General features: G+C 34.8%; 4 protein-coding genes and 1 pseudogene across 5 annotated transcripts; all 5 read left to right on the top strand.

Moving 5' to 3' along the window:
- The first annotated feature begins 7,616 nt into the window (after positions 1-7,616).
- LOC129922557 (fibrinogen C domain-containing protein 1-like) lies at positions 7,617-8,165 on the top strand. Its single transcript, XM_056009197.1, has 2 exons — positions 7,617-7,782; positions 7,961-8,165. The coding sequence occupies exons 1-2, from the start codon at positions 7,637-7,639 to the stop codon at positions 8,163-8,165; spliced, it is 351 nt and encodes a 116-aa protein (XP_055865172.1). The 5' UTR covers positions 7,617-7,636.
- A 22,491-nt stretch (positions 8,166-30,656) lies between these two features.
- Positions 30,657-39,232, top strand: LOC106073928 (fibroleukin-like). The gene is made up of 3 exons (XM_056009196.1): positions 30,657-30,687; positions 34,253-35,281; positions 38,634-39,232. The coding sequence occupies exons 1-3, from the start codon at positions 30,657-30,659 to the stop codon at positions 39,206-39,208; spliced, it is 1,635 nt and encodes a 544-aa protein (XP_055865171.1). The 3' UTR covers positions 39,209-39,232.
- A 9,572-nt stretch (positions 39,233-48,804) lies between these two features.
- LOC106073925 (angiopoietin-2-like) lies at positions 48,805-65,354 on the top strand. Its single transcript, XM_056008637.1, has 6 exons — positions 48,805-48,917; positions 52,565-53,032; positions 54,962-55,041; positions 55,363-55,420; positions 63,372-64,043; positions 64,513-65,354. Exons 1-6 carry the CDS (start codon positions 48,860-48,862, stop codon positions 65,160-65,162), a joined length of 1,986 nt encoding a protein of 661 aa, XP_055864612.1. The 5' UTR covers positions 48,805-48,859; the 3' UTR covers positions 65,163-65,354.
- Positions 65,355-75,356: 10,002 nt separating this feature from the next.
- On the top strand, positions 75,357-77,819 carry LOC129922583 (uncharacterized). Its single transcript, XM_056009248.1, has 2 exons — positions 75,357-75,861; positions 77,370-77,819. The coding sequence occupies exons 1-2, from the start codon at positions 75,472-75,474 to the stop codon at positions 77,757-77,759; spliced, it is 780 nt and encodes a 259-aa protein (XP_055865223.1). The 5' UTR covers positions 75,357-75,471; the 3' UTR covers positions 77,760-77,819.
- Positions 77,820-90,952: 13,133 nt separating this feature from the next.
- Positions 90,953-106,778, top strand: LOC106053939 (uncharacterized; annotated as a pseudogene). Its single transcript, XR_008774468.1, has 6 exons — positions 90,953-91,087; positions 91,555-92,019; positions 96,859-96,938; positions 97,799-97,856; positions 103,422-103,991; positions 105,967-106,778. The product of XR_008774468.1 is annotated as an uncharacterized LOC106053939 (transcript).
- Positions 106,779-132,692: the final 25,914 nt, after the last annotated feature.

The following is a 132,692-nucleotide window of genomic DNA, read 5'->3' as shown; positions in this document are numbered from 1 at the left end:
TTTTTATTTCTTGTATCTAAAAAAAAACCATCAAAAATCATTACAAAAAAAAGACGATTAGTTAATTAAGTATTGGTGATGGATTATTTTTATCGAACAAAAGGGAGCAATAGTATTAGACAGATCTGATTGCATTAATTGAATTAAACTCTTTTATACTTTGTGTAGATAATAAGGTTATGGTTTAAAACTAACATCAGATAACTATTGAACTTTCTATTTTCATAAGCACTTCGTTAGCAAATAGATTAGTGTATGTCAGTGGTGCCTAAAATACGTCCCAGGGGCCATTTCCGCCAGAGCAATAGTTCTAACAGTAATAGTCACAATATAACAACATGAGTCTCAGCTAACACTGGTATTTTATTAGACTCTACACTCCAGCATCTTGTTATCAATATGACCTCTTTTACACACGGTCCTGACTTGCACACTCTATGCTGTTCACTCAGCCATGCACAATAAAGATCAACTGGTCATTTCATACACGTGCACACACACACACTGCACTACTAGCCACTCAAAACACATACACTTACTATCACATCTCCCTCCTTGAAAGAAATTGAGACATTAATCGACTATACAAATGATTTATCTGCCTCAATTTTTAACATACATTAGTAAACTGAATACATGTTAAACAGAATAGAATGTTTAATTGATAATATTATCAATAGTAACAACACAAATTATAAAATAGCCAGATATAGTAGAAGATTTTTCACCTGTGCTATTCAATGTTTCTAAAGTTTCTATAATTTTTGAAAATTAAACCATAACCATCTTGACGACCATCTGGCGCTCCAGTGGGTTTTAACCAAACGCGTAAGGCTTAAGGCTATATTTCCCGTTATTTTGGGGAGAACCTCCTAGCGATGTTCTGAAACTGATAAAAAGGTTTGTAAACGGTACAGTGTACGTATTATTATTATTAAAATCTCATATGTAATTAATGTAGATTTTGTACAATAGTACGTAATAAGTGGCCAAAGAGGTTTCTTAAGATACTAATTTTATTTCATTTTCTGTAAAAAAAAAGCTCTAGTCAAGATGAAGGAAATGTTACAATGTGCCAGTCAAATGATAAACTTGATTATTTTAGGGGATTTGTCTTATTAGCGTGTGTCAATTTCACATCAATTAAGAAGGAATTTATACAACGCCAGTTGTCAAAAGAATGGTACTGATGCTTCCTAATAGGGACGATTCAGTTACTATTTGTTGTCAACTGTTTTTAACTTATTGTATAGAAATGAAATAGAAATGTGTAACTGAATTTAATGTGTGGTTAAAATAAAGTCCGAAATTTGAATATTAAAAGACGTATGAAGAAATTATTTGGATTGGAGAATTAGAAAACAAGAGCATCCGGCTACAAATACAAGTGACAATGAAATCGTTGCTATGATGTATGAAAAGAAGAAAAACAATGGAAGGAGATATTGCACAGATTGTTTCTATACAAGCAGAATATCTGACATTTTGTGACTACATTAACAAGATTCTTTATTGAATGAATAATTTCCATATGATGAGGAAATGTACAATTCATATATCCCAAAGCTGAAAGTACATCTGTTTATAAATGCTTTAGCGAACGACTCTAAAGGTACTAGAGCCATAAGGACCTTTGTAGTTTGTTTGACAACACACCTGACATAGCACACACTGATCAGATTAAGAAGTTATAAGATTTTAAGGGAGACAAAATAAACGCTGATGAGATCAACTTAATATCTTCAAGTGTTTATAAAAAGGTGATCACATTTTAAGCAAAGTAATGAAGCTATTTTTGACTCATAGAAAATGATGAAAATTCCAATGTTTCCTTAAATAATGTAAGTTTCTAAGCAAATGTTTTAGGTCAATTTCATTTCTCGTTTGTACATTTTCGGTCATGTGGCCCGCGACACAAGTATTGGAAATTAAAATGGCCCGCAGGTCGAATTAGGTTGGTCGTCAATGAAGTATTGGATTTAGGAGGCTTGAGTATTTTTATTGTATTTATAAAATGAATTAAAAGAAAAGATTACATAATAATTTCCCTAATTTCTCCTCCTTCCCATTTCCCAACTGGTCTAGAAAAATGATAGGATCGTCGCTCATTGAAAAAAAATATAATATTTCTTTTTCTTAAAACAATTCAGAGTATCGATTCTACGAATTAACCTACCTTAAAAGAAGGACAATCTATTCCGTATATAAAACATATATAGTATTAATATTAATAAAGACATGATATAAAAATAAACTAACAATCATACATATTTTTAATAGTATTTATATGTAAAACTAAAAAAAAAATCTAATTATTAAAATTAATAAAGCCATTTTATTTAAAACTAACAATGATACATATTATTAATATTAATTAACTATGTATATGTAACAATCCTACATATAATTAATATATGGGAAGCGTGGCTTGTCCTCGCTATGGCTACCTGGTCGTGCGGTTTGCGCGCTGGACTGTCGTTCAGATTTATCGATGGTACAGGGTTCAAACCCTGCCCGCTCCCATCCCCCGTCGTCCTGCCGGAGGTTTGGACTAGGAAGTAATTATCTTCAACTCTGAAGAAACATCCAAAACATGTAAAACATTTTACAAACAAACATTTTTACGTAGAAGTGGATCGAGACCCGACTCGGGCAGAGTTGCGTTTACTGAGCGCCTAAAGGCAGCACGAAAAACCAACTTCTAGAACCCCCCCCCACACACACACACACACCACTGGTCCACAAAAGAGATTGGACCAAAGCGCTCTGAGCATGCTATAAGCATGAAAGTAGCGCTATATAAAAGCCATAATAATAATAATAATAATAAAGCCTATATATTTAACAATACATGTATCGAATATTGCGATAGCTTCTCTTAAACACTTAAAAAAATCTAGATTAACTGTTATAATTGACAAAGTAAAGGCCTACAAGTAAATTGAAATTCCGCTAGAGAAATAGATAATATTATTCTTAAAAGAGATATAGGTCAAAAGGAATTCTCTTATGTCATATTAGAGTTTAACAAATGAATGTATAGGAACATTTTGCACATCTTGTTCTAGGTCAAGATCTAAAGATATATAATTAGAATGTTATAAAGTATAGTTGATTAAGACATTCGCTCAACCATGATTTTTTGTGTGTTTAATTTAATTTAGTTATTAAGAACAATTTAATCGCTCTAAGAGTTCATTAAAAGAACCATTGTCTTTTTTTTTTTTTTAAATCTCAATTGTTCTTTGTGTTTGATACATTAAATACGTCGGGTATTGGGAGAAGACGAAAATAAATGAAAATCTTTAACATTTTCAGATTGTTAATAGTCTTTCTTTTGGTGAAGCGGTTAAAGGAGCCCTAAAAGGCGAAAGCTCGTGTTTGCGATGCATACAGTACACTTCACATTTAATAGCTAAACTGTTTGGTAGAGAATAGTTTATTTCTTATATGGTGTTATCAACTAAAGTTAGTCTTTTATAAAACAAAAATAAAGACACATACTTTTTATAGTTTAATTAATATCCAGAAAGGGTAATGATCACTGCGGTCGTTAAAAAAAATTATTTGAATATCAAGAGGAGTTTACTCGAAATACATTTGTTATAGACATGTTTTTACACCGTTACCTCCCTTAGCACTACTACATTTGACCTAGGCCCTAGGTCTGCATAAAATATTAAACATAGAAATAGTGTGTATTTTATTTAGGGGCTCTATATTTAAGTGCATTCTCTAATAAAATCTAATAAAATTAATAAGAAGATCTCTGATAAAAATAATTTCGGGAATTTTATGATTTCATGTTTATGTATCTTTTTTTAAATGATTAATAAACGTGAATTTTAAGACTATAATGTGAATTATAGGAAAATAATTAAGATTCAAAGAGGGCGCGAGGCTTTTATTTAGTTACAGAGAATTAGAAGATCAAGCGATAAAAACAATTATGGTTACGATCAAAAGCAAAACAAATAAAAAAAATATAAGAAAATGGAAAAAAAATGAATAAGGAAAATTTTAAAGATATTTAGATTTTAGAAATATCAAAGACACCCATACGAAATATCACTGTTTTCATTAAATAATAAAAAGCATGCAATTTCTTTTGTCATTGGTGTCATTGCATATACAAAGAAAGGTCAACCTATCGTAACCGCGATGAAAGAAGTCTATTCTAAAAATGTTAAAGGTGAAATCTATCAGAATAAACTAAAAGATTCTTATCTTCAAGTGACATGGACAAATCTAAAATTGTCCGACTCAGGAAAATATGTTTGTGAATCTCATGTTCAATATTTAGAAGAAAGATCTGAGAAGTTCAATGAAATGCTGACAATTACAGTTCAAAGTCCAACACTTAATGACTTGGTGAATGTAATACAGAAATTAATAGCACAAGTTGATGAAGACAAGGAAAGTATTCAAGTTAACAAACAAAACATAGAAAACTTCAAGGAAGATGTGAATACACATCATCAAGATATCAAGACAATTAGAAAAGAAATACAATTAAATAAAGAAAATATTACAACCATAAAAGAAGTCATAGATACTATAACACAAAATATTATGAGCATAAGAGTAGATACAAATAACACTATTACAATGCTTAAAAAAGACATGAATACTAATGCAGGAAATATTAAAATCTTGAGAGAAGAAATAAATGAGAATATTACTAAGCTTAAAGAAGATTTGGATACAAACAAGCAATTACAAAATAATTTGCAAGAGAATCTCAGGATGGAGGTAGCAAATTTTTCAACGGATCTAACACAGCTGAAGAACAAAATGGATGAAGGTAGAGTATTCACTTTTATAGTTCCACTTTGATATCATTTTATATTTTATAATAGGAAGCGAGGTCGAGAGACTATGTACGCTTAAACTTGACTTGTCTTGGCTCCTATGAAGGGGGCTCGAGGTTCGACACAAGAATGAAATACCATCTCCCAGATACCCCCTCCCCACACAGGTCCACACATGAGATTGGACCACTGTGCTCTGAGCATGTTATAAAGCTTGAAAGTAACGCTATATTAAAGCTAAAATTGTTTAATTTATATTTTAAAGTCAAATAAAAACACATTTAAAATAATTGATAACATAGAGTTTAATGACATTTTGTTTGATATATAATTTATTTGTTATTTTAAACGTGGAGAAATATTAAATAAAAAAGATTATTTCAATCGCATGGCGTCTTACTTATCACAAAATCACTATTTATATATATCTTTTGAACTATAAATTGTTGCTTAAATATAAATGAATTATTTCGTTTATTTATATTATAAAAACGTTAAGATAGCTAAAATAAACATGATTTGATCTACATCTACATATGTTATTATTTAACAATCGTGTGCAATTGAATACAAAAAAAGTGAAAGTTAAAGAAACTTACAACTATGATTTAGATTCGCTGGTAGTAAACTTTTAAGTTCATAGAGTTTAACATTGTCAATGGTACGATAGTGTTTTAGAAATGTTGCACTAGACCACATAAGATCAATGGAGAACGTGCACGCCCATTTACGTGTATACTAGTGAGAGAGATCAGATTTAAATTAAATCAAAATGTATATTTAACAACAAAATTATTAAAAATTAAGGGAAAAAAGGAGCTTGCATTCAAGCAATGCTTTAAATAGTAGATTTAGCTTATGACTAAATGAATGTTTCTAAAATGCTTTAAATGTTTCAGATGTTCTTTCAGAGTTAATAATTTACATACTAGTTCAAACCTCTTACAAGACGACGGGGAATGGGGGCGGACAGGGTATCAAGCCTGGACCATCGAGAAAATCAAACGACAGTCCAGCGCGCATACAGCACGACCAGGCAGTCATGTTTGCATGTAGGACTTCACTTATTGGACATTAGCGAGTTAAAGTGTGTCTTTAAGACGTTGATTTATCTCGGTCTAAATGTTTTGTTGTAGACAATATATCTAGCTTGGATCATAAATATTGTTACAAATGAACAGTGACAAGTAGAGGTCAACGTGTGACCCCAGCGAGATGACACAGCAGCCAGTGTTCTCTGGAATCTATGCGTATAACACATGATGTGACGTGACCTCACGTGTTATTCCAGAGGACGAACAGATCTAAGAAGGGAGCACTGTTACGAATAAACAGTGACAGACAAAGGTCATTATGAGTGACCTCGGCGAGATGACACTGCAGCAGGTGTTCTCTGGAATCGACATGTATAAACAACGACAGGATGTGACGTTTCCTCACGTGTTATTTCAAAGGATACTAGCAGTGTTTGTGCAACGTTGGAGGAGCGATTAGGGACTCTATATAAGCCAGAGAGTTAATGTGAAAGTCAGTCGTATGGAGTCGTGAGTGAGCCGTGACAGTCGATACAGACAATGTAAGACGTGTGCGGTTCTAGTGGAAGTGAAATGTGTACGACTCGATGCAAGTTAACTAGGGTATAGTTAACTGGAGTGGACTACTGTCGTTAAAGTCTATACAGCGAACTACAGTGGACTTGAGCCGTTACAGTCGATACAGTCGATGTAAGACGTGTGCGGCTCTGATTCGGTAGACTTGAGTACGACTTGGTTTAGCTTAGGGAGACCTGGAGCGACACTGAGAAGTGTGTCGTTGGTCTGTTCTGTGGAATACGGCTCGATGCAAGTTGAGAAGAGATGAATTGCAACGAAGTATAGCTAACTGTAAACTGACAGATATTGTACAGTCTTCTACGCTACATGTTACATTGACGAATCGTTAGAGTTAATAGTCAATAAAGTTATATGAAACTGAAAGTTTAGTCGTCAAGTTCTTTGCTGTGTTTTTATTTGTGTGCCAACTAATACATCTAGCCAGAAGATTCACAAATACGTAACAATATACATTAGCCAACGACATAATAGCGCCGATTAAAAAGCTCAAAATTACTTGACTAAATAGTACTTCCCTCAATGGTATGGATTGGATGCATACAAATACCTTAAAGCTTAAATATGTAGTAAAATTTCGATAGCATTCTTAAATCAAACTTTAAAACAGTGATTCACAAATTGTGTTAAATAGACCACCAAGGGACTACAAAAACCTCAAACGATTTAAAAGAGTGCAACAATTAATTGAGGCTCTATGAGATGTAGATGGCGTCTTGCGATAGTTGATTTTATATTGGCAGTTCTTGACCATAATTTAATTTTAAAAAAATAGAGTTCTTCTTTCAAATCTTGCTGTGTTTACGTTAAATATCATTTGTTTCTGTTACCTACGGTTGGCATGTTGCCAACACAACGACCAACTGCCTTTACTTTACCCCGACTTATGTAAGGTTCCTATTACAGTTGGGTGGAAGCAGGCGCCCAAAGATCCCGAAATTAAGAAACCAAGGGCAGACCATAATTTGATTGCTCATTTAGAATTATCTAATAAAATTATATGAAAATGCGAGCCCATAATCGGTATATGTATGAAAATTGTTTATTTATGTGTAAAGGATATGTTAAGAAAACGGGTTAACTAAATTTACATTTTTTCTATTTTCTTTCTAACAAACAGTTGAAAAAAATATTTTACTTACGACTACGTCCTGTCTTCACGTACACAGTTTTCAAGCTCGTATCATTGTGATACTGTCATCGGGGTTAAAGGTCATGTGTGACACCAAGACAGACGGCGGTGGATGGATCATCTTTCAGAAAAGAATCAACGGTAAAGTAGATTTCTATAGAGGCTGGAAGGAGTATCGTAACGGCTTTGGAGATTTCAACATTGGAGAATTTTATCTGGGGAATGAAAATAACTTCTACTGGACAATATGATTTTAGAATAGATTTAGAATATAACAACAAGACATACTTTGAGCAGTACGAAAACTTTAAAGTATTGATTGAGACTGAGAAATGTAAACTAGAGATAGGGCACTATTCAGGAAATGCTGGTGATGGCTTATTTTATAATAAAAACATTCTCTTTAGTACTTTTGATAGAGATAATGACAAGAAGAGTTGGAACTGTGCACAACACTATTCAGGTGCTTGGTGGTACAATAATTGTCATCCTTACTCTCTTAACGGGAAATGGGGAAGTAAAACATTAGGCCAAGGATTGCACTGGTATAGTTTAACTGGACCTGAGAACAGTGTTTCATTTAGTGAGATGAAACTGAGAGAAAGAAAGTAAAACTCACACTTTGATGAATGTTTAAGTCTTTAAAAGTGAGGGTAAAAATGAAACAACAACTCAAATATTCTTATAAATAATGAGATTGTTTCACTAAAAACTGTTTTTACATTAGTACAACTCTTAAATTAGTCTAGAAAAGAGCAAAAATATGTCAAACTGTTTAAAATATTTATTTAGAGATTTAGTATGTTTGAAAAACTTACAAATACAACATATTATTTTATTTTTTTATTTTTTTATCTTTGGTTTGCAGTCGTCCTTTTTAAATAATAATGATTTACACAAGTCAGTTTTAATGATGAATAAAAACAACTTCCTTGTTGCAAAGCTTGCATTAACACATTCAGTCTGTCTGTCTGTCTGGTAAAATTCTTATTTCTCGACACATCCAAAATAAGATCAAGTTTTTTTTGGTTTTTTTTTTGCATTATTATTTCTTAAATCGAATTAAACAAAATTAATAAAATATAATTAACCAAATTGTTAATTAACATTATTTTTATCAAGTAAGGGAGAGAAAGAATACTAGACAGATCTGATTGCATTGGTTGAATTAGTCCCCTTTATATTTTATGTAGAGAAGTATGTCACGATTTAAAACTATCAATACATAATTATTAAACCTTCTATTTTCATAATCACTTTGCTTTCACAGGAATTACTGTATTGGATTGAGGGGCTAGTTTTTTTTATTTCTAAAATGCCATTTAAAAGCTATCACACAAAGTTCATAGAATAGGCAACAACATGGGCGTAGCCAGGATTTTTTTTCGGGAAGGGTTTTGGGGGGGGGGGGATTCCCCCCGCCCCCCGCCCCCCGCCCCCCCCCTCGGAAAAAATTATATATATATATATATATATATATATATATGTGTGTGTGTGTGTGTACATAATTAATCTTTATTACATTCTGACCCTACGAAAGACGTTTATTGTTTATTGTAGACTCCCCGCCCATGCTAGCTAGGGGGTCTGGGGGAGTTCGCAGCGCTCCCCCAGCGCGGGGCGAAGCCGGGCACTATTTCTGGTATTGAAAGCCAACAAAATGCATATTCTGAGGTATCTGCAGTGCATTATCTTGCTATTAAAAAGTTTTATTTCAAAAACCTAATGTGCTATTCTTACTGACTTTAGACCCTCTCGCGCCGTTCGGCGCATTTTCCGGCAAGCTGTTTCTTATTTTGCGTAGTTCATTTTGTGTGAGAACATGTCCCGCAAAACCTTATGCGACGATCTGTCACAACCTTACTAAGGATTCGACTCCCAGTTCGGCATATGATTTCTTTTATTTAGACCCGATCTCTATGACTGATTCCTAAAATCTGTCTTAGCCATCTTTGTTGAGATACATTTAATGATTTTTAATTTCGGCACAAGACTATTCACACTTTATTAATGGAGCCCAAGCCACTGGTAGATATTTGTAACCTTTCTTGACTACGCTCTTGGAATTACATGCATGTATTTCGCTTTAGATTTTATATCGAGAAGGAAAGTTTTTTCGTCAAATCATTTGTTGAGGGGTTTTAAACTAAGAAATCTCTGGAGTTTTTTGTTTTGTTTTTAATTCAAAACCCCATTTAGCTACGATTAAAGAATTCGGTCACTATAGTTTGCTTTAAAATAATATTAAAGAGAGAGGTTTTCAACTCTAAACGCTCTGTAGGGGAATTTCTAAACTCAAAACCATCTAGAGGGGTTTTAAACTTTAAAGAAAAAGCCATCTGGAGGAGGAAGATTTACACTCAAAACCCCTTTGGCTACGCTCATAGATTTTATAGTGTGTAATTTGCTTTTTTTTATATTGAAGAGGTACTTTTTAGCTTCAAACCCCAACTGGAGGGTTAGGGGGTTGAAACTCAAAACCCCTTTGGCTACGCTCATAGAATTTTGATTGTGTAATTTGCTTTTTTTATTTTGAAGATGGGGTTTATCGTAAATTTTGGAGGGGGTTTTAAAATCAAAATCTTCCTCAACTGTGCTGTTGGAATTTGGGAATTGTTGTTTGCATTTTTTTTGTTTTGTTTTATAGAAGAGGGGGATTTAACTGCAAAAACCTCTGGTAGGGGGTTTAAAATTCAAAACCCCCTGTAGTGGGTTTTAAACTCAAAGCCCCCTGGTAGAGGGATTTGTATCTCAAAACCCCCTGATAGGGGTTTTTTAAATCTCAAAACCCCCTGGTAGGGGGATTTGTATCTCAAAACCCCCTGATAGAGGGTTTTTAACTCAAAACTGCCTCGGCTGTGCTGTGGTAAGTGATGATTTAGTATTAAAATCTCACCTAAAATAAACAAAATGAAAGCAAAAATCATTCACCTAATTCCGTCCCTCCCCCCTGCGGGGAGGGGGATTTCATTTCGGGGGGGGGGTTGAACCCCAAGACCCCCCCCCCTGGCTACGCCCATGGGCAACAATCTAATTTCTCCACCTTTCCTATCCATAACTGGTCCACACAAGTGATAGGATTGTAGCTCATTAAAGCTAAAAGCTTCAAGATAGATCTGTTTGTATTGGTTGAATTAGTTCCCTTTATTTTTTGTACACAATTAGGCCATAGTTTAAAACTAACAATAGATAACTTTAAAATCTTCCATTTTCATAAGAACTTTGCTATCACATGCAATTACTTAACGTATTTCTTTTTAATTTATACAATGCATTTTAAAAAAAAAAGATCATTTCTTTTGGTCTATGCTAGTATAAATCAGTAGCATGGGTAGGTTTATGATCACGAGTACACGAGACTATCTATGTATGTGTATAATATGAATGTTTGTTGTAAAATGTGTTACATGTTTGAGATGTTCCTTCAGAGTTGCTTCGTCTTCTTCTCTTCTTTCTTCTCCCCTTCAGTCAACTTATTGTTCTACTAAAGAGTCCAATCGTTGATACACAGCTGCGTCATAGGTTGGGCATATGTAATCACCAGGCGCCTTTACTTTACCTTTCTTTTCCCCTGGTAACGTTAAAATAAATCGCCTCCTCAAATTCAGTAAGTAATATTTTCACGCGCTCCTTTCGTCAAAGTGGTATATGGGCATGTTCGTTTGGCCATTGCTTTTAACTCTTTCTGCTCCTAACCGTCGATATCATCGTTTATCTGACCTCATTAAATCAAATTAATGTTTTATCTTAAAAAATATACGTTATATAGGAGAAACATGCATTCCCCTTTAATTCTATACCAAATAAAACATATCTGATCACAAAGAACAAAACTTTTGAACCTTAATCATAATATGGTAGTGAAATGGTAGGGAAATGAGAAATTCCGATTGAATGTGCACCAAGAATTACGGAGGTAAAGAGTTAAAAGTGACCAATTCAAGACATGATTGGAAAAGAAAGTCATTTAACAAAAAAAGAAAGAGAAAGATGAACGTCAGGAGATAAGTTTTTATTCTACATCGTTCTTATCTTGCCTGAAAGGCGTTCTAGTTGACTGGGCTTTTGGCTTTCAAACCATTAGTGATGACAGGGATTTTGATCTGTTTCTTAGGACGTCTTTGAGGTCACCCAACTATTATAAAACCCTGATATTCTTTGCTGAAACATTAGCCGCCGGTCGTTACGCTGGCCACATGACATCCTTGTTAGCAGTTGGTCGTAGAAACAAAAACACTTGTACAGATGACCTTTGGATCGCCTGAAATATAGATATCTACGTCTAAAAAAGGACTTTAACTTACTTATTATGCTATCTACTTTTTTAGTTGAATTTATTATAGATCTCTCTTATAGGCTAAACTATAGAATCAATAGTAGAGAGGATACAAGACAAAATATGCCTGGGAAGTACATATTAATGTATTTATTTTTTAGAATAAGTACCTAAACAGTACACAATGGCTTAGAAAAACATGTAATTTGTTTATAATTTAAATGTCCCGGGTTGATGTGATCGGACATTTCGAAATGTAAATGATAAATTCTTACAACATTCTATTTAAAGACGATGGCAAGATTTATATTGTATATTGATTGTGTGTTCAGCCTTGAATTGCCCCAGCACTGAAACTATTTTGTTTTACCATGTATGGATTGTTAGAATTAAAGAATACGCCGCTATTTTGCAGGGCCGGGCTTAGGCCACTGCAACCTATGGAACCACAGTGGGAAACGTACTTTCATAGGACCCGCACTTTCATAGGACCCGCGCTAATTCAAGGTGTATATACTAATTTAAAAAAAAAAATAGGACCGCCCCCTTACTTAGAGGGCTAGTTTGGGAAGGAAATAGATGCAATCCCCCACCGTATTCCACCGAGTTGGCCAAGATCTCAGAAGGGGAGCGACATAATATAAAAATTATATTTTAATTCAAGTAATTTTGTTCACAAACTATGATTTCCCTCTACAATTTGGACCAACCCCCCCCCCCCATCAAAGGGCTTAGATGGGAAGGACAGTAGAAGTATTGCCCCCCCCCCCCCCCATGCCAATCAGCCAACATGGAAACGACATAATATAAAGATATGTTAAAACACCAAGGATGTAGATATGTAATTGAATCTGTTAGCAAGTTATGATTTCTACAAAACATTTCGACCGCCCCCTACTCGAATGCTTATGGAAAGGGTGGGGGGCGGTTGGATGCCACCACCCCTTTCCGACCCCAAAAAATCACCAAGATACTAGAAAATTGGGGGGGGGGGCGAAATAATATAAAAATAGGTTGAAATATAAATAATGACTACATATTTTTAATATAATTAATAAATTCGTATACAAATTGTGTGAATTCCATACTAAAATTCGTCCGCCCCCCCCCTTCGGAGGGAAGGGTGGGCCGAGTTGGGGGGAGGGGGCGATCGCTCCTACCCCAAACCGTAAATCCGCCATTGTCTAGATCTAGAATGCTTAGAGTACCAGTAAATTCTGATTATCTTACATTCTGTTTATACTATAATTATATCCTGGATATATATTTTAGAAGTAAATCTACACTGATTCTATAGTTACATTTGGAATTCAACGTGCATATTTATGATTATATAGATACAGATGATAAATAGATTTGATAGATTTATGATTATTATGACAAGGCCCATGGCATGTGTGAGATCAATTTTTTTAAAGCAACTATAATTAATGGACTTCATCTAAAACAAGTTCATTTATATATTTACATGCGATTTTTTTTTTATTTTATTAGTTTAGCATTAATTTGGACCAATGTCTCACCTTGACTGATAAGAGGAATCAGGTATAAAAGTCAGGAGAAAACACGATCCTTTAACTCAAGAAAACATTAAGAAAAAAAAAAAAACAGTCAAAAAAAGACAATAAGATTCATAAGAAACAAATATTCACAATTACAGTAACACCTTTTTAAAAACACTTTTTAAAAAAATCATTAAAAATTTTAAAATCACAATGTTTATGTTTACAATTATTTTTGTGTTTGAAATTGTGTATCGAAAATGCGGATAGTTTAAGTTAGCTAGTCCTAAAAAATACACAGATCTTGGGTAAAAGACTCATCAAATAAGTTACTGTAGATGTGTAGTTTTACGCGCTACTTTCAGGTCTTTTATTTGTATAACCTCTAGCGGGTTTTATCCCAACTACCCGTACTTTTGTGCAGATTTTTTTTCTTTATCAGGCACACTTAAAATTATAACATAATAATGTCAGTTTAATTTAAAAAGAGAACTGAAAATGCAAAGATATATAAGGAAAAAAGGCACTTCCGACCCAATTTAAGATTCTACTTTTCAATCAAAGAAACGAAACGCATTAGTCCAACATAGTCCATTGTTTATGTTTTGATTTAAGCTTTCTTTGCGCTATTGAAAGAAGGAGAAAAAAAGGGTGTATCTTGGTAAATGCATACAATATTTAACACCCTAATTCAACTTATACCAGCACATCTGTAGAGTACAATTTCTTACTCTTTGTTCCATTTACCAAACAAAATAATTAATTATCAATAGTTACTTACCTAAATTAGTTAATGTTTATTAATTTTGTGTTGTAAATATAGAAGTGAAGCTGGGTGCTGAAACAAATGATGATACATACATATTAAACATAAATTAATAGAAGCACCAGGGACCAAGTTTTTAAGAGAGAAAGTAGTGAATAAAATGCGACGAAAATAAGGGACTGCGCCGACCAAGGCTCGAACCAGTGACCCTGGAACAACACCGCCTAGCTATAACGCACTAAGCTAACTTAACCTCTAGACCATCGGAATATCCAAATAAACATACTTTTAATCCAGAGTCATTCCGCCCGTATGCAAATTACCACCCCAGTGGTCAATGGTCACATGCCCAAGCTAGCTCCTCCCCCACATCGCGACATCCGTTCACCAACAACTTCAATACAGCCGACACAGACAGCCGTTAGGCATGTATTAGACAGATACATCACATTTAAAAATGACTTTTTTAAGATCAGTCTTATTCCTTTTCGCTTGTCTCCATTTTTTATCAGGTCAATGTTAATAAAAAAAAAAGGAAAGTTCCCCTTTTAGACCTTGTGGTCAATATGGCAGATGATGTAAAGTTCATCTTTTTCTTTGGCCGACGGTTAACCGGCGTAGTTGGTAATGCTACAATTTTTATTTTAAAATAGATGAAAAGAAAAAGAAAATTATTAGAATATTTAAGAAAAAATAAGACATAAAGACATTAATATTCTTAATATTCATTAAGCTTTTATTGATAATTGATAACTTGTAATTTAATTAAATATTATTGTAAAATTTGCAATGACATTTGAATAAATGTAACAAACATTGTGATTTTATATTTGAGTAAAAATCAATTAAAGTAGGTAATAAGCTCACTGTATTGGTTCAACAAAAAAAAACTACCTAGCAATAGTGTTTATTGTAACATATTCAAGAAAGTTGATGGGGAGGGCCGACACCCTGAGCTACCGCAATAGGTGCGACACTATATCGGAAGGTTTCCATGCTGATTTAAGGTAGTCACTTAACGCTACTCTACTTATTCCAGAAGAGTCTTATCAAGGACGACGTTTTGCACTGTTTTCTTTTATGTGAAAAATAACATCAAATTTTTTTAATTTCTTTAAACGATCAAAACAAGACTATGGCTTGAATATATTTCTCGTCCATTGGTGAATTTGATGGGGGCCGCCTCTAAAATTCTCTTTGTTATCTTGTTTCTTCTTGATTGTTATCTAAACTTTTGTTATAGTATATTTCTTCATTGATTTGACTAGGATTTTATGGGTTGGGGGGTAGCATGGAGTAAATAATTTTCTTTCTTTACTTATTATTCATTGATTTTTAAGAGAAAACATATCGCTTTATAAGTTGTTTATAGTTTTTTTTTTTTTTTTTTTTTTTGGGGGGGGGGGGGTAGTTTAGTTTGTTTTTTTAAATATTTTTTTAACTGGTCTTTAGAATGTTTAAGTCCTTGTTCAAGACAAGCGATACGATAAGTTTCTGATGAGTACAGAGAAAAGTCATCTAATGAAAATCTCTGAAAAATGTTCGATTTGCTGATGCAGATGATTTGCTGATGCAATTAAGATAAGCCCCAGAATGCGACAGCTATGTTAGTAATAAATAAATTATCCTATATATATATATATGGTATAGCCGAAGCGTGTAATAAAGAATGATTTATTTCTTACCTGATGTTGTGAAGTAACAGTCTGTCTTTTATTACATGAACAATTTAATGACGTAGTTTTAGTGGAAATTAATAATACTAGTCGACCCGCGGCGTAGCATACGCCGCTATTTTTGCAGGGCCGGCCTTAGGCCAATGCAACCTATGCGACCGCAGTGGGCCCCGCAATTTCATAGAACCCGCACCTTAAAAGGGCCCGCTCTAATTAAAAGGTGTATAAATTATTAAATTAAAACATTTTATAACTTAAAACAGATTTCCCTCGCCCTACTGTCGATTAACCAGGTCCTCCTGGAAATCTCCCGAAATCGCAAAATATACGAAACAGTCCTTAAATTATACGGAAATATAGACACAAAAATTGTCATTTTGGGGTGTTATTTAATATGGAAAACGCCAATCTTACGCGCGGCATTGGGTATCAGCCTTAATTGTGTAATCTGGTGAGTTAATAATAAGTTACAGTCACCAAACACAGCAATTTTTAAATTAATACATAAATGAATGTCAAGAGGAGTTAAATCTAAACATATATTAATACAGTTTTGAAACGACAGAGTTATCTCCTTTTGTCCGACTATAAAAAGTGTGACGTGTTTTAATTGGCTGTCTAAATACAAGTTTTCTGCATTATGTAATAAAATTAAAAGAGGCGTTCTGTGATAACAATAACTTATTAAATTTCTCGGCTCCAGGCTTTTGTCCCTTTTCAAAATTGTATTAATAAACAAAAGTTGTAAGACCATGTAATACACTATAGGTAAACTATGTAAGATAAAGTATCAGAGCAAAATGTCCAGACACACGTTTAATATGTAATTAACAATTATCATATCAAACTCTTATTATATTTCATTTAACCAGTAAATGAATTACACTTTGACATTTGTTGTGAAGTCGCGAAAAAACATGGAAATTAACTCAACGGTGTAGTGTAATGAAAGGAGGCCAAGTGGCTGTGTGGTTAGGCCTTTAGATTCTGAACAGGAGGGTTAGGGTTGAAATTTGTTATGGATATATTAAAATAGAGAGTTGATCATCCTATTAATAATAGAGAAGCTCAAAATCTGCAATAGCTGTGCGGTTAAGTGCCTGATGAGTAAAGAGAAAAGAGATCTAATGAGCAGGGGCGTAACTAGGGATTTGGGGGCCCGGCGGATTGACCTCTTTTGGAGCCCCTTGCATTTTGACATCATTGAAAAAGCGACTTGCCATTTATTTCATCATACAAACAGGAAAAGTAGCACAGTTTGTCTTAAGCGTGTCTTCATCTAACAGGTGTCTTGGTTCAAGAAAAAAACCTAAAGGTATCCATTTTCTTTCCAGCTTTTGGAATCTGCCCTTCATCTCCATATGAAATCTGTCCAGCACTTCTGTCGCAACACGTTTGAATGGCAGTTCTATTGACAGTCCTACATTAGAACTCAACTTCCCATCAGTTCTTTTCTTTCTTCTGGTTGTTTTGATTACAGGGAATCCATAGTATTCACTACCCTCTTTTGCGTTTTTGATGGATTGAGTTTTTGTCAGTTTTTCATTATTTTGCAGAAAGCATGAAATTGTACGAATTTCTTTAGCAGCTTCCCGTATATGCAGTCCAGACTTTTGTAGTTTCTTCTGAACTATATTATTTGGTCGCAGAAGCTTGGACCAGAATTCCAGATAGGCAAAAATTATTAATTTTCCACTGCATGAAGAAGATTATGTGCTAATATTATATGATGGTACGTTATTGTTTGTGCGAAAGCAAAAGGATTAGATGGAAATAAAAAGAGAGTTTCCATTGGATTGAGGAAAGATGAATAGAGGGGTAATAACTCGAGTTTGAAGTTTAGTCCTGAAATTATAGACGCCAAACCCGAATAATGGACTATACTAGCATTATTAAGAATAACTTTTGGATCTGTTATACTCGATTCTGTACATTTTGCTTCAAGGTTAATTAGTGTAGCCATAAAATACTCGCCATTTAGATCTATTATTAGTAAAGATAACAAGATACCTGGAATTCGTTGTATATCATGCAGTTTTATTCGTGGCAACAAAGTTTAAAATGTAAAACCAACTTAAAAAAACAACAACTTTGATCTCTGTGGGAAAAAAATATTTTTAAAATGTCAACAAAGTCAACGTACTGATAGACCTAGATCTAGGTTTAGTCTTTGTTATAAATTTAATCCATAAATGTTGAAAAAAAAAAGATTCCCGTTGACACTATTTGTCAATCAAATATATTACTTTATGTATTTACAAAAAAAATTCGGACACCCATTTGGGGCCCACCCCAGGTGTCTTATTACATCATAATCTAGATTTGAAGAGAACAGAACAACTGTTGACCTTTGCGAGACTGTTGTTTAAATCTCTGGGCATTTACCTATCGTTGGACACTATGCTGTCCATGTAGATAATATGGTCAGCAGCATTAAGGTTTTGTAGAGCTGGGCTTCTGAAACAGACCTTTATTTGTATATCTACACTAGGAAATATTAACAAGCATTTATAAATAATCTTAGACATAATATATGATACAGGGAAATAATGTACAGTGTGATATAATGGTTATACATGGACAAACAGATTTGTAAAGTTTATCAAATTGAAACTTTTATTAGGTTTCGAATTGAAAGAGAGTGTATTATAAAAGTAGTAAAGTTTTTCGTACAATTAAATTTTGGCTATTAAAGTAGGTACGTTTTTATTATTAAAAAAAATAGAAATATATTTGTCTAGATTTCGTTTTCATAAAACAATACGATTGCTATTTTTCAGAACTTGTTATTGATGTCCAGCCAAACACCATATCACCAGAGATAACGCCCCAAATTGCGATCAACTGTTCTATAACCAACAATGAAGTACAAGATATCGATGTTATCAAATCTCTAACTCTAGCTCGTTATAACGAAACTTTCAAACAACTTCACCGATTCATATTTTCTCAAGTCAGTCTGGGAAATCTGTTTATAACCTTATCTCTACACAATCCAATTCAAATTGATGCTAAAGTGTATAGATGTAACGCCACTGGAGACAATTCAAAAGGGACGAATATTTCTAAGTTTGCTAAGAAGGCGGTAGAATTGGAAAAAAACTCGACCACTTTTATTGAAGAGATTCGACGTTTGAAGAAAAACAAAGACAACTGTCAATGTTCTGTAAAGAAAGACAAACGGACAGACACAAACCGAAGTAAGTTGGATCTCATAGAAAAACATATTAAGTTCTGACAAAGACAACATTGAGCGTTTTATTGTAAAGCGTTAGACTTACGAAGTGATGGGTTTTGGGTTATAATCTCGTTTAGGCTTGAGATTTTTAACCTACCGATTCCTAAGACACATAGGTATGCACTTAATTATCTGTTATAAAGTCGATTGCCCTTATTGTACTCTCCATAACTTTGACCAAAGAAACTATTCAATATTGCAACATCTATAAGACATTGAATTCTGAAAAGGTCACTATCTGTACCATCAGTGAAGAAAATGATATATTGGTAACTTTAAACAGTAATATAAAAGTAATGTATAAAGTCGATTGCACATATTTAACTCTCCATATCCCGGGCATGCTACCCTGCCTCACAGTGGCGCCGGGTGGAAACGAGCGTAGGAGGAAACGATTACACTAAAGGGTAGAAAAACAAGAGTCATGTGGGGTAGCCTAAGGGGGTGCGAGAGAATCCTAATTGCACTGTGCGGAGTTGTAAAAAAGATCCCACAACCTTGTCACAATCCAGGCGCCGTTCCTCAAGGGGCCGTTACATAATAAATGGCATGTCCCGCACATGTCTCCTCAATTGATCTCACAATCTAGATCTTTCCCTGTGGGTTGCAGTTTAGAGAATGATTTGCAATATTTTCTGGTGATTTTAACATAGCTATACCAATCCAAGCTCAAATGACTCTGTTGATTTGCCTCTTCAAGTGTTGTTGTTTTTTGATGGGCTGTTTACTATAGACGTTAGTGAGATATGTTTTGGCCACTTGGCACGTATCATGTGTCGCAACCATTTCTTGTTGAATGCCTTGACCTAGACTGCATTGCTATTGGTACTCTCCATGTCTGTGCGTGATGCGATTGCCCACGTCGCCTTCGACTTGCTCCGCTTCTGCGGTTTGCAAAATATGTCTAAAAATTACTTTTTTCTGGGACTTGGTTTAAAATCTTAACGTATTATTTTCTAACAGGTTATCAAGATAAACGCTTCTACTATTGAATAAGGCGCCGATCATTTTTAAGAAACCTCTAACTATCTCGTTCGTCAGCCGCCTCCATCAATTTGGTCTCTTGAATGTCATTTCTTGCAAGATGGCATCAATGCTGTTCTTAATAGCATGTTTTTAAGAGGCACTTTTATTACAATCAACTTTAAGCTTGCCATACACGTTTGTCCCTCTAAAAGAATATATAGCCTTACTAGCGTAAATGTAAAAAAATAAAAGCATCTTTTTTTACGAAACTGACAAAGAGAGAATGATTTTTTTCAACTCCGGTTCTATAAATAGCTTACACATGTCTATCTGAAATTGGTTTAACTTGGACAAAACTAATTGTTTGCAAGTCTACACAATTCTTTCTTTTATTAACTAAACATTTTAGAATGACATATACTTTATATAGAGACCCTAACTTTAAGATCAAATCTCTTTCTAAGTTGTTGTTTGAATATTTTCCATTTTATTTCTTTTAGTCTATATCGGGGTTTTTAAATATACCTTATTACAATCTTCGTTCCTAAGTGACCGGACTAGTAGAATTTCTAAAGTGATGTTTTAAAAAGATAGGTTATGGTTTCAACATTTGTATGGATTATGAGGCGTTTTAACCACTTAAAGCTATATAAAAAAGATATTCAATGTATTACTGGTATTTCACTGAGATGTACCAATTCAAAATTTTCTAAAATGAATTTTAAATAGTATATATCAAAAGAAATTTATTTTCTAAAGTTTATATAATAACAAATCGTAAACAAATTGTATATATATTATGCTATTCTAATTTTTTCTTTTCAATTACGAATTTTTCAGGACAAAAAATGCAAAAATTTGTTCATAAAAAGTCTAAAGAGTTCTCTTTGTCATTGTACTACAGAAATAAAAGACGGAAAGGTCAACGTCAAAGAACGATAACTACTACAAAAAAAATGAAATCTATTTTTAATTTACATCACTATTACTAGATTAACCAATTTAAAGATCATACTTATAAAAACATTAAATATTATCTTTTTGTTTTTTAAATACCTTACTAAATCATATAAATTGTTTTACTTCATATAAATTTTACAAGTTTAAAGAAATACTTGTAAAATAAAGCAAAAAACATTTTGTAGATTTATCATTTGATAAGCAAATTTAAGTGGTAAGTTTTTATAAACTTAATTGAATAGATTTGTATCAACTGTGTGGCATTTTCATAGAGTGTTGGCTTTTAGAGCTTAACGTACAGGGTTCTAATCTCACAGACAGCAATTTTTTTTTTTTTTTTACTTTTTCTTTTCTTTTTTTCCTCTAAATGAAAATTGAAAATATATACCAAGATAACCGAATAAATCGATAATTTTGTCTAAAAAATTGGTCATTTCACTGTTTTAAGTCGTTCATCTAGCTATCTTTGCAATTTCATACATTCTTCATCTTTAGTGATGATTTTGACAGTAAGACGTTTCTTGCAATGTAACCAAAACTAGCTCAGAATTTGTCTCTTTTTAATTATCATACATATGATTAAATGTAAACTGTCCATTTCTGTAAAAGCGAATTACAATGATCGAGAGTACCCTGTTCCTCCGTATAATTTGTTTCAAAATGTGATTGCATTTACTTGACTTACCTGACTTAATCCTTTAGACTACCTGTAAAACATATAGTCGCAACAGTACTTTGTCAATGTACATTGTTTTGGACAATTTTACCTTGGTCCATGTACACCCTGACATCTTTGGCTTTTGATTTGTTGATCTCCTCAATTGATCTCACAATCTAAATTTTCCCCTGTGGGTTGCAGTTTAGAGAATGATTTGCAATATTTTCTCGTGATTTTAACATAGCTATACCAATCCAAGCTCAATTGACTCTGTTGATTTGCCTCTTCAAGTGTTGTTGTTTTTTGATGGGCTGTTTACTATAGACGTTAGTGAGATATGTTTTGGCCACTTGGCACGTATCATGTGTCGCAACCATTTCTTGTTGAATGCCTTGACCTAGACTGCATTGCTATTGGTACTCTCCATGTCTGTGCGTGATGCGATTGCCCACGTCGCCTTCGACTTGCTCCGCTTCTGCGGTTTGCAAAATATGTCTAAAAATTACTTTTTTCTGGGACTTGGTTTAAAATCTTAACGTATTATTTTCTAACAGGTTATCAAGATAAACGCTTCTACTATTGAATAAGGCGCCGATCATTTTTAAGAAACCTCTAACTATCTCGTTCGTCAGCCGCCTCCATCAATTTGGTCTCTTGAATGTCATTTCTTGCAAGATGGCATCAATGCTGTTCTTAATAGCATGTTTTTAAGAGGCACTTTTATTACAATCAACTTTAAGCTTGCCATACACGTTTGTCCCTCTAGAAGAATATATAACCTTACTAGCGTAAATGTAAAAAAATAAAAGCATCTTTTTTTACGAAACTGACAAAGAGAGAATGATTTTTTTCAACTCCGGTTCTATAAATAGCTTACACATGTCTATCTGAAATTGGTTTAACTTGGACAAAACTAATTGTTTGCAAGTCTACACAATTCTTTCTTTTATTAACTAAACATTTTAGAATGACATATACTTTATATAGAGACCCTAACTTTAAGATCAAATCTCTTTCTAAGTTGTTGTTTGAATATTTTCCATTTTATTTCTTTTAGTCTATATCGGGGTTTTTAAATATACCTTATTACAATCTTCGTTCCTAAGTGACCGGACTAGTAGAATTTCTAAAGTGATGTTTTAAAAAGATAGGTTATGGTTTCGTATGCCATACCAGTGCTGTGGCGTTTTAACCTCTTAAAGCTATATAAAAAAGATATTCAATGTATTACTGGTATTTCACTGAAATGTACCAATTCAAAATTTTCTAAAATGAATTTTAAATAGTATATATCAAAAGAAATTTATTTTCTAAAGTTTATATAATAACAAATCGTAAACAAATTGTATATATATTATGCTATTCTAATTTTTTCTTTTCAATTACGAATTTTTCAGGACAAAAAATGCAAAAATTTGTTCATAAAAAGTCTAAAGAGTTCTCTTTGTCATTGTACTACAGAAATAAAAGACGGAAAGGTCAACGTCAAAGAACGATAACTACTAAAAAAATAATGAAATCTATTTTTAATTTACATCACTATTACTAGATTAACCAATTTAAAGATCATCCTTATAAAAACATAAAATATTATCTTTTTGTTTTTTAAATACCTTTCTAAATCATATAAATTGTTTTACTTCATATAAATTTTACAAGTTTAAAGAAATACTTGTAAAATAAAGCAAAAAACATTTTGTAGATTTATCATTTGAAAAGCAAATTTAAGTGGTAAGTTTTTATAAACTTTACTGAATAAATTTGTATCAGCTGTGTGGCATTTTCATAGAGTGTTGGCTTTTAGAGCTTAACGTACTGGGTTCTAATCTCACTGACAGCAATTTTTTTTTTTTTTTTACTTTTTCTTTTCTTTTTTTCCTCTAAATGAAAATTGAAAATATATACGTAGATAACCGAATAAATCGATAATTTTGTCTAAACAATTGGTCATTTCACTGTTTTAAGTCGTTCATCTAGCTATCTTTGCAATTTCATACATTCTTCATCTTTAGTGATGATTTTGACAGTAAGACGTTTCTTGCAATGTAACCAAAACTAGCTCAGAATTTGTCTCTTTTTAATTATCATACATATGATTAAATGTAAACTGTCCATTTCTGTAAAAGCGAATTACAATGATCGAGAGTACCCTGTTCCTCCGTATAATTTGTTTCAAAATGTGATTGCATTTACTTGACTTACCTGACTTAATCCTTTAGACTACCTGTAAAACATATAGTCGCAACAGTACTTTGTCAATGTACATTGTTTTGGACAATTTTACCTTGGTCCATGTACATCCTGACATCTTTGGCTTTTGATTTGTTGATCTCCTCAATTGATCTCACAATCTAAATCTTCCCCTGTGGGTTGCAGTTTAGAGAATGATTTGCAATATTTTCTCGTAATTTTAACATAGCTATACCAATCCAAGCTCAATTGACTCTGTTGATTTGCCTCTTCAAGTGTTGTTGTTTTTTGATGGGCTGTTTACTATAGACGTTAGTGAGATATGTTTTGGCCACTTGGCACGTATCATGTGTCGCAACCATTTTTTGTTGAATGCCTTGACCTAGACTGCATTGCTATTGGTACTCTCCATGTCTGTGCGTGATGCGATTGCCCACGTCGCCTTCGACTTGCTCCGCTTCTGCGGTTTGCAAAATATGTCTAAAAATTACTTTTTTCTGGGACTTGGTTTAAAATCTTAACGTATTATTTTCTAACAGGTTATCAAGATAAACGCTTCTACTATTGAATAAGGCGCCGATCATTTTTAAGAAACCTCTAACTATCTCGTTCGTCAGCCGCCTCCATCAATTTGGTCTCTTGAATGTCATTTCTTGCAAGATGGCATCAATGCTGTTCTTAATAGCATGTTTTTAAGAGGCACTTTTATTACAATCAACTTTAAGCTTGCCATACACGTTTGTCCCTCTAAAAGAATATATAGCCTTACTAGCGTAAATGTAAAAAAATAAAAGCATCTTTTTTTACGAAACTGACAAAGAGAGAATGATTTTTTTCAACTCCGGTTCTATAAATAGCTTACACATGTCTATCTGAAATTGGTTTAACTTGGACAAAACTAATTGTTTGCAAGTCTACACAATTCTTTCTTTTATTAACTAAACATTTTAGAATGACATATACTTTATATAGAGACCCTAACTTTAAGATCAAATCTCTTTCTAAGTTGTTGTTTGAATATTTTCCATTTTATTTCTTTTAGTCTATATCGGGGTTTTTAAATATACCTTATTACAATCTTCGTTCCTATGTGACCGGACTAGTAGAATTTCTAAAGTGATGTTTTAAAAAGATAGGTTATGGTTTCAACATTAGTGTACATTAAGAGGCGTTTTAACCTCTTAAAGCTATATAAAAAAGATATTCAATGTATTACTGGTATTTCACTGAAATGTACCAATTCAAAATTTTCTAAAATGAATTTTAAATAGTATATATCAAAAGAAATTTATTTTCTAAAGTTTATATAATAACAAATCGTAAACAAATTGTATATATATTATGCTATTCCAATTTTTTGTTTTCAATTACGAATTTTTCAGGACAAAAAATGCAAAAATTTGTTCATAAAAAGTCTAAAGAGTTCTCTTTGTCATTGTACTACAGAAATAAAAGACGGAAAGGTCAACGTCAAAGAACGATAACTACTAAAAAAAATAATGAAATCTATTTTTAATTTACATCACTATTACTAGATTAACCAATTTAAAGATCATACTTATAAAAACATAAAATATTATCTTTTTGTTTTTTAAATACCTTTCTAAATCATATAAATTGTTTTACTTCATATAAATTTTACAAGTTTAAAGAAATACTTGTAAAATAAAGCAAAAAACATTTTGTAGATTTATCATTTGAAAAGCAAATTTAAGTGGTAAGTTTTTATAAACTTTACTGAATAAATTTGTATCAGCTGTGTGGCATTTTCATAGAGTGTTGGCTTTTAGAGCTTAACGTACTGGGTTCTAATTTCACTGACAGCAATTTTTTTTTTTTTTTTTTACTTTTTCTTTTCTTTTTTTCCTCTAAATGAAAATTGAAAATATATACCAAGATAACCGAATAAATCGATAATTTTGTCTAAAAAATTGGTCATTTCACTGTTTTAAGTCGATCATCTAGCTATCTTTGCAATTTTATACATTCTTCATCTTTAGTGACGATTTTGACAGTAAGACGTTTCTTGCAATGTAACCAAAACTAGCTCAGAATTTGTCTCTTTTTAATTATCATACATATGATTAAATGTAAACTGTTCATTTCTGTAAAAGCGAATTACAATGATCGAGAGTACCCTGTTCCTCCGTATAATTTGTTTCAAAATGTGATTGCATTTACTTGACTTACCTGACTTAATCCTTTAGACTACCTGTAAAACATATAGTCGCAACAGTACTTTGTCAATGTACATTGTTTTGGACAATTTTACCTTGATCCATGTACATCCTGACATCTTTGGCTTTTGATTTGTTGATCTCCTCAATTGATCTCACAATCTAAATTTTCCCCTGTGGGTTGCAGTTTAGAGAATGATTTGCAATATTTTCTCGTGATTTTAACATAGCTATACCAATCCAAGCTCAATTGACTCTGTTGATTTGCCTCTTCAAGTGTTGTTGTTTTTTGATGGGCTGTTTACTATAGACGTTAGTGAGATATGTTTTGGCCACTTGGCACGTATCATGTGTCGCAACCATTTCTTGTTGAATGCCTTGACCTAGACTGCATTGCTATTGGTACTCTCCATGTCTGTGCGTGATGCGATTGCCCAAGTCGCCTTCGACTTGCTCCCCTTCTGCGGTTTGCAAAATATGTCTAAAAATTACTTTTTTCTGGGACTTGGTTTAAAATCTTAACGTATTATTTTCTAACAGGTTATCAAGATAAACGCTTCTACTATTGAATAAGGCGCCGATCATTTTTAAGAAACCTCTAACTATCTCGTTCGTCAGCCGCCTCCATCAATTTGGTCTCTTGAATGTCATTTCTTGCAAGATGGCATCAATGCTGTTCTTAATAGCATGTTTTTAAGAGGCACTTTTATTACAATCAACTTTAAGTTTGCCATACACGTTTGTCCCTCTAATAGAATATATAGCCTTACTAGCATAAATGTAAAAAAATAAAAGCATCTTTTTTTACGAAACTGACAAGGAGAGAATGATTTTTTTCAACTCCGGTTCTATAAATAGCTTACACATGTCTATCTGAAATTGGTTTAACTTGGACAAAACTAATTGTTTGCAAGTCTACACAATTCTTTCTTTTATTAACTAAACATTTTAGAATGACATATACTTTATATAGAGACCCTAACTTTAAGATCAAATCTCTTTCTAAGTTGTTGTTTGAATATTTTCCATTTTATTTCTTTTAGTCTATATCGGGGTTTTTAAATATACCTTATTACAATCTTCGTTCCTAAGTGACCGGACTAGTAGAATTTCTAAAGTGATGTTTTAAAAAGATAGGTTATGGTTTCAACATTTGTATGGATTATGAGGCGTTTTAACCACTTAAAGCTATATAAAAAAGATATTCAATGTATTACTTGTATTTCACTTAAATGTACCAATTCAAAATTTTCTAAAATAAATTTTAAATTGTATATATCAAAAGAAATTTATTTTCTAAAGTTTATATAATAACAAATCGTAAACAAATTGTATATATATTATGCTATTCTAATTTTTTCTTTTCAATTACGAATTTTTCAGGACAAAAAATGCAAAAATTTGTTCATAAAAAGTCTAAAGAGTTCTCTTTGTCATTGTACTACAGAAATACAAGACGGAAAGGTCAACGTCAAAGAACGATAACTACTAAAAAACTAATGAAATCTATTTTTAATTTACATCACTATTACTAGATTAACCAATTTAAAGATCATCCTTATAAAAACATTAAATATTATCTTTTTGTTTTTTAAATACCTTACTAAATCATATAAATTGTTTTACTTCATATAAATTTTACAAGTTTAAAGAAATACTTGTAAAATAAAGCAAAAAACATTTTGTATTTTTATCATTTGAAAAGCAAATTTAAGTGGTAAGTTTTTATAAACTTAATTGAATAGATTTGTATCAACTGTGTGGCATTTTCATAGAGTGTTGGCTTTTAGAGCTTAACGTACAGGGTTCTAATCTCACTGACAGCAATTTTTTTTTTTTTTTTACTTTTTCTTTTCTTTTTTTCCTCTAAATGAAAATTGAAAATATATACCAAGATAACCGAATAAATCGATAATTTTGTCTAAAAAATTGGTCATTTCACTGTTTTAAGTCGTTCATCTAGCTATCTTTGCAATTTCATACATTCTTTATCTTTAGTGATGATTTTGACAGTAAGACGTTTCTTGCAATGTAACCAAAACTAGCTCAGAATTTGTCTCTTTTTAATTATCATACATATGATTAAATGTGAACTGTCCATTTCTGTAAAAGCGAATTACAATGATCGAGAGTACCCTGTTCCTCCGTATAATTTGTTTCAAAATGTGATTGCATTTACTTGACTTACCTGACTTAATCCTTTAGACTACCTGTAAAACATATAGTCGCAACAGTACTTTGTCAATGTACATTGTTTTGGACAATTTTACCTTGGTCCATGTACATCCTGACATCTTTGGCTTTTGATTTGTTGATCTCCTCAATTGATCTCACAATCTAAATTTTCCCCTGTGGGTTGCAGTTTAGAGAATGATTTGCAATATTTTCTCGTGATTTTAACATAGCTATACCAATCCAAGCTCAATTGACTCTGTTGATTTGCCTCTTCAAGTGTTGTTGTTTTTTGATGGGCTGTTTACTATAGACGTTAGTGAGATATGTTTTGGCCACTTGGCACGTATCATGTGTCACAACCATTTCTTGTTGAATGCCTTGACCTAGACTGCATTGCTATTGGTACTCTCCATGTCTGTGCGTGATGCGATTGCCCACGTCACCTTCGACTTGCTCCGCTTCTGCGGTTTGCAAAATATGTCTAAAAATTACTTTTTTCTGGGACTTGGTTTAAAATCTTAACGTATTATTTTCTAACAGGTTATCAAGATAAACGCTTCTACTATTGAATAAGGCGCCGATCATTTTTAAGAAACCTCTAACTATCTCGTTCGTCAGCCGCCTCCATCAATTTGGTCACTTGAATGTCATTTCTTGCAAGATGGCATCAATGCTGTTCATAATAGCATGTTTTTAAGAGGCACTTTTATTACAATCAACTTTAAGCTTGCCATACACGTTTGTCCCTCTAAAAGAATATATAACCTTACTAGCGTAAATGTAAAAAAATAAAAGCATCTTTTTTTACGAAACTGACAAGGAGAGAATGATTTTTTTCAACTCCGGTTCTATAAATAGCTTACACATGTCTATCTGAAATTGGTTTAACTTGGACAAAACTAATTGTTTGCAAGTCTACACAATTCTTTCTTTTATTAATTAAACATTTTAGAATGACATATACTTTATATAGAGACCCTAACTTTAAGATCAAATCTCTTTCTAAGTTGTTGTTTGAATATTTTCCATTTTATTTCTTTTAGTCTATATCGGGGTTTTTAAATATACCTTATTACAATCTTCGTTCCTAAGTGACCGGACTAGTAGAATTTCTAAAGTGATGTTTTAAAAAGATAGGTTATGGTTTCGAAATCTGTATAGATTAGGTGGCGTTTTAACCACTTAAAGCTATATAAAAAAAAATTCAATGTATTACTTGTATTTCACTGAAATGTACCAATTCAAAATTTTCTAAAATGAATTTTAAATAGTATATATCAAAAGAAATTTATTTTCTAAAGTTTATATAATAACAAATCGTAAACAAATTGTATATATATTATGCTATTCTAATTTTTTCTTTAGTGATGATTTTGACAGTAAGACGTTTCTTGCAATGTAACCAAAACTAGCTCAGAATTTAGTCTCTTTATAATTATCATACATATGATTAAATGTAAACTGACCATTTGTGTAAAAGCGAATTACAATGATCGAGAGTACCCTGTTCCTCCGTATAATTTGTTTCAAAATGTGATTGCATTTACTTGACTTACCTGACTTAATCCTTTAGACTACCAGTAAAACATGTAGTCGCAACAGTACTTTGTCAATGTACATTGTTTGGGACAATTTTACCTTGGTCCATGTACATCCTGACATCTATGGCTTTTGATTTGTTGATCTCCTCAATTGATCTCACAATCTAAATCTTTCCCTGTGGGTTGCAGTTTAGAGAATGATTTGCAATATTTTCTCGTAATTTTAACATAGTTATACCAATCCAAGCTCAATTGACTCTGTTGATTTGCCTCTTCAAGTGTTGTTGTTTTTTGATGGGCTGTTTACTATAGACGTTAGTGAGATATGTTTTGGCCACTTGGCACGTATTATGTGTCGCAACCATTTCTTGTGTAATGCCTTGACCTAGACTGCATTGCTATTGGTACTTTTCAATGATTTGGTAATTATAATCAGTAATGTATTAAAATAATATATATTGAAATAAACTTAGTTTGACAGTAAACAAAAGCACCGCAGGCACACAGGTAAATTAACTCCACAATATTTAACGGCTGTAATCAATTATAATTTCTACTTTGTACTAGGCTATTATATATATATAGCACTCTTCTCCATTATGAAAACTATAGATCTTAGATTCATTTTCTTTTCAGGATCTAAAGTTCAATTTTACAGAAGTTCGGAAATATTTCAAGAACTGATTGAGCCTTTAATATTAAATTGTTTATTTAAGGTAAGGTCTTGACTAAAAGTTTACACATGTTGCCTGTTGATTAGATCTACTATTTTGTCGAGTTAGGTATATATTTTATTAAAATGTACACTAATCAAGTATAAGACTTTTATCATTTTACTACACAGTTTAAATAAAAAAAATGATCCAATCTTGAAAATGATGTATTTGTCCCCAAAAAGAAAAACTTATACAAAACATTAACCTTTTAGTTTGTAATGTTCATCTTGCTCGGCATCAATATCCAGGGTCTTGTGATGACATGCTTCTAGCACAGCCTAGTCTTAAGAGAGGTAACTCTAAGATATACAGTTGTTTATTTACAAGAGGACAAACATATAGTTACAATGTCTGCTTTGAGCAAAGCCTCTTTATGAGTTCTAGACTTAGGCGAAACTCCTTAATCTTCTTTATTGTCTAATAATTGTCATTATTCATCTGTAGTCTAGTTCTTAGCAGTGCATCTTTCACAGAACGAGATGTCATGTGTGCATCACAGAGTTACATATCAGAGTTACAACAATATGGTTTATTATATTTTCCCTTTTATTTTTTACATCACAACCCACAACCTTTGAACTCTAGTGATGATATAATATGCAAACTGTCATGTTTAGTCATCAATGGTGTCAACTCCAGTTTCAATCAAGTTATTTCATTTGTTAAATAATTACCTTTAATGAAGCTACCGAAGTGGCATGCGTCAAAGTCTTTCTGTTGTTTTGTTGTTTAGTTAGATAGATAGATAGATAGACAGACAGACAGACAGACAGACAGACAGACAGACAGACAGATAGATAGATAGATAGATAGATAGATAGATAGATAGATAGATAGATAGATAGATAGATAGTGGTTAGCGTGGTCGAGAGGCCAAGTACGCTTGAACTTATCTTGGCTTGGCTACCTAGAAGGGGGCTCGAGGTTCGACACCCGACTCGGGCAGAGTTGTGTTTACTGACCGCCTAAAGGCAGCACGGAAAACCAACTCCTAGATACCCCCTCCCGCCCCCCCCCCCCACTGGTCCACAAATGAGTTTGGACCAAAGTGCTCTGAGCATGCTATAAGCATGAAAGTAGCGCTATATAAAAGCTATAATAATAATACTATAATAATAATAGAGAGAGAAAGTAATAAAATTAAATAAAGGATATTTTATAGTCATCAGAATTAGACTGCACTACCGGGATCTAATTTCAAGGCGTCTTATTTTCTCCCAAACTTATATATAGTCTTTTTTTAAACTCATAGGTTTTCCCTATTGATTATTGCACTGGAAAGCAGACATTTTAGCTCTCTTATATTTTCTAGAGTGGCTATTTCTTAACGGAAGAAGTAAATTCTAAAAGTCCAACCAAGATTTAATAGCATTTAGTTTTAGGTTCTTGATTTATTGGTTGATGTTTGTTAACATAGACCCTAGTGCTTCATTTCATTGCTGCCCTTTTCTTGCTAAGAGACATATTACTTTGTTCGAACTATTATTATGATTATTTATTTTTGTTCTCTACAGTATTTAAATTACGATCAAAAAGAAGATTACACGTTAAAGTCTTTGTTCTTACTTCATGGTAATGTATATTTTTGTTAACTATAAAATATAACTTTATCCAGATTTGTAATATTGATATGTAATCGCTAATAATGATAATGCGATTCTTTACGTTTTGTAATGGCAGATTTAGGGAAACGATTTATTTGGAGGCCCGAGTAGTTTAATTATTAATGATGTTTTACGGCAATATCAAGTCTAGCTTCACGTCGTCCTTCAATGTATCTACCTCTCAAAGCCGAGTCTTACTCAGTGCTGCTATGTCTATGTTGTAACCTTTGAGCTCCCTTGCTATTAGTGCAGTGTTAAGGCTTCCGCGCGGTGTTGATTCTTGGAAATAGAACTAGTGTAGATCTACGTCTGACTGGAAGTAACACTGAACTCAAACTACTTCAGCAACACCGGCGAAAAGCCGAAACAATCAAAATATGTAGTCGACGCTAATGTTGGTCTACAAATGTATTTAGTAACCAAGAAGGGAATCGTCCGATGTACAGCTATGTCCGTAAATGCGTATCTCTATTCTACTGCTCTACACGAAGCGTCTTCTTTGTAGCGTCACTTTGAGCGTTCTTGTTTTTAAAGATCTGTCACGTCACTTGTCGCTAAGTAAAACTTTCTCCTTATTCCCGAAACAAATAACTAAATCCTAATCATGTAATTATTGGCCCGAATAGCACAGTCCACAGCAGCCCTTTCAAAACTTAAAATAATATGGAAAGATAAGGGCTTAGCCCTCGGCACCAAAATCAGACTGATGCGCTCTCTGGTCATGGCCACATTTTTATATGCTTGTGAGTCGTGGACGTTGAATGCAGAGCTTGAGAGGAGGATCCTAGCAATGGAATTGAGATGCTACAGAAGGATCCTAGGCATCACATTCAAAGACCGTATCACGAACCAAGAAATCAGAGACAGGGTTACTGTAGCGATCGGAGCTCATGACGACCTGCTTACTATTGTGAAAAAAACGAAAGCTTAAAACCTTTGGCCACATTACGAGATCTACGGGGCTCGCAAAGACCTTTCTTCAGGGAACAGTGCCAGGAAAAAGAAGAAGAGGCAGACAGAAAAAGCGATGGGAGGACAACATTAAAGAATGGACAGGCCTGCCATTGAGAGAGGTTCTGAACAAGGCAAAAAAAAGGGAGGAATGGAGAAAGACGGTCGACAAATCTTGCCTGGTGCCCCAACGGTCCAACAGACTAAGGGATAGGTAAAGGTAAAGGTAAATCATGTAATAACAGCAGTACGTCTTTCTGGTCTTTCAGATGCATTATTATTAAGTTAAATGTGCAAAATACATCCACTTATGATAAGAAGAACTATATAAGTCTTTTTATTTGAGTTTCCAACGTTTATTTAAGGTTCATCACAGACGTGGTAGGCTGGCTATGGAAATTTTAGAGAAGGACATTCTCTTGGCCAAGTTTTTATAGCCCTTTCCCCATGCTATGAAGATGAGAAGTGTTGCTCAACCCTTAGTTTGCCTGCTATTTGGTTTCTTTGGGGAACGACAATATGACCTTTACTACCTTTGTGTAGGGTTGAAGCTACGGCTTCCGAATTGCCCACACCCTACCTCTTCACAGCTTGCCTTGAGAGGGGTGAAGTGGGAGGAAGACTAATTGACTTGCGGTAAAAACAATTGATTTAAGTGAGGAGGATTCGCTCAATGGTACTCTTATGTGCTAAAGACCATTCTTTTCCAGAAACAAGATAGTATAAAGATGCCCAGTTACGAGTTTGGTTGAAGTGGTTTGCCCTAGAATTAATATATGTCTAGTTCTGCTCTAATAGGCTTCAAAGTGCTGTACTATTCTTTTGCCTTTCTTTTCCGGTTAGACTAGTTCTATTGGCATTTCTCACAGGCCGCCAAGTCCAAACTTCAAATGCAAGGTTTAAGAGAAGTACAGTTTACCCTCTTTCTGGGAAAGACCGAGACCAAGACGGCCAGTTAAAACCTTTTCCGGGGTGCGGCAGCATATCAGAAGAAGACGATACGACTTCGTGTCAATCAGTGTTGCTACCTCTCCTTGATACCTCTTACACCCTATGTAAAGATTACTGCTAGGACTGCATGATCAATGGAAAAATATACACTTTCTTTATCTTCTGAATGAAAGAAACCCTTATGTAATTGTAGAAGTTTAAGAAATATATTTAATTCTGTTATGTTACAAAAATGATCAATTTTTTGGGGAACTATTTCAATTGAATAAAAAAAAGTATACTCGGCAATATCAGATAAATTTCTAGATAGACATTATTGTTTGCCCTAAATCATTAATATTTTTCTTCACAGAGTCTAATGGTGTCATAGCGTATATAAATAAAGGTCAGACTGTTGTTACTGCAATTAAGGAAATTACTTCACTAAATGTTACAGGTGAAATCTATGACAACAAACTAAGAGATTCCTATCTTCAAGTCAAATGGAAAAACATTAAAATCTCAGATTCAGGAAAATATGTTTGTGAAGCTCATGTTCAATATGCAGAAGGAAAATCTGAGAAGGTCAATGAAATGCTGACCATTACAGTTCTAAGACCAACACTGGATGACTTGGTGAATGTAATACAGAAATTAATAGCACAAGCTGATGAAGACAAAGAAAATTTACAAGCTAGTAAACAAAAGATGGAAAACATTGAGGTAGATTTGAATACAAATAATCAAAAGATCCAAAGGATTAGAGAAGAAGTAGATACAAATAAACAAAATATTACAAGTATTAAAGAAGACATAAATACAAATACACAAAATGTCAAAAGTATAAAAGTAAATATTGATAGAAATATTACAATGCTTAGAGAAGAGATATTGACAAATATTCATGACATTAATGAAGACTTGAATACTTGCAAGCGAAATATTGGAAATATACGAATAGATATGGATATGTATGCCTCGATGCTTAAAGACAAATTAGACATTAATACACGAAATATCAAAAACTTAGAAGTGGTTATGGATACAAATAATACTCAAATTAAAAAAGACATAAATATAAATATACAAACAATCAAACAAATTAGAGTAGATATGGATACTAACATTACTAGCTTAAAAAAAACATTGGACACAAATACTTTAGATATCCAAAACATAAAAGTAGATTCGGATACTAATATTACAAGGCTTCAAAAAAACATGGATACAAATACAGGAAAGATTAAAATCATAAAAGTGGATATGGATGCAAATATTACAAAGCTTAAAGACAATTTGGAGACATACAAACAAATGATAAACAATGTTCAAGAGAATCTGAGGGCAATGCTGTCTAACTATTCAAGTGATCTAGAAGAGTTAAAAAAACAAATTCTTGAAGGTACAGTATTCATTTTTTTTTCAAACATTCTCTTTCTAATATGAAATAAAACATTTTTTAAATGTCTTCAATATACAGTTTTACTAGATAAATATTTTGTTTATCAAAAGTTAAACGAGAAGAAATATTAAATTAGAAATATGTTTTACTACATTTTTTTTAAAGAAATATTTTAGTCTACCTTTAGAACTAAAGATTGCCGCTGAATTTAAAATTAATTAATCTCAGACCGCAACTGACAAATTTAAGTGATATCACAAACATTTTTAAGAGGATCGTGTCATGCGTGTCAGCTGTCTATGTAGGTCAAACCCTTACGTCTAAAAACGTAACATCTGTTTCCTTAGAGAGCAAGCTGGTAGAGGAAGATGCCATTTTTTTTCACTAATCAAAAGTCGTGGGTAATCAACCTAAGCGAGACTTAAGCTACTTATGACGATTATGAAAATATAGAAATATATGTCTGCAGTGCTCTTTTCTCATTAACAAGGGAATTTACTATAAGTAAAACTAATATTAGAAGAGATCACTGAGGAACTGAGGACAGTCGAAGACAAAAATCTAAAAGGGAGAGGTGGAGTCAGATGTGATATCAAGAGACATATCCCTAATAACACCCAAGGAAGGGAGGGAGTATAAAAGTGGAAACTTAAGTAAGACGGCTTGACGGAAGGAGTGTCTGAGTAATGAAGGAGCGGCTAAGTTATTTCTATCAACAGGTCCAGTCTTTTGACTTTATCTTTAATTGGTTCAAAAGGAAACTAGGGTTGAGGTGTGAGAGAGTGTAGGGCTTAACTTCTAAGTGATAGTCATTAAGTCGGAAGTCGGAAGTTTTTTAGAAAAAAAATAGAGAGTGGGCATTTACAGTCATTTTTAATGCTTGGAAAATCTGTATGCTGCCATGAACCATGCTATCAAGACAGCAACATTTTGTCTGTGCATTTTTCCGAATCAATTTGATCGTCTGCTTTTCATATCCATGCGAATGGTGCCGTATCAATTAATATTTGTGCATTAATCAAATGAGAGATTCGAAAAATTAAAAGGATACTCTCGATGTACAAACTAGCTAGAAAAGTGAACAAAGTTTAACGTTTTTGTGGAGTCTGAAAGTAAGTTAACATCTCCGATTTGTATATAGAGCTCTTTGTGTCTGTTTTTAGTATAACAGAACGATAAAAAGAATTATACAATAAAAAATATAATTTTGCATTCCTAGTTTGAACAGCAAAGATAAGATCACAAACTTGCGTGCAGATATTAGAGAATAGACGAGAATATTTACCAAGAAACGGCACTCTGTCAACTAGGCGGTAACAAAATGCCGTGGTGTTGCTTATGTTTTAAAAAAATTAAATGAAGCCAGATTGTACGTCGAAAACGTAAATAAGTGTTGAACACAAATCTAATGCAAAATATTAATTCAAACAAAAAAGATCATTTTACAATAAGTACGAAGTTTATATTTTGGAAATGTTAATCACTTTTATAAAATATAACAAAGACTGTACAATAAAATTAAACAAGTTAACTCACTTTGTTATATCTCATAAGTACAACTGACTTAGCCCGTTCTTTTCTAAACTTATAATGATCTACCTCATTCTATATTTAGCAACAACCAACATGTAACAAAAATCTCGCTCCTATTATGGAGCTATATTTTCCTCTTCTGTTGCAAGATAGCATGCTTGATTCCAGAACCTATCAACGTCAACTATTAACTTTGACGTTGCTCTAGTGCTGGTTTCAGAAAACCAAAAATAAACTTTACCATTAAAACAACAACTGCTTAATGCGACCTGACTATATATATATAAAAAAAAAGTTTCTATGTCTGTTTATCGTTGCTATCGGTGTCTTGTATCTCTTGTGATAGTAAAACACAATCCTGACGCAAAGGAGGATTTTTAGCGGCTCCCGTAAGGAGAAAAGCCGCTATTAGGTTTGTGCAAAATGTCCGTCTGTCCATCTATTCGTCTGTACGTCTGTCACACTCAGATCTTGAAGACAAGGAGAGAAATTAAAAATATTATTTCACCATACCATGAGGCTTGAAATGATTAGGTGCAAAGGCTACTTTTGGTTTTCTAAAAACAAACCGTTTACTTGCAAGCGATTTTTTCATAAAAATACACCAATTCTAAAAGAATTACGTAAATATAAGGGAGGCAACGTTACAATATGCTAACAAAGAAGGATTATATTTTTGTATCTTCAGAATTACTATGTCAAATATATTTACAAAATGTACAAGAAATGTTTACAACAAACATAAATAATAGTTAAAGATGTTTTTTCTGGTCAACTATCTTCTAAAATTAAAAGAAAACATTTATGTTTGTTTATAAAGGCTAAGAATGCACTTTGTATGTAAATATCACGAACATTTTTTAAATTGGACTTTTGTGCAGCGACTTTCGTGCTGTAGCCTAACGCCGCTGCGTGGTACTGCCAAACTAATTCCTTAAAAATTTTTTTAGAGCCCCCTGTGCATTTTGTCTATTGGTCGGTCTGACCGTAACGTTTAGATTTAAAAAATATAACATTAAAAGCAATTGAAAATCTGATTTATCCTTTAAAAACATCTCTATAGTTTTAAATATCTATAATAGATTGTTCCGGTTGGTTTTGTGAAAAAAAAATTAATGTCAACGAATGTCTGTTACTCTTCTAATTTATATTATATTTATAAATCCGAACGACAGTTGTAGCACGTAAACGTCACGACCAGGCAGGGTTCATACCCTGCTCGATACATCCTCCATCGTCCATCAAGAAGTTAATTACTTTCAATTTAGAAGAACATCCGAAACATGTAAAACATAAAAAAAAACATATTTTTTTACAACGGCTAATGAGTCTTTGAAACATTATTACTTTTGACCATCAAAATTAAATCACGTCTTGACTATTCCTTGCGAATAGGCGAATCCGACAGGGATCCGACTCCAACAGGGGCCGCCTCTGAGTTTTTGTGAAAACACAAACTCTCTTTGTAATCTTGATTATTTCTAGATTTTTTTACCTTTTTTAAGGATGCCCACATGGGTTTTGTTTTTTTCCAATGACTTTACCAACAGCATTTAGGATTCTCTGGGGTTTAGTCTTATTTTTATTGCTAAGATTGCCATACTAGGCAGTGATATTAAAATTTAAAATATTGCCGATGTGAGCGTGATAAAACACAGACAAGGCCTTTTCGCTAACAATAAAAGAGGACAGTTTTCTCAGTAATCGTAATCTTTCCTGCCCTTTTTTCTGATATAATCATTATTTGCAGTAAAATTTAGTTTATTGTCTAGGATACCAAAGTATTTAAAAGTTTACATTATTCCAATACTCTCTCTAGCCCGAGTAATTGAAACTTTAGCTTCCGGGTTAAAGGTCATGTGTGACACCAAGACAGACGGCGGTGGATGGATCATCTTTCAAAGAAGAATCAACGGAAAAGTAGATTTCTATAGAGGCTGGAAGGAGTATCGTGACGGCTTTGGAGATTACAACATTGGGGAATTTTATCTGGGAAATGAAAATATTTTTAACTTAACTTCTACTGGACAATATGATTTAAGAATAGATTTAGAATTTAACAACAAGACATACTTTGCGCAGTACGAAAACTTTAAAATATTAAGTGAGACTGAGAAATATAAACTACAGATAGGAAAATATTCAGGAAATGCTGGTGATAGTTTATCAGATCATAAGAACATGTTCTTTAGTACTTTTGATAGAGATAATGACATAGACAGTAGAAACTGTGCAGTAGAAAGATCAGGCGCCTGGTGGTACAATCATTGCACTTCTTCCAATCTAAACGGGAAATGGGAAAATGATACGCATGCTAAAAGACTGCACTGGTATAGTCTACCTGGATCTCACAGAATTTCATTAAGCGAGATGAAAATAAGAGAAAGAAAATAAAACTCACATTTTAATAAATGCCTAAGTCTTGTCCTAGAGTGTAAAAAAAGGAAAACATATATTCTTTCATAATAATTGAGATGAAACTGTTCAGTAGAAGGATTGGGTGCGTGGTGGTACTCTGATTGTTCTAAATCCAACCTTAACGGGAATTGGGGAAATGATAAATATCTCAAAAGACTGTTCTGGTATAATTTACCTGGATTTAAGAGAATTTCCTTTAATGATTTGAGAATAAGAGAAAGTGAATAAAACTCAGATTTAATAAATGTCAAAGTCTTAACAACCTACATTGTAAAAGAGAAGCGATAATATTTACTTTCATAAATATTGAGAATAAGTGTTTTGCTGAAAACTGCAGTAGCTATTACATAGCACTTAAGTTTATGTTTAAAAGAAATAAATTTTTATGTTACATTGTAAATGTTTTTATTCTGTTGTGTACTGTTAGACACCTTATTTATATAGATTAGTTATTTAGCGACGCACCATAGAAGACGCATATTGAACGGGACTAGTGACGTTTGGGATATGTTGGGTTAGAGACCGGAAAATCAGTTAGCGATAGAATACTCCAGGGTAACGACGTGTTTAGTGACAGAGACTTCTACTGTGGCCTTTTATTAGAATAAATATATGTGAAGTTGTTCATCAGTGTTGACTACATCTCTTCACTAGTTAAAACAGATGTTTATTGTTCATCTGGCTTGTTTGTTCAACTACACGGAATACACCCGAACAATTACACCCAAACGCTTGCAGAGTAATTGGTTGAAATTCAACAGTCATCCATAGTTGACTTCAGGACAGTCTGAACAAGCAACATCACAGTACACAACTTGAGGAAGAGTAATTGTCTTCTAATTTTATTTTTTTTTTATTTTTATATAATTAATATTTTTTTAGGTATAGGGTTAAAAACGTTAAAAAATAAATATTATATAAGAAATGTTGTTAGTTGATTTTTTACTTTAATTAGCTAATACACTTAAACCGATGTGGACATGTTAATGTGAAATAAAGAACTTCAAAATATTTTTTAAAGAGATAATAGTACACTTCGAATAAATATATGCTGATATTTTTATCTGGCTCGGCAGATTTAATTTTATAAGAGGTATCGATCCATCCATTCCAGTGGCGCTACAGCCCATGGAGGGCTCTGGTCTGCTTCAATACATCCTTAAATTTAGATTTCTCCTGGGCCTTTCGTCTCCATTAAAAGAGGTGTAGTAACACCAAGATAAGAATGTCATATGAAATATGTCTCAGAAGAAAACTTGTTTATTGTTGTGTGGCTCTGATTTGTTTTCTTTTCAACTCCCACTCACCGCCGACCGGACATTATCACAATTACGACAGACCTACTGGTAGTTTTTTTTTCTACATCTCTTAACGTTAATGGCTACACTTTACCCCTTGCTACAGTGGAAACACTCACATACACTCTATAAAAGTAAAACACTTTTTAAGTCATTACCAGCTTTAAATAGAGTAGAGGAGAACAAAACACTTTTTTATTTAAAACGTTTTAAATACAAATACTTCAGTTAATATCATAAGCTAATTACCGATTTCAGGTTACCTCGTTACAGCCATGGAATAAAATAAAAGATATGAATCCCATTTTATCAAAGGATTAAATAACTACTTCTACCTTATACACTCTGTGGAGATATGAGGTGGGACAAGACCATATTAGTTAATTTATAACAATTTATTTCACTTCTGTTGATGAAGAACATCCTTAATTAACAGAGATTTAACTTCTTCTTCCCATAACTGACGATACCAGCGTTGATTCCACCAGAATGTGGTAAATAATTACGGAGTGATTACGGAGAGAAAGAGTTAAAAAATCAACAACACTTGCGTTTTCATTTGAAAGTCCTGCTAACTTTCCTTACAGCTACTATTTATATTATTCTTTCTTTTGATACACATTTCATAAATTGATTGCTAGACTGTTAGGGGTGCTAAGGCAGACGAGCCACGGCTAAATTAAAACCCCGACAGAAAGTTAATAACCATCGTTGGGGTGGGGAACCCTGCATAAATCATTCCCTAGACATGTGAAACCCACCCTGACATTAATTAATAGAATTACTTTGAAAGTACGGTCGCAAAGGTTGCATTGGCCGGCCCTGCAAAACAACGGCGTAAGCTACGCCGTGGGTCGACTAGTTAATATAGATAAATGTTTCATAGAAGAAGAAAGTTTTTACTCACTTAAGGTCTGTAAGGTTGTTTTTTTTTCCCTTGAGCTTTATTTAGGAAAATGTATAAACAAGACTAGAACTAATAAAATGTTATATTAATATCTATATATCTTTGCTTTATAGCCTCAATCTTTGTTTGGCATCTAAAAATCGATGCCGGTAAGTCAACTTGTGGAGGTTTCTCTACCAATGATTTGGAAAAAGCGGTCAAAGACTCATAGTCATGGGCGTAGCCGGGTGGTTTGGGGGTTTCCCCTCCACACAAACTCACATGAAATAACATTTTAAGACTGATTTGTTTTTGCTTTGATTTTTAAAATTTCTAGGTTAGATTTTAATATTAAACCATCACTCGTCACAGCACAGTCCAAAGGTGGATTTTGACTTTATAATCCTCTTTTAGAGGCCAATTTTGGTTGCCTCTCTGTCTAGGCTCTCCGTCATTTCATGTATGCTTTTATTTGTAGCCCCAAGTAGTGTAACGTTATTGGCAAAATCCAAGTCCGTCTTTCAGTTTTGTTCACGCCATGGAATTGGGACATGACTGCAAACGCTTGATCCAAATTTGTGTATTTATAGAGAATTTTTTCGCTTTATCTCTAATTAATAAGCTCAATAAACTATTTTTGTCTCCTAAACATCTTGGACTTTGACTTTCTTTGGATTTCGGCAAGTGTAAATGGGATATTAAGAAGAGTTGGAAAGTTTGATAAAATTGTGTCCGCAAAAGTATCCTTTTATTCGTTTGACAGGTTTAATTTCATATTCCTCACAAAGAGCAGATAAGATCAATAACACGTATACATTATTCTGTTTGTCAATTTGATATTCATTTGAAATGTTTGGATTTTTTTTTTCAGACTCGAGGTAAATGTGTGATCTTTACAGTAACGTTTTTTTTTTATTGCTTCTTCTTATTTTAGTAGAATTGTCTTTGATATTAATATATGAGATGAATCACAAACTGAGTTCCGAAAATTTTTGGAAACTCATTCTGTACCAAATGTTGAATTTCAGATCAAAATACTAACATACTTGAAGCACCATCTGTGTAGACACCACTAATATTTTTCAAAGATATTGTATACTTTCCCAAAAATGAACCTATATTCTAAAAAAACACTCACAGTATGTGTTAGCCGTTTCAAACGGATTTAAAAACAAACAAAAAAAGCTCTTATCATAACTTATACAGTACAGTCGTTACTTCAAAATAGATGATTACGTCATCATCTTGAAATCGACAACATTTATATGCAAAACCATTTTCCTAAAATACTGGGTATCCATGACGACAAAGTTAGATATCAAAATGCCATTAAAGTTGTTTTGGCTTCGTATATTCCAGTAAAGCACTACTGTTACGTGCGCATGTTAGTGTAAATGTAAAATGCTGCGAATGCGTGTTGAAAGAAGGAGATAATTTAAAATGGAGGAATAGAAACTAGATTGTGTTTACAGTGTTAATGAAGATTAAATTAATTATAAAATATGACGTTGTCTTTATATGTTGATGTATTGTTAAAGAGTCTCTTCGTATAACAAACGTAACAACTACCTAGATCGGCCCGCGGGCCATTTTAATTTCTGACACTCACATCGACAGCCATATCAACGAAAGAAAAAAAAATGAATTAACTTTTCTGATAACTCTTGCTTCCAGTCCACTGTGACATTTAAATCTCATCCAACCACATTCCCTGAAAGTTTTACATTCAGCTTACTTTTTGTTTTCTTCGATTCTCTCATTTCATTAACTCATACAAGTTAAATGGTACAGCACCACTTGCGTTGATACCAAAATCAAGATCTGTAATGATGCCCTGGGGTGCACACACAAGGTGTCCATTACAAGGGTAGCTCAAGACAGCAGCGGATATTTCGAAGAATTAAAGTACCAGCAGTTCTCAACCTTTTATGCTCGGCGACCCCTTTTTACAATCCCCCACTCTGCCGCGACCCCCCCCCCCACCCACCCCCACACACACACATACAGCAATAGAAGAATAGACAATAACAATCCCTATAGGTTGAAAACCCCTGAATTAAACGAAGATTATATGTACAGGAAAACATCAAGGAATGAAATCGATGAAACAAAGAGTTAGTTCAATTAAATTGGGACGGATACATTTTCAACCACTTTTTTTGTGATTTTCTAGATTTGATCCGATGTGTTTATATTAAAGCTGGGTGCAAGTCAATTTGTAAACTTTATATATTTAAACACGTTCTAATGTAAAAGAACATTAATTTTGTAATGTTAAACTAATTAATGATTTTTTTTTTCACTTTGGAAATTTCAACTATATTGTTATGACCCTATTGGCGGCGCAAAAGGGTTAACTACAGGCTCAGCTGACACACACGTGAATCACTCAGGTCAGCGGGGCCATGGACAAGGGACAGTACTACGATTACACGATTACACGCAAATATGACCAATGTTATGGTCATGTGATCGAAAGCCTGCGTGTAAGAGAGACACAGTGTGTAGGAAAGCGGCAGTTCAAGACCGGAGAGCGTCGAGACCGGGACTGTTAGTCGGCTATGAAGTCGGTCCTGGTCGAGTCCTCAGGTGTGGATGTACAAGTCCAGAAAGAGAGACAGTAGAGTTTTGTACGGTGATGTACAGAATGACATTTTTGTTGTTGATGTGTTTGATGCCAATTGTCTAGTATTGGCTGTTATCTACTTATTCACTCATTATTAAAGTACCCGATATTGTGGAGCTCTTGTTGTCAAGTTCTTGATGTGTTGTGTTGTGTTTAGCACTGTTTACAGAAGGCCTGATTAGGAGAGAATCGTAACAATATATATACCTAGAAAATTTGTTTTGCTTCTAAAATATAATTTTACTATTTTTCAGAACTTGTGATTGATGTCCAACCAAGCGTTATATCACCAGAGATAACACCTCAACTTGTGATCAATTGTTCAATAACAAACAACCAAGCTCAACATCTTGTTATCAAATCTTTAACTCTTTCTCGTTATAATGAAACAATCAGAGAATTTGAGGATCTTGTTGCTTTGGATAATTCAACACTAAACCTTAATAAACTAATGCCATTTAAATATTCACATATCAGTTTTGGAAATATGTATATAACTTCGACCTCTAAATATTCCATCTCAGTTTGACGCTAAAGGTCAGCCCTATAAGGCGACAGCTAGTGGCTGTGATAAGTAAAATGCACCACATATCAAATTGTAAAACCGTGTGTTACAGACTATTTACTTTGAAGTCTGAAGTTGTGGACTAACAGATAGTTTTTCATTAAATGAACAATTTATAGCTTTTAGTTTTATTAACTATAATTTATGGTCATTATCACTGTGGTTGTTAACAATAAAAAAAAAAATGTTAAATGACTGTCAAGAGGACTTAACTCGAAATATAACATGTTTAAATATGTAATGACAGAGTTATCTCCTTCTGTGACACAGCGTATATTTGAAAACAGAAAATGTGAAATGTGTGTATTTCGATTTTCGGGGACAAGTTTAAGTTTGGTGCCTCCTCTAATAAAATGAATGGAGGGAATTTGTAAAAATTGACCAGAGTGAATGACAAGAGTGAATCACAAGAGTGACATCTAGGAAAACAATGTGACATAGAGGGCTCAATAAAAATGTATGCTGCGGGTTATTCTTTTTCTTATTTATTATTGTGTTTGTTATTTCGCTTTTATTACAAAAAAAATGTCGTTAAAAATAAATACATTGAATACACTTGAAGATATTTCTTTTATTATTATCAACAATAAAAACTGTGTATGGTGGTGAAAGTATATTGGCATGTAATTAGCCCATATTAAATGACAACTATAGTCTTGAATGATATTCATGACTGTCTTTTGGTCTCCGACTTTAATGATGTAATAACCTTGCAAGCGTGTGAGGGGGGAGGGGTATGATTTTTTTTTACAGGGGGGTGCAAGCTGCAACCTATGTCTAAAAGTCGTAGCTTCTTCAACCCTCTTGTTACGGAGATTATTAAATAAAAGAACTGGTGTCCCAATCCCAAAGCGATATTAAGTGGTCTGTTGTCTTTGTTTCTAACTAATAAAGTTATTTGACACGTGAACCAACTATTTATTATATATACTATATTGTTTATCATATCGAAAGACAGTTGCAAGGATTTCTCCTTCAAGGCTAAAAGCAAACTAATAACATTTATTCTAGGCCGAAACTAGATATAGTAATAAGTACTAGTTGACCCAAGGCTTAGCATACTATTAGCCGCTATTATGCAGGGCCGAATTTAGGCATTGATAGGACCCGCGCTAGGACGAGGAATTGGCTCTTCATCGTCCCCTGTGTCTGGAGTCCCCTTGCGACAAGGTAATAATTTAATCACATTCGTTTGGTCATGGGACAAAGTTCCTTATGCCAGCGCAAAGGGTTCTCTGACCCATGCCCATGTTTTGGTTGTTCCTTTTAAGTTAAGGATAATCAACTTCGTAGTCCAAACCTCCCGCTGGACAACGGGGATGGCAGGGAACAGCTTTGAGCCCTGGGCAATCGAGATAATTAGTCTAGTCGCTAACCGCACGACCATGCATTGATGTTAACTTAATGACAATCTAATAGACTATTATTGAGAAAAAAAAAGATATATTGCACATTTCGGCATGACAACTACCAAATATGTACAATATGTCAGACGAGCGATTTTAGATAATAATTGAAAAAAAAAATAACATAGCATCGGGCTTGTACTTCGGCAACGTCTGCTCGATGTTCTAGCACAGTTTCCAACAGAGCTATTGGCCTTTTCATTTAAATGGAACTAGATTAAGGATGTAGATCTACCTAGGTCTACCTAAACTAAACTTTTAGTTTAGCACTCTTCAGATCTATATCTTCTAGATCAAGATCTAAAATCTAAATATGGAATAATTTAGATATAGTTTACATAAGATTTACATTTGAAAAAAAGCCTAGATAATCTATCAATATACTGAAAGCAATATTAAATTTAAAAATAGTAGATTAGTTATAATATTTTTTTAACAGTGCAATATAGATCTAGACATTTATAAATCAAAATCTATAAATTCTAGATCTTTATCTAGTCTATATAATAATAAACTAGACCTAGAAATTGTTCTCAAAACGAGAACAAGTTTCAGTGGCTGATGATGAGAAATTCGCCAACGAACTAAATTATGTTTATTCTTGTTTTGACAAAGAGGATTTAGTTGATATACACAAAGAACTTTTCAACACTCTGTCCAAAGGAAAACAATAGCCCTACGTAAATTTTGAAACTGAGGATGAAGTGACCTTGTTATTTAAAAGAGTACAAATAACAAAAGCTTCTGGACCAGACAAAATTAGTGGCAAGCTGATCAAGCTATGTGCGGAACAAATCTCTTCTATCTTCTGTCACATCTTTAACCACTCATTGCAAACTTGCGTAATTCCACACATCTGGAAAACTTCAAAGTTCATACCAGTGTCAAAGAAACCAAAAATAGATTGCTTAAATGATTTCCGCCCAGTAGCACTAACATCTATTGTTATGAAATGTTTTAAAAATATATGCTTAAACAACTTGTAGCAAAAGTCAATAACAGCCTAGACCCTCACCAATTTGCATACAAAGCAGTTAGAGAAACTGAGGATGCCATTCTATTGCTTTTGAACCAGCTTTATAAGCATCTCGATATACCCAAAACATATGCACGAGTCCACTTCGTAGATTTATCATCGGCTTTTAATACCATACAGACACATGTAATGATAAACAAACTGAGTAACCTAAATGTAAGCCCTTATGTACAAGCATGGGTTCTAAACTTTTTAATACAACGTCCTCAGTATGTTAAAGTCAACAACACCAAATCGTCAACTCGAGTACTATGTACGGGTGCTCCACAAGGTTGTGTACTTTCTCCTGTACTATACACTCGTTACACTAATGGCATAAGAAGCATCTATGACACAGTTAAACTCATTAAATTTGCTGATGATACTGCCATAGTCTGTCTTATTTCAAGAGACGAAACTCAGTATCGAAGCTCGATAGTAGAGTTTACAAACTGGTGCACCGACAACTTTCTAGAACTGAATGTCACAAAAACTAAAGAACTTATAATAGATTCTAGAAAGAAAAAACAAAATATACGTGAACTGCAAATAAACACTACATCTATAGAACAAGTAAACGCATATAAATATCTAGGCGTTATCATCAACAACAAGCTTTCATGGGAATACCACCTTGGAACTCTGACAAAGAAAACAGCCCAGCGACTCTTTTTTCTATACAAACTCAATAGCTTTAAACTAAACAAGAAGATCTTTGAGACATTTTACGGCGCGACTGTACAAAATCTGCCACCCGCTCCATCAGAACTACGCCAGGTCGTCGCGAAGTGGGCTACTGCTGTCAATCAAAACAAGAACGGAGCGGTACAAAAACTCGTTCGTACCTCACTCGGTCAGACTCTATCACCGCCACTCATTGATCAGGGAACATGAAATGCACCAAGATACCTGTGTGTAGTCGCTTAATTCTTTATGTTGTCTGTTGTATTTATGTGTATTTTTCTGTTGTGTTGTCTTTATATGAGAAACGAGTCCTTGTAATCACAACAAATTTCCGTTAGGAGCAATAAAGCAGTCTTAGTCTTAGTCTTGTTAAATGTTTGTTTTACATGTTTCATATGTTCCGTCAGAGCCGAAGATAATTTACTTCCTATTATAAACCTCCCACAGGACGACGGGGGAAGGGAGTGGCAGGGTTTTGAACCCAGGACAATTATTAAGCCGAACGATAGTTCATCGCGCAAACCGCACGACCAGGCAGCCATCTAGATCTAGAATCTACAATTATTTTAATTGCGAAAAAAAAATCTAGATCTAGTGTAAAAAATCTAGATCTAGTGTAAAAAAAATTAGGTTAGATCTAAATATAGCGTGTATTAATTTTTTTAATATGAGAAACTTGGCGAGTTATAGTAGCATTTTCTTTTAAATAATTTATTCCATATATTATATTAAAAGACGAAACTAAATATATTCTGTTTATTACTGAGCTACATTTTGTTTATTTTCGCAAATATGAAAGTTTTGTTCATATGACCGTAATCAGTTCAACTCCATATGGCATTGTGTTAGGATTGCTTTTGTGACTGTCACGTTATTTCATTTAAAGTCTTCCTTTCTTTTATCTCTCTCTCTTCTATCTCAACTCATTACACTACAGACTATAACATTTCTTGATAATTGTTCAAGTCACACTGGTCAAGGATTTCTCTCTGGTCACGTTTGTCATATTAGATACCAGGACGTTATGTTGACTTAGAGATGTTGTTGTAACCTGAACTGATAAGAAAGTCCCCTGCAGTCTGAGACACTGCTCATCACTTGACCATATAAACAGGACATTGTCTCCCTTGTTGTCACTTGTGCTACGATGGCCTTTTTTGGACATCTCGTCCTTTGTTCGATCCTAGCTACTTTGTCTACTTCAGGTCTGTTGATTTATTTCTTAATATAAGTATAAGGGGGGGGCGTGGTGGTTGAATGGTGAACTATTTTGCTTCCAAAACGAGAGAGTTCATGCTGAAATTACGGTGAAAGCAATAGATTTCAAATTTCTTTTTTTAGGATACTACACAACTTTAATTTGGTAATTGACTTTTATAAAGGAATTAAAGGTAATTAGTCAATGTTGTGGCCACAGTTAACCGTTGGTAATAGAAACAGACGATATTTACATCATCTGCTTTATATGACTTAAAGATCAGATAATATTAAGATATAATTTTTTTTTTTTTTAGTTGTATAATTAACATTTTTTTCAATACATCTTGTAAAAGTATACAAGTACTACAGTTTCAGAGACAAAAATTCCCCCCTCCCCCCAAAAAAAATGTGTTATAAGAAATTAAAACTTTTGACGTTGTTTTTTAGAGGACCCCTAAAGGTGAAAAGACGCTATTAGTTTTGAGTAGCCTTTCCATTCGTCCGTCCGTCTGTCCTTCCGTCCCTTTTTAGATCTCAGAAACTAGACGAGAAAATGAAAATCATACATTATGATATTTAAGATCATTCAAAGTTCTGATGCAACAGCTACCTTATCTTTTCCGAAAGTGAACCATCTATTTTTTTAAAATTATCTATGCAAGCAGATTTTTCAAAAAAAAAAAAAATACACCACTTTAAAAAAACAAATTAAGGGGAGGTAAGATTTTTTTTTTAAAAAAGGTAACAGACTTCTTCATTATTAAATCATGCTTCATTCATAGATTCGCGCATTGGTACAAACAATTTTCATCTAATGTCACAGAGGAATAAGTATCAATGGATCATTTTTTTTAAATATTTTTTTACTGTTAAACTAACTCATGGAATAGAATACTGATTCAAATGTTGTTGTTGCTTTTTTTATAATTTTAAAACGAACTTCGTTTTAGTTGAGAATTAAAAAAAGAAAAAAAAACTTTTATAGCGCGTAGTTTTGACGTATCCTCATTATAGGCCTACACTTGACAACAGTCTAAATTAGACTCAATCAAAGCCAGATGTAGATCTAGATTTAGATTTAAACGTAGTGAACTATTTGGACAAAATTTACATCGATAAATTATTAAGGAAATAGTTTATCTTTAGCAGATTTATTTATTATGTAGACAGTAGTATCATATTAAGAAGTGAAGTTTATGCGAACAGCATAGCAGTGCATTATTATCCAATAGTAGGCCTACTAATCCTGATCATAATATTGGCTTTGTAGTGAGTTTCAGATTAAACGTGATTTTAGATCTAAGCCTAGTCTATTTTTAGATCTAGACCTACTCTAGTTTCTAGCTCTTGATCTAGTCTAAATTCTAGACCTAGTCTAGACTCTAGATCGGGACCTAGTCTAGATTCTAGGTTTATTTAGATATTTAGACTACATCTAGAACTAGTCTAGAAATCTAGATCTAGTCTAGCTCTAGTCTAGATCTATAAATTAGAGTGATTACGATCAGAATTACTAGGCCTACTTGTGGGAAATAGTGCACTATACGCATGGGAAACCAGTAAGTTGTGCGGGGTATTTTTATTATTTATTTTGTATCCCGTCTTCTCCAATATATTAATCGAAATTGTTGTGGAGATGTACGTATCTGGAAGCAGTAGCGTCTCTAGGGGGTGCAAAGGGTGCGATCGCACCGAGTGAAACCATTTTAGGGATGATAACTAAGTTGAAAAAAAATTATCTTGGCAAAAGCAGACACATTAAATAAGATAATTTTATTTAAATCTCTAGATATATGCCAAAACATTCTATTAGAGACAAGTCTAGATGGTAGTTAGAGTTTAAATGACAAAGCACAACGTTATACCATTTCTGTCTTACAGTATAACATAGTAAACCTGTTCAGGTGATCTTAAGTCTGTTTCTAATTTTAACTGAATATCAATATTGTAAAATTTGCAATAACATTTGAATAAATGAAATAAACAGTGGGATTTTATAATAGAATTGACACTCATATTACATTTGAGTAAATATCAATAATAGTAGTTAATCAGCTCACTGTATTTGTTTAAAAACGGAATTAACTAGCAATAGTGTTTATTGGAACATATTTGAAGAAAGTTGATGTGGAGGGCTGACACTATGAGCTACCGCACCAGGTATCATTGACACTGTCTGTGAGGTTTCCATTCTGTTTTTTTTTTGTTTTTTTTTTTTGCTGCCTGGTCGTGCGGTTTGCGCGCTGGACTGTCGTTCAGATTTATCGATGGTCCAGGATTCAAACCCTGCCCGCTCCCATCCCCCGTCGTCATGCGGGAGGTTTGGACTAGGAAGTAATTATCTTCAACTTTGAAGGAACATCCGAAACATGTCAAACATTTTACAAAACGTTTAGGTAATCTGTAAAGACGAAATGTTGTCCTGTTTTGTTTTAAGTGAAAAAAAACAAACGCCAAATGATTTTTTTTATAATTTTATTACTTTAAACGATGAAAACAAGACTGTGGCTTAAATATTCCTGGTCCATTGGTGACTTTGATGGAGGCCGTTTTTGAAATTGTGTGATAACACAAACTGTCTTTGTAATCTTGTTTTTTTTCGAAAGATAGTGTTGAGTCGAAGAAAACTCCAAGATTTCGCACTACATGGACATAAGGAACCTGGCAGTTCGTGATAAAAAGAGAATCTGTGCTTTCAACTTTTGAGACATTGTTCCGAGTGCCAATCTTAATTATTTCTGTCTTGTTTTCGTTCATCTTGAGTTTATTCTCAACCATCCAATCGCTCACACTTGCAACGGTACCACTGATTTTCTCTGCCAGATGCGACAACTCTGAGGGTAACTATGGAATCGTATAACTGTGAGTCATCGGCAAAGAAATGGTATAAGATGCCGGTTGGCCGTATGACACCGCTGAGTGGCTATGTATACATAGTGAACAGTACTGGGCCTAGAACTGATCCTTGGGGTACTCAGTACTTCAAGAGTAAGCTTGAGTACCACTGATTTGCACAATACATTCAAGTTGAAAAAAACAACAACCGTATATTTCTGAATGCTTTTATATTGTGTTTATCCTAATTTGCTACATTGTACAATCGTAACAATTTCTGCCTTTAACACGGAGGTCGACTATGTTTGTATGCTTCTTTTACTGAAACATTTATTAATTTAGGAGAAAAATATGGGATGAAATTACCTCTACTAGCATGCATACGCATTAAAATATCTAAGGATATATAATTTATTTTGTAAGACAGATTTGATTTCTATCAAGTCTTGTAAATTTGAAATTGGAACTATTCAAAAGTGTTATTTAAATTTACTAGATCTAAATAATTATGTAACACTCCAAAATGAAATATAAACAGGCATAGTAATAAAATTTAATTTTAAATAACGGCGAATAATATACTACTTCGAAATAAACCTAATTGTATATTTTTAGATAAAAGAAAGGCCAATTAGTGTGCAAAATTTAAACATTTAAAGAAGTTCTAAACTAAAAGTGCATCAAGTTTGTAATACAAAGATTTAGAAAACTATTTATGTTTGGATATAACGTAATGTTCTTCATTTCGATAATGTAATTTACACTTAGAAACGGAATTTATTTATTGTTTCATAAATATACTTTTACTATTTTTCAGACCTTGTTATTGATGTAAAACCTAACGTGATTTCACCAGAGATAACACCCCAACTTGTGATCAACTGTTCTATAACCAACAATCAAGTTCAACATCTTCGTGTTCTTAAATCTTTAACTCTTTCTCGTTATAATGAAAATACTAAAGAATTTAATGACCTTTTTACATTAAACTCTTCGACACTAGATCTTAAACAACAACTGCAATTAAAATATTCACAAGTCAGTTTTGGAAACCTGTATATAACTTTATCTCTACCTAATCCAACTCAGTTTGATGCTAAAATATACAGATGCAATGCCACTGGAGACAATGCAGACGGGGCGAATATTTCTTTGTTTGCTAAGAAGGCAGTAGAATATGAAACAAACTCGACCGCATTAATTGAAGAGATTCGACATTGTAAGAAAAACGAGAACATTTGTAAATGTTCTTTGAAGAAAGTCGACCATGTTGAAATCACTCAAAGTAAGTTACAACAAATAAAATAGCTACATATATTGGCAACTAATTCAAATCCATTGCGAAATTTTGTTAGACTTATTTCTTCCATCAACTTAAGGATTGTGAGCACTTCTTGTTAGTGGAGTTTCGCGCTCTTGTCAAGGTGTATGCTTTTCTTATTATATATTTTAAAATTCAGACGTTACTCTGAAAAAAGAATATGATTAAGTCCTACGCGTCATGCATCTAGTCATACTGGCTCTGGCAACCCAATATCCGGTATTTAAAACAAAAAAATGCATACTCTGCTATTCTTACCTACTAGAACTTTGATCCTCCAGCGCCGTTCGGGGCATTGAACGGCAAACTGTCTTCATAAAGATCTGTCACTGGCAATGTCTAAGTCTTATCTCTCCTTGTGTCCACTGCTCTGAGGGCTTTCATGAAAGTGTGGTTCCAAGTTATACCATGAAGTCCCTATTGCGTTTTCCTCGTAATGACCTCGATGTAACTGCAACACTTGGTTCGTCCCGCAAACATCATGCCACACTGTCACTACCTCACTAAATGGTTGACTCCTAGTTCGGCATATGATTTTTTTGTTTGAGTCTCGATCTCAGTAACTGACTCCTAAACTCCGTCTTAGCCATTTAGTGTTTTCTCAGTTTTGGCAGATGACATCCATGCTATTAACAGCACTTTATTAATGGAGCCCAATGGCTGGTAGAAATGTGTAACATCTCTTGAATACACTCTTGGAATTTGATGACTTGTTTGCTTTAGATTTTATATCGAAAAGGAAAGTTTTATAGTCAAAATCATCTGTATTAACTAAAAAAATATCTGGAAGGTTTTTTTTTATTCTTTAAAACAAACTAAAAAAAACCCTTAGCTACGCTCATAAAATTTGTGACTGTAGTTTGCTTTAGAATAATATTAAAGAAGTTTTTCTTTTACCCTAAAACTATCATTAGGGAGAATTTAAACTCAAAACCAGCTGAATGGGGTTTTAATCTTAAAGCCCTCTGTAGGGGGTTTCAACTCAAAAAAACCCTGTAGAAGGGGTTTAATATTTTTACTTTGGACAATCAAAGCAATAAAATACTCAGATCGATAGCGATACGACAGAGGTCGCCTCTGAGTTTGTGTGATAACACAAACTCTATTTGTAATCTTATGTTTATTAAAATAATGCAAGAAGAATATTTAGTTGCATAGAGCTTGATATAGTTATAACTACGTCACCAATGGATGTGCGGTGGCTGAGCGGTAAAGCGTTTGGTTTCTGAACAGGGGGTCCCGGGTTCGAATCCTGGTGAAGACTCGGATTTTTATTTCGGGATCCTTGGGCGCCTCTGAGTCCACCCACCTCTAATGAGTACCTGACATTAGTTGGGGAAAAGTAAAGGCGGTTGGTCGTTGTGCTGGCCACATGGCACCCTCGTCAACCGTAGGTCACAGAATCAGATGACCTTTACATCATCTGCCTTATAGACCACAAGGTCTGAAAGGGGAACTTTTTAGGACACCAATGTTATCTTTGTATCTCATAAGGGAGAGAAATTAGTACGGTTTATGAATATAAAACTGGACTATAAAAAAGGTCTGAAAAACTGAGAAAAAAAAAACTCATAACTATGTAGCTATGATAGCTGACAGCTAGGAGTTTGGGATAGTTATATTTCATTATATGCTTTCCAAATTCATTGCTTTGTAAAGAAATAAAACAATGTGAAGAACTAGAACATGTGGTTAAATAATAATTCTATAACATTAGTAACACTGATGCCTCTAAAACGATGTCTAGATCTAAACTTTATGTAGTCTTGTCTATATAGATCCATATATATATATATTAATATATATATTAAGATCCATATATATACAAGAAATGCTTGCTTAAGAATATAGGATTAGAATAGGAAGTTAAAGTCTTACATATGTTATTTCCAGAATCAAGATTTCAATTTTACGCAAGTTCTGAAATTATTCAAGAACTAATTGAGCCTTTGACTTTGAAGTGTTTATTTAAGGTAATTTTCCAATAACATTTTGTTCCATGTTGTCTGATAAATGTTTAGTACATGTTGCATACTGCAACAGCAATACATTACGATAGATGATATTGAGAGAAAGAGGTGAAGAATATATATATTAAGATTACGATATAATAAGTAAGCTAAATATATTCAATATCTGTAAGTGTTGAGTATCATTAACAAACATCTTTCTAGATAATAATAAGTTTAACATTTTGTCTTACTTCTCTTGGCATTATTTGTAAAATATATAATTGTTCTTTTTATGTATTTATAAACAAAACACAGTATTGAATGGCTTTCATTCTTCCACAGACTTTAATTCAAGGTCAGAAGGAAACTTCTACTCTTCAATCGTTGTACATAATTCATGGTAAATAACATTCAAATGTATATGCAATTTTGTTAGGCCTTTGCTTATGGAAAACAAATTCAATTATTTCTGCGAACTATTAAAATGGCGTCTGCCAATTGTTATTTTTTTTACTAGAGCGTTTTTAATAACAAGGATTTACATGCATTTAAATAGATAGATAGATAGATAGATAGATAGATAGATAGATAGATAGATAGATAGATAGATAGATAGATTGATAGATAGATAGATAGATAGATAGATAGATAGATAGATAGATAGATAGATAGATAGATAGATAGATAGATAGATAGATAGATTGATAGATAGATAGATAGATAGATAGATAGATAGATAGATAGATAGATAGATAGATTGATTGATAGATAGATAGATAGATAGATAGATAGATAGATAGATAGATAGATAGATAGATAGATAGATAGATACATACATACATACATACATACATACATACACACATACATACATACATACATACATACATACATACATACATACATACATACATACATACGCATACATACATACATACATACATACATACATACATACATACATACATAGGTGATTTTTCAATAGGAGTTCATCTCAGATCACTGGCAATGTCTGAAGCCTCTGCTTGCTCTGAGGTTCTCCATAAAAGTGTGGCGCAAAGTTATACAAAGACGTCCCTGTTTGCACTTTCCTCGTAATGGCCTCTATGTCATCGCAACTCTTAGTATGCGTAATTCATTTTGTCGGAGAACATGTCCCTTAAACCTTATGCGACGCTCTGTCACAACCTTACTAAGTTGTCGATTCCCCATTCGTCATAAGATTTCCTTGATTGAGACCTGATCTGTATGACTCCTTAAATCCGTCTTAGCCATCTTTGTTGAGCCACAAAGGCCGCTTGTGTTTACGTAATAAATGGAGTTCCTAATATGTCTTCCATTAAAAAACACTAGTTTGTTATTTGTATAAACACATTATTTATTCTACAAGGGGTTCAGACAATGGTTTTAATTAATCTAATAATGGCTTCTTTTTATTTTTTAGCAATCAATCTTGAATTAGAATGTAAAAGATCTGTAGCATGAGTTTTTAACCCAATAACGCGCTATGTTGCAGCAATACAGGACAGAGTAATCAGGACAAAAAATTACGAGAAACATATCCTAAAACTTACTATTGTTGACAAATAACGAAAAGTTGGAAATGTGAGTGAGTCAATTGAACACATAAAGGCAGGATGTTCAGCCTTATCGGAATCTGCCTAACTAGGTCGCCATAACCAAGTTGCAAAGCTAATACACCAGCAAACAATTTGATGGGTAAGGATACTCCTCCATATTACAAATACTCACCACAAGAGATTCTCGAGTCTACTGATCATCTACTGTACTGGGATAGGCCTATTTTGACTGACAAAACGGTACATTTTAATCGCCCTGATCTGCTGCTCATCGATAAAAAAGAAAAAGCGGCTACCATTTTTGACATCGCCGTACCACTATCTCATAATTTTAAAAAAATTAGCTTGAAAAACAACGCAAATTTGGGAACCTTGGCTAGGAGATTAAGCGTTTATAGAAATAATCAAGAACAATATACCCCATTGTTATATCAACCGAGGGGATAATAACAACTGACCTCACAGATACCTTCAAGGCCCTTGGCATTCCTAGGAACATCCTCGTTGCCTGTCAGAGGGCGGTACTGCTGCAGACCTGCCACATCACCAGAAAATTCCTTGGTGGACCCTGATAAAGGGACTACGATGAATTTTGTTTCCTTTTAACGAAACTCGACCCTGGCAGAGCAAGAGAATAAACACTCGTTAGTTTCTAACATAATAATAACCATTATTATTCATAAGGAAATTTGTCTTACAATATGTGCATGGTAAACTTACAAACATTAAATAGAAAAATCTTCCAAGTTATCGTCATTTTTGATGTCCTTGTTTTGCTGAAAGAATCAGTATTTGCATTAAAATGAAATTTATTGTCAAGTTATTTTAACAGATTGTAGTTTGCGAATAAAATGTGCTTGATTTAGTTTTTTTGGACTGATACAACAGGTGAGATTCTTTTCATTCTCATTTAATACTAAAATTAAACATCATTGTGAAAAATATTTCTATAATTTAATTATTTTATATTAGCTATATTATTTAAAGATGTAAATGTGCTACTTGGTGCACAAAGAGTCAACTAGTTTTTAATACATTACCTTCAATAGTAGATACAAGCAGATACACGTGTTTCATTTGGAAACCTTGTTTTATTTTATTATCTGATTATTTGAGTACATTGAGTACAGATAATAGTGAACAAATAGATGCTATCTTACTAGATTTTTCTTGTATCTTATTAGATTTTTCCAAGGCTTTTGACAAAGTTCACCACCATAGTTTGCTTAAAAAATTAAAATATTTCAGCATTAATGGTCCACTGCATCAGTGGATTAAAGATTTTCTGATAGGGAGAGAACAAACTGTAATAATAAATGGCTCTAAATCAACACCGATAACAGTAAACTCAGGAGTACCTCAAGCAACAGTCTTGGGTCAACTACTATTTTTAATTTACATAAATGATTTACCAAATTGCATTAGTTCAGGAACAAAAGTCAGATTATTTGCAGACGATTGCATAATATATTGAACAATAAAAACAACACAAGACACAGATATTTTACAAAGAGAATTAGATGAATTACAGAAATGGGAACCAAATTGGAGCATGTCTTTCCACCCAGAAAAATGTCAGTTATTAAGAGTAACAAAAAAACTAAAACAAATTAATTCCACTTATCTTATTCATGGCAAAACCAGTAACACAGACTAAAAACGCAAAATACCTAGGTGTTATAATAAATGAAAAACTGTCATGGAATCCACATATTGATGAAACTATAAAAAAATCAAACAAAGCATTAGGATTTATTAAAAGAAATTTCTATAAATCAAATAAGAACATAAAACTAAAATGTTATTTAACCTTGGTTAGGCCAATAATAGAACTCAGGAAAACATTAAGAAACTGGAACAAACACAAAATAGAGCAGTGAGATTCATAACAAACGAATATTCACATTTGACTAGAGTAACACCATTAGTAAAATCACTAAATTTAGAAAGCCTTCTGGATAGAAGACTCAAAAGTAAAGTAACAATTATACATAAAACACTGAACCATAATCTTCAAATACAAAAACAAAATTTTATAAAATACTCTGAAAGACACAAAGATAAAGGCACATTCCTCGTCCCATATGCTAGGACAAATTTGTACAAATACTCCTTCTTCCCTAGTGCTATTAGAGCATGGAATGGGTTGCCTGAGCTAGCCAGGAAAACCAGTGACTTGGCAGAATTTAAGTCATTGGTTAATATGCATGACTAAATGCATGACGCGTAGGACGTAATCATCTTCTTTTTTTGAAGTAACGTCTGTATTATATAAGATAAGATAAGATTTAGCTTTAAAATGAATTTAAAAATTGTCTTAGATCATTTCCCTGCACATTGTTGATCTAAAAGATATAGATCTTTTTTTTTTATTTTAGAGAATCTATAATCATATTTTCAAACTATAGGCCTTATAGATCTAATCAATATTTTTACATTTTTTATTTTCAGATCTAATGATTGTCACATGGTTCCCTGTATCCCAAAACCTATGTTTAATGGAAGTGAAATCAATAATTTAGCTTCTAGATGAATATTAAAAGCGTGATATGACAGCGAGCTCTCCAATTGTGTTGAAGATGCAGGCATTATAGATAATGAAGATCACTCGCGTGATATAAAATATTGAATAAAGAACAAAGATAGACATATTTTGACATTAATGATTATTTAATAACTAACTAAAGGAATTATCATCGACATTGTTTTTAAATTTCATATTTCTATTGTAGGTGAATTCAAATGAATCGTTCGCTGATGTAGATGAGCCATCATGGCCTACCTATCGATAAAAGAGATCTTTGGAGAGAGAACACAGACATAAAAATAAAAGAAACAAATGATGGAAGCCTGGTCATGGCATATGTGCTTCGGAGTGCCTTTGCGATGGTGCTAGTTTGAACCAGCCCATCAATATCCTCTGTCGATCTGCTGAAAGTTTGAGCTTGATGGAATAATAATTTTAAAGACACTTCAGAACTAAGCTCATAAAACAGAAAAAGATTTTACACTGAAAATCAAGCAGGCAACTAAGATCTGGATGTAACCACTAAAGTTCCGGGTTCAACGATATTCTCAGTACTTGATGCTAAGTCAGGGTTTATGCAAATAAAGCTTGAAAGAGAATCCTCTTTTCTCTTACTAAACACACCACTAGGCGATATAGTTGGTTGCGGTTAGTATCTGGAACAAAATCAGCGCAACAGATTTATCAGACAATTATGGATGAATTGCTTTAAAATATTGAAGGTACATAGACTACATTCTAGAAGATGGTAGAGATATTGAGCATCATGACCTCATTTTTGAAATAATTCAAAGAGCTACAGAGTATGATCTAAAGCTGAACTATGACAAGAGCGGTTTGCGCGCTGAACTGTCGTTCAGATTTATCAATGGTCTCGGGTTCAAACCCTGCCCGCTCCGATCCCCCGTCGTCCTACGGGAGGTTTGGACTAGGAAGTAAACTATCTTCCAACTCTGAGGGAACATCCGAAATATGTAAACCATTTTACCTTTGTCAGAGAAAGGTTTAGAACCAGATCCAGCAAATATAAAAGCAATTATTGACATGCCAGCCCTTCAAGACAAAGATGGAATTAGATTTCTAGGTTTAACTCAGTATCTAGAAAAATGTTTTTCTAATCTAAGTCAATCAGATGTTTCATACCAAAGCTTATAAAACATGAAGTAGAATTTCAATTATTAAAAAAACAACAGTTTCGAAGAATTGAAACATGACTGTACAAACCCTCCAGTTTTAGCATATAATGATGTCAACAGGAACGTAGAGATAGAATGTGATGCAAGTAAAGATGGACTGGGAGCAGTATTACTCCAGGAAGGTCGTATAATTGCATACGCATCAAGAGATCTAACAGATGCAAAAACAAGATATTTTCAAATTGAGAAGGAAATGCTTTCAATTGTGCATAGTGCATGTGTCACGTAGCAGACTAGCTAATTCTATTCTAACCGGCGGTCTCCTATCAGCTAACCCCGCCTTTGATCTTGTAATTATGGTCAACGATAGTACTGTCAACCAAAGAAGGAAGCGACGTGCTAACAACAGTGACTTAATTGATTTGATGGGCGTGGCTTATAGACGGGAGCAAAAGTTTTGCAGCAGAGACCAGCAGCTGTGTAGAAATTCTCTTTAAGGAAAAAGTGAAATTTTGAGTTGTAGAATCAGCACTATTGTTATACCTATTTTTTTACTACGAGCTTCAACGAAGATATAATTTATGTAATTTTATTTGCATATTGTGCATATTATTCGAGTGATTCCTAGTTCCAGAAATGAAGCTTGTTATTTATTGTTGAATGATTTTAATTGTTTGAATTACTAAACCTAATTTGTATTTGAATCCACGGCATGAAGGTCTTGCTTGAGCGTCTAGTCAATGTTTGAAATATAAATCCTCACTAAATCATATCAAAAGTGCACTGTATGATCCACACAATCCTATAGTAACGTCAAGTCACTTTCACATCTAGCACACAAAAGAAAACAGCCTGTCACTTTCTAGCACTCAAATAAGGTAGCCTTCACACCAACCAAATTTAAATGCTACCTATTTGGTACAGAAATTACAGTATATAATGACCACAAACCTCTGGAACTTTTGTTTATAAAAATTATTTGTCAGCACCAATGAGAATACAGAAGATGCTAATGAGACTTCAATGATATGATCTGAAAGTGTGTTACAGAAATGGCGAAGAAAATTGTATATCTGATATACTTACTAGTGCACATCTTCTAAATGGAAATTTAATGATGATTCAGTGCTTATGATCTCTGTAAGTGATTCGAAATTTAAGACTATATCAGCAAAGGACTTTAAAAACTTGGGAAAGTAGGTATTACTGGTTGGCTAGATACAAGAAGCGAGACTCCAACTGAAGTCAAGCATTATTGGGATTCAAGAGACTAGTTATAAACTTTAGATGGAATTATATAAAAAGGTCTGAGAATGGTCACACAACCAATCTTGCGTTCATACATTCTAAAGCTGATACACAAATCTCACTTAGGAAGGCCGAGGGCACCGGGAGCCTCCGCCATTTTCCTTCGCTATACCAAGCTAACCGTGGGGGAACTCGCCGCGTATGTAACTGTCCCTTGAGGAACAGCGCATGGATGTGTGGCAGGTTTATGGGGACTCTTTTACAACTCCGCTCCGTGCAATGGGTGGACTATCGTCTACCCGTGGTCACCCTCACGGGAGTTTTGTTTTGCTACCCTTATAGCCTAGCCACTTCCTCTAATGACCGTTTCCACACGAGCGCCAAGATGAGGCAGAGTACCGTACTCGCGACCGCTAATTCCTGCCAAGACGCCAGACCTTTAATACAGCATGGTTGGTTTCGATTTGTTTGAACCAATACTAATAGCATCAATAAGATACATCTGGAGGTCAAGAGACTTTTTTAAGAGAGAGAGAGAGAGAGAGCAAGTAATTGTACTTTGTAACACTGTAAAAAAACATTTTTAAAAAGTCTTAATTCTACTAAATCTAGATCTATTGTCATTTCGTTACATTCCAATGGGGTCAAATCAACGATTACGATTATATCAGCGAATCGATATTGCTTTTTATTTAGAGAACAAAACTAACAAGATAAATGCAGAACTATGAACGGGATTCTTTACAAAGGGCTAACTTTTTGTTGCTTGCAGGTTGGGGGATGTGGATAAGTAAAAAAGCTATTAAAATTAACTGATACAAAATGTGACAGCGTCTATGTGACGGGTCTTTTTATATCAAGTCTAAGATTATGTGGGAGAAATGACGATGCGCAAATTAAAAAAAAAACGGGAGTTTCAGAGAGAGAGCGGGGGCGAGAAATTTCATTGTAATAGTTACACTAATTCACTGGTAAAAAGTATCTAAAGTTAATCATTACAACATGGCCCGATTCATTTAAAAAAGTGTGTTTAAGAACGAGAGATTGGGACGCTAAATATCATTGTAAGAGATACAAACATTCACGGGCTATGTTAGGTTGATCGTTACAATGAGTTCCGTTTATTAAAGTGTTCCGGACATATAAGATATATTCTTAACTAACAGACCTGTATTATGTTTTATGAAAAATTAAGGCCTTGAAACAAATCAATGGGTTTAGCCGGCGTGCACTGATAGTAGTAATATATATTAACAAGAATATATATATATATAACAAAGTACTTTTTAACAAAATTAAACTTATATTAGGAGTACTTGTATCAATCATTTGGATCACTCATGTAAATACATTTGCAATAGATCTATACTGAAAATAAAAAAGCATTTATGACTATAATAAAAGGAGAAAAATCTAAATTCGAACTCATGGCTCAAGCCTTATCAGGCTTCTCAAGCCAACACGATAACCACTCTGCTAGTGGAGAGCTTATGAACATGGAAGATTTCTATTGTCTCGTCTTATTTTTCAGGTCTGTGTTTACTAAGACTCAGACGACGACCTATAAATGGGACGATATCAGCTTATACCACCCTTTCAATCAATTACAATTTATTTCCTTTGTTCGAGATAACAAACAAAATAATTTATTACCTATAGTTAATTAACTTATTGGTGATTTTTTTTAGCGATTCTTGTGTTGTCAGGTAGAAGAAATAATTGTGCAAAATTACAGCTTCTTCCGACATTGGGTGTTGGAGAAATAACGTTTTCAAAATTTTTATCAGACAGACAGACAGACAGACAAACAGAGTGAGTTGTTATAAGCTTTGTAAAAATGATTTACATTTTTTTTTACAGAGATCAACGGTGTCATTGCATTTATAAATAAACAACAACCCGTTGTTACACCAATAATAGATGGTCATTTAAAAAATGTGGAAGGTGAAATCTTTGACAACGAATCAAAAGATTCCTATCTTCAAGTCACGTGGAACAATTTGAAACATTCAGAATCTGGAAAATATTTTTGTGAAGCTCATGTCAACTGTTCAGATGGAAGATTTGATAAGCTCATTGACATTGTAACAATAATAGTACGAGGTTCAACACTAGAGGATTTGGTGAAAGTAATACAGAAATTACAAAGACAGGCTGAAGTAGACCAAGAAAGCCTACAAAATAATGAACAAAAAATAAAGGCCATTAAAGAAGATGTGGATACTAACAAACAAAGTATAATAAGTGTTAAAGAGGATTTGAATACTAAACAAGAAAGTATTCTAAGAATTGACAAAGATTTGGATGCTAAGCAACAAGATATTATCAGTCTTAAAGACAATATGAATACTACCGAGAAAGATATTATACGCATTAAGGAAGATGTGTATACTAATCAAGAAAATATTTTGAGCATTACAGAAAATATTGATACGAATAAACACAACATGAGCAGCTTGCTAGAGAATCTGACCATGGTGGTAGCTAATGTTTCGACAGCATTTCTAGAAGTACAAAACCAGATTGACGAAGGTACAGTATTTCCTGTTTTTGTTTGTTTGTTTTTTAATGTTTCGGATGTTCCTTCGGAGTTGAAGATAATTTAAATCTTAGTCAAACCTCACTCAGGACGACGGGGGATGCCAGCGGGCAGGGTATGCGTAACACCTCTTCTGGTGCTTATAAAAGTATCTGCTATATATTAACTAAATAGGTTTTTAGAAAATCATAAGGGCGATTTTAACGCATGCTATTTGAACAGGGAAATTGTCGAATTGTTCACGTAGAACCTAGACTACAGGCTAAACATTGTTTTTTCTCGACTTATATCCAAAGTCAGAAAAGAGAATTATTGATTAATGAATATACATATAAATAAGTAGATATTTATATTTTTTTGAATGCATGTACTTTTGTGTTGTTTTTATTATTTTTTATTTAATCTATAACCTTCGTATTTATACTGTAATTAATTACAATTTTTCTCTTTCTTATGAAACAGTTAATAAATTACCTCAGCGTTACTTTGTGCCACCCACGTCTTGTCGTAACGTCACCAGTCCTAAAGCCCGTGTTATTGTGACATTAGCTTCCGGGTTAAAGGTCATGTGTGACACCAAGACAGACGGTGGTGGATGGATCATCATTCAGAGAAGAATCAACGGAAAAGTAGATTTCTTTAGAGGCTGGAAGGAGTATCGTGACGGCTTTGGAGATTACAACATTGGCGAATTTTATCTGGGAAATGAAAATATTTTTAAGTTAACTTCTGATGGACTATACGATTTAAGAATAGATTTAGAATTTAAAAACAAGACATACTTTGTACAGTACAACGACTTTAATGTATTTAGTGAGACTGATAAATATAAACTGCATATAGTAGGAAAACATTTTGGAAACGCTGGTGATAGTTTATCATATAATAATTTCATGTTCTTTAGTACATTTGATAGAGATAATGACAAAAGAAGTGATATAAACTGTGCGCAATACTATGTAGGTGCCTGGTGGCACAATGGATGTCATTATTCCAATCTTAACGGCAAATGGGGAAGTAAATTGAGAGGTGAGGGCCTGATGTGGTACGCGGTAACTGGATATCATGACGGTGTTTCCTTTAGTGAGATGAAAATAAGAGAAAGAACATAAGAGACATCATGTTTTGATGAGGATCCTACGGTGTAGTGTCGAACAAAACGATACACGTAGTCTTTATTTATAAAGGCATTAATTATTTCTCTTATGGTGTGAACAGCCTAGCATAACTCTTATTATTTTTGTGGAAAAGAAAACAAATTATTGTTACAATTCTATTGCTTGAATAAAGTGGTTTGCATTTTATTGTCCTTTTCTCTTTTTTTTTCTCTTTAAATTGTTAATGTCTTTAAAGATTTAAGATTTAATTTTTAACATTCATTGATAGAAACTTTCTCTTTTTGAAAATTATTCTTTTCACCATCGGGTTATCAAAAAAAAAATGGTGGACAAAACTCTTGAAATTTAGTATAGAAATTTCACTTCGTTGTAATTCTATGGAAAATTAAATACTAGCTAACTAGCCACGTTGATAAAATCTCATTTGACAGTTACAATTTTTCAAAGTATATTTTTAGCAGCCCCCGAAAGAGGAATAGCTGCTATTACTTTCGTGTGCTCTGTATGTCTGTCAGTTCGTCCATCTTTTGAGATCACAGAAACTAGAAAAGTAAATGAAAGTAGAACATCACGATTTTTAACACCACTTAAAGTTTGAATGCTACGGTTCCTTTTTTCATTTTTGAAAGTGAACCAATTAATTTTTAAATTAATTATGCAGGCATATTTTTCATAAAAATACAACATGTTCAAATGAAAAACTTCATAGGAGGTAAACTTTGTAAAAGGTTACCGAGGGACTAAAAAGAAGCGAATGTCATTCCCTTATTTAAAAAAGGTAAAAAGTTGTTCCTGTAAACTAAAGATTATTATCATTCAACATCATTACATGTAAATTACTTGAACAATAATATTTAGCAACATCATAAATCACTAAGATAATGTCCTCACTCCAAACCAACATAACTTTAGTCAAAATAGATCATGTCAAACTCAACATATTGGATTAGTTAATCATTTCTCAACGGATTACATGCATTTTATTAGACTTTTCTATGGCACTTGACCTAGTTCACCACCACAACTAAAAAAACAACTAAAAATATTTGGCATCATGGTTCAATATATCGGTCATATCCTTGTTGATATTTCATCTTTCCCAAAATATAAGACAGTTTATTTAAACTCAAATTAGGTCACGTTCTCACACTTGGAAAAGAAAAAAAATCCTATAGTTGCATGTTGTACAGCTACCGGATGGTACTCTGTATTACCTCTTTACTAATTGTTGTTTTAAATATATATATACTCATATAAATTCGATTTAAATATGGTATGTTGATATATCCCCTACTACATAGCCTCCCGTGTTTGTTACTATTAATAGTGAATAGTTGTAAAATTGGTGTATTTTTATGAAAAAACAATTTTTGCATAAAGGATTTTAAAAATTAGAATTTTCGCTTTCAGAAAAGAAAAAAGTAGCCTTTACATCAGAACTACGAATGGTCTAAAATATTATGATGCAGATTTTCACTATCTTTTCTAGTTTACAAGATCTATACGGGACGGACGACGGACGGACGGACAGACATTCCACACAAAACTAGTAGCGTCTTTTCACCTTTCGGTGGCCGCTAAAAAATGCCACAAAGATTTTTTACGGTCGTAGCGCAGGATGGTGTAAATGACTAATGGTGCTAATGATGTTATTGAATGGAAGGAATGTTAAAAGATAGCGTGACGGAATGTATGTGCGTAAACAAAGGTTCCAATATTACGATAAATTTCTTGATAAGAATACTAAAATGTTCTTCAAAAAGAACATGAGAGTGTCTGTTTATTTTGAAGAATTTTGTGTCTTTATAAGTGGCGCCCAATGAAAAAAAAAACTACGTTTTATAAGTACTAAACTCTAGTCTACTGACAGTCGAGTGATTAGTTCTATTACTAACAAAAATGACTAGATCTCTGAACTAAGTGTGAGCTTCATCTAGAGCTACGTGATGCACTCATTGACTCACCTAGACGTTTTGAAAGTTAACTTCTAATTGTTTAAACAGACAATTGGTTTGAGTTGACTACTCGGCTTAACAGAAAAAATCTGGATTTAAACAGTTGAGTGCTCACTTGCAATGAAGGCAAGATCAAAATACCTTTACATTCAATAATGTCAATAACCCCTCAACTCAAGAAAACATTAAGAAACTGGAACAGACACAAAATAGAGAAGTGAGATTTATAACAAACGAATATTCACATTTGACTAGAGTAACACCTTTAGTAAAATCACTAAATTTAGAGAGCCTTCAGGACAGAAGACTCAAAAGTAAAGTAGCAATTATACATAAAACACTGAACCATAATCTTCAAACACAAAAACAAAATTTAATAAATTACTCAGAAAGACACAAAGATAAAGGTACATTCCTCGTTCCATATGCTAGGACAAATTTGTACAAATACTCCTTCTTCCCTAGTGCTATTAGAGCAGGGAATGGGTAGCCTGAGCTAACCAGGAAAACCAGTGACTTTAATTTAAGTCATTGGTTAATATGTATGACTAAATGCATGACGCAAAGGACGTAATCATCTTCTTTTTTGAAATAGCGTATGTATTATATAAGATAAGATAAGATAATTTAATGGCTTTTGTTTCTGTCGAGTGTATGTTAATATAATCTTTGTCAATTATAAAGAATCCTATCACTAATGAATGAACTAACATGCTCAATGTCCGAAATGCTAGCTAGTCCTAATTCTCAACATTAGCCTTCAACATCCTAAATCTTATGAAAAAGTTCACAATTATTCAGACTACTATGGGTAACAATATGGGTTGTAGACTCTTAAAGGAGAAACAGCCCACACTCTATGGCTCACATGAGGTCAGATAATACCATAAAGAACGTATACACATGGCGGATAAAGTTTAGATAGTGGCTTTGAAGAAAGAAGAGAGGCAATTGTAATTAGAAGGATCAGAACTGACATAAAGAAAACGTCGTAAATATCATCACATGCCCAAGGATCCTTACATTATGTGGTTTAACTGTGGGAGAATGGGACATATTGGTAGACAATGTGGTCAGTTGGTCAGAGGTAAAGATTTATATCACAGTGGTGGTGTGTTTTATAAGAGAGAAGAAATGGAAACAAAAAACTAGTCAACCGGTGGCGTAGCATACGCCACTATTTTGCAGGGCCGGCCTTAGGCCACTGCAGCCTATGCGACCGCAGTGGGCGCGAACTTTCATAGGGCCCGCGCTAATTCAAGGTGTATAAATTATAAAATTAAACCATTTTATAACTTAAATAATTCCCATCTGTCGATTTACCAAGAGCTCCTGGAAATCTTCCGAAGTTGCAAAATATACGAAAAAGTCCTTAAAATATATGGAGTTATATAGAAAATATTGTCTTTTTAAGGTGTCATTCAATATGGAAAACGCCAATCCAAGGCGCGATAAATAAAAACGGCATTATGCATTAGCCCTAAACGTGTAATCTGGCGAAAGAAGCTTGACTTGAGGTCAACAATTCTCAAAGATAGATTGAAACATTTGGTAATTCTTGCTATTGAGCGGGATCTATGTAGGAAACAGAGTTATTATGATATTATGTATGACTTCGTTAGACGCAAGGCTCGTAAAGTAATTCTTTACGTAGTGAATAATGAATAAAATGCATTGACGAATTTATTTTCTAATACAAACTCTTAAATTTGACATATTATCCGCTTCCCTACCCAAACTTGGCCCCGAGAAATCCGTTTAGCATTGGACCTCACAATGGTTAAGTCTGGCCATGATATTTAGTGTTTGTAAATGTTTGTTTGTAAAATGTTTTATATGTTTCGGATGTTCCTTCAGAGTTTACGATAGTTTATTTCATAGTCCAAATCTCCGGCAGGACAAAGAGGCATGGGGGCGGGCAGGGTTTATACCCGGAACTATCGATAAATGCAAAGGACAGTCCAGCGCTCAAACTGCACGACCAGACAGCCATCCGTAGTGACGGGTGAATACTACTTGTTCTCCCCCCTCTTGTTTTATCATGGGGTAACTATCCGCAGAAATAAAAGAGTGATCTTTCATTTACTTCTTCTTGCGTGTCCAGACTCTTAAGCCATGAAAAGAATTATATATATATATATATATATATATATATATAGATAGATAGATAGATAGATAGATAGATAGATAGATAGATAGATAGATAGATAGATAGATAGATAGATAGATAGATAGATAGATAGAGGTAAGGGTAGTAGAATAGAAGGCCAATTTTTGACCAGAAAAATGAGATATATAGAAAGTAGGAAACTGAGAAGGAGCTGTAAAATTATTAAAGTTCTAGACTCTAGAGAGATATGTCGTTACAGAAGGAATACATTGAAAAGTTGCTAATTAGTATGGTAGGGTTAGGGTTAGTCATAGTCATGAGGTGTCATGGTTCTAGATGTAAACGGGTCAAGGGTGTTGAGGTGTCATGGTTCTAGATGGAAAAGGGTCAAGGGTATTGAGGTGTCATGGTTCTAGATGTAAAAGGGTCAAGGGTATTGAGGCGTCATGGTTCTAGATGTAAAAGGGTCAAGGGTATTGAGGTGTCATGGTTATAGATGTAAAAGGGTTAAGGGTATTGAGGTGTCATGGTTCTAGATGTAAAAGGGTCAAGGGTATTGAGGTGTCATGGTTCTAGATGTAAAAGGTTCAAGGTATTGAGGTGTCATGGTTCTAGATGTAAAAGGGTCAAGGGTATTGAGGTGTCATGGTTCTAGATGGAAAAGGGTCAAGGGTATTGAGGTGTCATGGTTCTAGATGTAAAATGGTCAAGGGTATTGAGGTGTCATGGTTCTAGATGTAAAAGTGTCAAGGGTATTGAGGTGTCATGGTTCATTAGTATGGTAGGGTTAGTTCTAGACTCTAGAGAGATATGTCGTTACAGAAGGAATACATTGAGGAGTCGCTAATTAGTATGGTAGGGTTAGGGTTAGTCATAGTCATGAGGTGTCATGGTTCTAGATGTAAACGGGTCAAGGGTGTTGAGGTGTCATGGTTCTAGATGGAAAGGGGTCAAGGGTATTGAGGTGTCATGGTTCTAGATGTAAAAGGGTCAAGGGTATTGAGGCGTCATGGTTCTAGATGTAAAAGGGTCAAGGGTATTGAGGTGTCATGGTTATAGATGTAAAAGGGTTAAGGGTATTGAGGTGTCATGGTTCTAGATGTAAAAGGGTCAAGGGTATTGAGGTGTCATGGTTCTAGATGTAAAAGGTTCAAGGGTATTGAGGTGTCATGGTTCTAGATGTAAAAGGGTCAAGGGTATTGAGGTGTCATGGTTCTATATGGAAAAGGGTCAAGGGTATTGAGGTGTCATGGTTCTAGATGGAAAAGGGTCAAGGGTATTGAGGTGTCATGGTTCATTAGTATGGTAGGGTTAGTTCTAGACTCTAGAGAGATATGTCGTTACAGAAGGAATACATTGAGGAGTTGCCAATTAGTATGGTAGTGTGTTTGTAGTGAAATAATACAATTGGAAGTGATATAGAAAGAATCATTAGGGTTACCATATTGTGAAAATGAATATATAGAATTGTTGAACTACAGAGGGTTAAATAAGTAATCATTAGGTTTAAGTAATGTTTTATTATTACGGGTTAATGTATAGGTCGTATGTGATAGTTCAGATAAAAGGAAATAGTGAAATATGGTAAGGTTACAGTCGTCTAATTACGGATTGAAATTTAAATAATTATCTTAGTTTATGTTTTGCAATTTTTCATTTTAATTGTGATTTGCGAGTTAAGATTATTACTATTTCTAAACAAATATTTTGTAAGTTTATAACGTAATGCATAATTATGAAGGATACTATTGCTTTTATAAAGATAGTTATAATTATTGAGAGCGAAGGAAAATAAAAAAAACATTGAAATATTAATGAAACTGTTAATTATTAATTGCTAAGAAATTATATTTATTGATTGGTCTTTATGTGATTGTCCATATGAGGTAATGAAAATTTATTCAGTTCATGCCATATATCGCTCGAAAGGTTAAAGCGATATATAATGTGGGTTCGATATACTTCAAAGAGTTCAAACATGAAAGGTGTTACGGTCGTATCGCTGCATTGCATGAATAACAAATGATGCGAATGTGGTTATTGAATGGAAACAAATGTTAAAAATTAGAATGCCGGAATATATGAATATGAACAGAGGTGCCAATATTAGGATAGCACTATTATAACGAGGCGCGATGGCTGAGCGGTAATGCGCTTGGCTTCCGAACCGGTGTCCGGGTTCGAATCCTGGTAAAGACTGAGATTTTTCATTCCGGGATTTTCGGGCGCCTCTGAGTCTACCCAGCTCTAATGGGTACCTGACATTAGTTGGGGAAAAGTAAAGGAGGTTGGTCGTTGTGCTGGCCACATGACACCCTCGTTAACCGTAGGCCACAGAAACAGATGATCTTTACGTCATCTGCCCTAAAGACCGCAAGGTCTGAAAGGGGGAACTTTACATTTTTGTACTATTATAAGAATATTAAAGTGTTCATAAAATAAAATCTAGGAGCGTCCTGCGTCTTAACACAATCGATAAAAAAAAATGTTCAATGCAGCACAAGTAAATATAATTTAATGTAGGTTAAATAAAGTAAGGAAAACAAATGTAAAAGGGTCTAAAGTTTTGAGGTGTCATGGTTCTAGATGTAAAAGGGTCAAGGGTATTGAAGTGTCATGGTTCTAGATGTAAAATGGTCTAGGGTATTGAGGTGTCATTGTTCTAGATGTAAAATGGTCAAGGGTATTGAGGTGTCATGGTTCTAGATGCAAAAGTGTCAAGGGTGTTGAGGTGTCATGGTTCATTAGTATGGTAGGGTTAGTTCTAAACTCTAGAGAGATATGTCGTTACAGAAGGAATACATTGCGGAGTTGCTAATTAGTATGGTAGTGTGTTTGTAGTGAAATAATACAATTGGAAGTGATATAGAAAGAATCATTAGGGTTACCATATTGTGAAAATGAATATATAGACTTGTTGAACTACAGAGGGTTAAATAAGTAATCAAGGGTATTGAGGTGTCATGGTTCTAGATGTAAAAAGGTCAAGAGTGTTGAGGTGTCATGGTTCTAGATGTAAAATGGTCAAGGGTGTTGAGGTGTCATGGTTCTAGATGTAAAATGGTCAAGGGTGTTGAGGTGTCATGCTTCTAGTTGTAAAAGGGTCAAGGTTGTTGAGGTGTCATGGTTCTAGATGTAAAAGGGTCAAGGGTATTGAGTTGTCATGGTTCTAGATGTAAAAGGGTCAAGGGTGTTGAGGTGTCATGGTTCTAGATGTAAAATGGTCAAGGGTATTGAGGTGTCATTGTTCTAGATGTAAAATGGTCAAGGGTATTGAGGTGTCATGGTTCTAGATGTAAAATGGTCAAGGGTATTGAGGTGTCATGGTTCTTGATGTAAAAGGGTCAAGGGTATTGAGGTGGCATGGTTCTAGATGTAAAAGGGTCAAGGGTATAGAGGTGTCATGGTTCTAGATGTAAAAGGGTCAAGGGTATTGAGGTGTCATGGTTCTAGATGTAAAAGGGTCAAGGGTATTGAGGTGTCATGGTTCTAGGTGTAAAAGGGTCAAGGTTATTGAGATGGCATGTTTCTAGATGTAAAAGGGTCAAGGTTATTGAGATGGCATGTTTCTAGATGTAAAAGGGTCAAGGTTATTGAGATGGCATGTTTCTAGATGTAAAAGGGTCAAGGTTATTGAGATGGCATGGTTCTAGCGTATTCTAATAAAAGATATAAAAAGAGGAGTAGTAGCCTGGGACTATCGAGACCTAGAAAGTTAGATCTTTAGAAGTGGCTAGTTTGAAAGTAAATAGTTACTTATTGTATTGATCATTATTATTGAATCCTGTTTCTACTTTCTATTTCTACTGTACATATATATGTTGTTTCAAGTTTGAGTTTAAAAAGATTTAAACTCTAGAAAAAAAATATCAGCAATTTGTCTCTTCATTGTTTGTTAAAGTGTTTTAATTACCAAGTCCAAGTATGCTATACTATGGTATAAACAATACAAGACTCTCTAAAATACCACATATGTGTGTGTGTCTGATGATGTCGGTGGCAACATAAATCTTTTTATCTCTAAGCATATATCTTATGATGAAATAGACAGTATAGACAAAACAAAGCTCTCTCAAACTACCCATATCGCATATCCCATATGTCATATGATAAAGGATACAATATAAAAAATAACTCTCAAAATTCCTCTGTTTTATGATATTTTATACAATACAAAATTTTCTATAACGCTATGTATGCCTTAGGAGTGCGGAGAAAAAGGTCAAACCCCACGAGCCCCCAAGTCCTTAGCTACGCCCCTGTCATCTTGTCATTCCATGTATTTTTACAAGCTAAAAAATTAAATTTTCCAATAGACAGTTAAGAACTGGAACTCTTAACAGAAATAGCCTTCATTATTTTTAACTCCCTTGGATAGTTTTTATTATGTAGAGAGCTTACAGATGTTTCTTGTAATAATTCTTTAAAAAAAATATACGACTATTTATCCAATCTATATGATACCATAGTCCCAAAAGACCCAATTTGATCTAGACCAAACTGTATCAGATCATAGTCCTGAAAGATCCTATTTAATCGAGTCCAAATTTGTATCTGGTTCTAATCCTAAATATCGAATTTGACATTGACATTAAAGTCGTCGTTATCCAAAGAGATTTTATCTGATCTAATCAAATCTGTATCCGATTCCAATAGTACTCGTTCTGACTGCATCAGATTCGATCTAATCAGATCCTATTTGAAAAGTTAAGCTTTTCAGATATGGAAATCTAAATGTCAGAAAATGTAAAGGACATCCGTTTCTGTGGCCCACGGTTAAAGAGTGTGGTTTATGGCCACCACATCATCAGCCGACCTTTTTTTTTAACCAACTAATTTCAGGTACCGATACATAAATATCCAGAAATTGAAAACCTTACTTTTCAGATATTCGAATCCTGGATCGCGAGGATTAGTGAGAGGGGGCGAAGGGGCACGATGCCCCGGGCGATAGACTCAGCTGGGCGCCACAAGCAGCATATATTTCCATGTGATATTTATGGGAAATGGGGCACCATTAAAGTATTAGACTCCGGGCGTACGATTTACTCACTACGCCTTTGTCGGGACCTTTTAAGGCCAAAAGCTCAACTAATCTGTCACTACGCACCAGAATTTGAAGAGAAATGAAACTTTAAAGACAAGCTTGAGGTTCAAAAAGATTTGATTTTGGAAAAAGATTTTTTGTTTTAATTCTTATTTATAACCCAAAACATAACAGTAATCGTTATATCTGAAAAAAGAATACATGACTATCTATCTATCTATCTATCTATCTATCTATCTATCTATCTATCTATCTATCTATCTATCTATATATCTATCTATATATCTATCTATATATCTATCTATATATCTATCTATCTATATATCTATCTATATATCTATCTATCTATCTATCTATCTATCTATCTATCTATCTATCTATCTATCCATCCATCTATTCATATATCTATCTATCTATCATATATATATATATATATATATATATATATATTGTTGTAAATCTCTAGGTTAGGCACTCAACGAAAAGGCAGGCAACTCAACACAGTTTAACAGGAAATAAATAGTTGTGTTTATTCACTAGAGTAAACACATAATCTCCTTCAGCTTCCTCAAAGTCTTACTGCTAAGTATACCAGTTTCTTTAGATAGCAACCTGAATGTGGACCAACGACAGCCTTTCCCGTTTCGCTCCAGGTCCCTTCTACAACCTTCAGTCAGCACAAAAGCTGGCTTCTTAGTCTCCAAACATTCAGACTCTTCACAATCCCTCATGCACTGTTATTCTCTCTCTCCTAGTGTCTTCCTGTTTACGTTCAACAGTGCGCTAGTGCGCATCTAGAGAACTGGTGCAAGGCAGGGTTACAACAATATATATATATATGGCTCCTTCTGTCTTTCTTTGGTTTCGAGTCAGAGTCTGGAGTAAAATATTTATGAGCGGCAGGGTTTGCCACAGACGTGCATGTATATGCAGCTATCCTAGGTCTAGCTGACAGAGCAGTTTCTTTTTGTCTTTTTCTATAATATTTATGATGGTTTGTATCAACTCAAAGGTATTGACTTTAATTTACATTCATGTGACCGCCTTTGTGCAGCTCAATTATGCATGTCTAAAACATTAAAGTGTTCACTTGATGAATGTGAGTGTCAAAGGAATCGATCTACAGCAGTTCATTGAGAGACAAACTTAAATCTTTCAGCAAACAGCTCTCCTACGTTCTAGACAAGAAACATGTATACCCTCTATATCCAGGTTTTTATAACGCATTATCTTTACTATTCAGCGGTCAGTCAAAATTTATGTGACCAGAACTGTACTGCTAACTTTGTTCTGTTCTCAAACATTCAGTTGGACGGCTGTCAATCTGGTCAATTTTCAGCGATGACAATCTCAACCTTGAACTGTCTGAACAACATTAAATGCGGGGCTCTGGTTTGTGACAAGAACATCTCGTGCTCAACATGCTACTCGCATTCTATTAAAAGACTTGTTTTTCCAGAGGTTGAAACTCCAGTCTACTTAAGAAGAAGGCTTGTGAGACTTAACATCCTGATAAATCTTGTCACAATGGTCACAGATGAAACAGTGGCTATTCCATCTGGATTAATGCCAGGAGATGTGGTAAAGTAGTCCTACTAACATGTGCTTATTTTTATTTCGCATGTCAAGCAAGTTCGCGAGAACGTTTTTCCAACATATTTTGCTTTTTATGAGATAATACAATTTTATGAGATGTGATATATATTTAGTGGGTGTTAGGCAGGAAAGAAAAATATTGAATATAATAGATCAGAAATTTTAATTTAAATTATTAAATATTCATAATAAGTGTAGTACTGTAAAGAACAATGGAAACAAAATTGATATTTGTTCATGTAAATATCAATAGATTGATATTATCAATTAAAGTTGAATTCATCGTCATGTTTTTATTCCGTTATATTTTTTTGTTACCTGTCGTTGACCTGTAGCACCAAACTGTAGGTAACCAGCTAAACCGCTGTTAACTAATAAACCTGAAATTAATTGATTGAATTTCTTCTGTGCAGTACTAAATATTTATTTATAATATAGACAAACATTTCGTTAAAATAATTAAATATTAATATTTCTTAACAAACTCTAATTCACTACAATAACAAAAAACAATCAGTCTGACGTTGTGGAGTCGTCTGTCCTTGCAAAGACCAAATAATGACAATCCTACCTATGCATCATTCACAACCAATCGCTAACCTCTTCCCAGCGTCACCATAGAAACACGCAAATACACACACGCCATAACTGAAACGAACTAGTATTATATAAACCTTTTATTGAAACCTTGTTCTGACTAGACGCACTAATATACAGCAATACACGTGTGTCTAAAATATCATTGACCAATTCTTACCTCTATATGTTTTCAAGAGATTTCTAAATGGAGATCATGAAACTTTATACACGGTCATGCGCAGTGTCTGCTGTAATAATGTGAATTGATTTGTATATTCATTTAGTTTTATTGCAATGGTTATAATAACTTGAAGCACTTAAGTATATAAATTTCACAAAGATAGATAGATAGATAGATAGATAGATAAATAGATAGATAGATAGATAGATAGATAGATAGATAGATAGATAAATAGATAGATAGATAGATAGATAGATAGATAGATAGGTAGATGATAGATAGATAGATAGATAGATAGGTAGATGATAGATAGATAGATAGATAGATAGATAGATAGATAAAGATAAATAGATAGATAGATAGATAGATAGATAGATAGATAGATAGATAGATAGATAAATAGATAGATAAATAGATAAATAGATAGATAGATAGATAGATAGATAGATAGATAGATAGATAGATAAATAGATAGATAGATAGATAGATAGATAGATAAGATAGATAAATAGATAGATAGATAGATAGATAGATAGATAGATAGATAGATAGATAGATAGATAGATAGATAGATAGAAAGATAGATAGATAGATAGATAGAAAGATAGATAGATAGATAGATAGATAGATAGATAGATAGATAGATAGATAGATAGATAGATAGATAGATAGACAGAGAAGCCGGCAGATAAATCATAAGTAGATCTGTAGATGTTTCCATATTTTATTTCAGATTTACCTTAGAGTAACATTCTTGAAGTACGACAACCTGTACATTGAACTCACTGAGGATACTTCTAACGTCAATTACGAATTTAGAGCACGATGTAATCCTGACCAATGCTCTTCTACAGGCACGTGCTCAGGCTCCGAATGTAACCTTAAATATGTGACCATAAATTCTAAAACCAATGGGCAGTGGTCAAATGCGCCGTACACATCCCAAGAATACCCGTTCATTCTGAATGAGGAGTTTAAGATTTACTTCCTTGTGAAACAAGACTCAGTGGATGTTTTTGTCAAGGAACAATTATTCTGTAGTTACAAAACACAAAGACAGCCTGAGAACATTCGTGAGATTAGTGTTAGAGGCACAGTTTTAGTTCACGAGTTAAGCTTATAGTATGACTTGTACAAATTATTTAACAACCTTCTTGACTAAACCTTTATTAGGAGTTTATGAACAGGGCTAAACCAAATCAAATGTAATCTTTAAAAAAAATCAAATTAGAATCATATAACAAAGTGTTATTTATTGAAAATAAATATACTTTACTTCTAAAAAGCTGTTGTTTTTTTGTTTATTTAAATACCAAGTTCTAACACATACAACCATAACTATTTTTTATGACTTTTACAAGTTTTTATAAAAAATTGTCTTTAAAGAATCAATATTGATATATCAATGAAACGCCCCGCGCTGGGGGAGCTCTCAGTGCTCCCCCAGACCCCTTGCTAGCAAGGGCGAGGAGTCTACAATTTTTTCACTCCAGCTATTCTTGGGCACAATAAACGTCTTCCAAAAGAATGAAGGGTCACAATGTAATAGAAATGAATTATGTACACACACACTCACACACATCCATATATGTATATATATTTTTTTTTCGTGGGGGGGGGAGCGGATTTTTTTCTTCCCCTCCGACCCACCCACCCACCCACCCCGGCGAGAAACAAAATATTTGTATGTATGTGCGTGTAAAATCTTTATTACATTCTGTCCCTTCATTCTTTTGGAATGACTTTATTGTGCCTCGAATAGGTTCTTCCTGGTGTTAGTGGAAAAATTGTAAACTCCCGGCAATTGTCAGCAAGGGAGTCTGGGGGAGCACCAAGCACTATTTCTGGTATTGAAAGCCAACTAAATGCATATTCTGAGGTACCTTCAGTGCATTATTTGCCATTAAAAAGTTTTATTTCTAAAACCTAATGTGCTATTCTTACTGACTTAGACCTTCCTGCGCCGTTCGGCGCATTTGCTGGCAAGCTGTTTCCAAAAAAATCTGTCACTGGCAATGTCCGAAGCCTCTTCCCACCTGCTCTGAGGACCTCCATGATAGTGTGGCGCCAAGTTGTACTAGGATTTCTTCGCAACTCTTATTATGCGTAATTCATTTTGTTGGAGTACATGTCCCGCAAACCTCTGGCGTCGCTCTCTCACAACCTTACTAAGGTGTCGACTCCCATTTCGGCATAGCATTTCCTTAATTTAGACCCGATCTCTATAATTGACTCCTAAAATCCGTCTTAGCCATCTTTGTAGAGCCACATTTAGTGCTTTTCAATTTCATTGCACTTTATTAATGGAGCCCAGCCACTAGTAGACATGTGTATTTCTCTTGACTACGATTTTGGAATTAGATGATTATTTTGCTTTAGATGTTATATCGAAAAGGGAAATTTTATCGTCAAAATCATCTGTTTGGGGGGTTTAAACTAAAATATATCTGAAGTAGTTTTTTTTTTTAAATTCAAAACCACATTTAGCTACGGTCATAGAATTTGGTAAATGTAGTTAGCTTTATAAATAATATTGAAGAGAGAGGCTTTCAACCTTAAAACGCTCTGTAGGGGGATTTTAAGCTCAAAACTATCTTGAAGGGCTTTAAACTTTTAAAAAAGCCATCAGAAGGAGAGGGGTTGAAACTCAAAACCCCCCATTGGCTTGGCTACGCTCTTAGCATTTTGATTGCGAAATTTGATTTTTTTTTTATTTTGAAGATTTATTTTTAGCTTCAAACCCCGCTGGCGGGGTGTTTAAAATGAAAACCCCTTTGGCTATGCTCATGGCATTTTGAGTGCGTAATTTGCTTTTTTTTATATTGATAAGGTATTTTTAGCTTCAAACCCAGCTGAAGAGGGGTTTAAAAACAAAACCCCTTTGGCTACGCTCATAAAATTTTGAGTGTGTAATTTGCTTTTGTATGTTGAAGAGGGGTTTATCGTAAATTTTAGAGAGGGGTTAGGGGGTTTTAAACTTAAAACGCCTGGTAGGGGTTTTCAAAATTAAAACCCCCTGATAAAGAGTTTTAAATAAAAGCGGACACATGGGAAAAGATAATGCTAAAATCTCGAGATATATGCCCTAATATCCTTTGACACATCTAGATGGTAGTGTAAGTGTAAACGATACAGCACCAGGTTATACCATTTAAAGTACAACAAAAGAAACCTGTTCATGTGATGTTAAGTCTGTTTATAATTTTAATTAAATATTATTGTAAAATGTGTAATAACATTTGAATAAATTTAATTAATATCGGGATTTCACATTTGAGTAAAAATCAATGAAAGTAGGTAATCAACACACCGTAATTGTTCAACAAAAAAAAAAAAAAAAAACTAGCAATAATATTTATTGCAACATATTTCAAGAAAGTTGATGGGGAGGGGGTGACATACTGATCTACCGCACTAGGTATCGGGAGGTTTCCATGCTGATCTTTGGTGATCACTTAACCGCTACTCTACTTATTCCAGAAGAGTTAGAAGAGTCTTATCAAAGACGACGTGCTGCACTGTTTGCTGTTATGTGCAAAATAACGTCAAAGTTCTTGAAAACGATCAAAACATTGGGGAATCAGATGCTGGTCGCCTATGTGTTTTTTTCTCCTTATTTTCATATTTCTAGACTTTAAAAAAAACTTGTTGATTTCTAGTTTTAAACAGTTTAATAGTTTAAGCTGATATTTGTATATTGTAAACAAAACAAGCAGGAATAGTAGGCCTATACTGTTACGAATCTCCCTATCCAGGCTCGCTGCAAATGGCACCAAACGACACCACCAACTGTAAGAACTTGACAACTCAGGGCTTGAAAATAACGTAATAGTTTAATGTCAATAAATAACAGCCAATACTGTACAATTGGCAGCACGTAACACAAGACTGTACAAATATCTCTCCCCCGTATCAACTCTTGCACTGGTCTCTCTGTCTCGTCTCGGACTTGTACTGAGCCGTTGTAACGAACTGTAGATCGGGAAGTTGTGACTGACTCGTCTCTGATACCTTCGCTCTTTATATAGGTCCCTGCTGGCCTTCTAGAACCGTCATGTTGAAACTCGTCTTGGCTGACCGTCGTAACTCGTCACGCTCGACCGCTCGTCTAGCGCTGGCCTGGGGCGATTGGCGTTGGCTGACTACACACACAGACACCACCCCCATCTGTGCCACCACCAGGTTTATAACAATACCTTTTGAAAACAGAAACAGAATACAACTTTTATTTTTACAAAGATTCAAGTTGATATGAGGTATAGTTGTAACACAAATAAAATAATAATATGAAATCTGCCTCTCAAGAAATAAACATGTTTAATGTCTCGCGTCTCTGATTCGTCTGTTTCATTAACTCCCTAACAGGAGACTTATATTAACAAAATTTAGGACAGACTTGCTCGAATTTTATCATTCTACATTTACTCATAAATCAATCACTACATGTTCCTCCTTGTTACCTTGGAAACGCACATTAATAAATAGATACCTGATTAATTCCTATCTTTAAATAGAGTGTAGAGAGGCAGAAAACTTTTTGAAACGGTTTAAAATTTGTTAGAAAATGAAAGTTAGCTACATATATATATTCCAAATAATATCATGATAATAATAATTATTTTATGTTAGAACTTCGCTACCATAAAACAAAATAAAAGATATAAAAATAAACGCAGCATGTCTCTTCACCGTTGAGTTTACCCCGCTACCACTGCGTTCCTCACACTTCGAGAACACACAACAGCTGCCGGAGCATTCAGGCCTCAACAGAAGTTTTCAGCTGGAGTTGGCACTTACCTACAGTGGTACTCACGCTTACGGACTGGAACAATCTACAGCACCAAGGCAAATGGATAAGCATTCCTTTAAGTGGAAAATAGCTAAACGATGGTTTAACGTTAGAATTTTTCCAAGTAAAAACAAAAATTCGGCACATCTTGAACTCCATAAAATTCCTCAAGAGACATTGAAATCACAGAAATCACGGAATACTCTTACTTAAATGAAATTAAATTGTTGATCATGATGAGTGTCAAATACGAATGCCGCCTGCGTAAAACCGCTTGGTCTGCACGAGATGTTGTAAAATTTTGCAGGACACAACTGGGTTTTCGTAGTCAATTGAAACACTGTACTCATCTTTAATCTTTGGAATCGACGACGTTGCGATTATTATTATATCAAGTGAAAAACACTGTTAGGACGATGTCGAAAGTATATTGCAGTTAATCTTCCCATTTATATTAAATTACAAGAGAAAAAAAACGAATCAAAAGGGGAAGAAATCCGTTCTTAAAAATAAATCTACCATTGGACGACAAGCTGTTCATGCCTGTTGTCTTCCAGTGGAAGGTTTGGACTAGGAAGGATTTTATTTTCATATTTGAAGGAAACAAATTATAATATTTTACAAAACAACATTTCACAACTCCAAATGAATGTTTGAAATATTATTATTTTGGACAATCAAAGCAATCAAATTACTCAGATCCGATAGCGATACGATTTGTAATCTTATGTTTATTAAAATGTGCAAGAAAAATATCTAGTTGCATAGAGCTTGAAATAGGTATAACTACGACACCAACGTTATCTTTTTATGTAATATATATCACTCCTTTGAGTTCCTCATGGAACATAGGGCCTCGACAAAAACACGCCACTCTCCACGGTCTCTAGCTAGCTTTTTGATGGTGTCCCAGCTCTTCCCGGTCTTCTCTGCTTCTTCAAGTACACTGCGTCGCCATGTTCTTTTTGGTCTTCCTCTGCGTCTTGTTCCCTGGGGGTTCCACTCTAAGGCCTGACTAGCTCTGTTGCTGGTATCTTTTCTAAGGGCGTGACCAATCCATCTCCACTTCCTCTCTAAGATCTGCACTTCTATATTTTTCTGTCCATTCGTCTCCCACAGTTTGGTGTTTTCTACTTTGTCGTACTAGTGTATTTTTAGGATATTTCTCAGGCATCTGTTGATGAAGGTCTGTATTTTTTTTGTTGTGGCTTCAGTTGTTCTCCATGTTTCAGAACCATACAGTAGGACAGCCTTGACATTAGAGTTAAAGATTCTTAGTTTAGTCTTGTTTGAGATGTAAGGAGATTTCCAGGTTGGTTTTAGCTGTGTAAATGTCTGACGTGCTAGATTTATACGGCGTTTAATGTCTTCAACTGTTCCACCTGATATACTGACTACACTCCCAAGGTATATAAAATTTTCTACTTGGTCTATTGTCAGAGAATCCAATACTATGTCTCCACTTTGTTTATTGTTTACTTTAAGTACTTTAGTTTTTTAGTGGTTTATTTTGAGGCCTACTCTTTTTCCTACTTCGCTTAAAGCTGTGACCTTTTCTTGCATATCCTGTAGTCTGTGTGATAATAGGGCTATGTCATCAGCGAATTCCAGATCTTCTAGCTTTTGTGTGAGAGTCCATTGGATTGGATTTTATGTCATAATGAAGAGAAATTAGTGCGGTTTATAAATATAAAACTGGATTATAAAAATGTCAGAAAAATTGAGATCTAAAAACTGTGAAGTTAATTCATCATAACTATGTAACTATGATAGATAACATCTTAGAGTAAAAAGGTCAAATCGAATGGTTACCTTCATGTTAGAAGAAACATCTTGTAAGATTGTTTTTATGTCAGTAGATCCCCCCCCCCCAAAAAAAAAACAAAAAAAAAAAAAACACACAAGATCCACATCCTTAAATACAATCAATGTCTTCACGTCTACGCAAGCTTGTGAAACTAAAGTAAAAATAAAATTCCGACCTTGTGATCTATGGGGCAGATTATTTAAAGGTCACCTGCTCCTATGGAACATGGTTAACAAGGATGTCAAGCTACCAGCATATCGACCAGCCGCGGTTACTTTTTCTTAAACTAACGTCAGGTACCTTTTAGATCTGGGTGGATTCAGAGGCCCCAAAAGATTCCGTAAATAATAATCTCAGTCTTTACAAGGATTCGAACCCGGGACCCTCGTTTCGGCAGTCAAGAGATTTAATGCTAAGCCACCAAGTGAAAATACGACCCAGTAACCAATGATGGCTGTGAAGGTTCCTGGGAATAGATATGTGAGATAAATGAATGAGATATGTGAGATAAATGATATAAGTGAGATAAGTGAGATAAATTGTAAAAAAAATAACAACAACAAAAGTGTTGTTTTTTTTAATAAGTACGTGAATGTGTCTAGCCGGACTGCAACGGCACTCATTAAAAAAACATCTATTTAATTTTTTTTTCAAATTCTATTAGTTATTTCCCTTTCCATTTTCAATCACGAGACACTAAAATTCGCATTCTCACGTATACTTCCCGTTCATCAAATTAAGTTCAAACATGGAGGACTAACCACCTTTTTTAAGTTGATTAACTCCAAATATTTTACCAAGGTTAAATACCCCTTATTATAGTCGGCAGTAAAATAGCAAAAGGCAATATAAGCCTCGATTTCAATACATGAGAATACCAAAAGAAGATGACACTTTAAGTCGGAAAATGCATTTTCTATAATGTAACATTTAAAAACAAAAGTTACTCACAGTTTAGCTTAAACATGTCCCCAACCCTCCTAATTTAACTCCATTCGACTTGAAATCTTTCTATTATGAGAAATATAATACGCTCTAGACGCCAGGGCAAAACATTTCTGAAGTTAAGAAATATAGAAAAAACGCTTGGCGCAACTCTTAGTGGGCTTAAGAAACATCCTATCTGATCTTTCTTCTTTTCGGCTTTCATGTTAAGTCTGACTTTGGTAAACGTGTTTCGTCTTGTCTAATGATATGTCTCACAAATCTCACTCGATGTTCAGTCGCCTCTTCCAGTACACGGCGAAACTACAGTCACCAAATTCTATGATCGTAGCTAAATGGGGTTTTGAATTAAAAACAAAACAAAAAAAACCCAGAGATTTTTTAGTTTAAAAACCCCACAGAGCGTCGCATGAGGTTTTGAGGGACATGTTTTCCGACAAAATGAATTACGCAAAATAAGAGTTGCGGAAACAGCTTGCCGGAAAATGCGCCGAACGGCGCGAGAGGGTCTAAGTCAATAAAAATAGCACATTAGGTTTTTCAAATAAAACTTTTTAATAGCAAGATAATGCACTGTAGATACCTCAGAATATGCATTTTGTTGGCTTTCAATACCAGAAATAGTGCTCGGCAGCGGGGCTTCGCCCCGCGCTGGGGGGAGCGCTGCGAACTCCCCCAGACCCCCTTGCTAGCAAGGGCGGGGAGTCTACAATAAACAATAAACGTCTTCCGAAAGGGTCAGAATGTAATAAAGATTAATTATGTACACACACACACACACACATATATATATATATATATATATATATATATATATATATATATATATATATATATATATATATTTCGCGGGGGGGGTCGGGGGGGGGGGGGTTCTCCCCCCCCCCCCAAAACCCTCTCCGAAAAAAAATCCTGGCTACGCCCATGATATATATATATATATATATATATATATATATATATATATAATGTAAAATGTACATTTAGTACCTACAAGCGATCCATGGAGTATGAGAATTTAAATACTATATTTAAACAAATGAAACTTAAAATAAGAGGATAGAAAGACTGAATAGAGGAAGAATGGAATAATTTTTTTTTTTATCATACATGTCAGTAAAGAAAAAAAAACTACATATAAGGAAGGTAACTCAGGTCTCCTAACCCAACGAGAGCGTTTCGAGAATTGCTTCCCTTGGAACTAAAGCAAAACTAAATCAGCCAGGAGATGGACAAACCTAACAAACCTAACAAACTAGAGCTGCAAAAGGAGCAAAGGAAATAGATTTCTCAACCGATTAATTGGAAAGGCAAGGCCAATCAGAGAGGAACAAGACAACAATATGAAACGAAACACGTTTTGGAGCCTGAGAATAGACTATAAACAAAACTACCGAAACCAAAATAATCCAAAGGAATATAGACAAGAACAGACAATTGGAAGTCAAGAATATTTAACAAGGATTACGTACTATTAAAAGACACATTAACTGTATTAAAATTGTATTTTCTATGAAATAGTTTGAAATAAAATAAAATATATAAGTGTAAGATTATTACTAATGTTAGAATAAGAAAAGGTTTTATGAGAATTTGTTTTGTTCTTTGGTAAATATAAAATTCAAGAACTGGTCAAGGGTCAAGGTCTAATAAATAAAATTTAAAAAAAGGTAGAACGTTGTCTTCTATCGTTATGTAAATACTACAGGTGTACCGCTGACTGTATCGAAACCTCTTGTAATGAGCTGAAAGACAGGAGGATTTGAGAGAATATGACTCTTTTTCTCCTGAAATATATTACAAACGACTCTAACAGAACCATGTACAATTTTTATACGGAGAAAAGGTTTAACCTAAAAACGAATTTAAGAGAACCCTGTAAAATTAGTGATACAGAGGAACTGTGAAAGACTGCACTAAAACGACTCAAACAGAATCAAATGCTTAAAGCGCTCACACGTTATTATAAATTCTTTTTTTTTTTATTTTTTAGTCTACATTTATTTCAAATTTAATTACATGACTGATCTTAACTAACGGACTTTAGTGACTGATTTTTTGCTTTGATTTTGTTTATTTTAGGTGAGATTTTAATACTACAACATCACTTGCCCCAGCGTAGCCAAGGGGATTTTGATTTGAAAACCCCTTCCAGGAGGTTTTGCAGTTAAAGTCCTTTCTTCTATAAAACTAAATAATGCAAATGACAATCCCCAAATTCCCAGAGATAACTAAGGAAGATTTTGATTTTAAAACCCCCTCTTCAATATAAAAAAAGCTAATTACACACTGAAAATGCTATGAGTGTAGCCAGAGGGGGTTTTGAGTTTTGAGTTCAAACCACCCCTCCAATGGAGTTTGAAGCTAAAAAAATACCTCTTCAATATAAAAAAAAGCAAATTACACACTCAAAAATCTTTGAGAGTAAACAAAAGGGTTTTAAGTTTAAACCCCCTATCATCGTAGTTTGATGCTAAAAAATACCTCTTCATAAAAAAAAATAAATTAAATTACTCACTAAAATTCTTTGAGCTTAGCCAAGCCAAATGGGGGTTTTGAGTTTAAGCACCCCTCCTCCAGTTGGCGTTTTTTTTTAGTTTAAAACAACTCCAGATGTTTTTGAGTTTAAAATCCCCTTACAGAGAGTTTTGAGGTTGAAACCCCCCTCTTCAATATTATTATAAAGCAAACTACACTCACCAAATTCTATCAGAGTAGCTAAATGGGGTTTTGAATTTGTTAAAAAAAAAAGCGAACTACAGTCACCTAGTTCACATAGTTCCAAGAGCGTAGCCAAGAGAGGTTACAAAATTTCTACCAGTGGCTGGACTCCATTAATAAAGTGCAGTTGATAGTTTTCTGCCGAAATTGAAAAAGACTAAATGTGGCTCAACAAAGATGGCTAAGACAGATTTTAGGAGTCAGTTAAAGAGATCGGGTCTTAATCAAGGAAATGCTATGCCGAACATGCATTCAACATTTTTTTTTTTATGTTTATATCTGAAAAACAAAATGAAAGAGAGATTTGACCTAGTTGTTATAGCTCCAAGTTGTAGGCTGTTTCTATGAAACATCAATCATTTAACAAATGTATATGTCAAGACAAAGTTGTTAACGATCAATACCAGGGAATGGATAAAACAAAGATAAGCGACCTTGAGGCTACGATATAGTCAAACATTACGTAACACACACACAGTTCAACTTTTAATAGTACTGGAGTTGTAAATGATAAAGGGGGTCACTGTCAGTACCTTTAACGGTGGGACTTAGAAACACTTGGACTTCGATCATTTCAGATCGATTATGCACACTAATTAACTTTCGGTTGATGAACTAAAACACAATTTTAACAATATATATATATATATATATATATATATATATATATATATATATATATATATATATTCGTTGCTTACTGCAGATGATCGTCTGCCTTATTGTGCGGTATGCACGATAGACTCTCGTTCGGATTTGTCGAAGGTCCCGGGTTCATACCCTGACAGCTGACATCCCCCCGTCGTCGTGCATAAGACTGGGATTAGGAAGTAAATTATCTTCAACTCTAAAGGAACATCTGAAACATGTAAAACAGTTCTACAAACAATATAATCGTTAAGGGAATTGTAGAAAAAGTACTTCTTAATAATAAATTTATTACCAAAATTATGTTTACCAAATATTACTCTAGGGTTACCTGACAACTACACTTACAGAGCAGTGCAAAAAGACAAATCTTTAAAAGGAGGACAAAAAAAAAATCAAAATTTAGTTTTAAAATGCCTATTCCAATATCAATAAATGTCCATTTTATCCCTAAATAAATTAAGCCGTTGGGGAACCACTTCTGATCTGTCGACCGGCTTCGTCCCTTCCTCTTTGTCTTTTGCCTTCACTAGATTTTTTTTTGCCACATCCCGTCGCTTACTTAGTCCATCCTTTTTTTTCTGGTACTGTTTACTGAAGGAAGTTGTAAAACTAAGAAAGTTTATAACAAAGATTATATCAGGTCACTCTGTGTGTCTGTCTGTGTGTCTGTCTGTGTATCTGTCTGTCTGGCCAAAGGTTTGTACACGTTATTTCTCCGACGACCAATCTCGGATCAAGCTAAAATTGTGCCTGACAACACAAGAATAAAAAAAAAAAAACCAATTAGTTAATTAACTATTGGTAATAAATTAATTTGTTTGGATTCTCAAACAAGGGAAAGAAATTGTACTTGAATTAAGTGGTGATTTAAGCTGAATTAGTTCCCTTTACATTAGGCTGCCTGTCCAAGGCTTAGTGAACACAAACATGAAATAGAAAAAAAATTATAACTATACAATCTTTCAAGTTTTAAGACTCTTCGCGAGCGATTTGGTTACTGCGTTGGCTTCAGAAGCCTGCGAACAATTTGGCCCACAAGTTCGAATATAGGTCGTTTCCTTTTTTTTTTTAATACCCAGATACTCCACTCTTTCTCTACTTTTCCAACTGGTCAAAACAAGCAATGGGATCATAAAATTGCAATACATAAAAGATAACAATTAGAAAAAAACAATATAACTAATCACACAGATGTATTATTGTTAGTCTAGATCAAGTTAATCGTTTGCTAAAACAGATTTAACGGATCATTACCCTAGCCACGTCACTGGCCCTTTTCCTGTTTGTCAAGACTTCGCGCCTTCATTGATAGGAAGCTGCGACCCACAATTTGAGAAATGCTGACATAAGAGATCAAATGATTTACTTTGACGACCTAGTACCAGGTTGATACCAGCCACTTCTGATATACATTTTTTTACGTTTTTTTTTTTTTTTATTGGTTTTGGTTTGAAACAGAAACCAATTCAATAAATTCAATAAATTCAAATTTTGTTTTCATTATTTTGTCGTAAAAGAAAAGAAAAAAATATATTTAAAGAATGGTGGCTTTCTTTGTTGTACCAAAATAAAAACATTAATATCACAATATAACTTGATTCCATCTCCTTTCGTACTCATAGCACACCACATACATCAGAATAAAGACCTTTAATTGTATTTTATTTCCCCAATCCACAATAAATAAGAATTACGACCTTACAGCACCCCTGTAGCCTCGTGAATTAGGTCATTCCCAGTAATCATGTCATTAGAAAATGTAAGGTGTAGATGTCTATAACTGTATTCCCAGTTAGTAATTACGTAATTCAAAGATGACTATAAATTAGCTTAACAACACATAGAATGAAATGGATACTTTTAGATTTGGAAAGATTTTTTACCACATTGGAGCATGTTTAAATAATAAGAAAAAAGAACGTAGCAAGTTTGTGATAATTTGTTCATTGTATAATTTCTTTTTAAAAAAATGATGTGTTTTGTATTTTTTGTGTTCAAAAGTATTATTTATGTAGATACTTTTGTACTTATTTTCATACTTAATTTTTGTTGTTTAATTATTGTATAATCACTTACATTATAAGTTCAGCGTAGGTTTTAATATAATCTACTGCAAAATAAATGATAGAAAATAAATTTTTAGTGGAAACAAAAAATAATTGTTCAATTTATTGTATACCTCCAATCAAACTGAAAAGGAAAAAGATGAAAAGCTTCTGAATGCCATTCTATGCATTTTGCACCCTCTACCTTTTTAATTAATGGGGCAGGGGGAAGCGTGTAAATATCATGGTTCAATGGATCTGATCTTTCATGGCAAGTATATATGTTTCCTTGGCTGACATAGAAGAGAGCACCTTGATTGCATGCAGCCTCAGAACGAGACAGCGGTAGGTCACTCACGAAGGCCGCGGGATACACATTTGAGACCAAAAGAAAATCCGCTGCCGAGGACAAACGCAGACGGCGAAAAGAAAATCTAAATCGACCACCTGAAGACAATGGTAAAGCTTGCCTTGGATGTGGCAAAATATGTAGGTCACATGGGGTTGCGCAGTCACCGGAATTGCTGCTTTCCTCACTTTATCTTCGGACACGAAGACAAGCTTTATTATTATTATATATGTTAAACAAGTTTCGAATGTTCCTTCAGACTTAAGGATTATAACATCTTACCATGTGGAGGCGCTGTGGCTGAGTGGTAAGGCGCTTGGTTTCCGAACCGGGAGGGGGGAATCCTGGGTACCTGACGTTAGTTGGGATAAAGTAAAGGCGGTTGGTCGTAGTACAGGCCACATATAATCCGCGTTAATACAGCATGCTATTTTATGTAAGACACACACTACAAAAAGCATCTGAATTTTTTTTTTAATTCTGAAAATTTTGCAATTATAAAATCCTGTTTAATTGTTTCACTTTAATACTTACGTGCAGGAAACCAGGCATTGGTCTTCAGAGACCTCAGCCTCTCTGTTCAGTAGACAAACAGAAAGTTTCAACTATTGTTTTTTTCTAGTAAGAAAAAGTAGATGATAAATATTTAACTCATGAGATATCTGTACTGAAAAAAAAGATAATTTCATTTCATTACTAAAGTACAAAACTTTTTTTAAAAACCTTGTAAGTTTTGTTTGTTTTTTTGGTTGATATCAAGTGACCTACTTAAAAAGTTAGTTGACCGAGATAGTTGCTTTTTTTTTTACAAGTGTTTTCATTCTTTGTCTTTCTATTTCATTCCGTCTTTCTTCTATCTCAACTCATTACGTTACAGACTATTACATTTCTTGATAATTGTTCGAGTCACACTGGTCAAGGATTTCTCTCTGGTCACGCTTGTCAGGACGTTATGTAGACTTAGAGATGTTGATGTAACTTGAACTGATTAGAAGGTTTCCTGCACTCTGAGACATGAACTTATCACTTTTTTTTTAAACTATATAAACCAGTCTGTCTCTCATTCTTGTACTCATTTGTGCCACGATGGCCTTATTTCTACACCTCATTCTCTGCGGGTCTTTAGTTTTTTTGTCGACTTCAGGTCAGTTGATTTTTTATTCTGCTTCCTGTTGGTATCATCTTCAGGTCTTTCAATGCATTTTGAGTAACGCAAAAGAAATAAATTGTTTTCGCCTTGATTTGTGTATGTGTGTGTGCGTAAATAAACCTTGAACAGCATATAGCAATAAAAAAATTTAAACGCGTGCATTTCAGATAGGTCGTCTTAGGTTGTACTAATCTAAAGCATTTAGAAATTTCTTCCATTAATAATAGAAGGTTTTATGCCTTTAACACGCATGCATTTAATTATCAGATGCTCTTTTTACTCAGAATGGATTGGCTGAGTGTTAGGCTTCGAAATGGAAGGGTCCCTGGTTTAAAAGGCTTGGATTCAGACATGGTCGCATACAGGGTTACAACTCTAATGGAAACCTAACAGTAGAAGGGGAAAGTAAAACCGGGTTGGTCGTTTTTCGCTTCATAAAACAATTTTTTTTTATTTTTCAGAACTGATCATTGATGTTGTACCGCGTGTGATATCAGAACTAACAGCGCAACTTGTGATCAACTGTTCTATAACCAACAACCAAGTCCAACAACTAGACCTGATCAAATCTCTATCTCTTTCTCGTTACAATGAAACTATCAAAGAATTTGAGGATCTTTTTGTATTAAACTCCTCAACCCTAAACCTGAACCAACTTGATCAATCCCAATATTTACAACTCAGTTTCGGCAGTCTGTTTATAACTTTAACTCTACTTAATCCAACTCAGCTTGATGCTAAAGTCTACAGATGTACTGTCACTGGAGACAACGCCAATGTAGCAAATGTTTCCTTGTTCGCTTATAAGGAGGTAGAGTATGAAAGAAACTCGACCGCTTTGATTGAAGAGATTCGACGTTTGAAGAAAGACGAGAATGTCTGTCAATGCTGTTTAAAGAAAGATGATCGCTCAGACACCAGTCAAAGTAAGTTGCTTTTCAGATATATTTGGAGTTACCAGGAACTTCACCAACTTGATAAGCTTAACCCTCCCTAATCCCGAGTAATATTTCTCAGCCTCACCTTGGCGCTCGGGTGGAAACGGTCGTTAGAGAAGATGAAACCAATAGGGAAACAAATGAGAAACCCCTTTAAGGTGACTAATGACCAAGTCCATATCTCTTGCGGGAAACGAAGAAAGCCCTAACAGACATGTCACTATCCACACACTGTTCCCCCATGGGCCGTTTTTTTTTTTACGGCGTACACCTGGGCGGCTGATGTTGTACAGAGAAGGAACATGGGTGAGGTTTCCCGTTGTGCTCGGCCTTTTGCCTCGCTTGTAATCCTAGCGTACTCGGATATGAGTCATCGGTAATAGGGATGTGATAATCAGCTTGTATCTTTCCTAGTCAGAAGTTTGTTTAGACAGGCAGATTCAAGCTTCAATGAGCTTAGAGTTCCAAAAGTTTTAGACTCAACTCTATGACAATTACGAAGAGGAAAAAGAAGCCTCCCTAACTATAAAAAAAAATTAAAAATCATAATAAACTATTTTAAAAAATAGCCAAATTATGCTACAAAAGATCATGCTTGCAAATACTGATATAAATGTATAAGAATTTTTGTGTGTCCGTTAACTCTTTGACTCTGAAAAAAAAACGTACTCGCCGTTGATTTTCCTCGGCAAAAAGGTCGGATCAACGCTGAAATCATCGGTAATTTAAAATGTATTTTTTTCGTTCTTAAATAATTTTCAGACAAGTGTGACAAGTCAAAAACTCGCTGTCAGAGTCACTCAAATTTATCACAGCATTAATTATTATTTTTCATTATTTATTTATTTTATTTTAATTATTTCCCCATCCAACCCCTAAATCATTCACCCGCCACACCTTTTTCGCTCCAGGCTAGACTTAGTTGACCACCTTGGAGATAGCTAAGGCGCGTCCTTTCATTTATCTGCCCTTGATCGGGGAAAGGTAAACACACAATCTCTTTTGTCTTACCCGCCGGATGTCTGAAGGACGGTCGCGGTTTACACCACCTTGGTTTGAATGCAAGCTAATCCTTCCCCCCCCCCCCTTCTCTGACGTCTCTCATTGATCTAAGAGATTACCCTGGTCAACACACCGCGTGATATTCCAAGGTGCGGCTCCCACCTCGAGTCAAATCCACCCACGTGTAAGATAAATCTTAGCCTAGGGCATTCCTGTGTCCGCCCGCACTTTTCAGGCTTATATAAAGTAAACCAACTCAAATCAGACTCTCTTTCGTTCTCATTCGAGCTGAGCTATCGAGTCTGGACTATATCACTTATTCTCCCTCCTAGAGGAATACCTGGTGGTAAGCCGAACTTAATCACAAGTCCATCTCAATTACTTTTGTGCTATTTCCATTGGATATTATCATGTGTATTTTATTACTTCATTTATATTTAATTAGTGCATTGTGTATTTCTCACTGGCGTAAGTAGAGAACATAAACATGTCCTATGTATGTATTTATGAATTGCATTAATCTATTAATGCTACGTTGCTCAATTGACCGTTGATGCAACCATGTATATATTTGTACACCTTATTTTATTTCCTTTATCTCGGTTGATCGCCTTGATGATTTTACTATCGCACTAATACTGCGCTTAGAAAGGAGATATGAGTTATCTCCCCTGTATTGAATAATCTCCCCTTTACTCATTTTACCCTAATGAGAGTTGCGCCGCTTGAACGGACACACCATTCAAGCGCGCTCCATTGTTCTCGACCCACGGTCATATGTAAACAATCATCTGGGTCGCTGACCACCGCCCAATTCAACCCCCCCCCCCTTTTCTTTCTCTATCCACCTGTGTTGTTTATTTGAGACTATTATTTCCCCTTCTATGTACATTCTTGTATTATTAGTTCCCCTTTTATGTACTTTTCTATATTGCCACTATCTGCCATCTATTTTCCAAATCCCATTTGTCATCATCTCCCCTTTATGCTCTAAAGCAATTTTACCAATCTGACGAATGCACCTCAGTCGAGGGCATCGATAAGATGCATAAGAGACATGTCCTAACTTGTCTTTATTTATCCGCAGCCTCCCTCAGGTGTCTGCCTATTTGTTTGATATCAAGAATCACCTACTATCTTTGTGCTTAGTGCTATTCAGCACTGCACTAGCTCACTGACCTGCCTATTTATCGGATTACTTACCTGCCTATTTGCCTACTGGCCTATCTATGTGCTTAGTGCTTATCAGCGCTGCACTTGCCTAGTTGCTATCAAGAATCACCTATTGCCTAGTTACTGGATCAACGATCCATTTACCTGCAGTTGTGCTTAGTGCTATTCTGCGCTGCTTTTGCCTACTGAGATCTACCCAACTCTACTACTTGGCGCTATCGGCATTGCCCGCCTATTCGACAGCCCACCTGTCAAGCTATTAGGCGCGACGTCCCTATAGAGTCAGATCTGTGCGAGACGTCATAGCTACGCCAACCCTCTGCAACTCACTGGACATATCCTGTTACTCACACTGCCCACGGCAGATCAGCTCTGCCCGCAGTAACCTTGTGCCCACGGTATCCGGCCACCCGCCATACTGTGCCCACTACAGATACTAGAACTTGGGACTGAGACTCCACAAGAACTATATCGCCGGCGTCCCTCTATTCGCTAGAGCGCCACCTCCAGCTGCAGAACCTCAAGCCAGGACCCAGCCAGCTGCGACATCAACAGGACAACCAGCTAAGTCAGAGGACAAAGTGACATACTCTCGTATTATGTGCAAGAGTGATGATTAAACATAGAATGTACTAGAGATAGATGCAAACCCTCCCCCTTTTATTATTATATGTATATTTATGTAAATAAATTTCCTTTATTTTAACTTTTGTATCTATCTTTCATTGCTTTGTCTCGTTGCGTGTCTGCTCCCGATTCACATGCTGATAAGTGGGGGTGTGATAGCATTAAAAATAATCATCCCCTAGACATAAAACGTGCCAAACACACGTCACATTTCCCCACCTGTCACAACAAGTGTAAGTCGACTCTTGAGTCTCTACTTTTGAATTTCGTGATACAACTTAGAACTGAGTCTCACTTCTATCAATGCAAAGAAACACAAAAGACAATAAAAAAAAATTACTTAACTCTTTCTCTCCGTAATTATTTACCACATTCTGGTTGAATCAACGTTGGTATCGTCAGTTAGGAGAGAAAGAGTTAATATAGTGGTGACTCATCATAAATATCCAATCCACTTCTCAGTTTAGGGACACTTTTTTTTTAGACACTAAAGATATAAATTTTTTCAGCGGTAAATTTTTGTAACATAAAAAAATAATTTAGGTAAAACAGGGTTTTCTTTCTTTTTTTAAAATATAAAACTGTAATTAATTATATATAAAAAAAGTATGAGTATTTAACAAGTCAGCTAATGGAAATAAATATCCCGATATGTCCAGATATGTTTGTTTTACTTGTTTTGGATGTCCCTTTAGATTTTTGAAGATAGTTACATTTTAGCCCAAACTTCCCACAGGAGAATGGGGATGCCAGCGAGCAGGGTTCAAACTCGGACAGTGGAGACCAGTAACGACAGTTCATAGAGCATACCACACGACCAGAAGCCATCCATGAAACAGTTTAATACATGTTAAAGGTGGCCCGACAAAATAGCGCCGACAAAATAGCGCGGACAAAATAGCGCGAAAATTTTCGGACAAAATATCGCAAGACAAAATAGCGCGGAATGATGTGTAAAAACGTTCGGATTTTAGTAAGTGAAAGTCCAGGATAGAATTTTTTTGTTGATGTCTTTATCTTCTTCAATCTCAATACATGTAATGGTATGCCTTATTTGCAGAGAAAGAGAGTTCTTCTTATATCACATATGTTTCTTTATTCTCATTTGTTCCACCTGCCGATGTAAATACTGCCTTCGAGGAACTAAATGATGGTTAGCCAGATTTAGGGATTTTTCTGACTATTGGGAGGACAACTTTATTGGTCGCTAGTCACGAAACCGTAGAGTGAGTCCAAGATTTCCTATAGCATTATGGAATGTTAGAGATCGTGTACATGACAGTCTATCACAAAGAAACAATTCAGTGGAGGGGTGGCACCATGTATTTCAACTGTCTATTGACGGTCATCACCCTAATGTGTACAAGTTAATCTCTCACTTCCTCAGAGAACAGGAGAACATTGAGAACAAGATTCTGAGCTACAATGCTGGAGAACGAAGTAAAGCTGCAAGCAAGACAAAGTACCTCCAACTTGACAGATGTCTTGCAGCTATATTGCCAATGTACGGAAACAAGCCACTGATTAGTTTCTATGTGACAATGCATACAATTTAACTTTGTGAAAATCTTATATTATATGTGTGGGTCTGAATAGGATTGAAGTTTAGTTGCGTGTTTTCAAGTGCATTTTTGGATTAGGCTATAAATAAATGCTATATTTTGAAAGTATTCATTTAAGATTATTATAACTCTGGCATAATATTTGCATATTTTTATTTTTAGACATCTAAAGTGTTTTGTTTTTGTTTTTTGTTTATTCGCAAAATTACTAAAAATAATTATAACATAAAATTTTTTAAAAATCTAAAGTATTTCTGGCAAAATGATTTTAAAAAATGTTTTTCTGCGCTATTTTGTCGGCGCTATTTTGTTCGCGCTACTTTGTCGGCGCTACTTTGTCCGTGCTATTTTGTCAGGGAAACCATGTTAAGTTGAAGGTCAAATTTCGAAATACTGCATTATTTAAAAACTTGTGATTTAAAGACAAATGTAAAAATAAAGACGAAAATATTTCTTTGTCCAGGTTCAAAAATTCAATTCTCTGGAAGCTCTGAAATTATTACAGAACTAATTGAGCCATTGACATTAAAATGTGTATTTAAGGTAAAGTTGTTGTGTATCTTTTATTTTCCTCTTTCCCTACGTCTTTAATTATACAAAAGTCAAATGCTATAACATTTTTATGTTGACTTACAAATTTAATGTTCATATACAGTATACACAATTGTATATTAATAGCACCTTCACTTTCACTTATTCATTAGTCTGTTCTACTGGTGGGGCACCACATATGAGCTGTCTACAGTTCTTCTGCACTCCTCTCTATGTTTCTCTCTGATTAGAATCTACTTCATTGGCATGCCCATTCATTCTTAGGTGTTTTCTTCTTATTACTTTCTCTGTCTTCGTCTGGTACTGTACCCTGAAGGAAGGTCTTCACGAGCCAGGAGGATTTTGTGATATGGAAATGCGGTTTAAGTTTGCCTTTTCTGACTGGGTTCAGCAGGTCATCGTGTGGCCTTCTGACTGGGTTCAGCAGGTCATCGTGTGGCCACTACATCATGTTTTAAATTCCCTCATTTGAGTTGTATTTGTAAGTAATACCTAAAAGCTCCTTGAGATCCATAGGGCAGATGATGTTAAGGTCATCTGTTTTTTTGGCCAATGATTGACGAGCAGGATGTCAAGTGGCAAGCACAACGACCTACACCTTTACATTCCCCATCTTAAGTCTGGTACTCATCAGAGTTGGGTGAACTCAGGGACGCCCTGAGGATCCCGCTATTCACAATCCGAGTCTTCACCAAGATTTGATCGCACGTTAGGAAGCCAAGCGCTTCACTCAGCCACCGTGCCCCCCCCCCCAATACCTATGAATTGTGTAAATATACTCTAATCTCTATTCTTTTTATAGAATCCTCCTGTCTAGTTCTGAAGTTAATTGTATTAATTTTATTCTTTAGGTACCAAATCAGGATCCAAAAGAAACTTCCACACTCCAGTCTCTGTTCATACTTCATGGTAATGTGACATTGTCAAATATTTACGTAACATAAACACACGTTTAGCGAACAACAGCTAGTATCGCTAATAGTGTATTAGTGTTGTAGTACCGATTTGACGACAACAGAGAAAAAAAATTACATTGCTTCAAGTTTATTAAAAGTATATGTTTGTTTTACATTATTTTAATAGCTTTTATATAGCGCTACTTTCATGCTTATAGCATGCTCAGAGCGCTTTCGGTCATTTGTGGATCAGTGGGGGGGGGGGGGGGAGAGAGGGGGTATCTAGGAGTTGGTTTTCCATACTGCCTTTAGGCGCTCAGTAAACACAACTCTGCCCGAGTCGTGTGTCGAACGTCGAGCCCCCATCTAGGTAGCCAAGCCAAGTTCAAGCGCACTTAGCCTCTCGGCCACGCTTCCATGTTTCGGATGTTCCTTCAGAGTTGAAGATAATTACTTCCTAGTCCAAACCTCCCGCAGGACGACGGAGGATGGGAGCGGGCAGGGTTTGAACCCTGGACCCTCGATAAATCTGAACGACAGTCCAGCGCGCAAACCGCACGACCAGGCAGCCATCTTAGCTTTACTAATACTTTTGTATGTAAATCTACATTACATCTAGCTTCTATATCTAGAACAGGATCTAGAGCAGAGGTTCTCAACTTGTTGGTCGTGACCCCCTTGGGAGGTCGATTGACTAATTGTCAGGGGTCGCTTATGACCGGGGTCGGCAACCTGCGGCTCGCGAGCCACATGCGGCTCTTTGGATGTGAAGCTGCGGCTCTCTAGTTCCATACACAAATATTTATTGTGTCGAGACATTTTTTAAAAATAGTTCTGAACTTCTGAATCTTTTAACGAAGATTAGGCACCGATTCTATCTCTCAGCCACTTGTACTCGCTTTTCACCACACCTTCCCCCATTACACGCGTCGTCACTGTTGTCAGTCCGCCGGAAGCTCTCGAATGACGCTGTCGTCGGATGTTTCTATGTAGGTCTTAATTCGCTTTGACTCAAGACAAATTGGCGTCTTAACCACGTGCTTTGACTGTAACGTATAGTTTGTTTTTGTAGTACCAAGTAGTTTGTTTGTAAATGAGTTAGAAGCGAATTATCTTCTCAAAGTTAGAAGCAATCTACAAGTAATGCTATTCTGGCAAGCTTTGCGGCACCACTAGAAATAACACAAAAAGGAAAACCATTTTCAAATGATGAGTATGTCAAAAACTGCTTCCTACATGCATCTGAAGAACTGTTTCATGATTTCAAAAAACAAACCAGAAATATTGAAAAAAAAATCAAAGATTTGCCACTATCCGCTGAAACAGTATAGCTAAAATGTCCTCAAATGTAACTTGCTATAGATTATTCTTGGGACTAAAAGACACGACACAAGTTGCCCATTTTGTCAGGTATATATCTTCCCAAGGTCTAAAAGAAGAACTTCTAGGATTGCTACCGCTTTCGTGACAAACTAGAGGGGACGATTGGGCGAATGCCGTGCAAAAATACCTTGAAGACAATAAGATAGATTCAAATAAAATCATTTAAATAGCAACTGACAGAATATGACAGTAAAAAATAAAAGAGCAACGACGATTCGTCGGAGCAAAATAAACCACGAAATTCTTACGTTTCACTGAATAATGCACCAAGAAGCACTTTGTGCCCAAAATGATTCCAACCTAAATAGATGAGGTCGTGAATTTGGCAATCAAGACTGTTAAACAGCATCTTGTCAAAAGCACTCTACCACTTAAACGAAATGGAGACTCAGTATGCCGATCTCCTTCTTCCCCCCAAAAAGTGCTATGACTTTCCAAAGGTAAGGTGTTGAAACGTTTTGCTTTGTGCTTGAACGAAATAAATACATTTCTAAATGAAAAAGATATTTATCACACCGAATTAGAGAACGACAAAAAGTTGCAAACATTTTACTTTATGATTGATATAACAGAGAAATTAAATGAGCCGAATCTAAAACTGCAAGGAAAGGAAAACCCAACTTATGTTTTGGTAGAGGAATTGGTTTGTTTTGAAGGCAAATTTATTCATTTTGCAGAAGATATTTAGAGCGGTCAATTACTTCATGCTGAATGTCTAAAGCAGTATCGCGATAAAATCAGTGCAACTTTTGTCTCGAGTTACTTCAGCACAGTTATAAAAGAATCAAAGATGAATTTCTTAACAGATTTGAGCAGTTCAAAACCAACAAAACTATTCGAGCATTCCTAGTACACCAACTCAACAGTTGGAGGTCCAAAAATGTATACACGTAACGCAACAAAAGTGGTCAACTTTAAGGAATGCCGCGAGTTGATTCGGCGCATGGAATAATCCTCAAGATTGCTACAGTGAGTTGAAGAAGTTGGCATTTGGAGTGCTGACTATCGTCGGATCGGCATATTTGTGCGAGCAAGGGTTCTCTTGCATGAATATAATTAAATGTAATGTAAGAAGCCAGCTAACAATTAAACATTTAGAGTCGTGCTTGAAACTAAAAACAAAAACACAAAAACAAAAAACAAGTTACCGTATAAGCCAAATGTATCCAAAATTTCTAAAACCATGAAAAGCTAAATAGTATATTAAATTTGTTTGCTTAATTGTTTGTTATTGAAGTACAAGTTAATGTTGTAAATAAACGTTTAACTTCTTTAGTTGTTACCGAAATAAAAAATAATTATTTAATAATGCTATATATATATAAATATATTATTAAATTTGTTATGAAAAACACTACTTTTATATTTTTAAAAAATCATTGGTGAGAACTATTTATAGTTGGCTAGAAAAAACTTTGCGGCTCTTTAAAAACTTCGGAATTTTGTAAATTGTAATTTTCGGCTCTTCCGACTCAAAAGGTTGCCGACCCCTGGCTTATGACCATCCAAAATATGGATGTCTCGTCCATTCTAACATGTAATACTTGTCACATTATACGTTTTTTTTTCCATTGGCATTTCCTAAATGTATTATTATTCGAGGATAGATGTTGCAGAAAACTGAATCAGATTTGAGTTCGAACATTATTATTGTCCAGCAGATATATTTGTATAAGTTTAAATTAATGCAGATTAATGCACGACGTATCATCTCTTCTGGACAATCGTCTGTAAGATTACGAGTTATGCTTATGCGACACGCTTAAGAGTAAGTGAAATGTATCATGCATTTATATTTCATTTCAGGAATTAAAGAAATTGAAAATCCGTAAGATATGAACTAAACAATAAACGTTTTAAAAAAGGTTAAACAAGGCATTCATAAATGTGAATTTTAATACGTAAGCTTTGTTTAGAAATCCAGAACGCATTAGACAACATAAAAATTGGATGAACTTTAAATGGTAGCAGGAGAGGAAAGCATGGGCTTCCCGTAATGTCTGAAAGTAACTCTGTTGTTGAACGTCATTCCCCGAGGCTCAGGGGTTCTCAACCATGTTTATCGCGACCCTTTTTGGGGTCGATCGACCATTTGCCAATGAAAATTTGTGTTTTTCGTCTTTTCATCATCGAAAGAACACGGATAAATTACCAGAGAACAGCGAGGGCGCGAGTGAATGTAACCTCATTGTTTAAAGGTAGACATCGTATTTCATTGGTAGATACTTCTTCATACATAAAACTTATCATACAAACTAGCTGTTACACAAAACATTTTAATTGTCGCTACACAAGTATTTGTAACAGTATGTGCTATAATAAATATTCTGCATTCTTATTTCTTAAGTTTCTATGTTCCAATGACTAGTCCAATATATGACGTGAAATTTGCAGTTGTTTTCTTCTATAGGAGCGTTTTGGGTGAAGAGTCTTGTTCGGGTCTCTAAATAAACTATGCAGTTTTAAAGGATATGATCGGCATTCTCTAGCGACACTTCACAAGGGCCAATTTCAATGGCCCCAGTTATCACCTACCGTGAACACATGTTGTCACAATTTGTTGTTCCGTTTTAAAGACTAGAAAATATAAGTTGGTTTACAAAGCTTCTAAAAGGCATTGTCTTTCGTGTAATTTAGGTGCGGGCTGTCTTATTCCGATTTATTCTACTCACAATTAGTTGAAAAATAATCAACTTTGTGACGTAACGCTATAGCGTGATTAAACAATATTTCATGGTGAAGATTTAAGCAGATCATTTTCTTCCAAATGAAACTTCACCAACAAAATAGGGCAACAATAAAAATTGACATGTTTCAAATCTTTTTTGCTTTCTATGAGGAAAAGAACATTGATTCTGTGAAAGGACATAAGCATTTGCACGCTAACAAAATTTCATCCTACTGTCTAAATACACTTGACATCCGGTTTGCATTGGCCAGTAGTTCATTCCCAAAGCTGAAGATGTCCTGGAGGTCTGACAGATAGAGTTAATTGAACTCATTAATAGCGATGAAGCTAAAGATAATTTCTCTGTGTTAGTAACACGTTTCTGAATCATTGTTTGCAGTCACACCCCGTTCTGTCTGAGATATGTTGCGCCTTCTACTTTCATTTACAACCACATGTTTGCGAATTTTCTAGCTTATTAATTAGTATGTCTAAATTCAGAAGTAGTCTGATGTAATATTGCAAAGATTTCTTCGAAAATCCCTGATCTAGTGAAACAGCTCAACAACATTTTTATGGCAATTAAGCAGCGTTTTTCAAAGTTTTACAGGTAGTGCCCCCCCCCCCAAACGAAAAAAAAAGTTAGGCAACAGTGAGAACTCTGTAGGCTATTTGGAAGTGTTTGGTCAACTAGAAATCAAGAGATAGTATTAGAGATGCAGCAGGTTCCCCCCCCCCCCAATCCCGCGAGGTGGTCTTATTTTACACTAAATACAATACTAAGCTATAGCACTGTCTAGTTTCTAACAATGAAAATACATAATGAATGTCAGATTTTGATTACGATCTTATAATATCAGCAAAATCCCGTTTATGAAGTAAAATAAGTGTACGTTCGGGGGTCGCCTCCTATTGAGGAATGGTACTGGGGAGTCGCGGAGCAATAAAGGTTGAGAACTGCTGGTCTAGAGTCTAGTGTTAGATCTAGGTGTCCATGTAATAACAATAGTAATAATTAATTGCTTAAATATGCCCTGCCCGTTTGCCGATTTGTTTACGACGTACGTTCACGAGTTCGATACTCAGTTTGAACAAAATGATTTTTTGTAATTAGGCTTATGTGTTTAATGAAATATTGTATTCTATTTTGAGCTGTTTAGTGCGGGTATTATCTTTAAAAAATGTATTTTTATGTTGTTTTTTTTCTTTACTTAAAAAGTCGATGCTCTGAAATAACTAACAATCTTCTATATTCTTCTATTATTTAAATGTTTTACATGTTTCGGATGTTCCTTCAGAATCGAAGATAGTTTACTTCCTAGTCCAAACCTTCCGCAGGACGATTGGGGATGGGAGCGGGCAGGGTTTGAACCCTGGACCATCGATAAATCTGAACGACAGTCCAGTGCGCAAACCGCATGACCAGGCAGCCATATATTAAACTGTACTACTAAGACGATACATTCTCAGGTAGATGTTTTTTTGTTTGTTTGTATTAAATCCTTGATATTTTTTTTTAATTTTCAGAGACCAATGGTGTCATAGCATACGTAAACAAAGGTCAACCTGTTGTTATAATCACCAGAGGAGTTCCTTCAAAAAATGTCAAAGGTAAAATCTATGTCAACGAACCGGAAGACTCCTACCTTCAAGTCACGTGGAGCAACCTCAAATTCTCAGACTCTGGAAAATATTTTTGTGAAGCCCATGTCAAATATTCAGGTGGAAGAACCGACAAGCTGAATGAAATGTTAACTATCACAGTCAAAAGTCCAACAATTGATGAGTTGGTGAAAGTACTACAGAAACTCGTCACCCAAGTAGAGGAAGACAAGGATCGTATACAAGAAAACCAACAAAACATTAAGAGCATGAAGAAAGATTTAGATCGAAATGTTGTAGGCATTAAAAGAGACATAGATTCAACTAAACAAAATATTGAAAACTTTAGCAACGACGTGGAGTCTACTCTAAAAATCATGAAAGAAAGCGTGGATACAAATACACGGAATATAAGCAATTTACAAGAGAATCTGAAGACGATGGTGGCCAATATTTCAACAGCTTTGATAGAAGTGAAAAATCAGGTCAATGAAGGTACAGTAATTCTATTTAAAATTACAATTATATATATATATATAATATACTGAGTCTTCCCCCCCCCCCTCCAAATAAGACAAAACGCACAAGTTAAAAGTTAACGCCGTTAAAAAACATGTCGTCATTAATTAGTTTTACTAGAAAAATGTTCAAGATTCTTTAAAAAAATAAAAAGATTTATATGAAATGTAATTGTAGCCAATCGTTTGAATCAGCCTTGTAATTGAATGTGTAATAGATCTAGACCAGTGATTCCCAAAGTAGTCTATATAAACCACCATAGGATTACGACGACTTCCTAGGGGTCTACAAATTTGGGAACCACTGATCTAGACCAACAACAATATGTGCGTTTAATAATTGGCTTGATTAGTGTAACGGATGCATGTGTAAATCAGAATGTAGTTAAAGTATTTCTAACGATGTTAAATCATACTAAGTGCGTGCGTACCTTGTTGAGTGTATTACAACTGCGAGTTTCTTTATTATGAAATCCGCCACAAGAATGAACAGGTACCAAACAGGAACACAGACTCAATAACTAAGTTCACTCAGAATGAAACTTCAAACAATGTTTAATACAGAATGGGCCACAGTCTAGTGCGTCACTAATAATGATGTCTACCCCTCAAGGGTCTAGCAGTAACTGATTAATAAAAGTCTATTCTAATCTCTAACCCAAAGTCTATGTCGTCACTATAAAATGTATATTCACTGTCGGTCTAATAAAGTGCGCAACCCAACTAACTAAACTAGCTCTCTAACATTAGTCACTCCAGATTCTTCCCCGTCTCAAGACGTAACCAAAGTCAGTGACTCATCTGGGCGCATCCATTGTCTTCAGAGAAAGAAGGAGCCATATTAGTATTATTTTAACCAATTATTTTTGTTTAACTCTATTTGATGCTTTAAGTTTTCTCAATACGCTATGGCCTTGTCACTTGTCTGGACCAGTTGGTAAAATGAAGGGAGGGGGGAGGTAAGATTGAAATATCTGGATGGATTTACTGTAATTATTTTTGAAGGCATTTACAAGAAATGGGGGGGGGGGGGGGGGAACGACCGGAATTCGATCTCGGGCCGACGTGCTAACCACTCTGCTAATGAGGTACCTATGACTAAAGTATAGTAGCTATACATTGTTTGTTTCAATTTAGAGCAGTGATCTATAAAGGGATCTAACTCAGCTAATACCTACACTTCAGTAAAGTGCAAATTCTTTCCCTCGTTTAAGATATTACACAAAATAATGAATTGCCAATAGTTAATTAACTAATTGGATAATATTTTTTAAATGTTTTTTTTCGCGTTGTTAGTTTAAGAAATAATTGTGAAAAATTTCAGCTTAATCCGAGATTGGGTGTTAGAGTAAGTATTGTTTTAACAAAACAATAAATAAATAAATAAATGTGTAGGCTTTTTAAATAGGTAGTGATACAGATGAAAAAAAAATAAAAAAATTTTGATACAAATTAATCGCTGTCTATCTATCTATCTATCTATCTATCTATGTATCTGTAAGTCTTTCTGTATGTCTATATGTCTTTCTGTCTGTGTATCTATGTATCTATCTAGATATCATATATTTCACCTTTACATTTCATCGTCATCTATACCTTGCAAGAACGTTGGGTCACCACATAAGATCTGTCTACCCTCTTTCTCCTTTCCTCTCTGTATTTTGCCTTGGATAGAGCCTCTTTCAGTGGAAGGCCCATCCTTTCTTCTTGTTGTCTATCCGTCATTTTCTCTATCCGCCTCACTTTTTTAGGTACTGTTTCCTGTAGGAAGGTCTTTGCGAGTCCCGAAGACCTTGTGATAAGGCCATAGAATTTTAGTTTGCATATCTATATGTGTGTGTGTGTGTGTGACAGTGTGTGTGTGTGCGTGTGTGCAAATTTTATAAATATATAAACTTTTTAGAAATTAAAGACTATGTCATTTATATATTTATTTCTGGCAAAACAAACAGTTGAGAAATTTCACCAGAAAAACTTCAAACCTCCTACATCGTGCAGTAACCTAGAGATGTACAGTCTTGAAGAGCGTGAGGTTGTAAAGTTAGCTTCCGGGTTAAAGGTCATGTGTGACACCAAGACAGACGGCGGTGGATGGGTCATTATCCAGAGAAGAATCAACGGAAAAGTAGATTTCTATAGAGGCTGGCAGGAGTATCGTGACGGCTTTGGAGATTACAACATTGGGGAATTTTATCTGGGGAATGAAAATATTTTTAAGTTAACTTCTACTGGACAATATGATTTGAGAATAGATTTAGAATACGGCAATACCAGATACTATGCGCAGTACGAAAACTTTAAAGTTTTGAATGAGGCTGAGAAATATAAACTGCAGATAGGAGACTATTCAGGAAATGCCGCCGATAGTTTCAGAAGTCATAACGGCATGCTTTTTACGACATTTGATTAGAGATAACGACATTCAGGTCAGGGACAACTGTGCCGTGTTTTGTCATGGTGGCTGCTGGTACAATGACTGCCACAAGACCAATCTAAACGGCAAATGGGGCAGGTTATCATTGGAGGGAATGGTCTGGCATGGGATTACTGGTTTGTTTAAGAGTGTCGCCTTTAGCGAGATGAAAATTAGAGAAAGAAAATAAAACTCTTCAATTTTTGGATTTCTCTTATCTTTAAGATGTAAAGGAGAAGCCAATAGAGAATAATGTCTTTGTCTTATGATATTGAAATAATGTGACATTTACTTTAACCCAGAGCTTATACTTGTGCAGGGAATAAAATAAATTGTTTGATATGACAATAATATATTTTAATATTGTTTGTATGCAAAAGCTTGAGGAATAAAGAGTTGTTATTTGAACTTTTGTGTGTGTGTTTAGTTTCAACTGGAGAATTTAGTTTAAAAAAATAAAAAAAATAAAATACTGTTGTTGTTTTTTTTTTTAAAGACAATACCTCCTATATACAATGTAATGGAGGCGAGGTGGTTGAGCGGTAAAGTGCTTGGATACCGAACCGTGGTTTTGGGGTTTAAATCCTGGGGAAGACTGGGATTTTTAATTTCAGCTTCTTTGAGCCCACCCAGCTCTAATGGGTAACTGATGTTTGTTGGGGAAAAGTAAAGGCGGTTGGTTGTTGTGCTGGCCACATGACACCCTTTGTTAACCGTAGGCTACAGAAACAGATGACGTTTACATTAACTGCCCTATAGACCACAAGGTCTGAAAGGGGAACTTTACTTTTTACTATTACAATGTAATGACCGATTGTTTTTCTTCTAAAAGTTAATGAATGATTTAAAAACAATTTTTTTTTTAGCAAGCCTCCTTCTCCACATGAATGAATCCTGGTTAAGCCAAAAGTATAAACGTTATAAACAGAATATAGATACAAACGTGTATAGGTTCTTTTCTCAGGCAGCTTCTTGTTGGTTACTCGTATGTCACGATGGTGGCCCGTCTGATGACTTCCGCATAGAAAATGGGCAGGGCTGTATACTTCCTCCTGCTTTGTTTTCTATCTTTTTTTTTAATAATGTTGGGTCAAATCAGGCACCGACCTGCACATGTTTGCCAGCAGCTTTCCGTGCTTTTCAGCTTTAAATAAAGTATAGCTTTTATAAAATAAATTATAGCTTTTATAAAATAAATTATAGCTTTTATAAAATAAATTATAGCTTTTATAAAATAAATTATAGCTTTTATAAAATAAATTATAGCTTTTAGAAAATAAATTATAGCTTTTATAAAATAAATTATAGCTTTTATAAAATAAATTATAGCTTTTATAAAATAAATTATAGCTTTTATAAAATAAATTATAGCTTTTATAAAATAAAATATAGCTTTTATAAATTATAGCTTTTATAAAATAAATTATAGCTTTTATAAAATAAATTATAGCTTTTATAAAATAAATTATAGCTTTTATAAAATAAATTATAGCTTTTATAAAATAAATTATAGCTTTTATAAAATAAATTATAGCTTTTATAAAATAAATTATAGCTTTTATATAGCGCTATCTTCATGCTTACAGCATGCTCAGGGCGCTATGGTCCAATCTCATTTGTGGACCAGTGGGGGGAGAGGGTTTTCGTTCCGCCTTTAGGCACTCAGTCAAGCAAAGCCACGTTTCCCTTTCTAAAATGTTTGCCTCTTTTCTCTTTTCTGTAAGTTTGCGGTTTAGACAGCTTTTGCTTCGTCTCTTACAAGGTCTACTCTAAACTTTTTTTGTGGAAGAGCCCCAGCCAAGGTGTCAAAGAGTTGCATGTAACTCGAGAGACGCAATTGTTGACCAATCGTCTTCACTATTGAGGCCGCTTTTTGGTGACCAACGTGTCTCAATTAGCTTAATGGAGTCTGATTATTTAGCTCTGTTCTAACTACATTAAATCTGTAAGATTCTGGAAAAAAATCAAGAGTGAAATAGCTCATTTATTTATAACATAATTTCTTAACATAGACTAGGTATATAATATCCAGCATAATTAGCATAGCCCTTACATTTACACTATGCCATGGGTTTCCAAACTGTGAATCGAGACCCTTTAAGGGTCAAAGGACAATTTCACAAGAGTCTTAAAAAATATAGGATATATCGATCTTACTTTACCTAATATCACATGCAAAATTGGACTTTCTATTAAAGTTTATTAAGTGTTTCCATTGGTAGTAAGGTACGTTTTTGTTAGTGTTATTCGAAGATTGACGTTTTGACATATCCTCATTACAAACTATATTAGACTAAATAGAGACCAGATGTAAGTCTAGATTTAGATTTAAATTTATTAAACAATTTGAACAAAATTTACATCTATAAATTATTACGGAAAAAGCTTATCTTCCTACAGCTTCGGGGGGCAGATTTATTTATGTAAACAGCAGTATTACGTTGAGAAATGAATCTGATGCTAACAGTATAGTGCTGTATTACCCAGTAGTAGGCCTACTAGTCCTGATCATAACATTGGCCTAGATCTAGATCTAAACGTATAATGTCATACGAACTCTAGTCTAGATCTATATTCTATATCTGGTCTGGATTCTAGATTTGGTTCTGAATCAAGATCTAGAATATATAGTTTAAATTGTTACATTTAATCTTCCGCCTTGGTGTCTTCCATCGACCCCAAATATACGCTCAAGTCTAGTAGACCCTACTGCCACTAAGCTAAATCGCTCATCTAACGACTTTCAAATTCTAGCACTTGACACCATTAATGCCTACAAGCCCAGTGCCATTTTTTGCATATACAGATGGGTCGGCATCGATAGATTCTAGAAGAGCAGGCAATGGAGCCGACATCGACTTTCTTGGCTCTGACTCAGTCTAAATCTTTGGATCAAGTGGTAGTATTTGCAGTTGTGATGCGGAGGCCATGTCAGTCTGTGAAGCCTTAAAAGTCATTGACACTCAATTCGGTGAGGGACATTTGAGGGCAACACAGATTGTTGTGGTCACTGACTCAAAACCATAGGCATGACTGGCAACACTATTGCAGACTCTTGGCCCACCAGGGAGGGCAAACACCCCCTACGGAGCAGGCTGCGAGTTTTCATCATCTGGCTTTAAATTTAAAAAATACAGAAATAGAAAAGTGGTTTGAGTGCTGGGACAACTCTTAAAAAGCCCGTCTAGAAATCTGATCTAGATACTAGATACATTCTAGATGTAGTCTAGATCTATAAACTAGATTATGATTAGAGCGGTTATGATCACAATTAATAGGTAAAATAGTGGGTAACACCGCACAATGCTGTTCGCATAGAAAACCTGTTTAGTTGTGCGGGCTCATCTTTTTTACATTTCCTAGCCCGTCTACTCCAATACATTAATCCAGTGATGCCCAACCTTTCACGGCCTGCGGGCCATTTTAATTTCCGACACTCATGTCGCGAACCACATTTTTTTTTAATGAAATAGAGAATAAACCATTTCAATAATTTTATTACATTCCCGTGGCTCCAGTAGGCCTACTTTCACAAATAAGTCAATTACGTCTTAAGGATTTCAAGTGCTTTATAACTAAACAAGTTGTTATTATATCCAGTAACTGTTTTCGGAAATGTGCAAGGTTTATGCAGACAACACGACGTAGAAATCTATTGTCTGTATTGCTCGAAATTTCTCAAGCAGGGAAGTCTGGCTTTGTCAGTGAATCAGTTCCAGTTGGTGTTACTTTCTCAGGGCAATTGAAATCATTTAGAAATCTGCTGCCATGTCATTTAGTTTCAGAAAGGCGGCACAGCTTCAACTTTTTTTTTTTCAAGACGATTGTTTTCCATCACTTTTTTTTATGCTTCATTTCTCTTCTTAAAATGTGAGCCACTCTGTAGCCTCCATTACAGCCGACTCATTTTATTGACTTCTTGGTAAATATTTTCGTCAATCGGTCAACTCTAGACCTGACTTAGCGACACTTTTCTTAACGGTTCAACAAACCAACAATGCCGCGCTAGTTTTGTAATGGTTTATTTTAGAAACATAATAGATTAAAATGAATTCCATCAAAGAAAATGTGAGAATAATAACATAGACGAAATACATTTTTGAACCTTTTTTATTATTTCTTTTTAATTTTCTACATTTTGTGCCGATGTTTTGGCTGGCGGTCGGAACCACGTCGCTGTCCGGATCTGGCTCACGGGCCGTAGTTTGGGTATCACTGCATAAATTGGGGGGAAAAAAAAGAGAGCGGTACGCATCAGGGGGAGCAGTAGCGTCACTAAGGGGTGAAAAAAAGTTGAAAAATTATATTTTGGCAAAAGCAGACACATAATAAAGATAAAAATAATAAAATATCTATATACACCCAAACATGCCCAGACACCTCTAGATGGTAGTAATAGTTTAAATGACACAGCACAACGTTATACCATTTCTGTCTAATAGTAAAAAAAAAAAAGGAAACATGTTCAGGTGATGTTAAGTCTGTTTCTAATTTTAATTAAAAATCATTGTAAAATTTGCAATAACAATTGAATAAATGTCATAAACAGTGGTATTTTATAATAGAATTAACACTCATTTTAGATTTGAGTAAAAATAAAAAAGGAGGTAATCAGCTCACTATATAGGTTTAACAAAAAGAACTAACTGGCAATAGTGTTTATTGAAACATACTGAAAGAAAGTTAGTGGTCTAATAGTTTATTGCTCCAGTAGTTTATGTAAAACCTATTCAGGCCTCTTGGAATACAAACACGTTTGGGAAACACTTGCTTAATGAATAATGAACATGGTTTTGTTGAGTACAGTCTTTTACTAAAAACTCAGCTCATGAACAACTACAGAACCTTTGACGTGAACCGATCGTACAACTTGAGGCGGTCTTGAGGTTAAGAAACTCTCGTATAGTGTTTGATTGATATAAACATCCACGGAGCTTTGTCGAATGTGAAAGAAAACAGTAAAAACCTGATTAAGTACAAAGGGGTAGTCTAAGGAAATGTAGGATGAGCTTGACCATTGTCCATACGTGAAGGAATCAATAACTACATATTTGACAGTACAATCGGAGCTTGAGCAAGTGACGTCATCAGAACAATCTGAATTGCATCTCGCTCTAAAGTGATAGTTGATGTCACTGCCGTTTTCCCATAGCTCAAACTGAAGATTGTCGAACTTTGTTAGCCTTGCTTTCAAACAAATCTGCAAAGAAAAACATGCATTTTTGTATTTAGAAAAGACAAATTTAAACAAAAAAAAAAAACAACTTAAAAAAACAAGAACAAAGTTTATCTTAGGAGAAGAACTACATATTTATAGAGATACATCTTAATACTATAATATTTTCTTCCCTTTATTAATATCACAATTAATTAAGTAACAAATAAAACTTAAATAATTAATTGGTTTATTTTTTGGTTGATTCATATTACAATAGAAACAATGGATAGTTGCTAAAATGTTGAACTTGAGCCAGGAATGCGAATCGTGTGAAATAATGTGTACAAATATTGCAACAGACAGAGTGACTTGATATCAATTTTAAATGCGAGGTTTCTGTTACAGACCATAAAGTCATAAAGTGTACATTTCGTATTTTCTTACATTTTTTATGTCTATAAATAGCTTTTTTTTTTTGGTGCATTCTGTGTACCTCAGTGATTGGGGGAGTGTCTATTAATTACATATGTCTTAAGACACATTAGAAAACCATGGCAAGAACCGGTGTATATGGCAATTGTTAATTATATATGTTGTTGACCTAAAGCACCAAACTGCTGGTAGACAAGTAAACCACTCTAAGGGTATTACATTTATACAACTTTATAAAACCATTGTCAACAAGACAAAATATAACTTTTACTACAATACTAGCCTGGCCCTAGTTTGGGTTTTACTAATCTAGTGGATTGGGTTTAGATCTATGTGAAACTTTGATAATGTTTCTTTCAAGTTTTTTCTTTCGCCACAAAAATAAAAATAGATAGCGAAAATGGATTTACCCGTTAAGCAGCTATCATATCAAATATACAATACTGTAAAAACGGGTTTATCCTATTTGTTAAAAAGTTCATTTTTTTTAATCGAGATAAATTTAGTTGTTTTTTTTATTATCGTCGATTCGCCCCCCCCCCCCCGCTCGAATGTGGGAGGGGCGTTAAACATACACTGCTGTCTCCGTCAGACATACGATTGAAACTAGTAGACCCTAATGCCACTAAGCCAAGTAGTTCATCTAACGACCTTCAAATTCTAGCACTGGAGACCATTAATGCCTTCAAGCCCAGTGCTATTTTTTGCATATACTGATGGGTACTGATAGATTCTGGAAGAGCATGCTATGGAGCCTACATCGACTTTCTTGGCTCTTACTCAGTAAAATCTTCGGACCATGTGGTAGTGTTTGCGGTTTTGATGCGGAGACCATGGCAGTTTCGGCAAGAGACATTTGATTGTTGCGGTTACTGACTCTAAATCTGTACTCCAAACTTTGCAAAGCCCTGGACCATTGTCCCCCAATATCGACACTGTCATCATGACCTCACACAACATAAAGCAGGGCTATGGCACCCCTGTAATAATGCAGTGGGTACCGAGTCACATAGTTGTGACTGGCAACACAATTGCTGACTTCTTGGCTTACAAGGGAGGGCTAATTCCACCCACTGAACAGGCTGTAAGTTTTCTTCATGCTCTGGCTATAATTAAAAAAAAAAACAGAAGTGGAAAAGTGGTTTGAGTGCTGGGACAAGTCCCAAAAAGCCCCTGGAGTCTGGGAACGCATAAGGCGTCCTGACCGCACTGTGGTGGACGCTGTTCAGGCCTGAGCAAGCTATTATAGCACAGGTTATTTCTTACGGCTATGGCCAAATTTCGATTCACGGTGCCCCCGCTGCGGGGAAGAAGAGGAAACCGTGCCTCATATTCTGTTGGACTGCCCCAGACTTGCTGATCTCCGCCTCGAAAGGTCTTGGAAACCAAAAATTCTCGATCTGTATGGTGACGCGTACACACTACGCAAGACAGCAGGGATTTTGTCCAGGGCTTTTGCAAGAGAGGATTTAAGCCTCTCAAGCCCTCACTCAAATGGAGTTTGATGATGATAATAATGAAAGTCTCCGCCATGATCCATGGAACATGTATGCCAACTTTTATCAAGATTGGTCAAACGGTTTTGATTTCTATGCCTGACATACATATATAGTCCTGCAAACATACGCAGCCTTACTTTCTTGAGTTGTCTGGCGTACTTAGCACAGCTTAATACAGCGCCGTTTACAATATTGCACAAGACTAAAATTACATTAAGCTCTCTCTCTCTACAACTAACAATAATTCTTTCCTTTCTATGTAACCGAGGAAGCTCAAACACACACACACACACACACACACACACACTCCTTTACAGCAATAGAAAAAAAAAGATATCTGCGAAGTACAGTTTTTTTCTGCATCTGGTTTGGTAAAATATGCAATTAATAAATATATGTTAATTAAAGTCATGTTTAATTTGAAAAAAAAAGTCAATCTTTATCAAATGTGTGTGAAAGTTAGGTAATATCCAACGGATGATTCCAGCTCCCGTCGCCTCAGCGTGGCGCCCTCCATTAATACGTCCGCCCCGGGAAGCGAAAAGGCTAAGAACGAGAGAAAACCCCCCTCCAGTGGGGTACCACAGTTCTGCTCCAGCGAGTGTACCTGCACGTGGTAGGGATGGGAGAAAGACTTACTACCCAGTCCGCATCCATTGCGCATTTACCAGCGGGGGTCGTATGGACGGTGATGGCCATCCCACGGAAAGCAATGGTATATTATAGGAATATAAAGTGCCCGCTCGTGGGCTCCGCCTGTGGCCTCGCATGGGTCGGGGGAACCCATTGCATTGGCTCAATAGACCATTACCCATGAAGAAAGGGATGCGATGAAATGATCGTCTAGCTGATGGAGGCCTCCAGACAGAGGAGTCGGTGAAGAGCCAATTCTTTATCCAGGCCACTGGATGACATTCTTAAGTAGGCCAATACCTATTATATGTAACGGATGCATGTGTAGTCAGATGTAGCTGATGTATTTCTAGAATACTTAATTCGACTAAGTGCGTGCGTACCTTGTATGATGTATTTTCAATCTGCGAGCTCTTCATGCACACCGTTACAAATATAGATAAGGTACTAAACAGGAACACAGACTCAAATGACCAAGTTGACTCAAGGTGAACTTCAAACAAACGTTTATTACAGAATGGGCCACAGTCTAGTCTGTCGCTATAGAACAATGTTATCCCCTTGGGCCACATTCTAGTCTGTCACTTTAGAACGATGTTATCCCCTTGAGAATCTAGCGGTAACTGATCTCTACACGTTAATCTTAACCTCTAACCCCAAAGTCTATGTCGTCATTCTAAAATATCCGTTCACTGTCAGTACATTAAAGTGCGTAACCCAACTAACTAAACTAGCTATCTAACATATAACATTCTACACGTTTTAACTGTTTCATATAACACATCTCTCCGTGCTCACTGTCATTTGGTTCAATTCCTATTGTGGACGTATGGGGCAAGGTGTCTCTGAAAAAAGGGCGATGGTCTTGAATTTATACCCTGCCCGCTGCCACTCCCCCTCCCCTTCGTCCTGTGGGAGGTTTGGACTAGAAAGTAAATTATTTTTCACTCTCACGGAACATCCGAAAACATGTAAAATATTTTACAAAAAAACATTTTACAATCAGCGCACTATGCACCATTTATTATTTTGCCTCTTTATTTTCTCCAATAATCAAGAACTACTTACAACATCGCCTGGCATTAGACCGGACGGAACTGGATAGATTTCCCTGGTCATTCCATTTGTTTGGTTGTAAGGAGCATCCGATATCATTAATCTCCTTTTCATGTAGAACCAGGTCCATGATTTGGGAAACTCAAGTCCTTGGAAAAGATCCTTGAAGCAATTGGAGCAAGACTTCCGGTCCTTGTCACAAATCATCGCCACACAGTTGAAGTTATTTACACAATTCAGAGATTGGGTCGAAATATCCATTGCGAAAGTCTGAGAGTTGGAGCAACCGGTCATTTGAAGGTCAGAAAAAAGTACTAATGAAGCAGAGCAGTTGTTATCGACTATGCAGTCATTGTCACTGACCACTGTCCTTAATAATAAATACATACAACAAAATGTAGTCAAAATATGAGTATACAAAAAACACATGTTTTAAGTTAGAACTTTGAAGTTGAACTAAACTGTTTTACCGTTGAAGGTATTTTTCTCTGATTGTGTAACGTTACTTGAGGACTTAGCAGCTTAAAATTAATAATACATTTTTTTTCAATTTTTTTTTTGGAATTAAATATTTGCGACGGTTCCAAATTTAAGAATTACCTAAGAGAGGTTCTAAAACTAAAAAACAGGGGGCTCGGTACAGTTCAGCTAAACAAAATAAAACATTTAATATATATATCAAATTTTTGTTCGAAATATTTTTGAAAGTAGGTATAGCGTAAGATCAGTTCTTAACTGCAGAACACTCTGAATCAGGTAAAACTAAGGTCATATTTTTTTTCTTGAATAAAACAAAATTATGCTGTGTTGTTTGTCGGTTTGTTTATCGTGTTTACATTTCACTACATTAAATAAAATATCTCTTTAATATTTTTTCATAATCGCCTGTTTCAAAAGAGCTGCGACAGAGAGAATAATTTTGTAAAACCTATTTTTAAACATAGATTAAAATTCCTTCCTTGGGTGAGCTTTTGTTTTTTTTCTTCCACTCTAGGTTGGGATGGAAAGAACGCCCGGAACCTAGTCCAAAAAGTCCGCCACGCCGTTCCACAAGGGGGCCGTCATCAGTGACCCGTTGGCTGGAGTGGCGGTCCCTGCACGGAACAGTGGCGGTTACAGTATAGGAATATGAGACAAGCTCCCCGCAGTTAGCACTGTTCTCGGCCACTTATAGCGAGTGGGCCAGGACCGGGGACGGTGCGCTGTGTACACGGCACGGCCCGGTTTTCCCATTCTATCAACCGATATGCCCGCCTATCGTTGGGTGCCCTCAGAGAGGACAGGGGTGAAGAGCCTCATGTCCAGGCCTGGTGGTTGGATAAAAGCCCTTCTAACCATCAACGGGATAATGGCGCCTTCGGCGCCGACGCCCTACTGGACTCCATTGAAGTGGATAAGACGATCGCTTGTTTTTAAAGTGATTATTTAAATATTAATTAATTCGTGATAGGTTTTTGTAAAGTGATTATTTAATGTTAAATTAATCTTTTTTTTTTGTAAATCTAGTTGTAAAGTGTTTGTTTGTAAAATGTTTGTTTGTAAAGTGTTTGTTTGTAAAGTTTTTGTTTGTAATTTGTTTGTTTGTAAAGTGTTTGTTTGTAAAGCGAGAGTTAAACGGCAAATCGATGGTAAGATAATGTTATTGTGTTTGTATAAGTGTTAGTGTATTTGTGTAAGTGTTAGTGTGCTTGTGTAAGTGTGTTTGTGTAAGTGTTAACTTGCTTGTGTAAATGTTAGTGTGCTTGTGTAAGTGTTTGTGTGTTTGTGTAAAAGTTATTGTGTTTGTGTAAGTATTAGTGTGTTTCGTAAGTGTTTGAGTGTTTGTGTAAAAGTTATTGCATTTGTGTAAGTGTTAGTGTGTATGTGTAAGTGTTTACTATTGTTGTAACTTTAATTAATGCTTACTACACACATTCAGTAGAATTATTGTTCAAAAATATCTTAAAAAACAAAGCCCAAATAAAGTACCTTTTAGCTGAAACAATAATAGGAACTGTAAATCAATTACTTTATCTGAACGGACGTGTATTGTTCATCAATTTATATGAACTAAAATAGAATAGATTTAATGGTAACTTCCTGACACTCTTTCAAATATGCTATTGAAATTTTAATTCTGACTTTTAAACCCTTATTTTTTGGAATTAATTCGTGTCAAGCTTCTTTCAATGCTTACTTAAAAATTTGATTTTAACTTATCCAATAAAAAATTAAAGCATATTTTTATAGTTGATAACCGCTCTTGTTTCAAGACCCGTTTTACAAACAATGTGAATTGTATAAAGATTTTCTAATTTTGAGGCTCAAAGATGCGAACATCTTCAAATGGCAATGTCTTTGAAGTTTAAGGATAAGGTCAGTGATTCACATGACTACGCAAACCCGTAATGCAGTTGTGCGCTGTCAGTCTATTTAAGTTTTCTTGCCGTTTTCTGTGCATGTCTTCAATAACGTTTTTTTTTCTTTTAGCCTCAAAAGTTTGACCCGCAGCCTTTGTGAGAGGTCTCCAAATGTTTCTTTGAGAGGCCATCTGCTGCCAGCTACTTTATTTTAGATATCGATGTGTCTTCTCAATGGGCAATAGTGGTGTCTTCTCAGTGGGCAATAGGTGTGTCTTCTGAATGGGCAATATTGGTGTCTACTATATGCTGCTCTAGGTATGCTAGTGTATTGGCCTTCGTTTCAACATTTGTATAGAATGAATCATCACAATTCATTTGAACTGTTTGACAAATATTAATTACGAAGACACTAACACAAGAATTACAAACAGTTATGAAAGACATCACTGCAAATATCTAATCCAACACCAATCTAATCTTTCCAATTGAGACTATTTAAAAAAGGAGAAAAATCTAACCCATGAAACTACAGAACTGTATCACTAACCAGAATCACAAATAAAACCCTACAACACATAACAATATTAAGGACATGTTATTATTTCAACAAACATAATGTCCTTACTCCATACCAACATGGCTTTAGGAAATATAGTTAATGTGAAAAAAAACTAATAGGACTAATTAATGATTTTTAAAAAGGTTTACATAATAGTGAGCTAATAGATGATATCGTATTAAATTTTTCAAAGGCTGTTGATAAAGTTCACCACAAATAGTTTGTTTTAAAAAATTAAATATTTTGGCATTGATGGTTCATTACTTCAGTGGATTGAAGATTTTCTGATTGAGAGAGAACAAACTGTAAAAATAAATGGCTCTAAATCAACACCAATAACAGTCAGTTCAGGTGTACCTCAAGGAACAGTCTTAGGTTCACTAATATTTTTAATTTAAATAAATGATTAGCCAAATTGGATTAGATCAGGAACAAAAGTGAAATTATTTGCAGACGATTGTATAATACATAGAACAATAAAAACAACACAGGATACAGAAACTTTACAAACAGAATTAGATGAATTGCAAAAATGTCTTTCCACCTAAAAAAAAAAAATATTTTTTTTAGATTTACAAAACAACTAAAACAAATTAATTCCACTTATCTTATTTATGGTAAGTCAGTAACACAGACTAAAAACGCAAAATATCTAGGTGTTATAATAAATGAAGAACTGTCATGGAATCCACATATTGATGAAACTATAAAAAATACAACAAAGCATTAGGATTTATTAAAACAAAATTTCTATAAATCAAATAAGAACATAAAACTAAAATGTTATTTAACATTGGTTAGGCCAATAATAGTATATGCATACTTTGTTTGGGACCCCTTAATTCAAGAAAACATTAAAAAATGGAACAGACACAAAATAGAGCAGTGCGATTCATAACAAACGACTATTTACATTTGACTAGAGTAACTCCTTTAAAAAAAAACACTAAATTTAGAAAGCCTTCAGAAAAGAAGACTCAAAAGTAAAGAAGACTAAATTATCGAAAATAATATCTACTATGTTGTCAACTCACGCAACTTTCCAGAAGAAAAAAAAAGGCATTGAACTTTTAAAAATACATAGAATGTTAGTAGTGGGACTTTTACAGCTGGTCCTAACAAGTGATAGGATCATAGCGCATTGACAAACAAAAACAGTTGGTCAAAAATATTTCGAATCGCACACATTTATTATGTCTAAGTTAACATTGCATATGATTACACAACTAATAAAAAAAATAATTGATACAATTACAGTTCATATAAGTTTTGTTGGTATTTGTTTGAGTATTTAAAAATATTTCTTGTTCATGATACTGTTACCTGATTTGATACACTCTACAAGAACACCAACTATCCAGAAACGAAAGTACTTTAAAATAATTTTTAAAATCTCATTGACCCCAAGACACACTTGTTCCATTCCACTCTCTCAAACAACTATCGGATGAGTGGTAAATCACTTGGATTCCAAATGGAAGCTCTAGGGTTAGGATCCTTTTGAAGGCTGGTATTTTTAATTTTGGGATCTTTATTGCGATCCTGGTTCCACCCAGCTCTAATTGAGTAACTAACATTAGCTGTATAAAGGTAAAGGCTGCTGGTCCTTGTGCTGGCCATATGACACCTTCGTTAACTGTGGGCAGCAGAAACAGATGATCTGTCCCATTAATGGCAAGGTCTAAAAGGGAAAGTTATCAATTCTAAATAACTTAGTAGACCTGATGAAATAGTTGATATTTGTTGTGACCTTGGAAAGACTTCCGAGAATTCTTGAATCGGTGAAACAAAAACAATCTAAAGTTTCTAAACCTTAACATTAAACTTTGCTTGCAATCTTGCATATATAAGATTTTATATATAAGATTTTAACAAGGCAGTTCTGTAATTATAAGTGACATGGCCCTATACTATATATTTTCAAATTGTCACATGTGTATACAACATTAATATGATGATTACACTTTAGAAAAATTAACAAATTTAAGTTATTAACATAAAATTTCATTTATTTTTAAAGATTCGGAAATATATATTTTACCAAATATTAGACAATAAATGTTACAAACAAACAAAAAACATACTTACATATTGCTTAGCGATTAAAAAAATAAAGTTTTTGCAAGGCATATGATGAATTTGGAGACGCAGGGGCTAAGTGATAAAGCGCTTGAAGTTCTAACCGGGGTCCTGTGCTCAAATCCTGTTTTTTTTTTTTAAATTCGGGATCTTTTGTGCGCCTCTCAGTCCCATCATGGACCAGTCTAACATAAGTTGGAAAAAAAACAACAAAGGTGGCTGGTCGTTGTGTTATCCACATGAAACTTGCGTTAAAATTGAGCTTCAGAAACATATAGCCTTTATATCATATGCCCTATAGATCGCAATACATACGTTGTTGCTGTTTTTTTCTTGATATCATGTATCTAAATATATTTGCGTTATGTCAATTAACAAAAGCACAATTACTAATAATAAAAGTAGGGGCTGGGGCTCGCATAGTGGGGAATTTTTAAAACTGTTGGCCGATTGGGGGGGGGGCGAATAACTTTACTGCCCTTACCACCTAAACCCTTTGAGTGGGGGGGCGGTCCTACGTTTATGGAGAAATCATAGTTTGTGAGCACAATTAGTTGAATTAAAATATAATTTTTATATTATGTCGCTCCCCTTCTGGTATTTTTGACGATCTGTGGGGTAAGGGGGGGGGCGATTGCATTTACTGCCCTCCCCACTCTAGCCCTCTGAGTGGCAGGGGGCGGTCCTATTTTTATGGAGAAATCAGAGTTTGTCAACAAAATTAGATGAATATCTATATAATATAAGCTATTTATTGATATGTGAACTCATTTGCATATTATATTGCACCACACTCTATCTCAAATTTTTTCATTAGTAAATGTAAAAAAAAAAAGGTGGTATTAGGTGGGAGGAGCGATACATGCAATTGCCTTCCGCCCATCAGATAAACCAATACTTTTTCTTTTTGTATTATAGTTAAGAAATTACAAAATTTAAAAAAAATCTGTCACTAATACAATTTATATATGCTATAAATTAAATTCTTATATCGAGTCGCCCCACCCATATTCTTTAAAGTCAAATGCAATAATAAACAGAAATTATAAAAAGAAGCGAGGATTAGTCGCTGTCACTCTACCGCCCCTCCCCTTTCCAGACGAAAACATGATGTTTTAAAACAGAAGTCAAATATGGCCACAGAGTTAATGGAATTTCACATGAATTTATCTTTTTTTTTTTTTAAATAAAGCTTACAGCGCTCCCCTAGACCCCCAAACTTTTTTCGCCAAAAGTTGAGAAATACTGCTTTTATTTTAATTCTCATATGTACACACATACATACATACATACATACATATTGTTATAACTCCGCCATGCGCACCGACATCTAATAAGCTAGAAGGTGCGCACTGTGATAAACTAGACTGGAAAGGATGTCAACATTAGGAAGAGAAGATAGAACGATTTCCGCCAAAGTTGAGAGCCGAAGTGAAAAGATTGTGCCTAAGATAGAAAATGTTTTGTGTACCTGTGATGTCGTGTAAATAAACATATATGTGCCTCGTTGATTTGAGGTTTAAAATCCCTCGGTAGCAGGGAAACGCTCAAGGCTCGTCTGAGGCAAGCTCTGATCGATGAAGAAGAAGATCCGGAGACCTCCACATTTGAAATTGAACTTGGGATTGTTGAGTTCATTGGCAAGATCCAGGACTTTGTGGATGCATTTGATGAACAACTGAAAATGATGGGAAACATGAACAGGAATATAATGTTAAACAAACTAGATGAAAGTGTATTGCAAGTAGAAGGCCAAATAGACCAAAGTGATAACATTGTGTCGCAAGCAAAAGGAGGACTAAACCCGTTAGGGAAGGATCAGTTGCCTGGTCAGGACTGTGGCTGCACAAACAGTGGTGATGGAGGCGCTGGGGATTGGAGCGCTGTCTGTGACTGTGTTGTGGGCAAGTCTGGCGGAGACGACTTTCAGGGCGAGAAACGTGACAACTATTGCTGCGACGATCTCAATGGGATATACAGAATTGAAAGAAAAGAAACAAATGAAGAAACTAGAAAGTCTGTTATGTGCCTGAAAGTTTTGTTATTGGTATACCTGCAACGAGACGGATAGATCAAAACAACTTTTGGTCTGCGTCCAAGCTTTCTGCTGTGGACCTTAAAGACCTCTATTTATCTGTCAGTACTATAAACCTGATGGTGACACAGATGGTAGTAGTGCTGTGTGTGTTTTTGGCAAATCGCCCCAGTCCAGCGCTAGACGAACGGTCAACCGTGACAAGTGACAGTACACGCCAGTTCGCAAAGGACTTGGGTGTAAATATTTCGCACGCAAGTCACGGCGAAAGTGATAAATGGAGTGGTCAAGCGACGTTCCATCCGGTTCGAGAACGCCAGTAGAGACGCTATATAAGAGCGAGTGTGTCAGAATCAAAACACTTCAAGTTACCTCACAATGTGACCAGTACGAGGCGAAGTCAGTAACAGCACGGTGTGTGAAGTCAGCCCAGTGCAGTTAGTTTAATGTTATTTTGCCAATTATGATGTATTTGAAATTAAACTGTTACTTTGGAGCTCTGAGTTGTGATGTTCATTAAGTTCGTTGTGTCGTCTGGTGCAGTTTCAAGAGAGCCTCAATAGTAGAGAGATTCGTTACAATATATTTATGCATAAATATATTGTTGTGACCCTGCCTTGCACCAGTGCTCTAGATGCGCACTAGCGCACTGTTGAACGTAAACAGGAAGACACTAGGAGAGAGAGAATAACAGTGCATGAGGGCTTGTGAAGAGTCTGAATTTTGGAGACTAAGAAGCCAGCTTTTGTGGTGACTGAATGTTGTAGAAAGGACCTGGAGCGAAGCGGGGAAGGCTGTCGTTGGTCCACATTCGGGTTGCTGTCTAAAGGACTGGTAAATTAGTAGAAAGACTCTGAGGAAGCTGAAGGATGCTATGTGTTTGTCCTAGTGAATAAACACCTGTCTTTATTTCCTGTTACACTGTGTTGTGTTGCCTGCCTTTACGTTGAGTGCCTACCCAAGAGTTACAACAATATATAATATAGATACACTAGAAGTGCGCACCTCTGCACTAGCCCGAATGGCGGTATGTTATGACTCAGTCATGCGCACCACCATCCAGGCTAGTGCAGAGGTGCGCAATTCTAGTAACCAGACTAGAAAAGGATGTTGACATTACGAGACAAACGATTTCCGCCCAAGTTAAGAGCCGAGATAAAGATGTCGTGATCAATACATGTTGTTCTACATGTATTTGTGATGTCCTGTAAATAAACATCGATGTGCCTCTTTGAGTTGCCTCACTTAAGTTGAGGGATGGCTTCCTGGTCGTGCGGTTTGCGCGCTGGACTGTCGTTCGGATTTACCGACGGTCGAGGGTTCAAACCCTGCCTGCTCCCATCCCCCGTCGTCCTGCGGGAGGTTTGGACTAGGAAGTAAACCTACTTCAACTCTGAAGGAACATCCGAATTGTGTAAAACATTTTACCAACATGTATAAGTTATTACAATATAAATCATGGGCGTAGCTAGGGGGGTTTTGGGGTTCAACCCCCCACTTTGCTTTGATTGTGTTTATTTTAGGTGAGATTTTAATACTAAACCATCATTTGCCCCAGCACAGCCAAGGGGGTATTGAGTTTAAAACCCTCTACCAAGGGGTTTTGAGTTTAAAACCACCTACCTGGGGATTTTGCAGTTAAATCCTCCTCTTCTATAAAACAAAACAAAAAAAAAATCAAACGACAATTCCCCAATTCCAAGAGCACAGTTAAGGAATATTTTGATTTTAAAACCCCCACCAAAATTAACCATAAACCCCCTCTTCAATATAAAAAAGCAAATCACACACTCAAAATTCTATTAGCGTAGCCAAAGGGGTTTTAAGTTTAACCCTTCCCCCCTTCAGCGGGGTTTGAAGCTAAAAATACCTCTTCAATATGAAAAAAAAAAGCAAATTATGCACTAAAAATGTTATGAGCCTATCTAAATGGATTTTGACGTAGTTTCGATTTTAAACCCCTATTCAGCGGGGTTCGAAGGTAAAAAATGCCTCTTTAATATTAAAAACAAAACAAATTAAACACTCAAAATTCTATGAGTGTAGGGGTTTTGATTTTAAACTCCTCTCCAGTGAAGATTGAAGCTAAAAATACCTCTTCAATATAAAAAAAAAAGCAAATTAAACACTCTAAAATTTATTAGAGTAGTTTAACCCTCTCCCTCCCTCCACCAGTATGATGTTTTTTTTTTCTTTTTTTTATCTTTGATTTCTTTTTTCTTTTTTTTTTTTGGTCATTGATGTTTTTTTTTCTTTTTTTTTTTGTTCATTGATGTTTTTATAAATATATTTTTTATCATTGATGTTTTTTTTTACTTCTTTTTGTTTTGCTTTTTTTTTCTCTCTTTTTTTTCTTAGATGTTTTTTTTTTACTTCTTTTTTTTCTTTGATGTTTTTTTTTTACTTCTTTTTGTTTTGCTTTTTTTTTTCTCTCTTTTTTTTCTTAGATGTTTTTTTTTTACTTCTTTTTTTTTTTTGCTTTTTTTTTTCTCTGTCTTTTTTTCTTTCTCTTTTTCTATTTCTTCTTTTTTTTAGTTCAATCCTTCCTTTTGTTTTATTTTAATTACCGTTGCGCGAACGTACAAGAAAACATTTTAGTTACTCCACTTAAAAAAGTCACACGTTTTGCGGTCTAGAGTCGAAAAGATTCTTGATCCGGCAAGTGTGTCATCAATGTGTCATCAATGTGTCATCAATGTGTCATCAATGCGGGGAAGAGGATACCTTTCTGCGTGACATTATTCAAGGGCCGGAAATCAACACAAAACCGCAAAGTCCCATCTTTCTTTTTAACCACGGGCTGTTGGATGGCTCGATGACCCCTTGTTGTTTCATACGTTCCAGCAAATCGAGGGCTTCTTGCTGTTTCGTTAGCGGTAGACAGCGCGGTGGATGTCGAATGGGCCAATAAGGTGTTGCACAAGGTTTGTCCTCCCTCAGTCATTCTCGTCATTGGGCATAATGTCCAAAATTAATTTCTCGGCTTTGTTATATTCTTCAATCCAAAGACTTTCTTTCATCTTGATAAGAAGTTTATGTATCTGTGAATTTTTTATCGCTGTCGTGTTTTGTCTGCGTCCAGACATTGTGTGATCAGATCTACGGAGTAACAGTCTGCTATGACAGTATCCGCTCGTAACTTTTTTTCCTTAGAGTAAAGAGTAAAGATTAATGACTCTCACTGGGACCTTTCTATCATCAAAACTGACCACTAACGTCTTTCCTACAGCCAGCCTATTCTCTGTTCCTCTCGCTGGGACCTTTCTATAATCAAAACTGACCACTAACGTCTTTCCTACAGCCAGCCTATTCTCTGTTCCTCTCGCTGGGACCTTTCTATCATCAAAACTGACCACTAACGTCTTTCCTACAGCCAGCCTATTCTCTGTTCCTCTCGCTGGGACCTTTCTATCATCAAAACTGACCACTAACGTCTTTCCTACAGCCAGCCTATTCTTTGTTCCTCTCGTTAATTCTACAGGTTTGGTGCTAATCGTTTCAAAATTTCCTTCAATCTTTCCCCATATTATACACTCCGATTGTGCTGGTATGGTCGTATTATCTGCCAACAAAATTCTTCTCACTAGACCTTCTCCGGTATCCTTCTCGAGTAGTGGAATCTCCATGTTAGCATATTGTAAGGTATCGTTTGCGATGTTTAACGACAACCCGAATGCTTGCATAAAAGCCAAATCAAAGATACACGCGTCGCTAACATTGGCGACCAGGAAATCAAGGATACACTCGTCGCTAACATTGGCGACCAGGAATGGTTGTGATGCTTCCTGTTGAGGATGATTTAGAGAAAGTAAAGCTATCAATATTTCTAACATCTTTCTTATACTATTGAGAAAATTATCTAATATATATAAAGTAGAACGTAAGGAGTATGTACGTTACAGTACGTATGTTTTGTATGTTTCGGATGTTCCTTCAGAGTTGAATACAATTTACTTCTTAGTCCGAACCTACAGCAGGACGACGAGGAATTAGTGCGGGCATGGTTTAAACCCGGGACCTTCATAAATCTGAACGACAGTCCAGCGTGCAAAACACATGACCAGGCAGCCATGTTGATAACAATTACAATAATTGTACCTTAGATTATTTTGGAGACTTAATTGTTAGTTGTCTAACGCACGACAACAAGTTTCGCATTTTGAAATACAAATTACAAAAATGTGTCTGCATTAAAGAATGAAACTTTGTAACAAATCGGGTAAACCATTTTCTGTGTATTTATATAAGATATCAATATTTCGACTAACCTGGTAAACCCACTTTCACACTCTTCTTTCATTTTCGTGGCAAAATTTAAAAAAAATTAATTAATTTGCCATGTTTGACATAGATCTAAGTCTAACCCACTAGATCAGTAATAAGGCCCGCAGGCAGCAGATCATTTCCAGCTAGTTATAAATATTCTACAAGCCGCAATCATATTAAGTTTATGATCTATAGATTATTCATTATCATTGTTATAAGCTCTAGGACAGTCAAGGACAACCAAACAGATCAAAGGGAACAAACTCAACTAAATAGAGTCCGAGCTGATTAACATGATAATATTCCGTGTAGAATTATGAATTAAAATTGTGATGGGGACCACGAGAAATGAATTTAACTCTTTACGTTCAGATCTCTACAAAACTCTTCAACCCCCCCCCCCCCACTCTAGAGTTCTGGTATACGTACCGAACCAAACGAACTGTCCTTACCTTGACCAAACTGAAACAAAGTATTTGGAATATTTTTTTTTTAGTAAGAAAGAATAAAATCTTTGTTTCAATGAGATGATTTGACAGGTGACCCGACAAAATAGCACCGACAAAATAGCGCATTTATATGAAGATATATATATATATCTATATATATGTATAAAAGTACGGATTTTAGTAAGTGAAGATCCTGGGCAGCATTTTATTGAGGTCTCTATCTTTTTCAATAATAATAGATTTTAAAATATGCTATATTTGCAGAGAAAGACACTACTTTAAATTGTATCTCATTCTCCTTTTCAAGAATGCTTAAAATGTAAAACTAAAATTATGGTTTTGAAATGGGCTGACTTCGTTCAACGGTTAGGTAAATGATGATGTGTGTGTTACACATGTGTGTTTTAGTATAATCAGAAAACTTCATTCTTCTAAGGCAGGGGTTCTCAACCTATGGATCGCGACCCCCTTGGGGGTCGATTGACGATTTGCCAGGGGTCGCCAATGACCATCGAAAAAATGGATTGTTTTGTCTATTCTTCTATTGCTGTGTATGTGAGCAAAATGGGGGAAGTGGGTCGCGGCAGAGTGGGGCATTGTAAAAAGGGGTCGCCGGGCTTAAAAAGTTGAGAACCGCTGTTCTAGGGCATCTCTTTGATCAAACCAGGGGCGTCTCTTGCCGCAACAATGGCACACTTAGGTTTGTCAGGATTACTTAAGATGGCGATCACATTTCTTATATCACCAAATGTTTGTTTCAACATCAGGCAGTGACTACTCAAACCTATCGTTAATTTTTGCTATTCAGTATTCATCTTTGTCTAACACAATTATAAAGATATCAAGAGTGTCAGTTTGGATTGTAGGCCTCAGTCAACTTTCTTTCACTACCAAGCACACCTTTACTAATTAAAAACGCGTCTTCCTCTCAATATGGTACACTCTTTTACGTGACAAAATTTAGCAGTTGTTTTTTCTTAAACGATGTGTAAATCTGAGAAGTATGGAAATATCTTTGCGTACTTTTGAAGTGCATTTTTTGAATTTAAATAAATGATGTATTTTGAAATTAGTCACTTTAGTTTACTTTAATTCTTGCATAATGTTTACCTATTTATCTTTCATGATATCCAGAGTGTTTCCTGCAAAACATAATGATAACATTAAAATGAGAAAAATATTGGTGCTATTCATATTTTTAAGTATTTTGTAAAACGACTGAATATTTTTTTCCGCGCTATTTTGTCGGCGCTATTTTGTCGGCGCTATTTTGTCGGGGAACCATTTGACACTTTTTTTAAATTTTGGGACAACTCAGCTTGATCATTTTGGTCGTTTTCTTTTAATTTACCTCGAATAGTGACGTCACATTTAATATTTGTGCGGTAGTGAAATCACATTGCTGAAGAAACGAAAAGTAGACTCTGAATGTAGAAACTTCCATGAAAAGTTGGACAGATCTTTGCCTTTTTAAAGAACCATGAAATAAATCCAATATTGATTTAGAGATGTTTATGTCTGCTTTTTAAGGAACGTAATTTAAACAGCATTAAGAAATCAAAAACATAAATAAATATTACGGCATTCTTAGTTTGCGCAACAAAGAAAAAGTTGCTAAAAAAAAAACGCCTAGAGATTATAGGATTGACGAAAATACGTTGAAATCTCCCGCCTTCAATGTCCACTCCCTAGATAGCCACCGCCAGTGCCGATGATGGTGTTAACAGGAGCCACCGCATGAAAAGTTGAAATATGGAGAGACTCTAATAGTACTACAGGAGACTAGGTGGTTTCGGATTGTCAGGACCTTCTCAGTTAACAATTACATTACAACATTCCTGAACTTTACTTTCATACAGTGCCGAAGTAGAAAAAGTCGTCGAGGCAGGATTTTTTGGGAGGCCCCTGAATATTTTCGAAAGCTTTAATAAAGATCCACTTATGATTAAAAATTCTTATATCTAAAAGCAAAAAAGACGGATTTTGTAAATTTAGTTCAATTTTTCATTTAAAGAATATTATATAAGCACATATTAGTTTTTTAAAAAGTGTTTATTTTTGAGTGAAGGTTAAATAAATCGTTAATCCGGAACTGTATTTACTTATTCCGAGTACGCTACAAGCGTACAATTCTTAACCACAACCTTAATACAAAAGCAAGTGTAGAAAAGAAAAAAAAACTAACGGTTTCTGACCTGTCGAAATACAATTGTATTACAAATCTCGTTTGTGGAGGCCTCTTTTTGAGAACTACGATAGGATGTAGCCCCACCTTAACCTTCCTTAACTCCGGCTCTGTTTTAATATAAATATCAATATATGTATGAGTATTACTTGATTGGCTACTAATTTATCTTGGCTTTTTTTTTGTCTTGTGATGAATCTCACTCTTTGTTTGGCCTACACTTTGGCAGATCTTTTGTTACTTGGACACATGAAAATACAAAATCTAGTCCATTGATTTCATTATTTCATAAAATTAACCTTCAAATCTGTGTTTGAAAAGCATTTTTTTTACATAAATTCGTTCCATATATATGCGGAATTGGAATTACTGACGTACATTCTTTCATTAGACAACACTGTTGCCTCTGCTTCTCAGTTGCTACCCATTTCAGTTAGTAATGTTTCGTAGTCCTTTCGTGTGTACAGTAATGAAACAAATACTAGTCTACCAATACCAAGGCTTTATTCGACAAAATTAGACTACAGTAAACAGTGAATGAAACCAGGGCGTCTCGCATAACACTGATGCAGTCTATACACACACACACACACACTGGACATAAAACACACACTGGGCATGACCTTTTGACATGCTGGACGCATGCAGAAAATCAACTCAGTTACACTACATGTACGTTTTTTAAGTCCCACTAAACATCGAGATTCCAGTCAGATTTGTGGGAGACTGGCATTAAAGTGGATAGAGACATACAGTTTGGAAGGCATACCCATATATTCGTGATAGGTTTTTGAAAGTAGATTTCCAAGAATCCAACAAGCTTCTTGCAGTCCTATTTTTTTTAGTTGCTAAGAGAAATAAATCAAGACAAATATCTTCATTCGATTTTCCAGGTAGCTTAAGCTGGGTAGGATGAACAATCCTTATACGTAACTAGTGCTGTTTCTAAGAAAAAACACGTCTATAAGGCTGTTAGGGCAAGCTTTATTTTTTACACGCAATCCGATTGTTGTTTCCGGTTGTTGTTACTGCTGGTAGAGACCTTAACCGTTGTAGGCGTAATATATTTTAAGTAATAAAACTGTAAATAACTTGAGTAACTTTCTTTTGTAAACAAACTAAATAACACTTTATTTATAATATAAACTTGAGACGAAATGAAATAACTGTTGTAGACTTTATAAATAACATGTGTTAACAAAATCTAACTCCCTACCATAGCAAGCCTTTTAGTCTCACGTTCTGGAGTCGTCTATTCTAACTAAGACCAAGTGACGACACTGCCGCCTTTGTTGCATCATTCACAGCTAATCGCAAACCTCTTTCTACCGTCACCATACAAACACACTCATACACACACACACACCACACACACACCATAACACCGATAAATCAGAATCTCTGGTTCAGACGATGACTACATTGTGTGTAAACATCGGATGCCCCTCACCGCATGATACCTAGTGCGACCCACTCCACAAACATATTGCTAGATGCGCCCCTGACTTGGCGAATAATTTTCTCACATATACTGTATACATACAGAAATCTTAAGCCTGATAATGGGCATGATTTAATTTATAGGCTCCACAGAGCTAACATTGTGTTTGCAGTACAAACATTACCAACGACAAGGACTATGACTATCCAGAAAGTTTCTCAGCATTGACAACAAAAAGGATTGTTAGTCGACCTGCGGCGTAGCATAAGCCGCTATTTCGTAGAGCCGGCCTTAGGCCACTGCATCCTATGCAACCGCAGTGGGCCCCACACTTTCATAGGCCACAAGCTAATCCTAGGTGTAAATTATTAAATTAAACCAATTTATATATTTTATGACAGATTTACCGCGGTCTCTTGATTTACCAGGAGCTCCTGGAAATCTCCTGAAATTGCAATATATTCGAAAAAGTCCTAGAAATCTCGGAAAATTATTAAAAAAAAATGTGAAAACTCATTAAAATCTCATAAAGACAAGACCACTAAGAGAAATTATATATATATATATATATATATATATATATATGAACAATTATATCCCCCCCCCCAATGCAATCGCCAGTGTGACCCAGTCATAATAAGCTGTAAAAAGCACGGGAAGAAATTAACTAGCTTAGAAGTAGATCTAGAATAGATCTTAAGAGTTCTAAATCAGAAGTCTAGATCTAGTTCTATATTTCTATACAATTTAAGTAGGCTACTAATACATTAATGCTTAATTATACATTTCCCGCTAGAATCAGCATTCGTACAATGAGCTGACGGTTTCAAAATCCAGGGGGTCGAGACCCGGTTTGAACAAAAAAAAGTTTTTTAATTATTTTTTTAAAAATATGTTAATAAAAGTTGCGTAAAGGAGTTATCTTCTATTTAAAAATATGTACTTTATAAATGTTCTTCTTGTTCGATTCTCTATTGCGTAACTTATTTTCTCATAATTACACATTTTATTCAAACTTTTAAAACTAGGAAATAAAAAAAACAATTATGATATATATGTACTAAAGTTTCAAGAACTTTGGATTTTACTCTAGATTTCTCTAGAGGGAGGTTTTCTCCTGACATCCAAGTTCAATGCATTGGTTTTTTTCTCAGTTTCCCCAGGCGGTGTGTTACAATGCTGTTGTAAAATTCTAAAATCTTCGACGCTTATCGGCATGCCTTACAAACCAGTATGAGCTTCCTTTTTAATGCCAAACGGACGTGGCAACACGCTATTGGTTTAAACTGCCCACAGGTTGTAAAGTCAGTGTTCAGGCCTGCTATAGCAATTGGTGTCGGCTTGGCTAACGAAAAACTGTTCGCCCCCCACCTCCGTTACGTAGATGTAATAAAACGGGACCTCAAAACAATAAAAAAACTAACTCTTTCTCTCCTAACCGACGATACCATCGTTGATTTTAAGTCATTAAATTAATTTAATGTTTGATTTTATAAACTTTACTTTAGTCTTATTTAAAAGGTGCATGCAGTCCCCTTTAACTCTATACCAACTAAAACATTTTCTGATAACAAACGAAAAGGTTTTTAGAGGTTAATTAAAAAAGAGTAGTGAAATACTACTCAGTAATAGGAGGAATTCCGTTGAAACGTGGAAATAATGACGGAGAGAAAGAGTTAATACTGATCTTTGGGAAAACGTACCCAATTATGCATCCCCTCACTTGAGTGTACAAAATTACGTTTTTTTTGTACATTAACTCTTTCTTTCCTAACTGACGATACCAGCGTTGATTCCACCAGAATGTGGTAAATAATTACGGAGAGAAAGAGTTAAATATTAAGCACATGTCACGTTATCTTGCAATCCATGTTATGAAGATTAGTGACCAAGTTGCATGCGTTTCACAAATTAAAAAACAATAAGTACAGTTCCCCCTTTCAGAACTTGTGGTCTATAGGGCAGATGATGTAAAGGTCATCTGTTTCTGAGGTTTACGTTTAACTTGGGTGTCGTGTGGCCAGCGCAAAGACCAATCGTCTTTAATTTTTACCCAACTAATGTCAGATGCCCATTAGAGGTGGGTAGACTACGAGGCGCCCAATGAACGCGAAGTTAAAAATTGCTGTCT

The sequence above is a fragment of the Biomphalaria glabrata genome, chromosome 13 (genome assembly GCF_947242115.1).
Source record: "Biomphalaria glabrata chromosome 13, xgBioGlab47.1, whole genome shotgun sequence".
NCBI classification, from domain to species: Eukaryota; Metazoa; Mollusca; class Gastropoda; family Planorbidae; genus Biomphalaria; species Biomphalaria glabrata.
The sequence above is the reverse complement of the archived record's forward strand: the minus strand, read 5'-3'. Positions and strand labels throughout refer to the sequence as shown.

Excerpts from the sequence above, each read along its gene's own strand:
- LOC106073928 (XM_056009196.1), top strand. The coding sequence starts at position 30,657 with ATGCTTCTAGCACAGCCTAGTCTTAAGAGAG. Across the intron at positions 30,688-34,252 it reads ACAGCCTAGTCTTAAGAGAG|AGTCTAATGGTGTCATAGCG; the intron begins GTAACTCTAAGA and ends TTTTCTTCACAG. Across the intron at positions 35,282-38,633 it reads AAAAAAACAAATTCTTGAAG|CCCGAGTAATTGAAACTTTA; the intron begins GTACAGTATTCA and ends TACTCTCTCTAG.
- LOC129922557 (XM_056009197.1), top strand. The coding sequence starts at position 7,637 with ATGTGTGACACCAAGACAGACGGCGGTGGATGGATCATCTTTCAGAAA. Across the intron at positions 7,783-7,960 it reads TTTTATCTGGGGAATGAAAA|TACTTTTGATAGAGATAATG; the intron begins TAACTTCTACTG and ends CATTCTCTTTAG.
- LOC129922583 (XM_056009248.1), top strand. The coding sequence starts at position 75,472 with ATGTATACCCTCTATATCCAGGTTTTTATAACGCATTATCTTTACTAT. Across the intron at positions 75,862-77,369 it reads GATTAATGCCAGGAGATGTG|ATTTACCTTAGAGTAACATT; the intron begins GTAAAGTAGTCC and ends ATTTTATTTCAG.
- LOC106073925 (XM_056008637.1), top strand. The coding sequence starts at position 48,860 with ATGGCCTTTTTTGGACATCTCGTCCTTTGTTCGATCCTAGCTACTTTG. Across the intron at positions 48,918-52,564 it reads AGCTACTTTGTCTACTTCAG|ACCTTGTTATTGATGTAAAA; the intron begins GTCTGTTGATTT and ends ACTATTTTTCAG. Across the intron at positions 64,044-64,512 it reads ACAAAACCAGATTGACGAAG|TTAATAAATTACCTCAGCGT; the intron begins GTACAGTATTTC and ends CTTATGAAACAG.